The following is a 135,920-nucleotide window of genomic DNA, read 5'->3' as shown; positions in this document are numbered from 1 at the left end:
AAAAGTATCAACAAAATAAAGATCCAGCTAGTGGCAGAGAGAATAATACGTATGATTGATGAGATGAACACAGTGCGGTAAGAGAGTGAGTTTGTATGGAACTATGGGTAGGACCCTCACTGTAAATTAACAAGCTTATGTGCTCAATTGCTCCATGTCAATTGGAAGCAGCCGTGCAATAAGTTTGTCATGTCGAGAAGTACTTTACATCGCTACGTACTATTGCCCCATCCGTTGGTATCGGGTACAACGGTTCAGCCCGTCTTTAAATCCGGGTCCAATTTGACCCCTTTCTATTCTTTCAACCATCGAGGAGGACTTTGAGCCTCAACCAGTTCGCTCCTAAAACCTCACCGCCTTTTTTCCGATTTTAAAGTGAAGAAAGCTCCGACGAAACCCAACTCTTCTAACCACACAGGTACGTCCTTCTCTCTCTTCTCTCCTCCCACTCCCTAACCAATCCACAGTCGCTTTCGATTTCGGTCTCCAGCTTGTTTCGTTCAATACCTGTTCCGAAAGTTTGATCTGACCTAGTTCCGAATCTGACAATCTCTCCTCCAATTTGAAATTATGCAATCTTGTTTCGCCAGCATACAGCACTATCTGTTTATGATTTTAACTCCGGCCGTGTGTTTCAGGTGGATTCATTGTGATTGGTTTCGGTGTTAGGGTTTTATTTCAGTGTTCGCCATGGAGGTTGGTGTTTTGTTTGTTTTAGTTGCTGTAATGGTGCTTTGTTGATTATGCTGATGTTGTTTATTGTCTATGTGCACTGTGCAGAATAGAGGAAACAGTGAAGCTATTAAGCTGGACAAGACGACCGTGACATTGGAACCCGAGACGAGTAGTGGTGGGGGTTTATTTGTTCCTGGGAAGGATCGAGTTGTGTATAGACCTCCGGAGCGAAAATCACTCTTAGGTAAGACTCCATTTTTTCGATTTTTGATAGAGAAATTTGGTGAATCAACCTGAAAAGCCGCGGGCTGGTTATTGTTCATAGGTGTAGGGTGTCTTACTAACAATTCAATGTTATTGCCAAAGTGCCCTCTTGCGCCTACTTTAATAGATAGTGTACTGTTTCCGGTTTATCTAGCTCGGCTTTGCTGTTTAAGTGTTTATTGATTATATTGAATTGTACAAAACATATTCAGTTAACTTATACTTGCCTTATTTCAAAAGTTGTACCAAATCAGCTCGAGTTTGCACCATTGTACATGTGTTTCTGTAATTTTTGATAACTGTGGAAACAGTGTCTAGTCTCTTGAAATACATGTGGGAGTGTTCTTACATACATAGTGTTCTTTTGTCTGATGTTGATGTATGATGTAACAGGCTTAGATGTCCTTGCTATTGCCAAACGGGAAGAGTCTAAGGCTGAGGGTGGATTCAAAGCCCCAAAAGATAGGGGTGCTTCTGTTGTAGCGTCTTTAGAGGAGGAGGAAAATAATTCCGAGTCTGGTGTAATAGATGATTCAGGGGATGATATATCCACCGGCATACGCAGTCACTCTAAGAAGCGATATCGTGGAATATCTGCAAGTGATACACCTCGAACAGGTATCCTTTTTATCTTGGTTTTTACCTATCAATTTCATCAGATGATTATGCTTGAATTCAAGTTAAAATGATTTTATCGCCATTATGAAAATTGAGTCGGTGGATTTAACAAATGATTAATGAGTTTGTTAGCACCATGCCTAGACACATCTAATGCTTGTCTTGTTCTAGTTCTATATTTATTCATTTTCTGTTAGTATTGTGATATCAGAAAACACATGATAGTGTCAGAAACTTGGGTTTTAATTGACGAAGGCCATCATTTATTTGACTTTAAGTAGTTTTGTGAGGAGCCCTCAAGACATCTTCTTGATTTATTGTAGTAACTTTGTTTATATAGTAGACATGCCCATTTTCTTTGCCTTAATTGAATGTCTTCCTTCCATTTTACTTAAAGCCATGTTGTAATCCTCATTTTGCAGAAAGTACGGTAACAGAAGATGGACAAGACAATAGGTACAAGTCTCGTAATTCTGGTGAACGTTATCGGACAGATGTAAGTGTACTGGATCATATAGTCTTTAATTAATGTTTTTTTTTTGTCTTTTCAAATTTTGAAACAGTGTGCAAGTTATCTGGTGCATATATGTTCCAGTAATTGCTCCTTTGGAGTATGGTCTTAGCCTTGTAGTGTCTACCTACAAACACGCTTTATTTGTATACTCTGTGAGGTGGAAGCAGATATATCACAGCGCTATTTGGCATGGAGCATTATTGCATGGTCAATACTAGCATTCCAGTGCTATGAGTTAGGAAAACAAAGAATCTTGTGAGAATGATCTTAAAATAATAGTTAAATATCCTTCTTCCTTGTGTTTTGAAGCTGGCCTATAGAGCATTTAGTATCTGACTACCAGACCCTTCAGTCCTGGTAATACCACATTTCAGCTTAGGATAAATGAATCGCGGACTTTAAACCGCATAGTTGAAATGAATGGGGGATGGTATTCATTTATGATATATAAATAACATGTGCCCAAGTCTTAAACATTCATTAGCTGAGTGTGCTTGTTTCAGCCACTTTACTTTACCAGATTTATACAAGTGGAAAAAATCATGAATTGAATTAGAACTTGAGGCTTTTGATTGGTTCTTCTGATTATAAACTCTTATTTATCTGTTTTCTGGTTCTTCATTTGGCCTGGGTTCATGTTTACGTTAGTATTTGTAAAATTCCAATTTTATTCTTTTCTTGTTTTGCTTTAAAATATTCTTACATACTCTACCATGCTTCTGATTGAAAGGTTTTGGCCACGCCTAGCGGAAGTTCTCACAGTGCTAGGTCTCAGAGTTCATACAACAGGGATGATCGTGGTAGTGAGAGACGAGATTACAGGGGTAGGTCTGACAGGGATGACCATGATAGTGAAAGAAGAGATTACCAGAATAGTAGTAGGGGCGATAGTTGGAGGGAGAGAAAAAGATATGGCAGTGATAGTCAGGATTATCATGGCCGAAGAGAAGAACATGGCCGGTATGAACAAGAATATGGTGGAGAATATGAAAGAAAAAGGGGTAGATACGAAATTTCAAAGAGGACACCTGGTAATTTGTAATTATTTACTTCTTATAATATTCCTTTTTTTTATCTATCTTTTTAATTGAAGTAGTGAAAAAGTTGAATTTAGTGCGCCTCTTCGAGTAGGTTATTATCTAATGAACTTTTTGAGCTTAAACAGAAGATGACATAGGAAATGTAACAGTTAAAAGTTGGCATATATAAATGGTTCACTCCTAATTGATATAAATCATCTTAACTCATGTTAAACTGTTATGCAGATGTTACTGCCCCTAACACCATACTTTGCCAATGTTGCAGGTCGGTCTGACTGGGATGATGGCAGATGGGAATGGGAAGAGACACCGCGACGTGATGGTTACTCTAATAATAGTAGGCGTCATCAACCATCAAGATCCCCTATGCTACTTGGGGCCTCTCCTGATGCACGACTCGTATCTCCTTGGCTGGGTGGGAATACACCGCGTTCTGGTATGCTACTTAGACATAGATCTTACATATGATATCAAATAGATTGCTATGATCTCCCTTTTCTTTTTGGTTATTTTATCAGGTATAACTAACGTAGACAGTCAACAGGTTCTGCTGCTTCCCCGTGGGATCACATATCTCCATCTCCAGTTCCAATACGTGCATCTGGATACTCATCCAGATCTTCAAGTTTGAAACCTGGTGCAAGGTCCCATCAGCTCACATTTTCTTCTGAAAATTCACAATCATTGCAGGTAAGTATACGTGTTCCGGTCAATTTTTGGAGATTGCGGACAGTTTGGAATAAAATATCTTTTCTATTTTTGTTATGTTGATTATGATTGATAATTTTGTCTGCAGGGTGGAGAAGGAGATGATTCTGATTTGGTTGGAGAGCAAACTTATGAAATTAGTGAAAGCATGCATGCAGAGATGGAATACCATTCTGATCGGGCATGGTAATGATTATAGTGTGTGTGTGTGTGTATTTTAGATGACTTGTCTGTTAAATAAATTTTGTCAAGCAGTAAAACTTCTTATTGTAGTTTTCTGCAAACTGGAAAGCTACACCTATGTCAGCTTTGAGTAGAAGTTATGCCAAGGAAATTTATAATTTATGTTATGACTGCTGAATGATCCATACTATCGTGTTTCCTTGCGAAACTCGTGATTTGATTTAGTAGCTTAAGATACTTGTGACCTTTATTTGACTTGTAGTCTTGTTATATAGGTATGATAGAGAAGAAGGAAATACAATGTATGATACGAGTGATAGCTCTGTTGTGTTTTTGGCTCGTTGATGCATGTTGGAGTTAGGATTCAGTAATCAAATCCAGGTTTAGAAAGGAAATAAGTTAGCACAGCTTTTCTATATGTTTTAGGATAGTATATCTTCCAATATTCTATTAGGATTTGTGTTAGGTTTAGTAATCCTAGTCCATATTGTATCAAGCAGCCCCTATTGATATAAATAGGGCTGCAGGGAGGTTTTTAGAGACAGAGACAGAAACCCTAAAGGGAGAGCTAAGGGTGATAGAGAGATAGGAGCTAGACAGGGAGGGGTTAAGGTCTACAATAAGTACTTGTACCTAAATTCTTCAGTACTAGTAAATCTCTCAAGAGAGATCACAGTGGAGGTATGCTTCAGCTGAACCACTATAACTTTGGTGTGTTTCTGTTTACTCTTCTTTGCTTATATCGCAAATAACTATTAAGATCTAAAGACGCTTATAACAACACGTGGTATCAGAGCTGGTTTATTTTGCGATGTCGATTGGCAAAGGAATGGCTGAGGCAGGAGAGGTGAGAGCGTCCATAAAGCTATTCAATGGCAAGGACAACTTCACGCTTTGGCAGAGGAAGATGAGGAACGTTCTGATCCAGCATAAGGTTGATGTAGCTCTTGAAGAATCAAAGCCTACAGCAATGTCTGATGCAGATTGGGCAGAAAAGTGTAAGATAGCAAAGAGTTGCATTGAGTTGCATCTTGCTGATAATGCTGTGCTGCAGATCGGAGAGGAGCTGACTGCAAAGCAGGCATGGGACAAGCTGCAAAGCGTTTATATGGGTACAACCATCAGCAACAAGCTACTCTTGAAGGAACAACTCTTTGGACTCAAGATGGAGGAAGGGGATGATCTTACTGATCATATATCCAAGTTTCAGAACTGCATAATTAACTTGGAGAAGGTTGGGGATAAGATGGGAGATGAGGACTCGGCTATGATGTTACTACAGTCTTTGCCATCATCATTCAAACACTTCAAGACCACCATGATATTCAACAAAGAGACCATCACACTTACAGGAGTGTGTGAGAACCTGGAACAATATGTCAGGATGCAGAGGGAAGACGATAATTCCCAAGCACGAGGACTGAGTGTCAGAGGGAAGGAGAGAGGAAGGTCTAAGAGTAAAGGTGGTGGATTTGAAGACAAGGGCAGGTCTAAATCCAAGGGAAAAGGCAAAGAAAAGAAGAAGGATGGTTGCTTCGTATGTGGTTCACCCGACCACTGGAAAAGAAATTGCAAACAATGGAAGGAGAAGAAGGCGCAGATGCTTGGAGGAAGCTCCCAGTCAGCCAATGTCGTTATTGGGAATGATAGCGATGATGGAGAACTCCTTGCAATCTCAGCCAGCTCCGGCGCGCCTAGACATTGGACCTTGGACACAGCCTGCACATTTCACATGTGTGCACACAGAGATTGGTTTGACACATATGAAGAGAGGGACACCGGATCAGTTTTGATGGGGAATGATTCACCAAGTAGAATCATGGGAATCGGCACAGTAAAGATCTCAATGTATGATGGCATTGTCAGAACATTGGGAAAGGTCAGACACATTCCACATTTGAGCAGAAATCTGATTTCTCTAAGTCTATTGGATAGGGAAGGATTGTGGTATAAAGGTAACAATGGAGTGCTCAAAGTCGGAAAGGGTCAGTTGGTCTACATGAAAGGTGTGTTGCAGCCTGATAATATGTATAAACTCACAGGTTCTACAATAGTAGGTGGAGCATCAGTTTGTACGGAAGAAGACAAGACTGAGCTCTGGCATAGACGGCTAGGGCACATGAGTCAAAGGGGGCTGCAAGAATTACATAAGCAAGATAAGCTAGAAGGCATAACGAGTTGCAGCCTTGACTTCTGCAAGTATTGCACACTCGGCAAGCAGACCAAGGTATCATTCAAAGTGAGCAGCAGTGAGAACAAATCCAAAGGAGTATTAGACTATATTCACACAGATGTTTGGGGGCCTGCATCAACAAAATCGTTGGGTATGGCCAGATACTTTGTCTCTTTCATAGATGATTTTTCAAGGAAGGTTTGGGTTTACTTTATGAAGTCAAAAGATGAGGTCTTTCCAAAGTTCAAGGAGTGGAAGGCTGAAATCGAGAACCAAACGGGCAGGAAAATCAAAGTGTTGAGAAGTGACAATGGAGGTGAATATATAAGTAAGCAGTTCTTACAATTCTGCAAGGATGAAGGCATTACAAGACACTTTACTGTTAAGAAAACTCCCCAGCAAAACGGTGTTGCAGAGAGGATGAACAGAACTCTCTTGGAGAGAGAAAGAAGCATGAGGCTTCATGCAGGGTTGCCTGAAGAGTTTTGGGCAGAATCGCTTAATCATGCTTGTTACTTGATTAATCGATCACCTTCAAAGGCTATTAACTTCAAGTGTGCAGAGGAGGTATGGTCTGGAAAACCAGTTGATTATTCCAATTTAAGAGTGTTTGGATGCAGCGCCTTTGCGCATATTCCCAAGGATGAAAGAACCAAGCTGGAACCAAAGTCACTTGAATGTGTGTTTATTGGTTTTCAGAGAGGAGTAAAAGGTTATAAGTTGTGGGATATAATCAATGAGAAAAGAGTGCTCAGCAGGGACGTTGTTTTTGATGAGAAGACTATGCCGTTAAATATAGAAGCTAATAGTAAGGAGGAGAAGATGACTGTTGCTGAAAAAGATGAAGAAGCAATCGAGATATCATTAGCTAAACGATCAGTTGAAGATTCTCAAGCTCAGGTGGAGCAAGTAGGGAATGATCAAGTAGCCATTGAGGAACCAGAGCAGCAACAACAGTCACCAGTTAGGGCTCAGGGGGAGCAGTCCCCACGTAGGGGTCAAAATCCTCCCATCCCACAAGAACCTGAGCCAATGAGGCGAGTCATAGCACTTGACAAACCAAAGAGGAATTTAAAGAAGGTACAACGGTATGGATTTGAAACCGAAGAAGATGTGAGTCATGCTCTGACCATAAGTCAAGGTGATCCAACTACTTATCAAGAAGCTATAGAAAGCGAAGAAAGGGAAGGTTGGATTGGTGCTATGGCAGAAGAGATGGAATCTCTGCACAAGAATTCCGTGTGGGAGCTGGTTCCTAAACCCAAAGAAAGAAAACTTGTTGGCTGCAAGTGGGTGTTTAGGAAGAAAGAAGGAATACATGATGATGATGCCATAAAGTACAAAACACGTCTTGTGGCAAAAGGGTATTCGCAGAAAGAGGGAGTGGACTATGACGAGATTTTCTCTCCGGTGGTCAAACATACTTCAATACGGTTGTTGTTGTCTATAGCAGCTCAGTATGATATGGAGATTGAGCAGATGGATGTTAAAACTGCGTTTCTTCATGGGGACCTCGAAGAAGACATTTACATGTCGCAGCCGGAGGGTTTTGTCGAAACAGGGAAAGAGAATCTGGTTTGTCGACTAAAGAAGTCTCTATATGGACTCAAGCAATCGCCAAGGCAGTGGTACAAGCGTTTCGACACATACATGCTGAAGATAGGCTACACAAGGTGTCAATATGACTGCTGCGTTTACTACCATGTATTCGAAGATGAGGAGGTAATTCTACTACTACTGTATGTAGATGACATGCTGATTGCATGCAAGGATATGTTGAAAATTCAGAAACTTAAGGAAAAGTTGGGGGCTGAATTCGACATGAAAGATCTAGGAGCTGCACAGAAGATCCTTGGAATTGAAATAAGAAGGGATAGAAACACAAGTGAAATATGGCTGTCACAAGAGAAGTACATTATGAAGGTACTTGAACGGTTCAACATGGATGAAACTAAGGTTGTTTCTACCCCATTAGCTGCACACTTTCGGCTGAGTGCAGAGCATAAGCCATCAAATCAAAAGGAGATTGATGCGATGAAGAATGTTCCATATGCTAATGCAGTAGGGTGTCTCATGTATGCAATGATATGCACAAGACCAGATTTAGCTCAAGCATTGAGTGTTGTCTCTAAGTATATGTCAAATCCGGGAAAGCGTCATTGGGAAGCAGTGAAGTGGATTCTGAGGTACTTAAAGAGAACTAGGCAGTTTGGAATCAAGTTTGAAAGAAAACAAGAAGAAGCTTGTGTGGCTGGTTTTGTTGACTCTGATTTTGCAGGAGACTTAGATAGAAGAAGGTCTACAACAGGTTATGTTTTCACTTGTGGTGGAGGGCCTGTGAGCTGGAAAGCAAATCTTCAAGAGGTTACAGCTCTATCTACTACTGAGGCAGAGTATATGGCGTTGACAGAAGCTTCTAAGGAAGCTATTTGGTTGAATGGACTGGCAGGACAGTTTGGTATTCACCAGGAAGGTGTGGTAGTGAAGTGTGACAGCCAAAGTGCCATACATTTGGCGAAGAATCAAGTGTTTCATGCAAGGACAAAGCACATTGATGTTCGCTATCACCGGATCAGAGATTGGATAGAAGCTGGATATATTATTGTGGAGAAAGTTCACACAAATGACAATGCAGCAGATTGTCTAACAAAGCCAGTTTCTGTAGAGAAGTTCAAGCACTGCTTGAACTTGCTTAGTGTCACAACATGCTGAGTTGTGGTGGAGCACCTCCTCACTTGAGGTGTGATGAGGCAAGAGGAGTATTGCCAAGGTGAATGATCTTGGAGGTTTGTTCAGGGTTACTTCAAGAGATACAAGACATCCTGAAGGTTGCAACAATCATTTGGTATCAACTCACCAAGGTGGAGATTGTTGTGTTTTTGGCTCGTTGATGCATGTTGGAGTTAGGATTCAGTAATCAAATCCAGGTTTAGAAAGGAAATAAGTTAGCACAGCTTTTCTATATGTTTTAGGATAGTATATCTTCCAATATTCTATTAGGATTTGTGTTAGGTTTAGTAATCCTAGTCCATATTGTATCAAGCAGCCCCTATTGATATAAATAGGGCTGCAGGGAGGTTTTTAGAGACAGAGACAGAAACCCTAAAGGGAGAGCTAAGGGTGATAGAGAGATAGGAGCTAGACAGGGAGGGGTTAAGGTCTACAATAAGTACTTGTACCTAAATTCTTCAGTACTAGTAAATCTCTCAAGAGAGATCACAGTGGAGGTATGCTTCAGCTGAACCACTATAACTTTGGTGTGTTTCTGTTTACTCTTCTTTGCTTATATCGCAAATAACTATTAAGATCTAAAGACGCTTATAACAACAAGCTCATCATTGTTTTTCGGAGATGATGCGTCTTTTCAAAAGAAGGAAGCGGAGTTGGCAAAAAGACTGGTATGTTACATGGTTTGTCCCTTTGCTATCGAAACTAGTTTTGGTTGATGAATATGTATTGCACTATTCTGTGATATGTGTCGTATTAATCTGTAATAAGAAAGTTGACCAAATCGTTAGAGGTTTATGCTTTTACTTCTTGTGACTTGTTCCCAAGTTGGATAAAGATAGTAAGCATATCATGCTGGGGATTATCGATTCACACTTAACTGGCTGACCGATAGACTAGCAATCATTTAGGGGTTCTCATTTACAATCTTTTATATGGCAACATGATAAATATGATTCCCTATAGTGCATGCAATGTACATAAATATGTTTCATGCATCTACGTTCCTGTAATCTAGTTCAGTTTCATATCTTGTTTAGTGCCTTATATAGTTACATATGTCCTGACCATACGAGAACATTCGTCAGCTTCACTAAATTCCTGATCTTCTGTACAGGTTCGAAGAGATGGAACAAAAATGAGCCTTGCTCAGAGCAAAAAGATGTCTCAGATGACAGCTGATAACGCACAGTGGGAGGATCGCCAACTTTTGAGATCGGGTGCTGTTAGAGGTACTGAGGTGCAGACTGAATTTGATGATGAAGACGAACGCAAAGTTATTCTTCTTGTACATGGTGAGGAAATTTATAGCTAGTACTATAATTAATAAATAAAATTCATATCATTTGCTATTTCTGCAATAGTAGACTCAAATTTATGCTAAAATCGGCTTTGTATTTTCACAGATACAAAACCTCCTTTCCTCGATGGCCGAGTTGTTTATACCAAGCAAGCAGAGCCTATAATGCCAATAAAGGATCCGACATCTGATATGGCCATAATTTCACGGAAAGGGTCTACTTTGGTTAGAGAAATTCATGAGAAGCAAAGTTCTAACAAATCACGCCAGCATTTTTGGGAGCTTGCTGGTTCCAAACTTGGGGATATCCTTGGTGTTGAGAAAACAGAGGAGCAGGTATAAACTTTGGAGAGGAAGCTAAAATTTCCTTTCACACTGAGGTCTTAGGACTAACACTTCTGCTTTTGAATGCTAGGTTGATGCAGATACTGCTAAAGTAGGTGATGATGGGGAGATTGATTTCAAAGAAGATGCCAAGTTTGCGCAACATATGAAGAAGGGAGAAGCTGTCAGTGAATTTGCAATGTCAAAAACCCTCTCACAGCAACGGCAGTATTTGCCCATATATTCGGTGCGGGATGAGTTGTTGCAGGTATATAGCATTATGCATATGTAATACCTAAAGACAACCTAACTAACACATTATTGCCTTTTAAAGAAAATAAAAAACTGGAGTTTAGTTGGTGAAGCTAAGCCGTACCCAATACCCATACATATTTCGAAATATTTTTGGTTTGCCTCCCTCATTTGGTATTCTGGGTTTTTTTGGTTGTTGAGAATTCCCTCATTTGGTATCAATTGTAGGTAATTCGAGAAAATCAAGTTATTGTTGTTGTTGGAGAAACTGGTTCTGGAAAGACAACTCAACTGACACAGGTACCTTTTGTTTTTATTTATATATGTTCACACTAAATCCTGTCTCGTATTTATGAAATTCGTGAGGCTTCGTCTATGTAACTCATCTGGGTCCATCACGTGAAATTTGTTGACAGTATCTGCATGAAGATGGATACACAGTAGGTGGTATAGTAGGTTGCACCCAACCAAGGCGTGTGGCTGCCATGAGTGTTGCCAAAAGAGTTAGTGAGGAAATGGAGACTGAACTTGGTGATAAAGTTGGCTATGCTATTCGTTTTGAGGATGTTACTGGGCCAAAAACCATAATAAAGGTAATTTCTATGTTAGCTGGTCAAATTTCTATGTAACCCTTTTAGTCTTGCTGTTATACTGATCTTTCTTTTGAATTTTTTTCCTGTTATAAAGACTCTGAGTCTACCTGTGGTCAGCAATTATACTAATGCATCTTAAATCTGGTTTTTCAATTTTGTAGTATATGACTGATGGAGTTCTTTTGCGTGAAACTCTAAGGGATTCTGATCTTGACAAGTATCGGTATGAAAAGTTATACAATAATCTGTGCATTTAATTGGTAATTTGCATTTATAGAAAATTTATTTATTGATATTGTTTTTGCTGTTTCAGTATAGTTGTGATGGATGAAGCCCATGAAAGGTCTCTGAACACAGACGTGCTGTTTGGAATTTTAAAAAAAGTGGTTGCCCAACGACGTGATTTCAAGCTCATAGTGACATCTGCAACTCTAAATGCTCAGAAGTTTTCAAATTTCTTTGGAAGGTAATCTTCAAGTTCTACCAATAAAAATCTTCAAGTCATTTACAGTTTTGTTATAATCTTCTGCATCTGCTTGCTGAACATGAATATTGACTTTGTTGCAGTGTACCAATTTTTCACATTCCTGGGAGAACATTTCCTGTTAATATACTGTACAGTAAGACACCATGTGAAGATTATGTCGAAGGTGCAGTAAAACAGGCCATGACCATTCATATCACCAGCCCTCCAGGTGACATCCTCATCTTCATGACTGGTCAAGATGAGATTGAGGCTGCTTGTTATTCCCTTGCAGAGCGAATGGAACAACTTATTTCCTCCTCTAATAAAGCTGTGCCAAAACTGTTGATACTTCCTATTTACTCACAGTTGCCTGCTGACCTGCAAGCGAAGATATTCCAAAAAGCTGAGGATGGGGCCCGCAAATGTATTGTAGCGACCAATATTGCGGAGACCTCTCTTACTGTTGATGGAATCTTTTACGTCATTGACACAGGTTATGGCAAAATGAAAGTATACAACCCCAGAATGGGTATGGATGCTCTTCAAGTTTTCCCTGTTAGCCGTGCTGCCGCTGACCAGCGTGCTGGACGTGCGGGTAGAACTGGTCCAGGAACTTGTTATCGGCTGTACACAGAGAATGCATACCTGAATGAAATGCTCCCAAGTCCTGTGCCAGAAATCCAAAGGACTAACCTTGGAAATGTGGTCTTGTTGCTCAAGTCACTCAAGGTTGAAAACCTTCTAGATTTTGATTTCATGGATCCACCTCCCCAAGATAATATTCTCAATTCTATGTATCAGTTGTGGGTCTTGGGTGCTCTTAACAACGTAGGGGGATTAACAGACCTTGGCTGGAAAATGGTGGAGTTCCCATTGGACCCTCCACTTGCTAAAATGCTTTTGATGGGTGCGGAGCTGGGATGCCTGGATGAGGTTTTGACAATTGTGTCCATGCTCTCAGTGCCATCAGTATTCTTTAGGCCCAAAGATCGGGCAGAGGAGAGTGATGCTGCACGAGAGAAGTTCTCTATTCCTGAATCTGATCACCTGACGTTGTATAACGTTTACCAGCAGTGGAAACAACATCAGTATCGAGGGGACTGGTGTGGGGACCATTACTTGCATGTTAAAGGGTTGCGAAAGGCTAGAGAGGTGAGATCCCAGCTGCTAGAGATCTTGAAGACGCTGAAAATCCCACTGACGACATGTTGGCCCGACACTGATGTTGTTAGAAAAGCTATCTGCTCTGCATACTTCCACAATTCTGCTAGATTGAAGGGTGTGGGGGAGTACGTGAATTCCAGAACCGGGATGCCATGCCATCTACATCCAAGCAGTGCTCTTTATGGTATGGGATGCACCCCAGACTATGTCGTTTATCATGAACTGATCTTGACTACGAAGGAGTACATGCAGTGTGCCACCGCAGTGGAGCCACAGTGGTTGGCGGAGTTGGGACCCATGTTCTTCTCCGTGAAGGATTCAGATACATCTCTGTTGGAGCATAAGAAGAGACAGAAAGAAGAGAAGACAGCTATGGAGCAAGAAATGGAGAATCTGAGAAAGGCTCAAGCAGAGGCAGAGATAGAAAACAAGCAGAAGGAGAGAGAGAAAAGATCCAAGCAGCAGCAGCAAATATCAATGCCTGGTCTGAACAAACGCTCTTCCACATATTTGAGGCCGAAGAAACTCGGCTTGTAAATGTAAATATTACTGTACATACGATTCAATCCTAGCTTTCTGGAGGATAGCAATGCAGTTGTTAACCCACAAATTACCATAATTCAAATTTTTCAACCGAAGAGTGATCAGTGAAGTAAGAGCTGGATGATGGAGGATGGTATATAATCATGTCATTTCGCAAACGTTTTTTTTTTTGGTTGAATGACCCATTTCGTGTAAGCAAGTTCAGATATTGTGTAATTATTACTGAGTTTCACACTATAATTTATAATCTTCGGGTTGGCTGTTTCTTAATCATTGTGGTGCTATTTCTGAAACTGGGAAACTCCTATTGTTAATTTGGTTTTGAAACGCAGCTACTGTTAATAGAGATCTTTGTTTTATGATAAAATCATAAAATCTATTCAAATAGCTGTTTTGTTGAAGGCTAGCTGTGTAGCTGGGGATTTAATGGCCTGCAGATAGATGATGTATCTTTTTTGGTCGAGTTCTATGCTAAAATTAAGATCTTAAGTTTAGATACCTTACTTCTAAACTTGAAGCCCTTAATTAGTTATAAGTAACTTTGATCTAGTATGGAGTATAATGAAGTATTGGTGAAGACACCACAGTATCTGTAGTAATCTCCAATTCCATAATAAGCGAGTTGAAGAACATGGATAATAAGATGGGCAGCCAATACTGGACTAATCGAAGTATGCCCCTAAATATTAGTGTGTTCCTTCTAATGCCCCAGTATCTGCTACTGTTGCCATTTGTGGCAAATCTCTACCTACTTGCCATCTCTACTGTGGCTAAAGTGGATGGCAGTTGCTCAGATAGTAACGGAAATCCCAATATTTATACACAGTTGGGGGACCGATCACTTAGACTGCCAATGCTTTGCTTTCAAGGCTAATAAACTTCACCAGAATCTAGTTGAGCAGAAATCCTTTACCTCCTTTAAGCACCAGCTCACATCTTTCATACAGCAATTACAGCCACAGCAATTCACAAAGCACAATATGAAGCTCTGTGGAAAATAGAACCGTATATCATTTCTTTTCAAGAGATGGGAAATTGTGTACAGGTTCACAAGTCCAAAGAGTCGGCGTCAAAACTCCGATGCTCAAGCTATTCCAGGACAGAATGTGTCCTGATTCAAAAGCCTATTCAAGACACGGTAGATTGTACGCCGAGGCCTCATGTCACTGGTTTCCCGGAACTAAGTATATATGATGCTTCACTGATTGATTTACATGCAGAATGCTAATGCTGTTTAGTATAAGTTGAGCATGCTTCTTGTTACAATGTAGGTGATGAAGATGATGTTCAATTTTGTCCTGACCCCTGGGTAGAATCTGATGGTGAAGATTTCTTCAGTGTTAAAAATGGTAGTATTAACTTCAGTTTGTCTTCATATCAATTCAGTTTGTGTCATCATCACACAAGAAGCTAGCTATAAGTTTATAACCCTGGATTGTTTATGTTGTTGTTCATTACTTGCAGATCTTGCCCCATCTACGAGAGAATCTCCAATCCACAAAAATAGTGAAATTATAGAAGTGGAAACCCCCAACGTGATAAACCACAAGAACAAATCCAAGGTTCAACCAGTTAAGCAACTGATTGAATTGTTTCGTGAAAGCTTCAACGCTGACGAGTCTGGTGGTCATCGACACATGCATTATAAATCGGAGGCGGAATCTTCCCCATCTGACATGCCGCGAAGCTCAGCGAATGTAAGCCCCTATCGTTATTCGGTGACGAATCTAATTTCGGGGGCCAGGACAAGAAAAGCTACACAGTTTGCACAATGCTTCCTGCCAAAGATGGTGCAGATCATAAGCTTCAGTGAGAGGAAGAAATGTTGAGTCCTTCATAGATGTCAATGCAAAGGCTTCTAGTGTTGATCATCTGTAGTACACATATATATTACTGTTGTGTGATTGGAAATATTTTCTGTTTGTATCCTAACTGGCTGTAAAGTCAGATTACAATCTAGAGAAAGCGTTTAATTGTACTGATACCAGTGAAACTTGGTAAAAGAACATGTTGTTATGGATTTTGTACTAAACAAGATTGAATATGCGGCTTGATATGTGCAGCACCTCAGGGCTATAAACAAAACCCTGGACTATAAAGTCTTCATCACTCTCAACAAAACCAGCTCAGTACAACTCCAGGATACCAATTCCTACTTCCAAAGTGTGTATCTTTTCCGGCTGAAACAGATTTAACCCATTTTAACTCACTCAGTATGTTGTGTTCTGGACTAGTGGTAAGACATTTGTCTTTGATATCGTATCACCTTACCAAAGATAATCAAGATTCAATTCAGTCAACTTTTGTCGGCTGATAAAATTAGCTGAGGGGGATTTTGTTTATTTATTTTCTTAAAGCATCTCTAACAGTTTCTTCATAATTTCTCCAAAATAAAGAAGCAAACTTTAAAATTTCTAAAAAATTATGCTCTAACTCCAATAATTTTTTATTTTACAGATTTTTACATTTATTACAACAAGTAAATATTCTATTTTCTTATTTATTATAACTATAAAATATTTCATAATTTTATATTGTTGACTTATAATATTTATCGCAGATTTTTTATTGGTTGTAATCTAAGTTTGAATAGATGAAAAAGTGTAAATATTTAATATTTAGTTATGTAAATTATCTATTCTTCTCTTTTCATCTATTTCTCTATTTTAAAAAATGAGATGAAGAACTTGACGGAGTAAAAAATTGGCATTTTTTTTAAAAAAATTCATTTTTTTCTAAAATGTATAATTTGTTAGAGATGTTCTTAGAATGAAAATTGAGCATTGTGTGTGAAAATGCTGTGAAGAGGACACGTGGCATCGAGCTTGCACTACGGGTACCGCGAAATGGAGCGAAGTTTTCAAAAGCACTGAAAGTCCAAGAAGTACATATTGGGCCGGGCACAATCTGACCCGCCCCGCCTCTCGTCCTCTCTGAGAAGGAAGAATAGAAATCAGACACCCTCCAATTCTCTCACTCTTCTCTCTCCGTCTCAGTTGCCTCACTCTCAGTCCAAATGTCTGGAACCGAAAAACGAACCACTAGTCGCAGCCGAGTCAAATCCTCCAAGCACCTCAACGACGGCGGCGAAGACGACGGCGTCTCACTCCGCCGTCCTCGTCCGCCCAATCTCCGCGGCCGGAACGACACCTCGATCAGAATCTTCAAAGTCGATCTCAAAATCGCGCTAGGTCTCAGCGTCGTCGCCTTCTTCGTCATTTTTGTTTTGATCTATAACCTCATCAATCATGTCCCTCAAGCTCAGATACCTACGGTCGTCACGCCGTTCCCTGCTCCCAAGCTCATGGACCTTCCTCAGGTTTCGAATTTTGACTCGCTCTGATTCTGTTTTTACTTTTTACTATTACTGTGTGTAATTTAGGGATTGAAATTCTACTCGTGGTTGTTGCAGTTTCAAGGTGAGCACAAGGAGAGCTTGTATTGGGGGACGTATCGCCCTCACGCTTATCTCGGAATCCGAGCTAGGTTTGTGTTGTAATTTTCTTCAATTGTGATGCATTGTGTATTGTCAGGATATTGATCATAGTTTAGGAGCTAAATCACTAAGTTGATGCAATATTATCTCACTTTCGTGTGGTTCTGGTGTTTCGCAGATTCGTTATATGTTCATCTGCTTAATTTTAGTGTTTTTATGCTTTGCAAATGATGTGCTGGTCAACTATGTGTGTTTTACCTGGCAGGACTCCTCGGTCTTTAATTGGAGGATTAATGTGGCTAGGTGTACAGGACGGGAGATATTCCCTGCGGCATTTTTGCCAAGACTCTGATGGCCTTAGCCAATATGGTTGGACAGAACATGACGGGCGCAGTTTCGGACATCAAGTCATTGTTGACCAGGAAATGAAGTTGGCTACTAGTTTCTTGAAGTCGAAGGGGGAAGACAGTGGTTATGGGGGAGACTGGGCAGTTCGACTTGATGTACAAACCCACAAGTAAATAGCCTGACTCAATACTTTGAGACATAGGAAATGACTAAATTCTATTACTCTTGCTATAACAAATGCAGGGGGTATGGATAAAGGGATATTGTATTGAAATGGAAGATGTGTGTTCTGTACTCATTTGTTAAAGGAATAGGAAAACCTTTAGATCTTCTCTTAAATTTTCATTGTCGGGGGACAATGAAAACTTTTTGTTTCTATATTAGATGAAAATTAGTTATGCAAACTTTTATGCTTGTGTTTCAGCATAAAACTTGGTAATCCCAGGCTGTCTTATTTAGCCAATCAATCGTATATTGACTTCTTTTTTTTATCATCCCCCTTCGCTCACAGATCTAATGCGAATGATGAACTTTCAAGAAGTGCACATCTCTTTTTCTATTTGGCTGATGAAGATGGAAATGCTCTAACTGTAGGTGAAGACACATTAGGAACGTATGAGAATTCCCTCCTTGCATCTGGTTCTCATATGGACATTGGAAATTGGCAGCTGCATCTGAAGTCAGAAGTAAGGTTACTAAAATATTAGTTATGTTCTAGATAAATAAATAAATAGTTGTTTATAGTGAACAAATCATGCCAGGGAGGACACCAGGAATTATTTACCATGAACCACCAAGTTTGTTTGGTCCTCTTTTATCACCTAAGAATGAAAAAAAAAATGCTGGGGTAGGTTACCATTATCTCTGTGGCATTCACCTTAGTAAGTAGCTGACAGTAATGAATAACCTGGGTGTGCGTCACAATTCCATATGTAAATGACAAAAATTGACCCCATATCTTTATGGCCGATTCAGTGCCAGTTCCATTCTTATTGCTCATTTTTCAGTTGTTCTATATTGGCGAAGGCCTTCATCCTGATCTGTGGCTTACAGTTCTGTGTTTTGTCGAAAGGATGATTTGGAAGTTCATTATTCTGGTTTTAAGACCCCTCATATTCACAACTTATCTGATCTTGTCCAGGAAAATCTTGGACTACAAGTAAGATCTATTATATGCTTTTCTTTATGCCAATAACCAAATTTCAGCTATTGAATGTTCTGATTTTTTCCGTGACTTATTGGGATGTGCTATTCAGATAAGGAAGTTTAATCGACTGCAGCTACCTGACTCATCTGATGATTATTCAAATATTCTAGTTTTTCAGGTAAGTAGTCATCGCAGTAAGGTGTACATGGTATATGGGAAAACATCATACTAGTTTGACTATTCGCTGATTGTTGTATATACCCCCTGGTTTTAAATTCATATCTACTGTCTCTGCTTTCCCATTCTTATGCAGATTTCGGCTAAGATTCCTTTCAAGGTGGATATCACATTAATATCTGGAACCAGTTTGCAAAGTTCAAGAGTACAGAAGCGTGTCAGCAGCCTTACAGGTATCTTTTCCTCTGATTCCCTCTTAATCTTGATAAGTATTGTAGACAGAAGCACACAGGAGTTCTACCGATACACAATATATTAAGCTTAGGAGCACTGTAGCTATTCAAAGGTTCCAACTTTGTAGACATATTCGATGGAGGGTTCATTGGTACTGCATCAGGAACCAGTGTTTCACAGTTATGAACTAATGGTTGAAACCAAAGCTAACTTTGCCTTGAACCTTAGGTTATTTTCAAGATTACGGTTCTGCTTTTTTTTTTTTTTAACCCGTGTGTTTCTCTTTCCTAATTTCATGGAAGTGGATCTGCTGAAAAGTTATTTCTATTCTTAACTTTTTTTGTTTTTTGGTACTCTACGATATCAAGGTACTTCGCTAACCAGTCAATTGAAAGAGAAGCAAAGAGAATTTAATTCGAAGTTTGAGAAGACCTTTAATTTAGATGACAAGGTACTTTAGATACGTCTTTGCAGAATAATGCATTTTATTACAAAGTATTGCAATCAGTACCTGGAATGGCCTGTTGAAAGTGATACTTTTATTTAGTTACAAACATATTTCTTCTGAAAGATGCATATATTTTCTCACAAGTTATTTGAAATAACAAGTTGTGGAGTTCAATGATATTGTTGTCATTTTGCGTAGCATGGTGAAAGGTTAAGCTCAGTCATGAATGTGATTTATTGATGAGCAAGTTCATTTAGAATACTCTGTTGAATTTCCTTACTTTATTTTTGGAACAGATCTAAGTGTTGTTCCTACATGGTACAAAAAAAGAAAAAGAAGTCATTATTCCATTGGTTCCTTTACTCATTCTCTGGCTTTGTGACTCTTCCATTCAATTTCGGATTATAATCTTGAGAAGCCTATGTGTAAAGTTCAACTTGACATTGACAGTGGTGGTTGATAATCTATATTGCAAACAAATTTACATAAGTTATGCAATATTCATTTCTCTTGAAGTTTCACTTGATGTGCTTAAATGTTATTCTGAACTCATGTTTTTAAGCTTGCAGGTTGATTCTGAATCTATTATTGCTGGTAAGGCTGCTATTGGAAATTTGTTGGGTGGCATCGGCTATTTCTTTGGGCAGTCAAAAATTGCTCTCCCAAGGGATTTGAATGTAAGTTATTGATCAGTACTGGACTTCTGGTCTCCCTTCATTACCTTGTACTGTTCCTTTGTTTTTGCTAGGAAAAAAGTCTTATATAGAAATTTCATTCTTGTTACTTTATGCTCTTGTTTCTTATTTGTGGAAAATAAGTTTCATAACTTATCATACAACCAGTTACATGATTTATGTATATTCCTTCTGAATTTATACAAGATCCATAAACAAGGTTGTTCTTGACATCATTTAGATATTGGAAAGTTAAATCATTCCAAGTTTTCTGGCTGGCTCTTAATACTGTAAAATCCTAAATTGACTTCACCATGTGAAAGTGTTTTGGCTTCACTTTTGAAGCTATAAATACACTTCTCTGTACTTAATATCAACCTTCATCACTGTTCACATTGATAAACTATAAAGTTTGGGATTTCCTGTTTCAGCTGGCAAGTCAAGAAAACTCTATTTTATATTGGCCTGCGGAGCTTTATACAGCAGTTCCAAGTCGACCCTTCTTTCCAAGGGGATTTTTGTGGGATGAAGGCTTTCATCAGCTCTTGATCCGGTTAGTTGTTTAAAGTTTTTCTACATACATGCTATTAAATTGCAATTTCTTGTACAATATTAAACATTTGCTCTTAACATACTTTTTTTTAAAAACAAAATCGTGTTGGATGCCCCAGAGGATCCACCAATTTACTTATGTACTATTTGTCTCATTTGTTTTTTGTGTGACGATAAGACCAGATCAGATGACTCAAAGTATCTGCCAAGATATATACTGTACTATCTGTTTACTTTTGGCAAATGCCAAGTCTTTCATATACTTTCCATGTTGAGCAGGCGTTGGGATACACGCATTTCCTTGGACATCGTAGGACACTGGTTAGATCTAATGAATATTGATGGATGGATTCCACGTGAGCAAATCTTAGGCGCTGAAGCTCTTAGGTATGCTATTCAGATATCTAGATGAGGTCCAGTCTTAGATTTTGTGAGTGCAAGTAATTTGAAATCTGTTTTCTAATGTACCTGCAGTAAAGTTCCCATGGAGTTTGTTGCTCAACTTCCATCAAATGGAAATCCACCAACTCTATTTTTAGTGTTACGTGGTAATGATATATAAATTCATTTTGTTAATGTCTCGGTACATTGCAATTTAGTAACTTTGTGTGATTCGCAACCGTGCCCCTAATATTTCAAGTTTATTCATGAAGACAATAAGCTTATATAGTTGACTTATTATTTCTTTTGATATTCCTTTAGTTGTATGCTGACTGCTTTGAATTAATCCTTGATGTCTAAGTGGTGAATGATGGGATTGAACTTTGTTTCTCCAGAACTACTTGATGGTTTAAAGAATAATAAGTATACTGCTGCTGAAAGCGAGGACATCTCTGCATTCTTACAACGGGCCTATGTTCGCCTAGGAGCATGGTTTCAGTGGTTCAACACTACGCAACCAGGTATGGAAGTTTTTTTTCTTGATTCTCTACCATTGTCATTCTTTACTGGAGGAGCGGCTATGTGTGTTTTATGATCTGTTTTTTTTTTTACTGGTGAACATGTCCACTCAAGGACATCTCTGGAATAAATAATTACTCTGGGAGATGTAGTCAAACATCATCTGGCATGTGTATCTTTGTGCATCTATAAACATTTGAAGCTCTTGACTTATATGGAGGACAATTATGTGAAAACAGGGAAAGAAATAGGCAGCTACTACTGGCACGGCAGAGACAACACAACAACGCGGCACCTGAATGCGCTGGTCTGTTTCACAAATATTATCGTATTAAAGGCTTAACATTAAACAAAATTTGTTTTATTTTTATCTTTGCAAGAATGTAATTATCTTGCACATATCTCGCTCTAGTTTTGATCAGATTAAGATAATTACTCTGTCTAAATACACCAGTAGTAAACTGAGGTGATATTTATGGTATTTCCAGACACTGTCTTCTGGGTTTGATGATTATCCTCGGGCTTCTCACCCAAGTGAGGATGAACGTCACGTAGATCTTAGATGCTGGATGCTTCTTGCAGCTGATTGCATGCGTTCCATTTCAGAGCTTTTTGTGGAGGAAAATAGATTTGGAAAGGTAACAAGCAAAAAAGATTTGTCCTGAAAAACTAATCAAAATTTACCAATCGCTTGACTTTTAATTAATTGATGCAGGAATATGATACTACAGTTAAGTTGCTATCAGATTTTGAAATTCTGAACCGGGTTAGTTTTTCACTATTACTATGTCTAAAGCTATTGTGGTTATTAAGATCTTCTGACTGGAAACTTTCTCGCCCTTGTACTATGCTCTACTTTGGAATTGAGCACAACTGTTTACCGATTTGATTTATGTGGTGTTTTATAATGGAATGCGCACACCTTTTATCTTCTGGATGCTTGAACAGATGCACTATGACAATGCATATGGAGCTTATTTTGATTTTGGAAATCATACAGAAAAGGTACCCTTGCATTTCATATACAAGCTTTCTCTGGCTATCATTGCACATGGTACCTGGCTTTTTGACTCTCACAATAACCTGATCTGTGGATAGAAGGTGGTCACAATATTGTCCAAAATTGAAAGATGGTTGGTTGAGACTAATGCTTTCATTGGACATAGCATCAGCTCCTGCATCTAATCTCCAAACAAGAAATTATTTCCTTGTGGATAGCCTGTTTGCTTGTTTTGTAGCTGTCTTTCTATTAATTTATTTCATCAGTCTAGGTTCGTTTAAGGTGGAAAGAAACGATTGTGGGACACAATTATCCAACTCGAGAGCTTTTAAGGGAAGTACTGGAAAATCCCACGTTGAGACTGGTTCCTCATATTGGTTATGTTAGTCTTTTCCCGTTCATAGGAAGGATTATTCCAGCTGTAAGTCTCTTTGCAAAGATTCGTTACCAATTTGACACCTCTTTCTCCGGTTGGATTATAAATCAACATTTTTTAAACTGCACAGGATTCGTGGATTCTGGAGAAACAGATGGATCTTATATCAAACCGTAGTATCTTGTGGACAGATTTTGGATTGCGTTCTCTTGCTAAAACAAGGTCTGTGTATACTGTATGCATCTAAATCCACTGTATAGGTTTTCTTGAAGGAGACAGTTTCCTGTGACTTTTGAGGACGTGTTAATTCTAAGCACTAAATATTTGATCTTCTGTGCAATAGCTCGATCTATATGAAACGCAACACAGAGCATGATGCTCCTTATTGGAGGGGTCCGATATGGATGAACATGAATTACATGATTCTTTCATCACTCCATCATTACTCCAGAGGTATGTACCCTAACTCGTCTAGCAATGTAAAAGAACTAAAAATAACAAGGAATTGCATGATCATAAACTAAAGAAGAAAGAGACGCCCGAACAAACTCCATTCCTTCAGTTAATTATTGTTCTATTGTTTCCTGTTTTAGAGGATGGGCCATATAAAGATAAGGCAAGAATCATCTACCATGACTTGAGAGGCAATTTGATCAGGTATTTGACACATTCTACTCATTTGATGGTATTTATTTGATGGCACTCTTCTATTATGCTAGTCTAAATTTCTTTTTTACTGTGTGCTGTAGAAATGTGGTTCAGAATTACCACAAAACTGGGTACTTCTGGGAACAGTATGACCAGAGAAATGGCAAGGGTAAAGGTGCACGTGTATTTACTGGTTGGACATCTCTCGTCTTGCTAATCATGGCAGAAGCTTACCCATAGCTATAACACAATATAGGACAGATAAATTAATACTGGGAGGAACACAAAAACCGCCCCATTTTGGTTTCTAAATATTTCCCAACAGGTTGATAGCAGATCGTAAACTTGTAAAATCTCAGAAGATGCATATGTGGCGTAATCGGATCACTCGAGCATTATATGTAGTCGCAAATTGGATGCAAGCACTTGATCAAGGCCAATGCAAGACAATATTTTATCGTTGTGGGTGGATTATCTTTAGGAGATATAAGTAGACATGGTTGCTTAGTCGATAGAGCATAAAGGTCAAACCATTTTATCAGTCTCAAGTTAAAAAAAATCAAATAGTTAAGCCACTTCAGCTGGTGCTCTTCTGTATTAGTAACGATCTCTCATGAGATGATTTGCACACATGCCAGTTACTGCAGTTTTATCTGGCAGAGGTAGCTAAAAAACAACGCTGAAATTTCGTCAGTAAAAGGTGGTAATTTTGTTAAGACATTTGCCAACAAGCATTCTTTTGATGAAAAGAAAACTGACGATTAACAGTTAGCAGGGCAAGTATCAAAGGTCGTAGGCTGCACATTCCAAAAGTGAATATTCATACTAATTTCATTTGAAAGTCTGAATTAAAATAGAGGGGCTATAACCAGGGACTGGTACAAAATCAAACTCATGAAGTAATACAATTAAAATCCTAACTCAACTCATTCTTGTCGTTTTACCTTTCTAGCACATGTTATCTGTAGTGTCTGGCTCCTCGGCCATTATTATCTCCAAATCCCTAATATCACGCTTCAAAACATTGCCAAGTCTAGAAATAGCCTCCGTTTGCTGTTGTAAGACCTGCCCAAAATGACCATTCATATAACCAATCTACGCATCATAAACAGCCAACTAGCTTGAAGGACAAGCGCAATAACTATTACTGAAATAGCGGATTCGCGTGGTATTTAATCCCAGGGAGTAGAGTGGGATAATAAGAAAGCGGCATAAAGAAACAATAAACAAATTCAACAATATTATACTTTATATATATATATATATATATATTTCAAATCAAAGATTGAACAGGATAACTTGGAAGGCATTTCAACTCAAAGAATGAAGTTAAATTGATGTTTCCTATAAAGATAATTCTCACCTCTTGCATATCAGCAAGACTCTGTTCATGTATTTTGGTGGATCCTGGAGAAACAAAACCACCAGCACCAATAGAATTTGCCTGGACGCGGGATATATTTCGCAGGTTTTGTACCCTACTAGAAAGCTCAGCTCCAGATCCTTTCAACTGAAGTTCCGTATACTTGTTAGTGCCTTCCCCCAATCAGAGCAGAATGGATAATGATAGGTTGAAGGATCAGAAAACTACCTGTCTAGTAATTGCAGCTAACTTCTCAGCCAACTCAGCTTCCCCTTTCATTAAAGGCAATCGGAAACCCTTCCCCTCTAGTGCCTCCAGTATTCTCATGACCTTTTGGGATATGAAGAAAACAAAAATCAAGACATTCCGAAATAATCACTTGATAAACAATCCACAAACAAATAATCTAAAAAAAAAAAAACTCAAAGAGACAATATCACACATCTGATCCATACGCCTGATGGAAACCAGAGGCATCATATAGCACCATAAAAATGAAACTCATATCACAACTGTTTATCACTAGTATATGATGTCTTGGTTCCTTTGGCTACTTATGATTTACAATATTCATCTTACTAATTTTTGTGGTTCCCAAATCTCTAGCGAAATACAATAAACATAAAGTGTTACTCACCCTCAATAGGCGCCTTTCAAGAACTTGCTCTTTCTGTCTCATTCTTTCAATCCGAGGAATAGTGTCAGCTTGGAAATGTCTTTGTAGCTGCAAATGATATAAACATGATAAAGCCATCTTCAAAGTTATATGCATAACAGTAGACGAAATTTGAAGTTATGTAAAGCTACCATCTTGACATTGCTTTGGGTCATTTGCAATCTATCAGCATCTGAAAGTATGACTTCATCTTGGAGCTACATCGAATCAATTTTACAGCACAAACTTCAGTAAACGGTGACAAGGAGAATCAGACAGAACATATGCCTTGCCAGTATATCCAATAATAATATCCCTATCAGTTATAATGAAAACCACATAGGCAAAACCATTAAGGAGACCCACATTATCTAAGAGATACTTGATTGGTCAATTTAATAATTAATAACTAAGTTCACCTTACATATTTCAACAGGAACCCAATTCATTTAGAGAAACAATGAATTTGTAGAACAGTGTATAACTAATCATCTAGTAATAGAAAGCTACAGCAAAACAAACAACAAGAACAAGTAACAAAAACATCAGCAACCCAGAAACTCTATGAAACTAGACAACTGAACCTCTCCAAGTTTGATGAAGCAAAAGGGAACTATCCTTTAACTCTAAAGAGACTGAAATAAGAAATAAGCTTATATATGTGTTTCTGTAAGTCTCACAATGCAAAACCAGAACAACTGATTTTCCGTTTTCCTCATCTTCTTCAATAAGGCTCACATATCTATTGACTTATAAGGTTCTACTCAAACCATTTTAGCTCAATATTTACATCAGCAGTGCTTCAACAAAAGATATGGTGATTCAACTGCAATCATTTTATGCAAGCAATGTGGTGGTTAACAATTTTACGATAGTCATCCTAAATTTCTTTTTGAAAGGATAGTCATCCCAAATTTCAGTGGCACAAACCTTGTGAAAAGTGAAAACCCAAGTGTACTCTTAAGAATTAATTGACCATAGGTTGAGCATCGTCAATAAAAACCACACACGCAAGTATTAGACTTATCTCTATGCTTCAAACTACCAACAATTACCTTCAGGCGTTGCGAAAGATCCTTAAAACCCTGAACAAGCTCAGGCCACAGCCGTTCTCTATCAGTACTTGATAGACCTTCAAGCTTCCCCATAGCCTCTGCCCACATTATCTGGCAAATAAAACTATTCCCCAAACTTAGCCGGAGCAAAACAAAACCAAACCAAATAACAACACTAGCGAATACAAAATAAAACAAAAGAACATAATAAACTCACATCCGAGACACCAGCAGGCTTCACCCTAAACTGCGGATCAGTCACACTAAACAGCAAATGCTGCAAAAATCAAGACATTCAATTCATTTCTCACATACATATTCCCACAAGCAACATGACAAATAACAAGCATAATGTGAAATAAACAAACAGAAATGTAGGGGGGCCAAAACTAATACATTGTTTGATTAAACAAAAATGAAGAACAGAAAGTAGAAAAACGAACCTTAAAAGCATACTTAGGGTTTCCAGGCTCATCCTTATAAGCGTCAACAATTGCCTAATACAGAAAAACAAAAAATCAAATAAGCTCAAATTAAACCTAATTGATAAAGCTAGGGTTTGCGATTCTCAAAATTTACAACCAAAGAGAGGAGAAAGCCTCACCTGAATGTCACGATCGGCGAGAGAGTACGGGAGAGGAGCCACCGGAGCCATCTGAGTAGTCAATTGACTAGGAAAGGGACTCTGAAACGACGGCGTTTGCTGCTGCTGCTGCTGCTGCGGCGTACCGAACGGATTCGGCGTCCCAAATCCACCGGCGGCGGGAGCTTGCTGCTGAAACGGCGACGTTTGCTGCTGAGGCTGAGTAGAGAATGCGCTGGAGAACAAGGAGGAGCCGAAGCCGCCGGTGGAGAACGCCGACGTGGTGGGAGTTCCGAAGGCCGGGGTGGAACTAGGAGTGAAGAAGGACGGCGTCGCCGACGGAGTGCCGAAGGCAGGAGTGGATGAGGGAGTCCCGAAGGCGGAGGTTGAAGCAGGAGTGCCGAAGGTTGAAGACGGCGTGCCAAAGGCTCCGAAGAGAGAGGAGGAGGAGGTCTGGGCTCCGAACGGAGTCGGCGACGATTGAGCTCCGAACATTGTGAGTGACGGTGGTGGTGAAACCCTAACCCTAATTCTCAAGCAGAGAGCGGCATTGGAGGAGTGTGTTATAGACGAGAGTGTAGAGTTGTGCAGCTCAGAGTGTTCGGCCTTTTGGTTTTGAGGCCAAGTCTTCGCGGCTTTATGACGCCGAGCTCAATTCGCCCCCTTCGGTTCTTTTTCACCTTTTAACCTTGGTTGCATGTCAAAACTCTTACCGTATTTCGTATTTTGATTTTAAATTCTACCTTCGGTAAATTGGATGTTTTAGTTTACGATCATGCACTGGCAGTTCAATTAACTGAGAAGAGTTACATAACTTATAAGCAAGAAAAACATAAAGATGTGCTGATTATTTACAGATCACTGATTCGGAGCAATGCCAATCGATTAAGAGAGGAGCCCGATATCAAACGTACATGATCAAACAACGATGAAGTTCAGGCAATGCAAAAAGTTTAGAACAGACATTATCACAAACCAAGTCTATGCAACACAACAACCACATCAGACAGTTGGTTTATAATTCTATGCAAAACAAACAACAAGTCACTGAATTTCAGATGTTCGCCGAATGTATCAGTCTTGTATAGGGACTTTCAGGCACAACTTTCACACGTTGATTCTAACAGAGCACAAGCAAGGACCAGTCAGCTTTACTGAAGAAGTCTGCCACTCTGATCCTGGTGCTGCATTTGGATCATACATCAAAGTACGGTAACCAAGCTCCTGCTGTAGTGAGAACAGCAGAAGTTTCTCACCCAGTATCCCAAATCGAAATTCAATACTAGTGCTTCCCGTCAGTGGAATTTGCACCATCTTCCAGGAATTGTCCTCAGGGTTGAAAATTGAAAGTTTTCGCTGGTTCTTCCACTCCATGCAGAAGAGCTTCTTTTCCAGCACAGCATGTGTAGTGACCATAACACAACCATTCTTCATCTGACACCAAGTGTGCGACTTGGGATCGTAGACATCAACAGACTTTGAATTGCCAATGGTGAAGCTTGACCTTCCACCCATGACATACAGCTTACCCTCAAATCCACACGCAAAACAACCATATCTTGGGCGGTGAATACTCTCTATCAAGGTCCAAGTATCAGTTTCAGAATTATACACCTCAGCACTAGATAGGATATTGCCATCTGTACTGTAGCCTCCAACTGCATAAACCAGGCCACATAATTCTGCACAAGCAAAGTCATATCGAGCCACATTCATCTCTGCTAATTTGCTCCACCTACAATTGCAAACCATAATGTCACACAAGCGTAACTAAACAAACAGACCAATTATATAAGAGTATAAATTCAAGCTTTTTTGGAGAACCCTGTTAACATGCAACATTCAACTGATAGTCATGCACCATATCATTGGACAGGCTAATATCTGGGTACCCTAATATATGGGCAGCAGCAGTTCAAGAGGACCAATCAAATAAATCAAGTGTTTCCAGCTTTCATTACAGATCAAGAAAAAGCACTCATGTCTTCCATATAAAGATCAATTTTGGAAAAGTAACAAAACAACTACTTGCATGCCAAGAAATCACATCCAGACCGTTAAAAGGAAGAGGATTTTGGAAACTAAAAAGTTGCAAATTGAGATGATCCAAAGACCGCTAAAAGGATATAGTTTAGTGATTATACATGGCCTGTTCCAGAAGAACAACTTAAGAGCATGAAAATACAAAATTCCTAGAGATCAGAAAATTCATAATAACTAGCCCAAACTTCCAAACTTGCTGAAGTTGCTAACTCAATCTATCAAAGTAATACTGAACTACAATTTCTCAACCAAATGTATTTCCAAGTGTTGCAAAAGAATGAATAGAAAACAAACCTGTTGATACAAGAGTCATAGTTGTAAACTTCTGGTGATGCAGCACCAGTCCCATCAATGACAGAAACACCACCCACAATGACGAGCTTTCCACTGAGAACTGCCACCCCAAACCCAGATCTTGTTGGACCAGGCACTGGAGGAAGAATACGGTGCTGATGTCCAAGGCAATCCAAAACCTCCCAATGGGTTTCATTTCCTTCGGAATCTGTGGTTAATACATAAAGCCACTCCTGAAGCAAACCAGCTAACTGTCGCACAGTTGTAAATTCCTTGCTCTGCATAAAATGCCTCCATTTCTTAGACACAACACTCATGGAACGGAAGTCTGGACGAGGAACAAGCGCAAGGCAATATTTCGATATGTCATCTGGCAGTCCAGGTAGAATGGGACTGTCGAAATCATCCGTGGCTTCAGAACTCGAATTAGGAAAGCTTTTTGAGCGAATTGGTGTGTCTTTCTTGACCAAAGTGGTTAAACACATATTTGGTTCTTTAAATCTCTTTCCACTCAAAGAATCCGGCATCTTCTAGATTGAGAATCAATGAGTACATCCAAAGAGATGCATCACTCTCATCTATCAGAAGTTAGGTTTTACCCAAAAATTTGTGTACTCAGAAATAGCAGACAATCAAAGGAGTTCGTTATATCCGTCACCTATAATTTTACAAGACCAAGGCAAAAAAAGTGTTGCAGAACGCATCACATGAGCAGTATATGCTGGCAATTTTCGATATTTTGTCCAGTCGGGTTGTAATTCCATAACAAAACTTGTGCTCCAAGAGTAGTTGATTTCTGAGTTGTTTGTTCCTCCACACACAGCACGAATGTCTGCGTATCATAGTGCAAAATTAGTGCAACTTTCTCACAAGAGAAGTAATAAAAACAGCAACGAACATCTTATCAACAGTTGTAGATCCAGATAAGGTCATAAACATACCAGTCAATGCCATAAACTTGGCAGGTTTTAGCCCCCTGTGACTTCCATGATAATCACCTGACAACAAAATTCAGTTCAAGAGACTACCATAGCACAGTTACAGAAAATAAAAAGAAACGCAATCACCAAGTATCAATAAAACACACAAAAGGCACTCTCATTTCATTAAACTATCATCCTACGTTACTCCCGAACACCATTATAAAGCAAACACTTCACTTAGCATACACCTTCCTGCCTACTCTTCTTAAGGGATGAGTCCCGAAATGACCAATTCACAGAAAAAACAATAAGCAAACATAGAAAAGTCGATACAGGTCATAAACAGATCAACCACCGGTTTCTAGTTATTATTAAAGTCAGGCAGCCAAAGATCCAATCCGCAGAGCAATCCGAAACCTATCCTCTTCATATAGCTCAACTGATTCAATCATTATTTAAAAATCCTTATCCAGATACAGCAGAAATAGTAGTGAATCAGATCCCATAGGCCATAACAAACACATTATATTACGGATCAAACACATAACAACAGAAACACCACACACAATCTCAACCAAGAATCAGAAAATCAAAGCTATCAGTTTTCTTCAGCTGTGAAAAGTTCCCGAACTTCACACATATTTACCACCAAATCACATCCCACGCCAACAAACAAGACATACAGTAACTCATTTCATTTCACACAAGTTAGCTAACTCAGTATCAGTAAGCCTAGCAGGACTTGTGCAATAAAGCAATGCGTATATGTGAATGAGAAACACTGATCTGAGAAGAATAGAGAGATGGATAGAAACCTGGAGAAGGAGATCAAACAGAGCGGTGTGTATGAAGATGATCTGAGTGAAGGGATAAGGTGGGGGATTTATATAAAGGGTGATGAAGAACGGGCGAAAGACAAGGGAGAACTGGATAAAATTGAGAGAGGAAGAACACGTCAGAGTGAGATTTGCGCCAAACCAAACGGGGAGGGAAGAGAAGAAATAGCCAGAGACGACCTTAGCTTTGCTTTTTGGTTATGTTCCCGAAACAAAGGAGATAAGACCATTTTTTTTATTTATTTTTCCTAATTTTCCTCTCTCTTTTTTTCTTTATTATTTATCTGTCTGAAGTGTACATACGGGGCAAGGGTATTTCTAGTCTCTATGGACGTCAACCCTGATGTTGTTTGTCAGTAGGGTAATTTTGGATAGATTTACTCGCGTGATGAGTTGTGAGAGAGTCACGATCTTTTACCTTAATAGGATAAATTCTATATGAGTGCATTTTGATCTGATCTTCAATTCTGAGTAATTTATGGCGTTTTTAGATTCTATGTTAAAATAAGTTACTATGGATATTTTAAAAATTACGGAACTATGATTCGGGAATGAAAATATAGTTGATCTCCCTAATATATGCAGCATAACTGGTTGTATGAATTACGAGTGTCATTAGCAAACGCCACTGAATAAAAAATGTCTACTATTAGTACTATATGGTAGTACATCTTGAGGTCTTGTATCTGGATTCCATTTTATGATTTTAGTGTAGCTAAAATTGAAATATGGTTGAAACCAAAACACCAATCTCAAGAGAAAATGTAGAAGATGCCTGATTTGAAGTTTTGAACTGGTAGCTAGCTTTTGAAATGGACAAGTGATGATAGTGCTTGAGGATCTCAAGTGTTGGAAGTATCAAAGATCAAGCGCCACAAAAAGTGGTGGAGCTGTTTCTTACAGTCAATTTCGGAACATAATCCATGACCAAATCTCAAGCCACAATCTCACGAACCATTTGCAAATCCTCTGCCACCTGTTTGGTTCAAACCAGAGAATCCCAGCATTCGGGGATGTCTGAATCTCGTAGCTAATGAATTTTGACTCACCTCTTATCGTGGAGTCTAAGGGTGTGAGTTGGTACCGAAAAAATGGTATCGAAACCAACTATCTTGTATCGAATACCGACGGGTCGGGATGAATTGGTAAAAAAAATTGTCCTGTACTGAATCTAATACCGAAATTTTATAAACGGTACGGTTCGATATATGTATAATTCGTACCGAATGTATCAAATATATTAAATCTATGCATTTTTAATATTTTTTTTAGTTTTTTAGGTATACATTGTACTTTTAAAGACTTAAAATATTAATTTACATTAGCTAATAATTATAAATAAATAGAAATACATGCAAAAATGTACAATTTTACCGAACCGAACTCATCTTGAATCAATATGTACGAGTTCGGTTCAGTATTAAGTTTTAAATTTATAATTCCAAACTAAAACCGAATAAATTCGGTATCGATATCAGTATCGGCCAAATTCTGAACCGAACCGTACTTGTCTGATCCCTAATGGAGCCTGTTGCTGCATTTATCCCTGGTGTCATTTTTGTAATTTGGGTCCGAATCTGCAGCAATTCTGTTGTGGCGGGAGAGGAGGTTGCTGTCAGTTGCTGTTGTGGCCTGTGGGAATGGGGTTGGTGGAGATTGGAGGTTGAAGACGACGGCGCATGGGTCGTCGGATGGAGGTAGGGGCCCGCAGTTGAAGGGAAGTTGAAGGCGACGGACGGATGGGTTTGGGGTCCGTTAGCTTGGCCTTTCCATTATGTGCTGGGCAGCCATTTTGGCTCTAGCGTCCCATAACACTTCCTCATTTTTTTTTCTATTATTTTCTTTTATGTGGCTCTTGCATAATTTTGGGAATGATTTCTTTTGTAATTTATGCTTTGCATACCCTTATGTTTTGATGAAAATCATTGTTTAGATTATAATTGATTCATAGAATCATGCTTTTCAAATGGTGTTGGTTAGGGCCAATGAATCAAGGGTTTGGTGAATCTAACTTTGTCCATAGTTCAGCTAATTCAGCAGAATACATAGCAAAGCCAAAACAACACCCTTATAATAAAAGAAAGCACCATCAAGATTCTCACATAGTTGGGAGACATATATACCTTAGATATTTCAACTTTAAACGATGACAATATAAATTTGACGATTGAAAATTTTAAGAATTAAATGTGAAGTGTTTTTTCAAATACTATCACAAAATTAAAATGGCAAGTCTAAGAAATAAAAGATGCAGGAATACTAAACCATCAATATTGTGATTTCAAAAGTTCATAACATATCCACGTTATGATTTTAGAATGTCCTTAATGTTCTTGTTGATCCCCTAAAGAGAGGGAACTTATAAAGTTTAGAAACAAAATATGCTAAAACTAAAGTTATCCTCTCCATTTTGATCCTCAAATGTCACAATATAGCTTTGGAGTTGATAGCATAAGAATGATAAGATACATAACACACACAAAAAGTCAAAACACTAGCTATTCCTTACGATCGAGGTAGAAAAGAAAGAAATAAAGCATGGGGTCCTAGCTATTACCAAAAAGTCTATCTAATTAATCATATTACTTTCATAGCAATTAGCATTCATTTGGTGCCGCCCATGTTACAATATGCAAATAGCCAAGTTAGGCAACGGCTGGTGTTTAATGTCACAGCTGGTCGTTGGAAAAGGGGTGGCGGACACCTTGTCGGCTTATCACTAATGGAAATCTATACCTGATATTCTTTTAATTTGGGGACCTTTTTAACCTAATGAGGGATGAACCCCTTCCCTGAAGCTAAGCTTTTTGTGATTCAATTTAGTTACATTTTCAACTAATGTCAAGCTTATATCCTCCCTTGAGTTGGAAGAAGTTGAATATGTACGTGTGTGGTTATCATGGTGGGGATCTGTCGTTGGTCGGTCGCAAGTCGCAAGTCGCAACGATATCAAAGTTGGATGGACAAAGGAATAAGTTTGTTGTGATAGCGGGTGATGTGTGCATAATTATATAGTAGTTCGTGTAGGGATGAAAATATTGCCCATCGGGTAGGATATTCACGGGTATTCGACCCTCATGAGGTTGTGTAATGAGTAAAAAAAGAGAACGAGTATATGCATCCCCTATATTCAAAATATGAAATCGGGTAACGGGCGAGGATGATATTTTGATCCTCATCCCTATCCCCACCAAATAAGAATAAAATATATATTATATTTTTTAATATTAATTAATTAATATTTATGTAAATAAAAACTTTTTTATAGTTATTATTTTATTTTGAACTAGACTTGTATTGATTTAAGTTGGATTAATGTAAAAAAAAACTAATTTAATCATGATATTTAATTTTCATTTTGGATTTTTATGTTTTTTTCTATATTTCATATGAATTTTTTATATAATATAACAAAATATCATTAACGGGTATTGAGACGGGTATGGAAAACAGATCCCCAGTGGGTATGGGGACAAGGAATACCCATTACTTTCTAACGGGGATTGAGGTGGGTATGAGGACGTAATTGAAATTGGATATGTGTATGATATTTCGATCCCCTGACCCTACTCTGCCCATTGTTATCCTTAAGTTCGTGGAGCATTTCATTGAAAGTATGATATATCTTTTTTTTGTTTCCAACATTTTATTTTGAAAAATGAAAATCAAATTTCTCCATCAACAAGACTTTTGGCATTTTGAGGTTTCATTTTTCTCTATATATACCACGAAATTGCTCAGAGCTTGTCGTAGATCGTTGACAGAGTAAAGTACGTATCAATGGCGTTCCAAAGGTTAAGGCCAAACTTTGTATATCTGGCCCTTCATAGCATTAAGAGATGTACATAGGACTTATTATTCTATACTGGGCGTGCTAACAAGCTATGTGTTACCTGGTAGGAGTGGCAGATTGATCTGAATTAGTCATACAATGGCTTGGTGATGAGTTTGAAGTTTGATGACCGCCGATGTTCATGTTTATCATGAAACGTAAGTTTGTGCTGCATTGCGCTAGATAGGATAAAGAATTTGCTCAATTCTTTGATACCGTCTAAAATAAGATTAGGTTACCATATTCATGATAAAGTATGTAGATTAACCTATGTACATTGTGCTTGTACATTGGTGACTGATGTGGTTCTGATAATTATATTGTTAGTCAACAAATCATAGGTTTATCTTCTTATTCTTCCATACAAATTAAATACATATCCACTTGCTAACCGTTACCTTTGTTTGATTACAAGTTGATAGCATTCTACTACTTCAAAGTATAATCATTTTGTTTGATTAGCAACTCGTGTTTATCTACATTTTGGTACTAATAAATAATTATATGACTCGTGTGTGTATTTACTGTTAAATTTGATAATCCCAGTTGGTCGTTATCGAAGCCTTACCCAATTTTCTTTTATTCTATCAATCTCATAATAATTCAAAAAGGATCATTGTTGAATGTTGATCACTCTTGCTATAAGATTATTAACTCATAACCATTAATAGCAACCGTATCAACTCGTTTCAGTTTTCATGAAATAAACTAAATTAAATCGATCATGTGCTAAGTCACTGGAAAACATGGGGTACGAATAGCTAGACGACCCTTGCAAGTTCAATGCTCATGATATCCTACTTTGTTTTGGTATATGACACTTCTATTCATAGCAACACTCATTGATACTTTACGGTATGCATCAATCATACGCAGAACTTATAACACGCAAATTCACTAAGTTTATGTTAGCTTGTCGTAAATTCCATATTCATTTGTCATTTGTTAATGCAGACACCGAATCCGTACTATTAATCTAATTTTGTTAGAATCTCTCTCAACCTCTACGCGGAAAACGCTAGGATTTATATGTATTTTTGAGGTGTTCATTATAGCTACAACGACTATGGAAGTTTATTACAAGTCGGAATACGCAAGTTTTGAGCATCGTGTGCATTAGTAACTGGAATACGGAAAACATGTTGTTCAGTCTATTACAAGTTGGAAGAGAGAATTATTGCTAGAAGATCCTAACAATTCAAATAGAGGATCAATAGTTTAATATTGCTCGTTGATGGCTAGAAAATCAGATATTCAGAACATTATTTATGTAATTAAGAGAGCTTACTTTTACTTCTTGAGTATATGATATTTTGAACATGTTTACATTTTCTATGAGTCCATTCAAGACGGAACTCATGTACAATGAGATCAAAGCCCTCCTTATCGTTTTCTCTCAACCCTAGCCACTAGGGTTTCTGAAAAATTCGACAAAATCTTCCTCATCTATTGGCTATGGCCGATCAAAACCAATCTCCCCTTTGATGGGCTCTGCTGTTTTGGCGCGACGGTTCTTAGCCATGCAGGTCGCACGGCAGTAGCGTCACGACACGCCTACCTCGTTGGTCGACTGCTCGGCTCTAAGGCTCGGTATCCGGGCTTCAAGGGTTCTATCTCCTCCATATGGCGTCTCAGGTGAGGCTTGAGCGTCCATGATGCCGAGGCGTGTTTTTTTTTTCAGTTTGATAAGGCGGCTGCCCGTGACCGGATCTTCAAGGGTGGTACTAGCACAACAAAAGTTTATGGCAGGTTGTTGGCTTCTAAGAAGAAGAAGACTAAATCTGGGTCATCCATTCCTCCTCAACCTCTTGTGGCCGGACCAGAGGCTCCAATGGTGGCACCAATGGAAGTGGGGGACTAAGACCCAGTAGGTGTCTCCACATAAGGTAATTTAGCAGAGCATGAGCGAACTCCCTCTACTGAACAAGCATAGTTTGCATCGCGTCACAGTGATATAATGGTGTAATTGTTAAAATTTATTCGTCCTCTACATTATATGTATCATGTTAGTTTTGTACTTCATGACCATGAAAAAGTGGTGAATCATGACTTTTATTGGCTAGTTTTACCTAAAGATATTTAATTATTGGCTAGTTTTACTTAGGGATAATTAGTTTATTTGAGTCAAAATAGATAATTCTTATTGTCGGTTTTCAGGTGTGTTATCTTGGTTCTGCCTGTTAAAAAAACAAAAAAGTTGACGTTTTGATTGCAAAAGACAAAACTTATGATCCGTAGTATAACATCAATTTCATGTTACCCGTTTGATTCATGCAGAACTTATTTTTATTACTTCCAACAGCTCCATAGTTAACTTTTAGATTAATAAGCTAGAAAAACTACTTACTATTTTTTTTCCTAAGAGACCTTTAAGTACACTTCCTTTTCGTTGATCCAAATAGAACGTGGAGGACGGTAAAATCAGACCATCAGAGGATGGTGATTATAAGCATTTGCCGCTAAATAATCAGCAACAAAATTTGTTTCAGGAAGAACCGAAGAACATATGGCGAAATTTGATGAATTCAAAATTGGAAAGCCATGTGACAAATGACGTCTACTCTACGGGTTTATCCGGACCCGAAGTCGTTGGGCAAAGCCATACTTGGGCCGAGCAACAATCTCCGACTGACCCATCGACTGAGCCCAAAGCCACGTCACCGTCTCTCCCTTTCTATTCAATTTCGTAGTCCGCGGCCACCTGTATAATCTTCTACACTCATCCAGGTCTCAAATGGAGTCACACACACAGACACGCTCCCTGTCTCTTCTAACAGAAATACCCAGCTCCGAAATGAGAGTCTTCACTCCCTAACTGCCCTTAAAATCCAGAACCTTCTTCTCACGGTCACAGCTCCGTCATCTCCATGCCGATTGCCTCCATTTCAATCCTCCGCCACCACTCCCTCACCGTCACCGTCACTCCCCCAGCCTTCAACAACCTCCTCCGCCGCTTCGCCGCCGTCCGATGCGTCCCTATCGCGGCAGCAAAGCAGCACCAGAACCCTAACCTCACCAGAAAATCACAGCCGCCGGACAAGAAGCTCCTCCGGGCGAAGCAGACCTTCAAGGACTACTCCTCCCTCGCTCCGATCCTCTCTCCTCAGGACAAGCCTCCTCTCTCGGAGTCTCAGACCGTCGGCACCGTCGCCGCCGCTCAGGCGAACTTCATGCGCGTCATCGTCGAAGCTCCTGGAAGCCTCGAGAAGAGCGCGGACGGAACGGCGTCTCAGGTGGAGCTGCTGTGTGTGGTGAGGGCGCTGCTGAAGAAGATAAAGAGGAGAGTGTTGGTTGGGGACAAGGTGCTGGTGGGGTCCATTGACTGGGTGGACCGCCGGGGAATGATCGAGAATGTGTACCGGAGGAGCTCCGAGATTCTTGACCCGCCGGTGGCCAATGTGGACCATTTGCTTGTGCTTTTCTCTCTGGAGCAGCCCAAGCTCGACCCCTTCGCCCTCACTAGGTTTCTGATTGAGGCTGAGTCTACTGAAATTCCACTCACACTTGCTCTCAACAAGTGTGAGCTGGTAGACCAAGAGGTTCGAATCCTAGTCTTGTTTGCCTTTCATTTGGTGGTGATCGGTTTGGCCTCTTAGCTTGAAATTACTAGTGGTTAAGTTTGTGAAGCTTGATTCATAGTTGCCACACTTTTGGTTTAAGCTGTTATTTAATACTCATTGTGTATGGTAATGCTGTATAGTACGTGTATGTTACTTTGATTGACCAATTTTTGGATCATTGATCTGTTTCTTGATATGGTTTATGGCTTATAGCAATTTGTTTCTGTGATATGGTGCAATTGCGCCGATATGTGGTCATAGAATGAAACTTTATGCAAGTTGTTGTACTGATTATTAAATTGTATCATACTTCTCACTGCATCTATTCTCTATTGTTCCTAAAACATGCGAGTCTTGGTTGAATTATGCAGACAATGGCAACATGGAAGGCTAGGCTACATAAGTGGGGCTACAAGCCACTTTTTTGCAGTGTTGAATCTGAATCTGGACTCGACTCCCTTGCTTCTATTTTGAGAGATCAAACTAGTGTAATTGTTGGTCCAAGTGGAGTTGGAAAGTCTAGTCTGATCAATGCTTTAAGGAATAGCGACCATCATGCTTTTGATGCTGCAGACGCTGATAATCGGCTTGATCCAGTAGGTTTTTATTGCTTTCTGCTTCGTTTACTTTACCAGGTATCATTTGTTTATGCAAGGTGGAAGCACATTCCAGTTCTTATTTCCGTATGCTTATTTCAGATTGTAGGCAGCAAGTGGTTGGAGGATCAGCGTGTTGGACAGGTTTCAGTAAGAAGTGGTAAAGGGAAGCATACTACTCGCCATGTTTCCTTGCTTCCATTGTCTGGAGGAGGGTATCTTGCTGATACTCCCGGGTTCAGCCAGCCTAGTTTAATGAAAGTAACAAAGCAATCACTCGCAGAAGCGTTCCCAGAGGTTTGTGTAAAAGACAATGTAGTTGATTCTTGTGTATAAGCTAATATTGGTCAGATTCTTCACTGTTAAGTTTATCTGTTCTAATGATAGTGTCTTTATTTCTCTTCAGATACAGAAGATACTCAATGACACTGAAGGTACAAAATGTGCGTTTAGTGACTGCTTGCATTTGGGTGAAAAAGGTTGTGTTGTTGGGACCGACTGGGAAAGATACCCATACTATTTCCAACTACTTGATGAGATCAGAATCAGAGAGGAATTTCAGTTGAGGACATTTGGAACAAAAAAAGAGGGTGATGTAAGGTATGTTTTCTTGAATAATAATAAGCTGGTTACTAGTCCTTTGTCCATGTTTACTGAACCAAATAGCTCAGTTTCTTTCGTTCAAGTATACTCTATTTGAATGTAGAAATAACATTACTGTCGTTGCTGGTAAAGATTGTGACAGTATGGTACCAGTCTTCACTTTCATCATCCTTATTGTTTCAACAATTCATAAGGTTTAAGTTTTTATATCAAACATTCCAAATTTCAATGACCAGCTTGTACTGCAGTCTGTAGATATGCTATTTCATACATTTAGTTTGTTTTAGTTTTCTTTCTGAAACTCATGTCTCACGTTTATTTGCAGGATCAAAGCTGGACAAGCTGAACCAAGGTTGGAGCGTAAGAAGCATAGGAGAGTATCACGCAAGCGTATAAACCAATCACTTCTAGATGAGTTAGATGAGCTTGATGATGACAACTTGCTAGACGAGGTAAACCAATAGGACAATGCGGACTCAAAACCGGCAGGAAGTTGCGTCATATCAAAACATTGTAAATAGCAAGTTCTACATCTTGTTAGAAGAGGTTAGACTGATGTCAGCTGTACAAAGTGAAACTAATCAGATCTCTGGGTTTTTCTCTTTTGTGATATCTGATATGTAAGCAAATGCTTGTAAGTTGGCAGTGACTCATACAGATCAATAATCCTTAAACCTTGCTCTAGCTGATTGATTAGCATGTTTACTGATCAGTTGTGTATTTTCTCAGTACTGTATGAAACTGAACCAATTTAAACATAAAAGTCACTACTTTGGACATAAGCACCGCCAATATAACCAGCAGCCAGAAATGTAAGGCCAGTACCGATTCATACAATTGAACAAACGATAATTGCTACGGAAGGAAAATCTCAGTCATTGCATAAAAGGTTAGAGCTCCAGTACATTGTAACTGAGAATCCAAATACATGACAACACTGAAACCTAAATCCAAACGCTAATTGGTGACTGAAAGTAATCTACTTAGCTTTGGAGCCTTTCTTCTTGGAGCTCACAGGCTGCTGGGTCTGAGGCTTGGGGTGCTTCTCGGCTTCGACTGGGTCCAACCACTTGAGAGGGTGGCGATTGAACCAGGGCCAGTTGGGGACAGTCACCAATGTGGTCAGAACAACACCACCTGCATAGACCTGCATCATCAACTGAAACGAACCCATCACGTAGCCAATGAGAAACCCAACCACCGCGAAAAACAGCAGCATAAACTGCATCAGGTGCTCCGCTAGCTTCTGTCCTTGCCAATCCATATCTGAAATTGAACAAACAAACACAACGGTTTAACGCTGCGTAATTGGTCAAAACCCCAAAACCGTAAATACCAATGAAGACCTAGATCGAAGAGCGTGATTCGGAATAGAAAGGAATTGGGATTGTGAGGAAGAAATTTTGGGTGCGCTGGAAGTCAAAGAGAGGGAGCTACCTGAGACAGCACGGGAGGGTTTTGCCTGGATTTCTGAAGACGGAGAAAAGAGTGAGGGATCTCTGTACGTGTGTCCGGAGAAGGAGAAGACAGAATAGAAAAAAACGCAAGGGAAGGAAATAAATATTAAACGGTAGATATGACGTGGAGGTGTTGTGGTGACGAGGTCATATTGTCGCTGCAAATAAGATAGTGCCACGTAACCACAATTCCATTAAGAATTTTGTTTTCTATTTTTTATTTTGAAAAAAAGAAGGGCAACAGTGCGAGTATCTTTGGTAAATAAGGACGGTAAAAATCAATATCAGTTCAGGGCTCATGTCGATTCTTTTCAAGAGAATCTGTACGATTAAAGAAAGCCACCACATTGCGCTAAGGGTGTTACTAACACCAATGAGAGTACAGTAATAACACCAATGAGAGAGTATAGTAAGTTTAGAGCAATATTGGAATGTGGCGTTTGGACCGAGTAGAGGTATCATTTAACTTCACCTAGCCAATATCAACACGGTGATGTTTCCCACAAGGCTGCACAAAGCTAACAAAGGAGCGTCGTGTTGATAATTTAACAAGACTATTTGCCAAATCATGACCATTTGCAATGGTCCTACTCTAGGATTGGATATTAACTATTAAGGTACTCAAGCAAACCATCATAGATCCAACTAAAGATAATCTGGGATTAACAGTACACAGGGTGGTCCAAAAATTGTCTGCATAACATCTCAAACTATATAATAAGCAACAAAAATTTCTCATAATATGAATTAGCACAATAGTCAGGAACTCTTCAACTGGCAGGTCTAATTGCCACTCAAGCAGATCCACCACCACGAACAGCTTGCGACTTCCTAGATTTGCTGGTTGCCAATTGGGAGTCAGGCTGCAATGACATTGACATAGGGGACAAAAACAGTTAGAGATGGGTAAAAGAAAGTGATTAATCCATTATATTTATGAAAACTAAATAGGAATTATATAAGTACCTCTTTCTTCACAGGTTCTTCCTTCTCAGATAAAGTGAGCTCAATGTGGCATGGAGATGACATGTATGCTACAAAAGATCAAAACAAAAGTTATATTCAGGAACAAATGTTCAAGATAAACACAAGGACATGGAACCAAAATAAATAAATCCAAGAACATACGGTTGATTCTTCCATGAGCACGGTACGTTCGGCGTCTTTGCTTCTGTGCTTGGTTGACTTGGATGTGAGATACAAAGAGAGAGTCGACATCCAAACCCTTAACCTGAAAGTGGTAACCAGTAATTAGATATTGTAGTGGCTAAACCAACACTGGGAAGCGAACAGCAAGAAACTCACTTCGGCATTGCTCTCAGCATTCTTGAGTAAATCCAAGATAAACTTGGCAGATTTCACAGGCCAACGCCCTTGGCCATTGGAATGCCTGTTCTTGGCCTGAGCTGTACGCCCAACACCACGGCAGAAACGTCTGAAAGGAATGGCTTGCTTGTGGACCAAAACATCCTCCAGATATCGCTTTGCCTTAATCAAGGACATCTTCCTGATTGAGAACGCTGTCTCCCTCGTGTTCTGTCAAGGACAATAGGCAAATACAAGAAAACATAAGTCTTCAATTCATTACATTAAACATAAAACATCTCAACAAAAACTATCCCATGATTACAACATCTCTTCTAAAAGGTTGACCACCAGAAACTTATCGCTCCCACTAAAAGAAAAACAAAATTGTTCATCGAGTTTAAAAGAATTGAGATTAAAAAACATGCCTCATACCATCATGTTTTTGAAACACACGTACTTAGAAGCAAGTCATTATCTACACATGACACTTTGGCTTGTATCATAACTTCAAACAAACATTTATCATAACACAAACGCAAGCATTCCATTAAAATGTCGCATGGTTTACTGAACCTTCAGCCACAAGGAGCCACATAGACACAAAACAGAGGTTCACCCAATAACTTTGCAACTAATTTCCCTGATAGTTACGAGAGACCCATCCACATAGGCAATAGGACCCTGCTTTTATCATCAGGTTTTCACAACACAACATAATCTGACACCCTCACAAATCCAGACATCAACTACACTTCCACCTAAATTCAGCTAACCACAATAAGAAAAAAACTAAACTGATTTAAAACACAAACACATACCTTGAAATGGACTCTGAGGTCAGAACCTCTAGCCTTGCAAGCTGTAGATATAAACAACAAACTTCTATTAGATCCAAAAAGCAGTTTTTAGATGAAATCAAAAACGAGAATCATGTGAGAAAATCGAAGAGATCTTACACTTAGTGGGATTATCGGGCTCCTTGGAGTACTTCACCTGATATAAGAAAGAACGATAAATACATGAGAATAAGCAGAGATGAACAGACGGACTTAGGGTCTTGAGGAAGTACCATGGCGGCGGCTGCTGCTTCTGCTTCAGTGAAAGGGTTGTGCGATAAGGTTTATTTCGCAGAAGAGGCAATTTTATATGAGGCTTCGGCTTTTATAAGCAGAGACGGAAAAAAAAATTAAACCCTAGGGACCGACCGATCTGGGCTCGGGTGATCACCCGATTATGTTGGGCTCAAATTATAGTGTACCCCTCTCATGTCGAATTTTGATTTTGGGTCATACTTTGCATGTCGATGAGACTATTGGCGACCTTTGCATGGTGTTTAACTTCGCGATGCAATACCATTTATACTAGACACAAACAGATCCGTTGGGTGCAGTTGACATAAGGTGGTTATTTGGAGATATATGTGGAAACTGTTTATATATATATATATATTTATTTATTTTGAATTATCTATTTATATTGCAAGTTATCTATTTATATGTCTCACTATTTTATGAGTACTAATCATTTTTACTCTTTGAAGGTTAAAATGGTACATTTGTTTAGAAATGGTTAGCAAGTCCTCTTATGGTTATTAGAGTATATATATGTTTACGTCATTAATTTTACGCATCCGTATTGTATTTACACGTCGTACACTAAGACGCTGTGACAACTATAATAGGGTTCCTATTTCAAAGAAAAAGGAAAAAGAGCAGGGTTCTTTTGGTACTTGCTAAACGCTATCAGTTAGAACAACACTTATATCTTGGTTGGACTGTAAAGATGGTCAAATGCGGTTGCCGACAGGCAGTGTCAATTAGGAAAAATTATTATATGTACTCGATACATAATCTACATGGCGTTATATGTAAATTGTTTATCGTTTGTTTCTGATTAGTTACTCATATTTAAATAATTTTTTTCTCTTTCATTATGTGCATGTTTACTACACCATAAAATAATATGATTAGCTGGATACACCACATGACAGTGTCACGTGGTGTTTTAGGTACACAAAATAATTAGATTGTTCTCTTCACTCTTCTCGTGAGCCATTTGAATTTATGAGGTAACAACATTGCCGAGTCCCAAATGAACAAGAGTATCACCGAAAAAAAAAACGAGATTAATGCCTAGTTGATTCGTCTCATAGACAAACTCCGTTAGCTCATTAAAGCCTAGTTGATGTGTACAACTTAGCTATCAAAGTTTTGTAGTAACATATAGATCTCAACTGAACTGGAGGGATGATCGATTCAAATGTTTGCAAAGGTGAAGTCAGATTGGTTGAAGTTAGTCAATGAGTCAAATATGACCTTACCGTCATTCCATCAATTCATCCTGATACGTGGTTCTTCTGTTTAATTAGCAATGGAACTCGACAGTTAAACATAAACTAAGCGAGGCAATGGGTTCATAAGGGAAAGATACCCTGTGCGAAATGCAGTATTTATTGAATGTCTCAGAAATGATCTTCTAACTCTGTGTGCTGTTTGGGGAGCTGGGGCTGGGGGTGCATAAGGCTTTTTCACAACAGTTTCTATGATTATATCTGACATGCGAAAGTACTAGTGGTTTCAAACTAGAAAATATAACTCGACAAAAAGCCAGAATACGCAACTACATCTACCCACTCTGGAAAAAGCCCTTTCAGCTTCTTTGCTTCATCAACCATATATTGATCTACAACAGCAACTTCTACCCTTAGATCTTCAGAACTGTTAGCCTGCAGATATCACAAAATTTAAGCCACCGAAAGAAAATAAAACTAAACCAGGTAAAGGGGTTTCTTTACCTCTAGCCAGAATGTCCAATTCTCAGGACTAGCTCCACTGAGGCGGCATATGTATGATGGTGGACCTCCATCAGATGTTTCAGTAGCTATAACAGTTTCAATGATAAGTCAAAACTAAATATCTATTTAAGTGTATCGCTAGAAAATAAGAAACAATGGGGAGGGGAACCTGGAAGTGTATTGTCTGCAAATGACCAACTAGATAAAGGTCCTGTAATATTGAGAACTGCAACCCAAACCTCCTCCAAGGAACTGAGAGCAAGGAAGGACAACAAGCTTTAACTTTAAAGAATATGAAAAGCCTGAACACATCCTGAACATGCAAACTTTTACAACTCACCCTAAAGACAGCTGCAAATATATTCTTCGAGATTCCTCACCAAACACTGCATGTGGCTTATAAGCGGACAGATGAGGGAACTGCCTGTATTGCTTTATAATACCATCACTTCTTGCAGGGAACTTCAAGCTTCTTGAGAACAGAAAAGAAACAGGAAAAAGTCCCTGCATATCAGAGGACACCAGACTATTTCATTCACTGTCACAGTGAACTATTTACTTGGTAACTGACTACTGACTAGCATATATATTGTATCCATGGTGAACCCACAATGACATCTACCACTCAAACTAAGAAGTACGAGTATTACGAAACACAGATTCTTGTTTCAGTTTCAAAGGTTGACGAATGAGCTCCTGGTGGGGATTAACTCATTCTCCCTTTTTTTTTTCCGCTTTACAACCAGGATTAACTCTACATGTAGATGGAAAAAGGGATTTGAGGCGGCATAAACCAGGGGGTAAAGAGTAGGTTCTAGCGTCAACCTCGGAAAACTCCTAATAAAGGTTTGCCAAAACAAGAGCATATGTGGAAAGGGTATCCACCTGAACTCAGTGGCCTGTCAATATGAATATGTACAAAGGAAGGATAAACGAATAGAAAATTAATGAAATAGAAATGCCTACAGGACAGAAACACAAACAACTTTGAAAAGTTATAGAAAAACATCTCTAATTCATATAAATAACATCATTTACAAAATTGCATACCATCCAAGTCTCTCGGTGAGATGCCTTCGCAGTTTCAAAAGATAACTCTGAACTAATGTGCAATTCCTCTGCAACCTCAGGTGCATGTTTGAAAAGAAAAAGCAATGAATTTGAATCTACAACAGAAAAATCAAAGCTGGACTCCACAACACGATTTGCACCTGTCATCCACAGAAAAAAAAAATGCTGAAGTTACACAGGATAACAAGAGAAAAAGTCAAAAGAAACAGAGAAAGAAAGAATATGATACTGTAATCCAGATATAAATGAGCTCAAAACCTGAGTCTCACATTTGTTGTAATTAATGAGAATAATAATAATAATAGTAAAATAATAATTATTATTATTATAATTGTATAACTGTCATCAAGGATTCTGAAATTACTTATCACGAGACAGAAAAGAGGAATAAAGATTTTGACAGTAAGACCTTCATTTCACTTGATAACTTGGGCTAGCTTTAATACCTTCAGTAAGAAATGTATGCTGGAAAACAACTCTCTTAGGTGCATCCGTGCTATATGGAAAGAACTGAGATGACAAAGCCAAGCCTAGCACACTAAGATGCAATAAGACTTGTAAAATGGATGACCTGGCTAACCAGTGACCGCAAACGGGTATCAGAGGACCTACAGAGTAACTAGTCACAATTCCAATTACTGCAGCCATCACAATGTCAGGAACAAAATAACCTGCACAAAAATATATGACCATGCTTTTTGAGAGATCTTGAATACTGAGAATTTGTAGTACTTTACGAAATAATTCAAGGGTTAAGACTAGAAGCCATAAATAAACCATTTTGAGCCAGTCTTCAAAACCATATATACTAGTGTTCAAGCATATCCGTTTTGAGCCAGGCACAGTGCAGTTCAAATTAAAGTTGATATTTATAAGAAAATTATAGATCACATCATTCATGCAACTGTGACTTCAACAATATAGTGAGTTGAAATGACAGTTAGTAAGAGGCTGTGAGATTCCAAAAGTACTTACCATATGGAGGTGGCAAAGCACCCATCATACCCATCTTTTCAATCAAAAACTGGACAAGAAATGCACCAAAATACACCGAGTACGCGAGGCATGGAAGTATAGGTAGCATATAAATTACTGTCGACCTGAGAGAAGCAATAAAAGATTTGGTTAAAGATCTGTAGTTCCTACTTGAAAGCTGTTAGACATAGCTAAAATATCAATGAAATTGCACAAAAGGAAGCATCACATGCACACCATCTATCATTTTAAATTTATAAGCAAATCTGTTGAAACAAGTACCTGAATGATTGGCGACCATATAATTTGACTGTTAAGCAATATGAAATCCATCCAAGAAGCATAGACACAGACAGTGAAAAAGTCAGGAAACCCCCGCTCAACCCAGCATGTAGGTAAGCCTGCTTTCACTAAAATAGTTTCACAATTCATCCCCTTGAGTGCTTAAGTACATATTAAAAGGAAACAATACAGAAAAAGAAACTAATCTTGCATTCAAGTTACATACCACAGTGATTGTAGCATATAATCCAAATGCCCCCCAGAATCTTGCTTCATCAGTTAAAGCCTGCAAGAATTTAGCTTGGTTGTAACTTACTTTGGATAATGGGATTGATAAATTATATACCAATATTCTTAACTTCTAGATTTGTAGTTTCATGATGTACCAAGATTAAATTCCAAGACAATAATAGAGCTCATGCAAAAGATTACTAGGTCCGAATTGCAAAAACTTTACAATGTGACACTAAACACAAGATGGTATGTATGATTTGAAAGATACTTCAGCTATCAAATGCAAAATAATAATAATAATAATAAATGTACATGAAAACTAACCAGCTAATTAGATCTGGGAATACAATTCCGAAGATATGCATGGTAAAAAACTAAAAATATAGTGCATATCACTACCTCTTTTAAAGACTTGACAACTGATGCCTCTTCAGAGAGGGGACAGCTACTCCAAACAAATCTTGGTATTAATAGACCAACAAGGGAGCAAGGTACAAACATCAAATAAGCCAAATACGGATGAGCGAACCTGCAATTCAACCAAAATGCCAGTCAGAGCTGACAACGTGTTAATTTTTTTTAAAAATTATTACTTTAGCAACTGAGAGATACAATTAGACTTTTCGAAGAAAAAAAAAGAAAAAAAAGGAAGAGATACAACTAGTCTTCCGTGAGTCGAACTCACAACATATAAAGCTCTGCTTTTAGAATCAATTTCTTACATGATGGCCTAATAGGAGGTAGAATTGATGGGGAAAATTAATTTTTAATTGTCTATCCATTTACGTTATTAAATTCATTCATTGGTGATCTAGAACAATAATCAATCATGATACGATTTGCTGAAATATAATTTCTGATAAATGAATATGATAAAATAGATATGAGTTCGAAACGCTAAACCCATGGGAATTTCTTAGGGACAAGTAGAATGCTATGGTTAGAAATAGTAGGACAATAGTACATAAGACATTGATTGAATGATATTTAGTTTCACAAGAGCAGTTATGGAAGATATAAACCCACCAGTTCATCGCACGGCTAGTGAAAACCAATCTCAGGATGGAAAAGATAACTGGAAATACAATTGCTAGAACAACCCCAGCAGCATGGAAAAGCATTCCTATAAGATTAACAAGTTGGACAACGATCAGGAATTAGACCTATGAGAAGAATTCACAAATCCCATGAGAAGAGAACCAGAACTTACTTGGGAAAACACTATTATAGAACTACAAAATAACCAATTGGTTGCTGAATGTAATTACATTCTTGAATGTGTTTTACCTTTCACAAACTTGTTGAAAGTAGAAAACCAAGATAAGAGTCCAGAATTCTGCTTTTGTGAAAAAAATGGCACAGCCAGGAAGATGCCAATAGGTATACGGTGAAGTACCATAGCTACCTTCCGAGAATAGTATATCTAGAAGTCATCATGGAGAGAGAGAGAGAGAATGAATTGTTAAATGACCAATGTCTCGTGAAAATATTGTTAAATAAACAATGTCATGCATCAACAATTATGAGCCTGTAACATACCATGAACCATGTCAAATAATCAAAGAAAACAGCACGTCCTTCCTCATGCTGCTTGGCAATTGATACATTAGAATGGCTTTCAAGCGTATTTTGTAGCCTTGAAGAATTGGTGAAGGCTCTAAGTATGCTAAATAAATTTTCACCACGAGCTTGTATGCTTCCAGGTCTGGAGGCATTGAAATTTATCAGAGGAAGTGCTTAGGGACGAAGCAATTTGAAAATTATAAGTAAGTAAATATGTACCAAAATAGCAGATGTAATGCATACAATAGTCTCTCCACTGTATCGAAGGATGTATGATAAAAATAACCACCAAGGAGAAAGATGATATCCAAGCCAGGGATGTCACCATAGTCTTCAGAAAATATTCGAAAATCTGTATCTCCAGGAACTATAGGAAAAACATCCTGCAGATGTGTACATTCAGAGTCAGCCAGCTAATGAAAAAAAAAAAGTGACTTTACAAGCATATTGTGTCTGGGTAATGTCATCATCTAAAGATACAGAAGGGACTAGAAGATCATAACACTGACATGGTTTAGGATTAAGAGTGAGAATATTAAAGACAGTTTAATCATGTACCTGTTCAGAGGCAAAAATATATATTACACAAAGATGTAGGATAATTCATGGAGATCAATATGCTGCAGTAATCAGAATGAGAATTAATACATACTCCATGAATTGGATAAGTATTTACCTGAGCTGCGCTATGTGCCATGGGATATACTGCTGATTGAGCATAGACCTGAGAAGGCCAAGAACTAGGTCCTGACTGGCAAACTAAATCTGCAAAATCAAAGCAACAGAAATCAATAAAAAAAAACGCTGCAACATAAAAAGACTGTCACAAATTGATAAAACTAGCAGATGAAAATACCATGTGTTACATGAAAAACATTGATGGTTTCAAATATGTGAACCTTTCACCTATTTCTGGTAACATGTAATCCGTTATAAACAAATAATAATAAGCAAAAATAATTGTCCTGTACATATGGGTTATAAACATTTTAGAACACTATGTATCTCATCTTTTCGAGCCAACGGTTATACAAATGTAGCCATCCAAGCAAGTAGTTTGTGTTTCATAGGTCATAGTGCTTTTAAAATAGTCAACCAAAAGGAATAAATCACCAATTAAAAATTTCAGCAGAAGTAAAAAAGTTAAGCATACTAAAACACATGTCACAAGGTAAATAACAATTAGTTTACATCCTACCAGGACCGCCTGTCCCTGATGCTTCCACATTTATAAAAGCCCCAATAGTTTTACGCCATTTATGTGTCTTCATGAAGCCATGAGACCCCTACAATAGCAGATAAGACATCACCTCGAATGAGCCCAAACATATCGAATAGCTAATACTAGAGTAATTAACAATCTAAGCACAAGATTCCAGAATAGCAAAAGTTTGAATATATGGCTCCCAAGTCCCAACTGAACCTTAAAACCACGTACCAGCAAAAAGAGCTCCTCTGCACCATTAAAAAGGAAAATTACAGGCTGGGGGGGAACCCATTCCGAGTCCACAATAAGTCTTGCTATTTCCAGCATTGATGCTACCACGTAATAAAATAAATAAAAAATTACTTAAATATGTTGAGAAATAGTAAATGTGGTAGTTACAGTCAGACGATGAACCTTTTTTTTTACCCACCTACACACGAACCACAATCACTAGCACCTGGAGAACCAAGTGGACTATCAAAATGGCCATTCAACAACACTGAAGGATCAGATTCTTGTGAGTCTACTGATGCTATTCTGCAATTAAGTTAAGCACAAATGCTACATTATCTCACTAGATAGTCATAACTATGCTAAACCGCAAGTCCCACAGGTGCATCCAAACAGAAGAAAACAAAGCTAAACAAACTCAAAAAACATTGCAACACAATTAACCAACCAAAAGTGCATTACTAACCTCATCACAATATTCGTGTGGTTTCTGTACCCCAGCGATATGCCATAGCCTAAAAACATCATATTAAATGTGCCATTCACAACATTCTCTTCTATCTCAACTCTGCATTTAGAACCACAGTCAGTTACCAAACTCAGAAAATCACTAAACTCTTACGAGTGGGGTAAAATACCTAAGATTAGGTCCAGCTCGCTCTTTCACCATTTCCAACTGCGCCGTAATGTATCGAGCAGCTTCTCTTAATCCAGGACTCCCTTCCTACTCAACAAACATATCAACTTGTTATTACTTAGTTCCATTTGCATACTTTACTATGTTCATAATTACATGACACTTCTAGTACTATCCGAGACCGTAAATTCTGACTTGCTTAGCAACTGAGCTTTTTTACTGTTCTCTAAACACTACAACATTTACATCACAGCATCAACGTCTGATAACTAACAAGTAAGAAGAATCAAAGTTACAGCAAGAATTGATATCCAAGGGAAGAAGAAACCAGCTGACCTGGCGGCTAGGGATATCTTGGGCCAAGGCTCGGACGTGGCGGACGGCTCGAGCCTCGGAGAAGCGATCGAGCGGCGCGTCGATCTCAAGCGGAGTGATGAAGCGCATGTGGAGAATGGAGTGGACGAGGACGGCGATGAGGCCGTAAATCGCGACCAGAAAGAGGAGGAACTTGAAGCCGGACACGTCGCCGGCGGCCATTGTCACCGATTTCCGATGAGGTTGGGAAGGTCGGTTTGTTTAGTATACTACGACGAAGTTGTAGGAAATGGTGACGGAGGAAGAGAGCGACGTGTTGATGGATTCGTCAAAGTGAAAAGTAAGCTGCAACCTCTCTCTATGTGACGTTTTGATTTGACCTCCGACTAAGACAGAGTAGACTGAGCTATATTTCATTTGGATTTTTATTATTAATGGAAGAAGAAGAATAGTCCTTAATGTATGATTCAATTAATACGTAAACTCGGTCACGTATTAATAAATAAGAAATGTGAGATATTATTTGTGAATTTCAAATGACTGAATACTTGAATCATGTGTTACGAAGCTTTATTTGAGTTTTGAGTAAAGTTGTGTCTCGATTTGGTTTTCATTACTTTTACTCACACTATAATACATAAACATGTACTTCGTTAACCATCTTCTTATTCTATATCGTGGTCATTGGTGTTGCATGTATCATCTTCCAATATCATAATCACCCAAGCATGATTTTCGTACCTCTCTACCAAATCATTTTAAAAAGTGTTTTAAAGTTTCAAACTACCACTACATCAATATTGTTAACGCAATCGATTGCAACCAGTGCATAACACAACCGATCACAATCACATTAAACCCAACAAAATACAAGAAATTGGAACTCAAGATCTCAACCATGGTGTGAATACCCACATTGTCAATTCCTGCCAACACTTGCTTGATTCAGAAGAAATGAAAATGCTAAAAAGATGCATGAAGTGCTGAGGAAGGGAAAGACTATAGCTCACTATAGTGTGTACAAGAAATTAGACACTAAGCAATCCAATCCTAGAAGCAAGGCCCCAATTTGTTTTTGCCTCCTTAACCACCTCTAAATTAAATACCCCAAGTCTCTACTACTACTGGACTCAGCACTATGGAAGATACCAACTAACGTCCGATCAGATCTCTGAAAAAATGTACCGGAAAGCCGCAATTGGCTTAACCTTTACCCTCCTACTCCTCATCTCCTACTCCATCTTCATCGGCACCGTCGATTTGCGCTCCTACTTCATCCCCCTCCTGCAGTCCTCACCCTTGGCTCCGCAGTCGCTATGCGCCACCGGCCCGCCGCTCAAGGTGTTCATGTACGATCTGCCGCGGCGGTTCAACGTCGGGATGCTGGACCGGAAGAGCGTGGAGGAGGCGGCGGTGACGGCGAGGGAGTGGCCGCCGTGGCCGAGGAACTCCGGGCTGAAGAAGCAGCACAGTGTGGAGTACTGGATGATGGGGTCGGTTCTGTGGGAAGGCAACGGCGGCGAGGGGAGTGAGGTTGTTAGGGTTTCTGATCCGGAAATGGCCGATGCGTTCTTTGTGCCGTTCTTCTCTTCGTTGAGTTTTAATACTCATGGTCATAATATGAATGATCCTGAGACCGAGGTTGATCACCAGTTGCAGGTAAAATTTGAATCGAATTTCGGTCAAGTTTGATATTACTGTGTTGAGTAGTTGAATTTGTGTGGTAAAAATGTATTGAATTGGATTACTTTGATTGAATTTGTATGCTTCAGTACATTTCTCTGTTTAGAAATGAGAGTTTTGGTTTCTAGTTGTGAGCTTATCGGCAATTCGGATATGATAAGGACTTACATGAGATGTTACAGCTGAATTCAGCTTCGATTGTGTCGTTGTCGACTGTATATAAGAAAATGTAGAACAATGTTAGAAAGGAATGTGGTGATGATTCGGAGCGTTTAGGATGATGAATCAATGGTCCTGGCTGTTCTGCCTTTTGAATCTTTGCTCGGTCTTTGTTAGCTGGCTTCTAAATTTTGCTTTGTGTTTTTTGACTTCAGATAGATTTAGTGAAACTGTTGAAAGAATCCAAGTACTGGAATAGATCTGGGGGCAGAGACCATGTAATCCCTATGACGCATCCCAATGCTTTCAGGTTTCTTCGACCACAGATCAATGCATCTATTCAAATTGTTGTGGATTTTGGGCGGTACCCTCATGTCATGTCAAATCTGAGCAAAGATGTGGTCACCCCTTATGTACATGTCGTGGAGTCCTTCAAAGATGATAATAGTTCGGATCCGTATGAGTCCCGCAAGACGCTTCTTTTCTTCCAAGGGAGGACACACAGGAAAGATGTATGTTAGTATTATTAAAGCAGTTTTAAAGAGGAAAATTCCATTGTAAACTGTCTACTTTGAACATAACTGATTATCTATGGTCTTCTTATATTCAGGAAGGCATTGTTCGAGCTAAACTGGCAAAAGTTTTAGCTGGTTATGATGATGTTCACTATGAGCGGAGTGTTGCTACCGGAGAAAACATAAAATTGGTACGTACCTACATATCTTGGTACTGTTCAGTGTAATGCGAATTTTTCCCTCCTCGATTTCATTATCTATTTTTACCAAATGTCTTCAGTAATCTTGTCAAAGCATCGAGAAACTGATTGTGCACTTACCGATATAATCTTTCATAAGTTTACTGGATTATTCGGTATTGCTTGCAACCCACATTTTCTTACTTCATCCAATTTAAGAGAATAGTTATCAGAGAGGGCTTCAAGAAAATGAACATAAAATAGGCTCTCTTACTTGACAAGCAGGTTGAGGGGTGGCATGCAAAACATCATTCATTCTGAGAAGGATGATGTTTGATTTGCCTAGGAGGAATTTGTCTTTAGTATTCTTGTGTATCTCATATTTTTGTTCCCTTCTTTTGTTGAATCAGTCCACACAACGGATGAGGGCATCAAAGTTCTGTCTACACCCTGCTGGAGACACTCCTTCATCTTGTCGTCTTTTTGATGTCATTGTGAGCCACTGCATTCCTGTCATTGTGAGTGATGAAATTGAGCTTCCATTTGAAGATGAACTTGACTACAACCAGTTCTCAATATTCTTCTCATTTAAAGAGGCTCTACAACCTGGTTACATGGTCAATGAGCTCCGGAAATTGTCAAAGGAGAAATGGATGGAAATGTATAGGCGTCTGAAGAACATCTCCCATCATTTTGAGTTCCATTACCCCCCAGAAAAAGAAGATGCAGTCAATATGCTCTGGAGACAGGTGAAGCGCAAAGTTCCTGCAGTTAAATTAGCTGTACATAGAAGCCAGAGATTGAAAATCCCAGACTGGTGGCGAAGGAGAAAGTGATTTCCAGTGTTGTACATTCTGATCTTTTTGCTCATCATAGTGACAACCCTTTAAAGGGTAAAGAATACTACAGGTATCACAACACCCATATTGATTCCGGGTAACGTTTTACTAATTCAATAGTGTTTTCTGCATTCCTGCAGCTTGTCTATTCTTTGACCCTACCATTTCTAGGTGTCAATTGAGTAAATTTTTACTACATTTAGTGCCACATGTAATTCATTTTGATTGGTTAGATTGGTTCTAATTGTCTGATAACTGCTGGTTTTCCTGACCTAAAACAATGCGCGTCAGTCAAAATAATGTACTCACACAGCTTGAAGCATTGAGAGTTTACTGTTATTTATCTGTTCTGTTTGGCGAGATAAAGGTTCTTACTGCATATATGGTATCTCTCAATTAGGTTAATAATGTAATAAGACGTGGATTGATTTAGTAGTCTGAATCTTACACTTCATAGTCTGAATCTTACCTGTTCCATGGAACGATTGCAGAAATTGCACAAACTCTTTAGTAGTGATGTAAAATTTATTGAAATGTTCAGGTTTCTGGTAGGCTTTTGGTGCTTGAGAATCATAAATTAGGATCCTTCACTTCAACGCGGACCCTGTGCCAAGAGGTGTTTAGTATTCCTCTCAGGTTCCAGATGACGCCCACATTTTCGGGTTGGACATTTCCAGCTATATCAACCTGTTCCACAAAAATGTTTGCGAGATTTATAACCTTTTGATATACCAGAAAGCCATGAAACAGTGTCATTAGGAATTGTTGCTTACTGCTTTGGTGATGATTTCAGTAGTTTGAGAGACATCTGCTTCAGCCTTAAACAGCACCCATCCCCACTTGTCACAACTACTTGTATCATCAGCAACATATAGATCTTCAGTACTCTTCTGGTGTCTGATTGCTTCCACCCATGTCTCGCCTCCATCGAACGATACATCCACTCGCTCAATCCCTCGACCACCTCCAGATACTGCATATCCATGAACTACAATCTGCAGATACATTCGATGATGGCCAGTCATGATTAGATGACTACTACATCGCCTCCATTCTGCTTAATGCAAATAGCTCACATACCTTTCCAGGCTTTACTTTATTTTCTTCCTCCAGAGAACAAATCACAGACTGCAAAATAGATCAAACTAATATCCATCAGTTCATTACAGAATTTATTAAATATGAACTGTTTAGTAAGTACTTCCAAGTTAAGCTCTTGAATACCTGAACTGGAAAATCCATCTGAGGCCTTCTGGTTGACCAATCTATATTATCCCAATTCACTGTAGGTGGAAACATTTTATAGTCCCTTTGCGTGAAAAATCCCTATTACACAGTAAAATGTTTCAGAGTTTCTACCATTTATGTTAACATTGATTAACATGTTAATTACATCTAGGAAAACCAACCTGACATTCGTGTTCAATAATATTGATGGAACTAAGCCATTTTACAGATCGAGCACCAATCACACCAGGAACAATTACACGCAAAGGAAAGCCATGATCCCTGTTTAGAGGCTTTAGCATAAGAAAAATTAGAAGAGATGTGATCTGAAAAGTGGGAACCATGAGTGCAAAGTTGTTCATATAGCTACCTCTCCATTCATTTCATATGCGAGTATAACTTCAGCATCCAAATTTGAGGCTTGAATTAATGGAATTGAAGACTTGTAAGGTCCCCCATTTTCCTCCTAATCAAGACACGTTGGACTATAACGAAGATCATCCTCAACCAAAAAGAACAATGTTTGTTATATGTATAAATATTGAATCTCACCTTGCACATATCTACACTAACAAACTCAACATGCTTGCCTCCTAAGGGTGACACTGATGTAAAGTTGGAGATTCCCACAAGTTCAAGAACATCAGCGAGTTTAGCCCCACCCCAAATGGCTGAAATTGATTAAGAAGCTATAAGATAGTCATAGTTAAACATGGTGAAATTTAGCACCAAGTGTGAATCTGTGAATTATTGAAACTGAGAGGCATAGTCACCATTTCCAATTGCAGAAACATCCCACCCAACACCTTTCACCGGCTTTACTTTGCTCATTGCAGTCCTCCTGTTACCTGCACACTAATTAGATAGAAACAAATTATTGAAACAAGCTCATTACTTGCAGCAAAAGTTAACTGTTACAGTTAGAGCATCCAACACAAAATCAATATATTCGATAAACAAAGTAATCAACCAACTCACTTGCAATGTCGCTGTCACAGTGTGCTTCGGAAGCTTCCTGTTTGACGTAGAAACAAAAAATTTATGTTTAGCAATTGGTCGATCAGAATTAAGTAATAGAGAACTGCACTGTTAGTTGGTAATTGCCTGATGTCCGCCATTGACAGTTGCAGAGGCTTTTCCACCAAACCACATACAGAAACTCGATATCTAGACAAAATAACTATAATCAGTCTAGTGATATTTCTCTTCATCTTCCAAAACTTGAATAAACAAAAAATAAAATAAAATAAAGGATTCAGACTCAAGTAACAACAGCCCACAACTAGAAGATAGGAGATTAGGAGGTAACTGAAATATGAGGCTATCAATACACTTTCTCATTGCTCACCTACAACTCTACAAGTAATTGCTTAACTATATACAATAATACAAATCTACAATTTGGCAAAGCTAGCCGGATAAAAAAAAAGGATATGTAGTTAACTAATTCTTGCTAACCTTTCGATATCATCAAGCACAGGAACTGGTCCATGGTTTCGCTTGTAGAACAAATCTACTGGGGTCACATAGGAAGCTAACAGCACCGAACGTGGTGGCTCTGCATTGTAAGGTTCCTGCAGCACATATCACGAATAAACAGCAGTACGTACAGCATATTCGAAAATCAAAACCCCGTCGAAAACCAGAAGACGGTAAATCTGAACTTCTACAAAGAGACACGAATGAGAGTGAGTGAACTCACCTGGGAATTTACTGTGAGACTTGGATGGCGAGATGGTTCTTCAGAATAATTTGATGGGGCTCTTAGGCCTGACGACATTCTACTCCGAAAAGGAAAATTCTAACGAGCAAAAAAACTGCAACTGCAAGATATTGCGTGTAGGGGTGTTAATCGGTTTGAATGGTTCGGTTTATAGGTGATACCGAACACCAAACCGTTCTATTTATTCGGTTTGGTTCGGTTTGGTTTTTCACTTTTTTTTTCAAAAACCAATTGTGTTCGGTTTGGTTCGGTTTGGTTTTTCTCTGGTTTATATCGGTTTTTCTTTCGGTTATTTTGTAAAGAAAATCGGAGTTTCTTTACTTGTCTATCTACTTGATTCTTAACGAAATAAAAAGAACATGCGGACAGATTTGCAAAATTCTATTTACAAGATATAGTTGCTTCACAAATGCATACAATTGCAAAAAGCCACTAAACAAGTTATACCACATTAGTAGGCATGTTGTCGTTCCAATATCTAAAATTCAAAATATTAAATTTTGACCGTCAGATGTGATCAGCATATTTAAATAAGGATATGGTAAAAAATTCATCTAATGTTGATAATATTTGGGTCTCGATCGATGTGGTCAACATTAACTTAATTTCATCTAATTAAGTGAATTTGTTCTTACCCCCTCCTTCTTAACTAGTTTTGGTGGATTTTTTCATGCACACACTCTCACATATATGTGATGTAGCAGCTCGTGTAAAATTTTCAAAAATTTTACGTTCCAGGGATAAGGCTACCCATAGGTGATAATAAGCGTAAAAAGGGTTGACCGCCTCAATCGGGACACAAACGTTATCGAAAATATGTGATTTTTTTACCATAACCATATTTCACTATACGTAACGCATCATGCGGACAAATTTGCAAAATTCTATTTATAAGATATAGTTGCTTCACAACTGCATACATTTGCAATAAGACCACTAAACAAGTTATACCACATTAGTAGACATGTTGTGGTTCCAATATCTAAAATTGAAATTATGAAATTTCGACCGTCGGATGTGATCAGCATATATAAATACATATATGGTAAAAAATTCATCTAATGTTGATAATATTTGGGTCTCGATCGATGTGGTCAACATTAACTTAATTTCATCTAATTAAGTGAATTTGTTCTTACCCCCTCCTTCTTGACTAGTTTTGGTGGATTTTTTCAAGCACACACTCTCACATATATGTGATGTAGCAGCTCGTGTAAAATTTTTAAAAATTTTACGTTCCATGGATAAGGCTACCCATAGGTGATAATAAGCGTAAAAAGGGTTGACCGCCTCGATCGGGACACAAACGTTATCGAAAATATGTGATTTTTTTACCATAACCATATTTCACTATACGTAACGCATCATGCGGACAAATTTGCAAAATTCTATTTATAAGATATAGTTGCTTCACAACTGCATACATTTGCAAAAAGACCACTAAACAAGTTATACCACATTAGTAGACATGTTGTGGTTCCAATATCTAAAATTCAAATTATGAAATTTCGACCGTCGGATGTGATCAGCATATATAAATACAGATATGGTAAAAAATTCACCGAATTTTGATAAAGTTTGGGTCTCGATCGATAACATATTTAATTATGTATATTAAAAATATCTATAAATAATATAATTTCTTTATAATATATATATATATATTCGGTTTTTCGGTTCGGTTTCGGTTTTCAAACGTCCCAAACCAAAACCACACCAAATCTTTCGGTTTAGTGCGGTTTTTTTGCGGTTTGGTGCGGTTTTTTTTTTCTTCGGTTTTTTTCGGTTATGGTTCGGTTTTTTTCCGGTTTTCGGTTTTCAATTAACACCCCTAATTGCGTGCTAATCGGGCTTCGATCTATATATATGGGATAAGATCACAAATTCATATATACCAGAAGCTTTTGATGCTATTGCCTAATTTTTAAACATTGGAATTCAATTCTGCCACGTAGCATACTGCTGGCTGGCGCGGAACCCTCATTCTTCCTCTTTCATAACATTTTTCGATTTTCATATGATTATGCATACGAACATGGTTACCACAAAAAAATGCATATGAACATGGTGCTTGGTGAGAATGCACTAAGAAGTTTTCTAGTAGAGCTGGAGATAAGAGACTGGTAGATGGTAGCACTAACAGTACTATGGTCCAAACTCAGATAGACCACATAATAATTTCCTGTGATGTGCGTAAGTGTGTGTTCGATAATATTTAAGAGCAGTGATATAGGGCCTAAAAAATTCAAGCATCTTCCTATGTGTCATGTGTTGTCATATAGACACATATAGACACATCGTATTTTTAAATAAAATCGTGTCATATTATAATTTAGTAAAATGCAATCATATTCTTCATCAATTCAATTTAGTGATAATTTCTTACCTATTCAATCTCATAAAATAATTTAGATTTCAATTTGATTCTCTAAAATAATTATTATGGCAAATTACCTTATTTTTGTTGAGCTATATATATGGTAGTTACCATATATATGTTATGAGATTTCTTTCCAGGTTTTGACTTTCTAGTGTAATAAAATATTCTATTACTCTTATGGTCATAATGACTCGTATGAAATACCATATTACAGTACCATATATTTTCAAATTAATACTCTTATCCAATCAATTTTTTTTATGAAGAATTAAATATACCTATATATAAATTATTTTTGGACGAGTATATGTATGTGTATATATGAACTCACATTTTTTAGAAAAAAATTGGTGATTAAATTTAGCAATAAGTTTTATAAAAAAATGAATAAAATAAAATAAATATGTACGTGTTTTATATGAAAATATTTTTTTATTAAAAAAAAGAATATGATTGCCTTTTATTCAAGAATGACATAACATGTTTTTATATAAAAGTGTGACATGTCTATGTGACAAGATATGCCACATTTGGTGAGGCCTTTAAAGCCTAAATTTTTAAGGCCAACAGTCATTTTCTAATAATTAATGAGTTTGGTTTTAAGACAAGGATTAAAACTGTGTAGACTCATTAATTTGCTGTTTAGGTTTTTTTTTTGGTGATAAATTATTATTTCATTAATCAAGAGACAAACCCAATTACAACATCCGGAGTCAACGAGGTAGAAAATCATATAAGTAATATAACAAAGTATATGGGTCTCCAACTCGATCAAACTAAAAAGAGTGAGAAGAAACCAATAATAAATTAATGAGTGAACAAGATAACCAAGAACATGTATGATTAATTGGATTCGATCTTCTCTTCCTTCCTTTTTTTTTTTCTAGAGGTGACATATAGCAATGGGCAGTAGAAAAATTGAATTCTTCATGAACTGAGTAACATGGTTGTCTAGCTAGACGGTATAATGCCAATTTCAACCTCATTGAAAATAATTTAGGTACCAAAGTACAAAACTAATCAAATTATTAGACGAACCAAATTTTTCAACAACAATTGTTCATGTTCTCAATTTCAATTCACAAATTTTAATGCGATTGATATGTCAAAGTTGTCAAACGTAGCTTGTACGTACATGCACTATAGATATTAACGGTTGGTCTACAACTCCAGTATAAGGTAGCTACTAGCTACATACTGCATGCAACCACAACTTTCATACCAATCATTCCATAATCACTCACCACCTAAACACGTGATATTGCGATATCAAATTACTCCTAGCCTCCTTAAAACAAATATACAGAGAATAACAGTCAAACGAGAATGAAGTTGGAAAGCCTGTTCTCGTTTTTAAGATAGAAGCTAGAATTGTACCCATACACATCTTATGATGTGTAAATGATAGTACGTAGATCGAACTAAAAATCATCATATAGCTTCTTTGCGCTTACGACTCATCCTTTGATGATAAGTCCGTCCAGACTTGGAGCATGTTTCAGAGGAGATATAACTTCGTAGCCAGACTTGGTCTTTTACAACGAACACAGAATTCGTCGCCATTCCGATGCCATCCCCAAATGGCATGCGTGTCATTCACTATTCGAGTCGTCCGTGTCCGAAACTTGCTTCTATGTACAACGAGAGAGGAGAAGCTGAGTGTATTTTCGATTTCGATCATGTATCATGCTAATAGCTCCTCATACGTGCCTGTATCGAAAACAGACCAAGAATATTGTAGATATGATTCTATTTGGAAAATCAGTCGACCAAATTGAAGAGAGTACTCACGATGATGCCAGTCCTTCTCGGTTTCCACCGTCGGCAATAGTTACATCAATCACTTACATGCACCGGACCACAAGGGTTAGCTTCATTGTTGTATACCCTAGTCTGCATGTGTACAAGGACCAATGCATAAGTTTGTACAAGTACCTAATCAACCATTTTATACAACAAATCATGAGCGTTAATATGACATGAAGGAATCAAAATCTAACTTACAAATCGTTCATAGGCATGAACATGCCCAGAATAAACCAAATCAGCCCGTGCATTATACAGCAACTCCTCCATAGAAACCCTCATGCGGTCATGCCATCTCCTTCACACTGAAGAGCAGTGTTAGTATTATACCACGGTGCATGCATTAATGCCACAACAACTCACGGCTTTCTCTTTCGATCAATCTTTGCTTAATCGGCAATAAGCCACAAGTATTGCTTCGAGTCGGAGTCGTACTCGGTATAGAACCCAAGCATGATGATGTGAGTCCCAGCAACTTCGTAAGGGTAATACAAGTTTGAGGTGGAGCCGCTCTCTTTGTGAGGCAGGGGAGTCGACACTGGGTAGGCTTTCGATTTCGTGGTTGCCTTCTGTGACCATCCAGGCACGGCGGCCTGCCAAGGGTTCGATAATCCGGCCAAATGAGTCTCAAAGGGGTTGCACAGTATTAGCATATATATGATAGATCGCCCGGTAGAAAAAGGGCATCGTAGTCGATGGTTCCAATATGGGCTACAGTGGAGTTAGTCCGGCCAGTCGGTCTGTCCTAGGTCACCTGGGAATATCATCAAGATCATGCTCGGCACTCAAACTTTGTTCACTAATTTATAACAAATAATGTGCAAGTAGTGTTCAAATGTTCAGTATCTTAATAATTCAGATCGACATTTTAAGTAAGAACCTAACCATGCGTAATTGAACTAATTAATCATAAACTCGATCAGAAGCAACTTCGTAACTTACCGATCAATATAAATTCGAAGGGAAGTGTTTGCGGGGGTGTCCTGAAGGAGAATTCCGAGCCAGAACCTCAACATCTATAGAAGTATGTGGTTGAAGGCTCCAAAGGGCTAGGGTATGTGAACGATAATCATACCATATGTGTTCTCCTATATATAGGCTATAGCCTCTGAATACAATAGATTTGGAATGTATGGAACATTCATACAATACAACTACATTAATGCAGTAGAAATCTTGTCCAATAGAGAGTCTAGATTTGTTGCTTCTAATACTGTGTTGGTGTAGATTAATGAAGCCCATTTAACAAAGTAAATGTTTAAAACCATCTTTGAGAAATAGAGACCCTTATAAGGAAAATGAAGATGTTATTGAAATGACAACGAGAAGATTTTGATATGTGAAAACAAAGGTATTTAATTCATCAAAACCTTTGCACAAAGAGAATGTGGTATCATGTGAAATCAACGAGATGTAACTAATCACATTCAAAAGAGAGTACGTTATATGTACGATGATCCTAATCACGTATAAGGTAGTCAATATTTTTTATTATGTAGATAAAATGACATATCGTACATCAGTAGCGGATTCAGGATTGGATTATTGAGGATGCTTGAACTTAACAATAAAAAGATAGTGGAGAATCTCAATGGTGCGAGATTTTTTTACTAATTAAAATCAAAATCGATCTACATAGTCAATGAATGTAATGAGGCGTACTCTTCTAATGCATATATACAAATAACATAAGCTAACTAAATAAATATTCATGTAGCACATCGTAATTCATGATCATTTACAAGAGCTAGTATTTTAATAGCGGTTCGAAAGGTTAAGAAATGACCAATGGAAATTGAATTAAAGATTGCAGTTAATCAATAAATCTTAGGAAAGATAAGAAGTGAATATAATTTAGATCTGGACTCGTAGACTGGACATTTCATGAAACCATGAAGTAATTTTTTTTTCAAACGCTTTGATTTGGACTCAAACTTATCATTTTAGTCTAATAAACACCTATAATCATTGAAAAATAATAATCATATATGTCAGACAAAACGGTGTACATAGTCAAAATCTAACACAAATACACATTTTAATAAATAAACAATGTACTAGCTAGTAATTAACCTGGCTAGCTAGTAATTAAGAGATACTTGGCTTGGCTGATGATTGAGGAAGAAAAGTCAGGTTTAGAAGGGAAGCAAATGAGTAGCATTGATTATTTGGGGATGCTTGGTTATGGAGATTAGGATAATCCTAGAAAAAAAAAAGATTTAAAAAACTAGTTTTTTTTTCCTTATCTTGAGCTTGGAATGCTTGAGTCACCCTAAAAATAGGCTAGATCCGCCGTACATATTAAACTTTGGGATAACCAAGTTTCTTGCCATGATCGGGAGCTAGCTGCTAGATGCATAACACCAGAAGCTGCCTCGGGAAAGTCTCCCTCATCTTACAAAAATTGGACAGAATTCGTTTTGCACAAGAAAATGAAAATCTCTGTGACAAAAAAAAAATGAAAATCTTTTCCAACTGATTAGCCATGGAGGCTTTGGGCCTTGGGTTATCATTACAAACGAATTAGCTCCCTTCGAACTGGCCAACACCCTTTCGGGTCGGCCGTCGACGTAAGATTTTTTTACACCCCATCACCACGTGGCTAACAAAATGTTACGGCGTGAGTGACGTCCATGATTATACTCTCCTGTGAACAAGCCACGTGGGCGTCCTATCAAATCCAATGCTCGGACTTTGATGATTGATTCGACATAAGTCACATAACAGAACAGTCGGAGTGGTACGTAACATAAGTCATCCGGCGCGCCGTCACACCTACTCACCCACGCGCTGACTCCCACTCGTGATGCACACAGTGAAATCAACCCCTCTTTAATTTTTTTCACAACACAAAGCGACCTAGGCATATTTGGCACTCTCTTCTGATAAACGAGGCTAAGAGATGAGTGTGGTGAAGAGCTCGAGTCCTGGCAGCTGCGTACTAGCTCTCCTTCCTCTGTCACCTAGGGCTGGACTCGGTGTCAACGGTTCGGTTTATGAGTACTAACCGAAAACCGACACCGAATTTTCGGTTTTATGTTTTCCAAAACCGAAACCGAAAAATATATATAAAAACCGCAGTTTCGGTTAACCTATAATTCGGTTCGGTTTCGGTTTTATTTCGGTTATAAAACCTAATATCCTTATTGACATTTCGTACTTAACTAATGAAAATAAAAAGAATAAAAAGTAAAGGAGTAACCTATAAGTTCAATACTTTAATTAAGTACATTCACCAAATAAATAATCAAGAACTCAAATATTAACTAAACAAAATTATTGTGCTTTGTTGAAACACAACAAGTTAACCAAAATAAACATTAAACCTCATGAGCTTCATCATCAGATGTTCATACTTGTCTTAACATGAGGGCTAGTTGACAAAATCCATAAGCATTATATTAGATCTCTTCATGCATGATTGTACACATAGAAAAATTAAAATCATATATTACCTTGTACAAAATCACATATCTCTACATGTATATATTTATTACCAAATCTATGCTTTACATAAGCACCCGATCGATTACATATGTTCATCAAATACAAGTTATAACCTTACATCTCAATTATCGGTTCGGTTCGGTTTCCACCGGTTTTCTGAAAGCATGAAACCGATAACCGACACTAACTTCTCGGTTCGGTTCGGTTTCTGACACTGACACGGTGATTTCGTTCGGTTCCGGTTTCTCGATTTTTTCGGTGTCAAAAAGTCCAGCCCTACTGTCACCTCTCGTTGCGCCACCCTGCGTTCCGCAGCTAATTCTTCCTCAGGTTTTCCCTCTCTCTTCTTCTCCATTCAAATCTCAAATGTTTCTCCTTTGATATTGGTCTTCTAAGAATGAAAACTCTGATTTCTAGATCCATGCAACTGAGAATAATGTGTAGGGTTTTTTTGACACATATCCATCTCTGTGTTGGGGGTTCCACCTCGGCCGGTTCGTTCCAGGACCGTGACTAGAACGGCGGTGGTCCATGGGTCGAAGCCGTCCCAACTGTTTAGGTAAAGATGAGATGAACAAATAAATGTAGGTAAGGTGGTGTAAGCGCGTGTGATACACGCTCCGAGCAAACTGGACCATATCATATGTCTTCCACGTGGTTGGATGCTGTCTGGTGACCCAGATCGGCGCGTGTTGCTCTCTAAGTTTGACCTTGTTGGGTTCAACACGACACTGCACACAAGTTTCAAGTGTAGTAGCTCGACCACTCCATCGTGTCTTTTCTACTTCACACGTACTACTACTTCTACTATTTTTTTTTAAATTAAATTAATTTATTTAATAAAGAATGTGACAAATAATCTGACCTCCTATATCTGATAAATTTCAATAAATAGGATAAATAAAAGCTCAATCCGACATGTGTACACCCACACATACAAAACCATAGATATAAAAACCCTAGCAAATAGCAAACCCTCAGTCAAGAAACCTTTAATCAAAGGACGGAATGAAGCTGGTAGTATTGGCAGACAGTTGTGAGATACCAAGAATAGAGAAAATAGACATCTCGTGATGCTTCTTGTAAGGATGAAAAGAATGCAAAGCAGACTCTCTGAACAATTCCAAAAGATGACGTTGGGCTTCCAACATATTAAAAATCTTACATTCGAAACGCACCAGATTCCTAGTGATCCAAATAAACCAAATTAGATTACAGGAGACTAGAAACCAAAGTTGACGTTTAGGTTTTGGGAACGCTGAAACACCAACACCATTAAACACTTCATCAAGGGTATACCCCAAGGCGAGAATGAATGAAAAAATAGAAGTCAAACATATTTCCATAAAGCCACAATTTCAAAACAATGCACAAGAAAATGTGTACCCGATTCTGCATGACTTTCACAAAAGGAGCAACGAGATGGAAGTGAAAAACCTCGCCGTTGTAAAGCATCATCAGTTAGTAAACGCTCATGAAGAGCCTTCCAAACAACAAGAGTTTTACGGGGTTGAATTGTTTTACTCCAGATCACTTTACCCAAATCTTTATGCTCACCATGATTTGAGAAGAAAACAAAAGCTTCTTTTGCTGTCAGAATTCTTGAGGAGGAGTGCGGCCATAAAAGAGAGTCAGATGTGTCTGCATCAGGCAGAGCAATGCGCTCAATTTTTCTGCTGCTTGAGGGAATGAAGAAATAAAATCTGCTGGGAGAATCCAATGAGAATCAACAATAACATCATTCACCTTAGCATGAAGTGGAATAGAGCCACTTACTCCAACACTAGTAGCAAGAGGCTCACCCAACCAATTATCTTGCCAAAAAGATATCCTTTTACCATCACCAACACTCCAATGCAAAGAATTTAAAAACATTGGCCAAATTTTTTTGAGACTCAACCAGACTGAAGATCTCTTGTAAGACTTTATAGGTTGGAAATCAACTTTCAAAAAACGAGCTCTAAGCAAAATAGAGGCTGGAGAGGAAGAGGAGAGCATCTCCCAACATCTCTTTATTAGAAGAGCACGATTAGCCTCAAATAGATCACGTAACCACAAGCCTCATTCCTCTTTTGGTTTACAACAGTGACGCCAAGCAACAAGAGGCATGCCTATTTTCAAAGGGTCTCCAGTAAAAAAAAAATTCATGATCCAAGATTGAAGGTCATGAAGTAAACTAGCCGTCCACTCATAAATTGAAAACTATAAACCAAAATGCCTTGAATCACTGACTGAATAAGTTGTAGCTTACCCGCTTGCGACAACAGAGAACCTTTCCAAGAGGTCAACTTGCATCTCACTTTATCTACAATGACTTGAAAATACACCCTCTTGGGACGTCCCTGGAAAATCGGAACCCCAAGGTATGTGAATGGAAGAGACTCCTGCTTGACACCCAAAATTTTCCAGATAACAAAGCGTCTACGGTGAGCATATTTCCCAAGGAACACAAACGATTTAGATTTATTGACTCTTTGCCCTGAATTTAAGCCATATTCCTCCATAAACTTCATTAGATTATTCAAACATCTCTTGGTACCCCGCATAAAAACCATAATGTCATTTGCAAATAGAACATGTGAGGGTGGAGTAATACCAAGAGGAGCTGACAGTAAATCAATAAGTCCATCCTCAGCCAGTTTAGTGAGACCTCTACTTAAAATCTCTTCCGCAAGACAAAAGAGAATACATGACAAAGGATCTCCTTGACGAACACCACGAGAACAAGGAAAAAACCCTTTCATCTCACCATTAACTAAAATTGATAAGTGTGCAGACCCCAAAATTGCTTTAATCCAGTCACAAAAAGGATCTGAAAAACCAAAAGCCTTCAAAACCCGAAGTAAGAAACCTCAATCAAGCGTGTCAAATGCCTTTTGCACATCAAACTTAATTGTAATGTTACCGCCCTTACAATTACGATCCAGGAGGTTAATGCATTATGAAGTCAATATAATGGGGTATGTAATAGTGCGGCCTCTAAGAAAAGTACTTTGGTTGGGTGAAATAATCCAAGTAGCAATACTTTCTAAACGGTCAGCTAAAATCTTTTTGATAAGCTTGAAAATAAAATTCGCCATAGCAATAGGACGCAACTACGTTACGGTGTCTGCTCCAAGGACTTTAGGAATCAAGATTATTAAATTGGAATTTAAGTGGGGGAGAATGTATCCACCATTGAAAAAACTCTAAACAGCTTGGACTATCTCTACACCAACAACTGACCAACACTTCATAAAAAAAATTCCACCAAAACCATCTGGACGAGGAGAACTATTATGAGTTATGGAACACATGGTCTGAAATATTTCTTCAGATGTGGGAATGACTGTTAACAGAGCATTATCCTCAGTTGTCACAAGATTAAGAATTACCTGAGAAACTAGACTAGTGTCTCTTGCAAAAGAATCTGTTGTGAAAATGCCATTGAAATAATTTAGTAGAAGTACTACTACTTTATTAGAATATAAACTAGGGCCAACTTCTGGGTTGGTAGTCCTACACCTACAATGTATCTAATTTGAACGAGGAAGATCGGTGGGAGAAGCAAAACAATTGTGGTTGATTATTATGTTGCTGAAATGCTTTCATGTAGGTAGCGAAGAATGTGTCTGTTTCGCTTGTAATTTGTGGCAATCTTTGATGTTTTGGTATGTGATATATATGCATGATGATCGATACCTGAATGAGATTGTATTGTGGTTATGATGCAGATGATGTGAGTTGTGGTACGCCGACATGGATTGGCAAGGGGCTTACTTGCGTTTGCTTCAAGGCAAAGGGAAATAATGAGAGGGTCTGCTTGAACTTGCTTCAGGCAAGTGATTGAGCAACTGGTTCATAACATATGATTTGCGATGTATGATGCATCACATGTTCTCTCTATTATTTATGGTCGCTATGCATTTGTGATGATGATAGAGTATGGTATGGTGTTTTTGATGTGGTTCGAGTATTGAAAAATTGAAATAAAGAAGGTTTGCATTCTTTAGTTCTTGAAATTATGTCTTTCATTTGCTTTTCTGTACTGTTCAGGAAGAAAGGATGAGAAGGTTGTAGCGCCGGATGAAGATTTACTTTGATTCTACTAGGCCTGATCACCAGGTAATTTTTTTTATATCAATGTGTATAATCTAGATTGAAACATTTTTCGTACTACACTTATCCAGATTAGAGCATTTGGAAGTTGGAATTGTAATTGCTATCAAATGACCAATGTTCATAGACATATGACACTCGCATAGGAAATCAAATGTGAACACAACTGAATTTAAATTTTTCTTTCGGTACTTGTTTGCCTTTTGTTTCTTATATTGGTGGTGGTGGTTACGTAAATTTGATGAGGACAGGAAGCACTGAGGGCTCTATGGTATGCTACATATCCTGGTCAAGAGCTTCATGGCTTGGTATCTGATCAATGGAAAGAGATGGGATGGCAGGGAAGAGATCCATCTACTGATTTCAGGTTCCATATCTCTCAATTCCTCTGCTGTTCCACTACTAACTTCTTCCTGCTTTCGTCTTTCACTTTGTGTTGGCATTTTCTTATTTGGTACTTTGGACGATTTAACTGACAGAGGTGCTGGATTTATTTCTTTGGAGAACCTCGTGTTCTTTGCAAAGACATTTTCGGTAGAATCCCAAACTTGATCTGCAATTAGAAAGATAGAAATCTGGAGAGGTAGATTTCTCTCTTAATATATTTTTGTGTCATCACTATGCAGACATCTTTCCAGTGCCTATTGAACAAGCAAGGAGGAAAGCCAGCGGCTTGGGAATATCCGTTTGCTGTTGCCGGTGTAAATATTACATTTATGATCATGCAAATGCTTGACCTTGAAGCCAGTAAGTGTTATATAAAAGGTCTTTCTGTTCCATAAATCAAAACTATCAGCTTCACAAAAATTAAGACAAGTTAAAGCTACTACAAAGATGAACTGGATCTTGTTGAAGTTGGTTGTTCCAAACCTTTTTTCCTTCTTCTTTGAGAAGATAGCTCATACTTTGCTTATCAGACAGCGAAACCAAGGTCCTTCATCAGAGCAGTTTTTTTACAGATGTTGTTAGGTATGAGTTACATCCAACTTCCATGTTTAAAGCCAAGCAGCACTACAATCTCTGTTGATGCTGGCATGCTGCCTTGTCATTCTCAATTTCATTTCAGAAAACGAGTGGGCTTTTGACTTGCTCTATTGTGTCGCCTTCATGGTTATGGATAAACAGTGGCTTGAGAGAAATGCTACATACATGGAATTCAATGTAAGAATCCTTGATATAGATTCATTAAAAGGTTGTTACTTAAGTTGAACAATTCTATGCTTTAGGCGAATATCGATATCTCTTTAACTTGAATGCTCTTTACTCCTTAGCTAGCTTCCTGATTCTAAATCATGTTGATTTCGACTGCTCTTCTTACAGGATGTTTTGAAATCGACTCGAGCTCAGTTGGAGAGGGAATTACTAATGGATGACGTCTTGCGGATTGAAGACATGCCTTCTTACAGCCTTCTTACTTGATGTTATTGGCATTTCAACAACCTAGAAAAACCGCAGACTGGTTTGTCCCTATAACCATCACTGACTGACCTTAAATTGTACAGTCCCTCTCCTTCACACAGAGTAATGGACTCCAAACCTGCATTTCAAGTACACTGTCCAATTAATTTGTTCTACCATCCAGCCACTATAGGTGGACTGGTGTTTCCTTTTTGTCTTGGCAGTGCCACTTCGAGCTTATGAGAATTTTCGTGAAGGGTAATATAGGTTTGAGGAATGAAAAGTGATTGCGACTCAAAATTATAACCAATTCTAACGATGTTTACTTTCACGTTTGTGGCAACACCTTCTTCAACGGCCTATTTTTTGGCAATAGTGTTCTATTTGGTAGCACCATAGCACCTTGCATGAAGAACGAGTCGAATGTGCGACGAACCAGTCATCGATGAAGGTGTTTCAATAATAACAAGATGTAGGCTGTAGAAGAATTTACTTCTGCAGTATTAAAACGAAACTTCATCCAACATTGTGGTGTGGATCAATAACATGAAATTGAGTAATTCTCAACAGATCAATGACTTGTGTCAAAAATCTAAGAAGAAATGGGATCTGATGAAAAATATAGAAATCTTAATTTAAGAAACAGCTGAACCTAGTTTGCGGAATGTAAAATAGTTGAGAACTTAGGTAGCTAGCTTTCTTTTCCGTTTTCTGGCCAGATCTCCATTAGCTAGTCCCAAATTCAGTTTCAGCTTTCAGCTTTAAAACACAATCTTTTGAGAAGTAAATTTGCCGATTACCCATTTATATACCCACTCATACCCACCTTCTTAAATTCACGCCATGTGTCCTCTTGATTAACCATGATTTAACCATAGTTAATAATAAATTATAATTTCTTTTCATTTTTAATTTAATAAATTCTTAATTGTGATTTTAAGATCAAATCATATTAATTAATTGCTCTATTCTTTATCCTAATTAATTTTCAGATGTTAGTTGCGTGCTCTATCTACTTCTAGTATTGTTTGAGACTAATAATATGAACAAGAGTGAAATACACTATAAAAAAATTGAAATTATGGCAAAATTACCAAGCACATAGGTAAATCAAACTACTAGTAAATAAAAATTAAATCTAGAACATAGTTCCTTTATCAAACATATGAGGCAGCTTCTTATCAAACAAATTGATTAAAAATAGTGTTAAGCATTTCAAAAAATATATATAGTGTTAAGATTAAAATAAAATAAAAAGATTAAAATTTTATTATAATAAATTATTATCTATAGTTAAGTTAGTTAATCAAGAAGACACATAGCTTAGAATTAAGAAGGTGGGCATGAATGAGCAAACTTTAAGTGGTCGGCAAATTTACATCCCAATCTTTTCGGTCTCAAACACTCATGGTATCGCCATATCTTAAACGTGAACAAAGTACATGGCTTTGTTGTTAATGCTCGTTTCGCAAAACACATAAGCTCTTAAATCAGGTGGTCAATGATAGAGATAGGCAAGCTAATCTCATACCTAAATGAGGTAAATTAAGCTCAGATTTTCACATCGATGGGTCTTAGTATGTCAAGAATTTGCATATGTTGGCGAGCTACAATGGCCATTAACCAGAAACTAAAACATTTGAGCACTGGTTTAATTCAGTAGTGATTAGTGAACCACTTAAATGGGTAATGCTAAATTAGGCATGAAAGCCCGTTGCCTACCTTCTATCACTGAAGGCAGATTGCTTAGGAATCAAGTCTAAGGCTGGTCAGTGCGGTACAAAACGAAGTGGCCACACCTGTGAATAAGAGGCCCTAACTAAACTGAGAGATCAGAAGCTGAAGGTTCTACACGAAGTGCTGAGATCCTTGCACCCAAAGCTTAGGGATTACCTACCTTTGGCTACTCTTGTCTTTTAAGCAAAACTCACACCAAAAGGTCCACCACACACAAAACACTTCCTTTCCCGCCCCAGTCATTGGTTGCTTATGAAGGAACTTCCCACTCTCTCTCTTTCCAAACTCACTGACTTGACATTGCTTCTTGTCAAGAAACTAAACTTTTAATCAAAAAGAAACTAAACTTATCACACTTTTACTAGCCGAGCATCTCCGATATTCCGGCCACAGTGAAACCAAAAGATCAGATGGGTTCATTTCAATCACCAGTAGGGAGAAGCTCTACGCTTGCTGAAACATCATGTGGATATCTGCTTCAAGAACTACAGGTATGGTTTTCAACTATGAGATAGACTAATGGTTTTGAGTAATTTTCATTTTGGTAGTTTTGTTCTTGGTTGAAATGAAACAGTTGATCTGGAATGAAATTGGACAAGATAAGTTGGAAAGGGAGAAGATACTGGTGGATTTAGAGCAGGAATGTCTGGAGGTTTATAGGAGGAAGGTTGATGCTGCTAATACCACAAGAGCTCGCCTGCACCAGGAGTTGGCTGAAACTGAGGCTGAATTCACTCATCTTCTTTTGTCACTTGGCGAACGGTCTCTTCCAGGACGGGTAGCTTATCAAAACCCTGTCAACTCATTATATTAGAGCGCCCAGATATAAAAGCATGCAAGTTAAAATAGTCCCAAACACAAATGTGAATAGCAAGTGTTCACAATTGTAAGTAGAATAGCTAGATAATTCTCATTTTACAACTTCGTGATTTTTCTTTGCCAAAAGTATGCCAGAATGGTCCTAGCTAAGACTGATGAATGATAATGGCTTGGTCTCACACGAGGAATTAACTAGAGTGATCATGAGAGATATCTTACTTGTATTAACTGATTCTTGTATCATCTCATCAGCCAGAGAAAATGGTGGGAACACTGAAAGAGCAGCTAGATTCCATCACGCCAGCTCTGCGAGATATGAGACTGAGGAAAGAAGAGAGGGTGAATAAGTTCCGAGCCGTACAAGAGAAAATTCAGAAGATCTCTGCAGAAATAGCAGGGCAGTCAGAATATGAAAATTCATCATCAGATGTTAGGGTGAATGAGAACGATCTTTCATTGAAGAAACTAGAGGAGTATCAGACAGAGCTACAAAGACTCCACAATGATAGGGTACTCCAATTACAGTTCAGATATTGTATTCTTGACAATGAATAGAATATTCATCTGATTATAGATTCTTCTGATTTATTGTTGACATTGAAATTCAAATCTCATTTCAAGCTTTTGGTTCATCTTGCAGAATGAAAGGCTCGAGCGGGTGGAAAAGTATATAGATTCTATCCGAAAGTTGTCCTTAATATTAGGAACAGACTCCTCTATGGTCATCACCAAGGTGCATCCAAGCTTGAATGAATTATGTGGGATAGCCAAGAACATAAGCAACAGTATTTTGGCTAAACTCGACAGCACAGTGGAATCCCTAGAGGAAGAAAAGCAAAAGCGGCTTGAAAAGGTAATGGTTTACCTAATATTATACCAATCTTCATTTTAGCAATGCCAGTCTGGTACCTGATTTCTGCAAACACATATAATTTTATCTCACTAATACATGGTTTTAAAACGCACAAATCTCACTCAAAATAGACTACTTAGCCTAAATCATGGTTAATTGAAGCATGTATCCTGTGCTTTGAGTAATTACAATTCATGAGATCCTGTCCTTGGTCATTTGTTTTCCCTATTTTCCATTTGCTAGTCATTTTTCAAGATACTTCACCTCTGGAATTCTTCAAGGTGCAAAATTCACTGGTTGAACAAAGCATCAGAATGATATATTTCCATGTTCTTTTTCAGCTTCATCATCTTGGTAAAGCATTGACAAACTTATGGAATATCATGGACACCCCCTATAAAGATCGTCAATCGTTTTCCCATGTTACTGCCTTATTATCTGTCTCATCAGCAGAAGTAACAGGTCCAGGAAGCCTAACCCAAAATATAATCCAGCAGGTAAGTACAAGAGTTTTTATGACAACAATATGTATCAGAAAATAGAAATAACAATGTTCAATTTTTTTCAAGGTTGAAGCTGAAGTGAAGAGGCTGGATCAATTAAAAATAAGCAAGATGAAAGAACTATTTCTCAAGAAACAGAATCAGCTCAAGGAGATATGCACAAAATCACACATGGAGATCCCCATGCAAGTGAACACGGATAATATAATTAACCTTATGAACTCTAGTAAGATTCACTGATTTGTGCTTAGTCTAAGAATGAAGACATGTCATTTCTTAAAGACGATGTAGTTCACAAATTTAAATATGTACAATGGGGAAGTTGACCATGCAGATCTTGTTATGAGAATGGATCAACAAATATCAAGAGCAGTAGATGAAGCATGTAGCAGAAAGACAATCATGGAAAAGGTGGAAAAGTGGATGCTAGCACGTGATGAAGAACGCTGGTTGGAAGAATATGGAAGAGTAAGTATTTTACACACACTAATTTAACTTTACAAGTAAACGCTCACTCAGATACATCTCAAGTTTCCTAATCCAAGTTCCCTCTTAGGACGAAAACCGATACTCAGTAAGAAGAGGTGCACACAAGAACCTGAGACGTGCAGAGCGTGCTAGAGTATTAGTCAGCAAAATTCCAGGTAAAAATTGAGATACAGTATGCATTCATACTCGAATTGACATCACATGATATTATGTCATCCAAGTATGATAAGATCTCTTAAAAATGGCAAAAATGCAGCTTTGGTGGATTTGCTGATAGAAAACACCAAGAGTTGGGAAGAAGAAAGAAAGAAGACTTTCTTATATGATGAGGTACTTACTCCATTGCATTGCAACTTTGCAAAATAAAAAAAGTATTCACATAATTGATTCGGCATTGCTCAATTTGCATAGCATCCAAAGGATTCTTTGATAATACATGATACATGACAACATTCTAACACCTCAAGAAGTTCAAACACCAAAAAAAAAAGACTCTACAATCCTTTATCTTTTAAGCCATCCTTCTTATATGTCCAACAATATAACTTAAATGGAAATCACTTTTATACATGTTGGTTAATTAAGAGTAAGCTTACATGTTGGAAAGGAGATAACATATCCTGGCTAAAGGATCACAACAAATCATGGAACCCTGCACTCTAGTTTGTCATGAATATCTTACAGTTTAAACTTCATAGTATTTTACTTTCTGTTTACTTAATTTTAATATTTCTGCATTACTTGCCATGAGTAGTCCAAGTCAACCGTAATTACAGATGAAAACATTATGTCATACAGATACCTCTCTTAGCAATGTTGGAAGAGTATAATGTGTCAAGGCAGGAAAAGGAGGGAGAGATGCAAAGACAAAGGGTTAGTAAAGTTCTTAGTTTATTGAAAATACACAAACATGTTTGTAGTTTTCCAGTGACATATCCTAGAACCTATATAGGAGAAAAAGAAGTATATATATGAATATATTATCACCTAATTTTAAAAGTAGCCGTGTATAGAAAAGCTAATGGTATGCATCTTCTTACCAAACTTGATGAGGCAGTTTTTCCTCCTCAGGAAGTGAAGTTCCAGGGCCAAATAGGGCATTATCAGCAAGAAAAATTGTATCTGCCCAATCCAAGCAGCAGTCCAAGGCGAACTTCAAACAGAAGCGTAAATGGCGGTTTTACCACTGCTACGCCTCTAAACAGAAGGCTTTCTCTGGGCCTTCAGAAACTGGGACCAAACAGCATAGATTTAGGCACTCAAAGCATATCAAATGAAGCTAATAAGGTCCAGAGACAAAAGATGTTTGCAAGACCTGGTCTTGTTTCGCCTATTAGAGATGAAACAGCTTCAGTAGTATCAACATTTTCCAGCCCACTATCTCCCTGAAATATTGTGTTGGATCTGTCAGTCTTCAAGTAACAATTGGGAAACATAGAGCAGAAGAATGAAGCTTTGCTCTTAGTTGTTTGCCGGAACCATATTCTGCACCAACTGCTACTTTTGAGAAATGACTTTTTAAATAAAGCATGTGAAAACGTACAGTTAATTTCAGCTAAATGGACTCTACATGTCCCCTGTATCTGCCAAAGTGTCCAGAGCCTTTTCAATTCTCATAGAAACATGCGTCTAGAGCTGCAAGGCAATTGCAATTGCAAGTGCAAATAAATAAGTTCCTAGGATTGCTGTATTCTTATTACTGGCATAGAACTGTCAATCACCTATTCAAAACAACTTGAGATCATGTTTACTACAGCTTGTCCATATCATAGCAACCATTATAGTAGTGGAGAAGTAAAATTCTCATGTGTACTATCAGATTCAGAACTTCAACATGTATGATTTTTTCATATCGTAGTGGAAAGAAAAAAGTTGCACCCACACCCATAAGGAAAAGCTGAAAAGCAAGAAATGCCTAAAATTAATAACACTAGGATAGTCATACACATGATATGAACACAAAGGCAGAAACTCAACAGATTCTAACTAAACAATATACACAGGTGCATACAAGCAGGAGATAAGGTTTTCATCAACTGTCATTGAGCTTCATGCATATTAGTCTGACCCTAAGCTCCCCTAAATGGAGTGAATTGGTAATAGGATTCATCTAGCTTTCAGATTTCATTTAAGCACATAACCTGCTTTCTTACAAACAGGAACAAATCTCATTTTCCAAGAACTACAACATTGATCATTGCACATAATATTGTCCTAGTATAGCAATATAAAGTCATAACTTCTGTCTTCTTCCAACTCTTTGACACTCTTCATGGTTCCCTAGCCTTACTTCTTCAACACTGAACGAACCAACAACACAAAAAACCCACACATTTTGGACAGGATTTCCAGCTGTCCTAATCATCATAGATTGTGTGATGTAAACAAGCAGATATATTCCGAGAGAATCTATAAACAAACCGAAAGCGCAAACAAATACCAAATTGCAGACAGACTAACACAAACCAGAAACAGGCTACAATCGCTAAGGTTAATCATAAAACATCCAATTCATATGAAATATAGAAAGCCATTACACAGCTCTGAAACAAAATTCAAATCCAAGTCTACTAGAATCCATACAGATATTTTCCGACGACACGCCTTGTTTCAAGACTGACATAGATGAATATCTACTGATTCATGCCTCCTCAACCTCAGCCGCCGATTTAGCTACTGGCTTACTGAAGAAGTCATCAATCCGGCGAGTCCCAGCCGGAGCCGGCTTGTCAGCAGCAGGGCGAGCGCGGCTCCGATCAGCGGACTTCTGATCGGACGGCTGACCCGGCACCGCCGGGAGCTCATCGACGAGGAAATCCCTGGTGGCGCGGTGCCTCTTCGCCGCCGTCCTTATGTGCTCCAGCTTCACAATCTTGCGCTTCTTCTCCATCGCCGCCTCGCCGGAGCCCTCGGCGAGGAATTGGAGGAAGAGCTGGGCGGAGCAGGTGACCAGGTGCAGAGCTTCTGAGTTGATCTTGTTGATGTCAGCGTCCAGCTTCATTATCTTCTTGACCCGACCCGTTGGGAATTCGAGCCGAATCAATTCGGGTTGCTCCGGTTTCGCCTTCTCTCCTTTCGGTTGGGCCGTCACGGCGTTCTCTTCGTCGATCGGCGCTGTGTCCTCTTCTTCTACTGGATCTGATCCGACTGCGTTTTCTTCTCCGGATCCGGGTCGGGTCGTGGCCGCAGCATCTTCTTCAGCCAGCGGTGGTTCCTCTTCTTCTTCTCCGACCTGCGGTTGCGTGTTCGGTTCTTCCGATTCGGGTTGGATCGTTGTAGCGTCATCTTCGGTCGATTTGGGTCGGACTGCGGGTTGTTCTCCAGATTCGGGTCGGATTGGTGACATGGCTTCTTCTTCTTCTTCTCTGGGGGGTTGCACGATTGTTGAGTCGTGATGTTCGGCAATATGCGGTGGGGCCGTTGCGGCGGTCTCGTCTTGTTCTGCCATTGATGGTTTGGGTCTCGGCGAATGAGTGAAAGAGAGAAAGGGGGAGATGAGTTTTAGGGTTTTGAAATGGCGGGAAGTAGTCCATTTATAAGTTTTGTATGGACGATAATGTACTTGGAGAGTGGTGATTATTACGCTGTTTTTCAATGCTGAGTTCAGAGTCTGAAATTTCACAGTCGAGGGTACTTTAGGTATGAAAGAAACATTTCCCGCCATATGAAGTGTCGTTCCCGCCTAACGCCTACTTAAGAAATTTCTTTTTTCGTATTTTCAAAAAAAAAAAAAAATCTTTTTCTTTTTAGGGATTCTTTTAATTTTCATGCCTATTTTCTGATGCGTGAGATTGGTATTACTTGTTTGGTTCATATACCAATACATTACCACTATCCGCCGAGGGGCGTTTTTCGTGGTTAATTTAGGGTTGGAACCCGACCAGTTAATGGACGTTATTGTTAATGCAAACCCGTAACTCTATTCTTTATGAGAGAAGAATGTACATGGAGATATTTTGTCAACCACCGATATTTTCATTCTCAAAAAAAAATCTTGCCTATTTTCTAGTGAACATAGGCATAGATTCGTATTTCCTCTCACACTCTCTGCAGCTCCCTTGTTCAAATTGGCAAAAAATACAATCGAAAAAATAATACACTTATATGAATATCATTACCTAAAACTGGTTGATACTAAAGAATAAACATTTCTTTTAGAGGAAAAAGAAGAATGATGAAGAATTTCTTCCTCGTTGATCTGGCACAAATTAAGCACCACGATGAGTTATTATTATTATAGAATCACTTTTGTAGGTAATAAATTAACGGTCCAAAGTTTTACATAATCAAACTACCATTTACTATGTCAACATGTCTCAAACGCTAGTTAATCAGGTGATTGCATGATTGATACCTTTTCTTTTGAATCGAGCATGATTGATACTTTTTCTTGATGCATTTGAAGATAGCCGAGGACTCCACAGTACCTCTACTCCCTGCACAGTAAACATGAAATAAATATGCATATCGATAAATAAAAAAGAAACCTAAGTTAAAATTACTACTGCCAGAATATAATGTTCTTACGCATAGGAAATTTTCCGGATCAATTGATGCAAGGTCTTCCAACACTCTTCTCACCTGGTGTCAGTGATAGCGCGAGTGAACGACATATGGCCGTGAGCAGCAAGTAAAATTGTAATCTATCAGAAAGTAAAAGGAAAACAAGTTGATCAATGACCCTTTTTTCCTATCTGAAAATATGTTTGCTATGACAGCAACGAGAACTGAAGTTGGAAGTTTTTTTTTACCTCTACTTCGTCATTTTGTGATTCCTCAGAGGATCTCTGGCTGACTATGCTTTGAATTCTTACTTTGCCTACATTGACAATGGTTTCTTCGTCATATCTAGCCCTTTCTCTAACAATAAGTTTATCAAAGCATTGCAGTGCAGCTGCTCTAGTGAACGTTGGTATAATCACCGACAATTAAACATTGATACGAGAAGCTTAGCTCAGCTACTTAACAAATTGGTATGTAGACAATATAGTACGCGCATACAAATTAGTAGTTTCTGGTAGCTATAGTTTCGGTTTGAACTTGATTATATATGTACAGTACGTACGTACGTATGTCTCTAGACACGTACTGTTTATGAAAAATCAATTAAATTCTACAATTTGTGGTGATGTCACCTAAACCAATATTGATAATTAGAGGGTACAGAAGTTAATCCAGACGACCAAAACCATAAAAAAGTATGGACATATATAGCAACAGAAATGGTCTTTATTATCAAATGGTAATTATATGTAGGGTACATATGCATGGAGGTATTGTAAAATATTCCAATAATATACTTACACATGAGTAACCGGAAATGCAATAATCAGGTTGCCGAAGTAGAGCTGCTGCTGTATCTATAACAAAGAACGACATTCAAGGAAAATGAAATGACTCGAAGAAGAACATTGTTCTAACCAAAAATGAGGCCCGCCTAGCTTTTCTCAGTGGTTCTTTTCAATTTAACTCACCTCTCAGAACATATATCAAACCCTGCTGCGTAGATGGATCTGCAGTTTCAGCGATCTCATTAAGATCCATTTGCACCGCTCGCCTCGTGTTTGACAAATTAACCTACAGGAAGTGCAACGCATAAACAAACATATAAAGATCAAGTATTAGTACGTAATTGATGGCGATATTCTACTATATATATACATAGCCGCAGTACCTATCTCTCGGCGATCTCGTCTGTGATGGCTGGAACTCCATCGACGACACACGACTGCCGAAATATGTAAAAATTAAGTTTATGGGAAGATTCCAGCGATTTCGCGATTCCGGTCGCCGTGGATCGCCCGATGGAGCTCCGACCATTACAGACGGAACCTCTGAGAGGTGGAGAGTGCGGTTGTCATAGTCCGTTCCACCGTTGAGACATGCCGTCACCGGAATCGGCGAATCCACGTCACCTGAAGCTGGAGCTTGAGAACACTTGTTTTACCATTAGCCCAGATAAAAATAACCAAAATTAAATACGAGATACAAAGTGATCAATGCAGGGCCCCAAAAACTTGGGCAAATTAAGGCAAAAGCCACAAAAAACCCAACAGATTCACATATATGAAATGATTATCAACCATGCCCCCAGTTCTATGACCGGGTCAGAGAATACGTCGCTGGTTTCGATTCTAATACTGGTCGATGACTCTTCAGATGGATAGTACGAGGTCGTAGTTCTGGATGTCAGCCTTCCACCAACCCGATCCACCGGAGCAGCCAGGGCTGCTGAGTTGGGGTTGTACAAGACTAAAAGACCTATCAGCACGGCAGCTGTTGCCGGTTTCCTCAAAGCCTGGACAGACTTTTCCAATAAATTACTAATTAGGGGAGTTGTGCTATTACGGCTTGCTGCCGCTGCCCCATTATCTTTGAAAACATTGAACCACTGAGACAGAGAGGGATGATCTGATTTGGAGCAGGCGGTGAAGTAGTGGCTCTTTTTCTCGGTCGGCAGGGAATAACATAGAGGTGGCTTAGGGTTCTTGAAACAAGGACTAGAAGCAAAGCAAAGTTGATAGCTCAATGGTTTTGATGGAGGACGAGAAGTGCCTAATAGAGTGCTTTGCTTCCATTTCAATGGGGTGGCTTCTATGAGCAATAAAAGGAAAACAAGTTGATCAATGACCCTTTTTTCCTATCTGCAAAATATGTTTGTTAAGATTTTCTCACATACCTACGTACACAAATCAACTAATCATAACAGGGAGAAAATTACAATAAAAAAAAACGGGGAGAAAATTAAAACCTAAACTAATAAAAACCCTGATATGGAGGCAGGCCCAATTCAAGAAAGCCCAAATCAATTTCCGAATAAAAGCCCAAGCGCCATCGTCGTGTACACCAAGTAAAGCCCAAACGACGTTAGCGACCTTCACTTGTTAGACTCCCAACTCTTCCCAGAAATCCCAAAATCCTAAACCCTAAAAAAGCACAGGCTTACCCAAAATCGCCATCTCTCCCCAGAACGAAGAGCCATGCAGTTCTCTCAGGACGACTTCGACCGCCTCATGCTCTCCGATCACAGCCGCAAGACCTGCGAAGCTCACTATGCCAAGAACCCTCTCGATGCTGAGGTTGCTCTACTCTCTATCTCTCTTCAAATTTATCTGCTCAATAGTTTCGATTTTAATCCCTTAATTCGCCTGCAGAACTTAGTCAAGTGGGCCTCTGCTCTGTTCGAGCTCTCGCAGTTTCAGAGCGTCGCCGACGCCAGGTCGATGCTCGATGGTAATTGATTGACGTTTTCGATTGCGATTTGGAATTGGAATTGGATTGGTTTATGTGTTTTATGAACTAACCCTGGGCCGAATTGAATAATAATCATGAATAATAACAATGTGTAGATTGTATTTCGAAGCTGGAGGAGGCTCTGGTGATAGAGCCTACGAAGCATGAGGCTCTGTGGCATCTAGGTAATGCGCATACCTCTCATGGATTCATGAATCCTGACTTTGACGAGGCCAAGCCTTATTTTGACAAGGCGTCCCAGTATTTCCAGAGGGCAGCCTCCCGGGTAGATTGATTGTTTTGAGTTTGCGAAATCTTTTTGTGTTTGAGAGTTTTCGGAGGTGGAGGGAGGGATTAACTGTGGGATTTGAATTTCTTGCAGGAGCCTGGCAATGAGCTTTATCTGAAGTCGTTAGAAGTCACAATTAAGGTATTTAGATTTTTGTTTTGTGTCGATGGATGAGTTGTTATATACTAATGTGTAGTGTGGAAATTAGTTTTAGTCATTTACGGTGGAGGGTTGGAACTAGATGTAGGGGTTAAACTACCTGATTAACAGTGTTATGCACGATCAACTATAAATACTGAACAGTATGTCAGGTAGAGTTCTCCAGTAGTGTGGCACAGAGACGACTCTTAAATTATAAACTCCCCCATCAGCACAAAGTTACATTTGCGGTTTATGTCTGATTGCAAACTTCCAGTTATTTTGATTAATACACTAGCTGATGGGAATAAGGGTGGATTCATGGTTGCTAATCAAGTCCCAACAGTCGAGGCTGTTAAATACCTTTTATCGGATGTCAGATAAATCTTGTTAATTATTGTGTTTGGCAAGTGCTTCCCTAATTATAATTGTTGATCTTGTCTTTGCAGGCACCAGAGTTGCATATGGAGATTCATAAGCAAGGAATGGCTCAACAGGCACTAGGTGGGGGACCAGCCACTTCTTCAAGTGGAAAGGTATATCCATACTTTATTTCTGGGCACGTATCCCTGCATACATAATTGGATTTTCCTTGTTTGAAGGAGAGAAAGTTCTTGATTCTATATATATATATATATATATATATATATATATATATATATATATATATATATATATATATATATATATATACACGCGCACGCACACACACACACACGTTCTTGGCTGCGGAGGTCCGCACCAATGGTTTTAGTGCAGATTTTCATTTTTGCACCGCTTTTCGATCAAATTTCCTCATCTCCACCGTCTAGTATCTAGATAATATTGTGTAGATCATCTCTGCAAAATTTCAGCTAATTTGGTAATCGTTAAGGCCCTCAAAATTACTTTTTTTTTGTTAAAAATATGAACAGTTCATGTTTGACAGAATTCAGTCCGTCCATTTGTTTTTCGATTTTGAGGGCTTTAACGATCCCCAAATTGGTTGAAATTTTGTAGAGATGATCTACACAATATTATCTAGATACTAGACGGTGGAGATGAGGAAATTCGATCAAAAAGTAGTGAAAAAATGGAAATCCGCGCCAAAACCATTGTTGCGGACCTCCGCAGCCAAAAAGGTCTGTATACATAGGGACATGCAACCTCATCTACTTCACTAGTTCCATAAAAAGCTAAGCTGCACCATTCTGGATTTCATATATTATTATTATGCCTCCAGACGTGTATTACGAAAGAGTTAAACTGCAAATTAATGGTATAAATGTCCAATCATTTTTCAAAATTGTACTGAATAGAACACTTATTTGTTGGATCGAATCTTCACTCTAGGGTAAAGCTACGACTAAAAATACACCAATTTTAACTTGTTGATCACATTCATATGACCATTTTCATCAGTCCATAGAATTTACTTTTCGTATCTTTTTCATACGTATATACGGACTCAAATTATGTTTATGCACGGGATTGAACACTAGCTTCATCATTACCATTGGTATACATAAGATCAAAGATATGGGTATGCATTTAATATGATTTAACATCGTATAAGTTTGTATGATGTGTTTAAAACTTTAAACATGTCAGTGTAGTATATAGGATGCAGAAAAATTAAATAAATAGTTTCTATACAAACTTGATATTAATTTTTTTGTTATATTCCAGAGTTCCAAGGCTAAGAGGAGCAGTGATCTCATTTATGATGTGGCTGGATGGATAATCCTTGCTGTTGGCCTTTTTGTATGGGTTGGGGTGAAATCCAACGTGCCACCGCCACCACCACCCTCAAGATAAGCTCTGTATTTCTTCTGACTAAAGTAACTGTTGCAGTGCATTTGATTGAAGATTAATATCTACTTTAAAAATTCATCTGGGTCGAAAAGTGTAGTATTTTAAGAAATTATGTTGTATGCATGGTTATTTTGACCACCATGTCTTATGTAGGAATATGAATTTTATTTATATGAATAATTGTTTGTTCTTCTACAAATATGGAATATTCTTTGTGTTGGTTGGGTTAGATATGGAGATTTTGTGTTGGTTGGGTTAGATATGGAGATTTCTTTCTGTTTGTTTTTCCCTTCTCTTTGATATTTTGTGGAGGAACATGATAATGTCTCAGTGGTATTGTGAAAAGTAGCCAGCTTTCTATGATCACGGTTCTGTTCAACTTTTGAATTTAGAAAGAAAAGAACTGTACCCTTTAAATCTGATAACTCACTGTCTATTATACTGCATGGAAAAAAGGAGTAAGCCTCCATACCAGAAAAATTCTTGGCTGTCTTTTTTACATGAGTCTGTTGAGTATTTAATCGGACAGTACAATGTATTATGAGACTATTTGAGGGTGCAGCCGTTGAATGCTCACCGACTGCTATACCCCCCCCCCCCCCCCAACTTTAAAAATGGCATAGTGACTGAACAGGGAGATCCTGTTGGTCTGTGAAAATGAAATTTTTATATGGAATTTATGCACAAAAGAATCTGAATCAATAGGTGCATGGTGTCAATAGACTTTTTGATCTCCCTCTTCTTTTGTTGAGATGAAAAGGATGATTGGAGTGAGACTGAGAAGGAGTAGTGTGTCACTCTTGGCTAACCAGAGGTATTTAGTTAGACGATAATTGTAGTTTGGCTTTGTTTCTGACCTCTGAGAATGGTGGCTATTTGCCTTTAGCTAAGTTTTATTGTGGTCTTGAAAAGGAGCTGGTGAACTATCTTTCTTGTTGTTTCAGTCAGCTTGTAATATCTTGGTCAAACTATCTCTGGTAGCTATAACTCTTCTTCTCAGGTTCATGCAAACGCTGTGTAAACTTTCTCATATCAATTCTCAGAATATCAAACGTTTTATTAAATTCTGCCAACAACCTTCTCTGTGAAACATGGGTTGTTATTAGCAAGAAGCAACTTTAGACATCAAGTTTTTGCATTCTATGCTTAATAATGCTAGATCTAAGTGTAGTACAACTATTTGATTGTGTGATTAAGAAGACTGAGGAAAAAGGACTATATACATAGACACGTGAGGTTCTTACAGATCTAACTGTCTTTATTCTTGGTCAGATGATGTAAGTTCGCTGTTAATCTGAAACCCCCATGTGCTTGAAGCTGCATCAGTGAAGAGAATGTGTATCATTCATTTGAAATTGCATTAGATAGTATTTGCTCATCAAATGCTAGCAGTTTTTTCCTTTTGACAGGTTGTGATAAGTTCACATTGGTTTTGTTTTCTTGTGAATCTCGATCACTTTTGATTGATGAATTTGTTGTTTCAAGATGATCATACTGATGACATTGCCAAGATAACAATAACTCATATCCCTGGCCTAATATTTATTAAACTGTGTCTACTTATTGCAAAAAATGCTCATAAAAGTGGTGTGTTACACATATCTTAATATACCTGTGCAGGACTAGTTTAGTGCTTCTGTTGTTTTTTTTTTTTTGGATCTTGGACTGGTGGAACAAATTTGTCGGCAATGCAGTATAATTTCTTCTACAGAAATCATGTCTTTGGTATGCTTTTATAGTAACGTTTTTGTCTGCTTAATCATTGATTCTCTACATAATTTGAAATGAAAAAAGTGTGGCCACCACTTTTTATTCGAATGTCATATTGTTCTTGTTATTGTGAATATACAATGTTACCTACAATGTATGGACTTGAAAAATGTTACTTTTATACATTTGGTATGAAACAGTTGAAAACCTAACACCAACATTTAGACTTTGTTCTTTCTTTATTTTGTCGTCGCAACTGCTCCAAACGATTTTGTAACATGGCTTGGTTTCTCATAAAGCTTTGTAAGTTGTTGGAATCGTTTGTTTCTGCATGCAAGTCATATCTGCTTTGGGAGTATCATCTGCTTGGTAGTTAATGTCGACATGTTTCTATAAATAAAAAACTAAAAAAATAAAGAAAATAAATCTCTGTAGGCTGTAGCAAACCAAGAAGAACACTCTTGAATCGTCATAAACTTCCTTTAAAGGTTCATGCCAGATATGAGTGTGAAATTGTGTGTGTCCTGTTTCAGATCTTATTGGGGTCTTTTCATAAGCCTGGTAGATTGATTCGGTGAAAGTTTGAAAGAGCATGGATTTAAGTAGGTAAAATGTATGGCGTCAAAGATAGTGATAAGTAGGATCTAGAATTCATCATTTTTATTGATTAAAGAACTTCCTATATTACTAGTATTTTGTCTTATTTAGGCTTCATACTTTCTATTTTTGGTACTAAGGTAGTGGCTACACTGCTAAGGTGTCATATTTGGGTTGGGTTGGCCTCTTACCAGTAATGGAAGGTTGCACACTTGTATTGCTTGTGGGCCTGTTCTTTTTGTGGTATTAAGTGGTGCACAAGGTAAGCATATTCTCAGTGGGCATGCCATTAGTGGAAAGGGGCTATATTTGTTTATAAGAATAGGGGAAAGATATGAATGAAATCAGTATCTTTTTTGAAGATTGTACTCTCCTCTTCAGTAACTGTAGAATCGTGTGTCTGGCTATTGAGTATTGATGTACAAACCCCATAGAATTGAATGGTTCGCAAAGTGAGGAAGTAGTTTGTATTATGAACTGATTATCTATTTGTGACTGCGGTGATTGTTATCTAATGACCATACATATATGTCTGCTACTTTCTTTCACATACTTGTGCATTACATAACCTTAGTATCATACAGGTTCTCTAGTGCTTGGATCCAAGTGCTAATGTTAAAAAGTATAGATGGTTAGCTAAGCATTCCACCTTGTATGCTTTTTTCAGTTTAATTGTAATTTCTTAGAGATCTTCCTGGAAGGGTCTGCTAGAAGAAGAATTTTTGTGTGCCGCAAAGACTGATAACTTTTTGTGCTTGTTTCAAAGGAGGGTCTCCTCTTTGATAGATTTATGTTTGTCCAGAATACCTTTGGTAGTCTTTGTCCTAGATTTCTTTTATTGACAGTCATATGCCATTTATGGCTCTTTACACCAATAGAGCTATCATCTGGTTGCATTTGTGATGCAGACAATTAATGGTTCGTTTAGTGTCCTGTGCTTTACTTTGAGCAAAGTAGAATCCTTATGATTGTTTAAATAATTTCTAGTGGGTTAGAGTTTGCTGGAGCAGAGGCATCCACGCTTCTCCCGTACTGTTGTGGGATTTGTTAATCCATTGTCTTTTGCATTAATATGATATGCAGCATTCATCCCTGGACCCAATGATAGATGATGCTTTTTCTGGATGATATATAGTTTGATAATTGCACTATTGGATGTGCCGGCCGCATTGCACTTTGAAATGAGCTTCGCTTAATATGTTATGTTGATCGATTGTCTATATTAACTATTGATAATTAGGTGGATTCTTGTTTTAATGTTTGCTGCTAGATTGATAATCTGGTACAGCTATATATGGGAATGTATAATTGCCGTACTAAATACTTTGGCAAACAAGTGGGAGATATACTATTATAGTTGGTTGGCAAAAGGGAGAAATCTTTGCAAATTATTAAACCTCGTTCTGTTAGCTTATAGTAGTGTGGTAGGGTCTTGTAAATGTAAGGGTACCAAAGCTGTCACAGTTGCTATTAGTTAACAGTGGATCTTTGTACAATAGATATCTTGCTGGATAGGTCCTGCTTTCCAAAGGTGATTAAATATTGCAAGCCTTTATATCGCGCATGGATTGAGAATTAAATTAAGGGAAGGTTTCTTTTTGTTTAGGCTGTGAATATTTCCACAAAAGAACATTGCTTCATTCAGAAATGGCTTATAGTAAAAATGGTTGAATATGTATGTAAAATGTTGAATGTGTGGAACTGGAATGTCTTGATGTTCTCTTATTGTAAAATTGTGTTTTTGATTTAAACGGTCTATCATTCTAGGCCACCCTCCCTGAGAGTTTTAGCCACTGCATACAGCTTGTGTTATGCTCGCGATGAAATCTTCACTGTCAAACAACTGTAAAACGACCATGTGCGGTTGCTTTGATATTGGTTGGAGGCTTTCCGGCTACCATGATCCTCTTCTCTGTGTCACTTTGAAATTCCTGTCTCCTATTCTTCTCCTCGTTTCCTCAATGGTTGTCACGTTCCACATGTAAGGAATAATAGGCTACTACGAGAATGTGATAAAGAATATCCAGAAATTTCCTTTGCTTTATTCTACCCGGTAGGTCTAACATAAGTAATGCATTAAAGCAAATTATGGTACTTGATAGCATATAGGTAGCCGGTCAAGTGTGTTCATGCCTGGAAAAGAGGTCGGAATAAGTGCACCCTTCTTGATCTGTCCTCATATATTTGGATTGCCATAGTTTTGCTGATGCTGTTACCTTTACACGGTGACTGGTATCGAAGATGCGTCTTCTGTAAAGAAAAGCTAAAGATTTGGCTCCGGATTACACACTGTACTTGTTTCGCGACCCGGGGAGTCGCTGCAATGCGGCGACTGGCTGGGTTTCAGTAAAGGGGCCGCTACAATTCGTAAGTCTGTATTGCTGGTGGCAGGGTTGTCATCCCGGACGGTTTTTCACTACTTGAAAGGGGGACCGTTTAACGGGTGTCCATTTCCAGATGGTCCCGTTTGTACAGACAATACTAACATACAAGAAACCCGAAATTGGACGGAGCTTTCATTGACAAGGAAAACCTGTAGTGCTATTGTGCTAAGCAAAAAAAAAATATATTGAGCTGGTAGTGTCCAGGTATCGACATGCATTGCCCTATGTGAATTTCTGATGACCAAAATGACCGAAACAAGTTCTGATCCATGATTATGTTCTTGATTTTTGAGGTGCCGGTGTTGTTCCAAACTATGTGGTTCGATGAATCGATGTGAAACCCATGTGGAGTTTATGTCCTGATGGAGACATAGCTCTCGTCCCTCCCCATCTTTTCCCATACCATATTATAGTTTCAGAACACTCGGAACACTCATTTTCTAATTAATGAAATTTAGTTATGCTGCATGCCTTGTCATAACTGGATGTAGAGTCTAATTTCGGATCAGGTAAGGATATAAAAGACTCGAATCATGAAACTTATGTTTAAGATTATTCAATGAAGTATGCTTGCGTATGCTAACCCTGGTTAAACTAACCCGGATTATTTGAAAAGCTCTATATATACACAACATCAGACCTCCAAGACAAATGTCCATTTCTAGGAATTCTACTAAGCTTTTCCGAATTAATCATCACCCCTCGAAACACTTGAAGTAGTTATGAAGCTCTTCATACTAGCTAACTTCTTCATCCTACTCTTCTTGTTCGGAGCTTCTACTTTCACTCTCACTCTCCTCTCATTCTTCTTCTATGCCTTCCTCTTCGTCCTAAACCACTACCTGGTTCCCGGAGGCTCTGCATGGTCTGGTTACCGCCATGCCCTGCGACTCCGGGGACCCGTAGGGTGGCCCTTATTGGGTTCCATACCAGACCAAATGAATGCCCTTGCTCATCGTAAACTGGCTAGCATCGCAGCTTCGTTGGATGCAAAGAGACTCATGGTGTACAGTCTAGGCATGAGTACCCGTGTCATCATTAGCAGCCACCCAGAGACTGCTAAGCAAATCCTAGGAGGGTCTTCCTTTTCCGACCGACCTATTAAGCAGTCCGCTCGAGCGCTAATGTTCGAGCGCGCTATAGGGTTTGCTCCTTCCGGGGCATACTGGCGACACCTGCGTAGGTTAGCGGCAGTCCACATGTTCTCGCCGAAGAGAATTGCTGGGCTGGAAGGGCTACGGCAGCACGTGGCGAACCGAATGGTGGTGAGAGTGGAGGAGGAGATGAAGGAGAGGAGAGTTGTGGGTGTGAAAGAAATATTGCAGGAGGGTTCTCTTAATAACATAATTGAGAGTGTTTTCGGTTTAGGGTTAGAGAAGGAAGGTCGCTCTGACATAGCGTTGACTCTGCATGATATGGTAAAAGAAGGGTATGACTTAATTTCGAGGTTTAATTTGGAGGATTATTTTCCTCTGAGGTTCTTGGACTTCTATGGAGTGAAGAGGAAGTGTCACAACTTGGTGGCTAAGGTTAAGTGTGTAATGGATCAAATTGTGGAGGAAAGAAAAAGAGCAGGAGGTTTCAGTGGTCGAAGTGACTTTCTCAGTGCTATGCTAGCTTTGCCTGTGGAAGATCAACTCAGTGATTCAGACTTGGTTGCTGTTTTGTGGGTACGTAAGAGAAACTTTCGTTCAGTTTATATTTCACGCACCTTTTTGCTAGTATATATTGATCGCAAACTATATCATTCAATCTTCTTCTTTTTTTCAGTATTGCTGGTACAAATAATCTTAAATCATTGATCGGCGATTGTTTATATATAGGATAATATAGACGAGAGCATAAGAAAATTAGTAAATTACAGTAATAAAGACTAATTAACATCAACAGTACATGCACAATCTTTTCGTCTAATTATATATACTTTGTTGCTTCAGATATTTTCTATAGTGACTTAGACAGCTAAAGTGCTAAACCTGTTAACTCATGCATTCAACCTCGGCAGACAGAGAGAAAATAAACATGCCTTTTCATCAAAGTTATGGACTTATGGCCTATACTAGTTTAGCTCCCACACTATAACCATTTGATTGAGTTCAACTTTATTTAAATATCTCGCCTAGACAAGTAGACAAGCACAATCTGTGTTGGTCATGAACACTGGAAAGATGTTGTAGGCAATCTGCAGATAATTTTTTTAGAAGGGCCCGGGCCGGGGATGTGGATAAATAGTTTGAAAAGAATATATAGGGACATAGAGTATGGTCCTTAAATCATATTGACTATATATACATGGTCCTATCTGGGAATTAAGGTATATATAGATGGTATCAATAATGCATACATACAAAAACAAATAGACAATGCTTTCATAGCAATATATGTATGTATTACTTCTTTTGTGCGAATCCACGTTTCTGTATCTATAGTTATCAAACTTTCACGGGACTTTAAGATTGTAGTGGACTTGTACTTACTATTCAAACTATATTTAATTTTCACTACTAGTACTATCATATGCTAATTAAGGTTGTTTGCATAGGATTTTCAATATGCTCGGACCAACCTAGTGGTGGTATAAGCTCTTAAGCTAGCCTTTGTGCTTAAGTTAAACCCTTTTGTCTAATGTCTTTTTCTTTATTTGGTACGGTGTTTACATCATTCAGGAGATGATATTTCGAGGGACAGACACTGTTGCCATACTTCTTGAATGGGTTATGGCAAGGATTGCCTTGCACCAAGACATTCAAACCAAAGCACAAGAAGAGCTTGTTACAGTCGTCGGGAATCAGAGGCACGTGAGGGATTCCGACCTTTCAAATCTACCATACCTTCAAGCCATAGTTAAAGAAGTGCTCCGGATGCACCCGCCAGGCCCATTATTATCATGGGCCCGTCTTGCCGTGCATGACGTTTATGTTGACAAGCTGTTTGTGCCGGCTGGCACAACGGCTATGGTCAACATGTGGGCTATAGCCCATGACCCAGCCATTTGGAAGGACCCGTGGGCGTTCAAGCCTGAGCGATTCATTGAAGAGGATGTTTCGATAATGGGATCAGACCTTAGGCTAGCACCCTTTGGTTCCGGCCGCAGGGTATGCCCCGGCAAAGCACTAGGATTAGCTACGGTGCAGTTGTGGCTTGCAAGGCTTTTGCACCAATTCAAGTGGATTCCGGCAGAGCCCGTAGACCTTTCGGAGCGCCTAATGCTCTCCATGGAAATGAAGAAACCACTCATCTGCCGCGTTGTCCCGCGTGGTGGCTTCACAAGCTAATGAATCTGGCTGGTTACTTATAAGGAGATTATTATGAAGTATGAATAAGAACATGATGCATAGTATATGCAGAAAATGTACAATATCTAGTGTGACTAAGAAAGTATGAAGATCATCATGTAGTAGGTTGTTTGCGCATTAGGTATCTGCATGTATTGTTAACATAAATCTATATGAAAGCTGGTTCAGTTTCTGTAATTCTTGCATGTGCAGCTTGATTAATTGCCTACTGCTGAAACACTTGCGCAGTTGCGCACATGAGAATCAATGATTTATTTCCTTCTTATCGATCAAAGTGGAGCGTTCAGATGTAGAAAATCTTCCCAAACACCATTGGTACTAAAAAGGAAGCTTAAGTTTTGACTTGATGATCTAAATCAAGAACATATTGATCATCGATTATTTTGTTCCGAAGTAAGCCGCACGAATGGCATATGGTGATATCGTGAGCACAACAAAAAACTGAATAAGTCAATGAACCTTGTATATATAAATGATCTCATATATAGGTCACTCCAGGTTAGATACTGCCGCATGAGTACTACAACTCAAACCCTAGTTAGCTAGATTCATAACAAGCTAGACTAGAGTCGTAAGGACCTGCATGCATGACTTCGCAGAGTCAACAAGTCAAATTTCAACTCTGAGGTTCGTTGACATATATAGATCACAAAACACTATAAAAAAAATATGAGGAATGAGCACATATTAATTGTGGCTCAGCCGCTCAGGTGTGGGGGTTAATAGTGTCGATAGTATAATTAACAAGTTACATTTGTGGGGGATTTAGTGAGATTTTTAGGGTTGACCACACTTTCAACACCCACACTTGAACCACAATTAATATGTCAACACCCACACTTGAACCACAATTTAATATGTCAACACCCACACTTGAACCACAATTAATATGTCAACACCCACACTTGAACCACAATTAATATGTGCTCATTACTCTTTTTTTTTTGTAGTGAAATCTGCATGAATATGTGTATCTCACCAGAAAAGTCGTATGATTCTCCATTTCTGGTTTTTTTTTGTGTGCATGCGCGTATATAAACTATATTGGTGTACATACATCGAAATCGTTGTCCAACAAGTTATCATTCCACTATGGATATATTAAGAAAGAGACTAGCATTAGATGAACAAAGAAGCACCGATTCGATCTTCCACCCAGTCGTTGCCGAGAAACTAAAAGCAACTAGCAACTGGTAACTATAAGGATGGACCAGTTGTACGTGCTAGCTCAAATTGACCCACGACCACAAAACTCGGGCTCAAATCTAGTGATCGTATGGTGATCAAGTAATATATATTGTAAAGCAGGCACCTGGTGATAGAATATATATGATAGATCACGAAACTACTGTAATTTGCTTTGCAGAAATACGTCCGCTGCCTTTAGTCTTAATCCCGAAAGCATTCTGTTTAGTTAATTAAGAAGTTGCTGATCCAGTACGGACTGATGACGAGCTCGGCTGAAAACCCTTAACCTTATATAGCTGTTTATCTAGCTGGTCGATTAGAGCAAAATGCATATATATTATTAAGTTCTCTGTTTCTCTGTGTGTACGTATTGCATTTTTCTGACATAAAACATGAAGAGCATGCGTCCTTTTCTTTTCGATGGGAAGAGAATATGTCTTGCGGACCAACCATATTCCTTAAATTTGTCCTAATTGGTGAAGATATATTAAGCATGTCCGAAAATTTTGGCTTTCTTAGATCCAAATCTTCTAGCTTTAGTTCAAAGACAAATCAGTATTAAATACATATACTTCAAAATGTTTTATCTTAATGCTCCACATATTTAGTTGGCCGGGATCGGACCCTCCTACTTACGTGCATGTTCAATATTGCATATGATTGATGTTTCTTAATTCTCTTTCTTATTCGTGCAAGTTTATGTTAGAAGTACATAATTCTTGCGTCCCGGGTGCTTAATTAATCATCAATTGTAGAATCCGGGCCTGTGTTTTGATGCAGTGCAAGTGATTAAAAGTATGGAATTGGAGAGAAAGAGGCAAAGCAGTTAGCTCTTTATAGAAAATGATATTGTGCGTTACATATTAGTTTACTCTGAAAATTTATGACATGTTTAAAATACTGAATCGATCAATCGCTGAAATATTAATAGGGTTTAATAGGAAAACACCTTGGCTTCATAATGAGGTAACTGATCCAGCTCGATCACTCTAGTATCGTTGGTGACTTGGTGTTACTTAGAAAGGTACACATTTTGTTCCCAAGAACAATATGTTATAAAAGAAAGCAAAAGCCTTCTTATAATATATGTGGATCCACTGAACAAATCTAATGCTCAAGTTGATTTACAAAGTGTAGTTTATAACTTAGTAAGGATCCAAAACTAACCAATGCATGCGCGCATGGCATGGAGTATATCGTATACCTCTTATCTTATGCTTATGAAGCAAGTGGCTGATAGGTACTAACCTTAATCTGTGGCTTCTTAATATATATCTAATCAGCTAATCTACCCTGTGCTCAAGTTGTCTAATCTACCCTATGCTCAAGTTGCTTGTTAAGTAAAATAAAGTATTTGGTAATCTGGTTTAATCTACTCTATAGACTATATAGCAAGTCCACACACCTGAATGTTTCTTGAACCAACTACTAGCCATCGTAAGTTTATGGGATAATACTCATAATGAGAATCTAAATTCGAAGTTTCGAACATCATACGATCGCTCGACCAATCTCACTGGAGTTACTGCATGCAGTTGGTAATGGCTCATGATCTAATACGGGTCAAATTGGCCCAAATATGAAAGTGGGCATTTTGAGGGAAAGTGAGGTCTGTGACTGTGAGGCGTGAAAGAGAGAGCTGGCTGGTTCAACTTTTCGACAAAATTCCCTCCAAGGGCTTAAATGAATCTGATTGGCCCTACCTGAATTATGTTTTGTACTTTTGTTCATAACTTTTATATCTTTTTAAGTACACCTCGTCGATTTTACTTGTTTTCCTTACCAATCTCCCTTCAAGTTCTCATAGTTTAGTATTTGTTCCTTGGGATTTGCTTCTTCTTCGCTCTACTTAAAAAAATAGGGCTAACTCCACACTTTATCCAACTTACCATTTACATTATAATCCTAAATGATTATATAAAGTTAATTATAACATATATTATCATTGTTAAGTGCATAGTGCATACAATTCACTTAACATAACCTTTCGATTTCAAGTCTCATTCTTGTTGTTTGATTTCTAATGAAACGACTAGTAGTATTATCCAAACTTCAGATGAGTTCTCCAACACGACGATATTAAGAGCATGCTCTTTAATTATTATCTTGAACCCAAAGGGCTGATTAGCTGTAAACAAAATATAAAAAAATTACAGGGCCACAGTAGAATATCCAAAAAGTAAGAGGCAAGGTTCGAGAATTCAAGAAAAAGAAGCACCTCACTAAATGAAAATAAGACAAAATCTCCATCAGACAACAAAATGATTCCCTTCCCCACAATTTCAGCAAGAGCCCAAGAAAAAAGCACTCCTCCACTACTCTCTCCCATCCAACCCCTCAATCTTCACCGTCCAGATACCCAACACCCCACACGTGTCGACCATCTGACGCGAGTGCACCCTTCCAGTCGCAGCCGCGAGTGTAGAATCCGCTGCCAGAGAAAATTTGCAGAGAAAAATTAGGGCTTTTATATTTTTATGATCTGAACCATTTTAATTTCTTCAGACAAAAAATTAAAAAATTTCGGATCCCTCCTCCTTCTCTTTATTTGTTTTCCCTCTCTTTTCAACACCACAAGCCCTTGGAGGGAAAACGCTTCTCAAATCTCAAACCCCACCCCTCTTTTCCAATCAATATTAGGGTTTCGTTTCTGCTCTCATCTCCCTCCAAAAGCCCCGATCTTTCCTCATTTCTCTGTTCGCCGATTCACCGCCGCCCTTGCTCCGGGAACTGTGCCCCGCCGCTCCTCCGGCTTCGGATTTTTCCAGGTCAGGTAGGGATTCGTGGAATTCGTGCTTTGCTTTGCTTGAGTTGAAGTTATGGTAGTGGTTTTGATTCTCCGAGCTGGATTCTAGGGTTTCGGGGAGTATTGGTGTGCTGATTGTTATGGTTTTTGATGTTTTGAGTGGTTTAATTTTGGGGGAAATGTTGCTCTGTGCTTGCGAACTGAAGCCAATTTGCTTCATTTCATTTGGTCATGGATTTTAGAGTCAAAGCTTGAAGCTTTTGAGAGTGTGAGTGGGATTCCAGGGTTTTAAGCTTTGAAATTGGTCACTATGAGGTTGTTTTTCCACCAAATGGGGGAACTACTCGAGCACATTGTGTAGCAAATACAGTTTTTCCCATTTAATTGAACTACCATTTAACTGATGCTGGTTTCTGGTTTTCGTATTATCATTTCTTGCTCAGTGAAGTTATCCGTGTAATATGTATTAGTTGTTCCTAGTTTTCAGTCATGATTTGTCTTGCTTATAGTTAGTTAAACGGCCCATATAGTTTTCCTTGGACTTGTGGATTCTAGATAGGATGCTATTATGTGATTCGAACCTTGGTTGTGTAACTGGATCTAACTACGAGTTGGTATTGGCAGACTTCTCAGGATTACGTTTGTTCAAGGTGGAAATGCAAACAAGGAAGAAAAGTTCTGGAAGAGCTGCTTCTCGAGAGCATACCAGTCCCAAGGTTACACGAGCTCAGAAGAAAGCACATGAAAATGTCAAAGTATTGGATACCAAAGTTACAGATATGATTACATCTTCCTCTAGAAAGCAGAGATTCGGTAAGTTGCCAAAAATATTGGATAAGTTTCTTCTTGCTTGTGGGATGCAGTATGTACTAATGTGGCACCCATTAAATCTTTTAGGTTGTGGTGATCCGAGCCATTCTGTTTATGGTTCTCCTACTCAATCATTTTTCTCTAGCAAAGAACTTGTAATTAGTGAATATCCCCGCACATTTGTTTCAACTTTTATACATTGTAGAGTGGTTGCGTACACATTGGTGGACTCAGGAGTAACTTACTGAGGTTTTAAAAGATCAGAACTGATCATTTTTAATTTTGGAGAATGGATTAATAATTTAATAGTAAATGTGAGGAAATACATTAATATTTGTCTTTGTGATATCTATATTATGGAACTCAATTTTAATTATTATGGATGATAGAAGAAAAAAGGTTCAGTTTGTTCCTTCTTTTATTTTCCAGGTTCAAAGAGCTCCTGCTGTTTGTATCTATGAACTTTTGGGTTATGAAACACTTGCCAAGTATTTTCTAGAAGAAGAAAAAATTTGCAAAGTGGTCGTGTATTTTAAGTGGGGTTGGTTATTAGTTAGTACTAGGAGCAGAGTCTGTTTAGTTGGGGAACTATTCATCACATAAGGCCCAAATAGAAATAATATGGTGATTAAAATTGACAGGTCAAGCCACTGAGTATGATAGTTTCAATATTGGCAATTATCAGAGGTCTCATTTTGTTTATTATTTTTAGGTTCGATTGGTATAATTATCCTCTTCCGTGATGTTGGCTTACTTACTTTCTGATACTCTTGAATTTTAAGGCCACAACCGTAAAAGGTCGCCACTTTGAATTAGACATTTATTATGATATAACATGTCCTAGTGCTGATTCAAATTATCATCTTCCCATCACAACTTCCAGGTGGGGCCCATAAGAAGAATGAAGAGCCTGTTACTGCGAGCAGTTTAAGTACAAATTATGACTTTCTGCTTAATGAGACTGCTGAGAGTTTGGGGCATGATGCTTTAAGTGATGATTGCAAGGAGAATAAGGTCATCATTTAACTGTAAAAGACAATTAGAAGTTTGCTTGAGCATTTGTCTGAATCTTTCAAATATATTGTAGGGTTGTGAGGGGGATGATGCCAATTGCATGCTAGGAACTATATTTTCTCCTGCCTTCCACATATCAAAACATGCTGGTGGTGAATCTGCCAATGGAGGTAGATGCATGTTAAACATACCCTTTTTTACTAATTCTTATGCTTGTTATTAGCATTTCTTTCACTGGCTGTAATTTTGTTTCATTTTTTTTGCAGTTGATTTTGTTAAATACTTTCAAAATGGAGATCACAATTTCCATCAAGAGATGAATATAAAGTACTCACATGATGATGCACACCATGGTTATGTTGGCAAAGAGACTTCTGAGTCCGTTGTTCGAGATGGGAACAACTACTGTGAGAACACATTATCTTCTGTTAATATAACATGTCCTGGTAATATGTAATAAAGTACACATACATTGAGTGGAGTGCACAAAATTGTGACGCATGGTACAAGTAATGACTATTCTTTTTGTCATGCAGTTGTGGAGGCAACCAATATATCTTCTGAAGTCTCAGCCATATATCTTGCCATGAAAAATTCTAAGTTGGAGTGTTTAGATGAGCATGGTCAGGATCCTATGTCAACTGATTTGTACGTGGATGATGATGACAGTGAAGAATTTGATGACTTCGATCCTTACTTATTTATCAAGAACCTACCTGACTTGTTCTCAGTTGTCCCAACCTTTCGGCCGTTGCTGCTACCTAAACAGACTCGAAGTTGCCCTCCTACAAGTCTTGTTTTGGACTTGGATGGTGAGAATATTTTACTTGGTGTTTCACTTAGTTTTCTCTTACCCTTATGATCTCCCAAAATAGTTTGGATGTTTCTAGACACAGTAATACCTTGTAGGCTGTTTTCCATTGATCATCACTATGATGGTAATTTGATACACATTGAGAATTGTCAGTTATTTTCCATTCAATTTTGACCAAACAAAAGAAAATTTGGCCTTACCAACATACTCCTGTATAGAACTTAAATCTTTAGTTTTCTCCTGAGAAGGAGCATCCGCTTAGCTTTTTGTATTCTGGTGGAAAATATGATAAATCTTTAGTTCAGTTGTGCACTTCTTTCTCTTGGTAAGGAGTGCCAAATGTCTATTTTGAGTAAATTAGCATTCATTTAGCATACTACACAAGAATGGGTTCTTGATTACCACATTGAGAATATTGATTGAATTATTATTAGTCTTGTGTGCTTATACTGGCTTTTATCTGGCAGAAACTTTGGTACATTCCACACTTGAACCTTGTGATGATGCAGACTTCACATTTCCTGTAAATTTTAACCTACAAGAGCATACAGTATATGTTCGATGCCGTCCACATCTCAGAGATTTTCTGGACAGAGTTTCACTTCTTTTTGAGATCGTAATCTTTACAGCTAGTCAAAGTATCTACGCAGAGCAGCTTCTAAATGTGCTGGATCCAAAGAGGAAGATTTTCCGCCATCGTGTTTTTCGTGATTCCTGTGTTTTTGTGGAGGGGAATTATCTCAAAGATTTGTCAGTTCTTGGCCGGGATTTGGCACGTGTTATCATAGTCGACAATTCTCCACAGGTATACTGTTCCCAACTTCCCAACACCATCCAAGTCATAGTCAGACTACAAATAATGCTGACCATACTTGAACACATTAATTGGATATAGTATATTTGTAGAAATTTATGTGGGCATAGTTCTAGAGCCTGTTTGTCTTTTGGATCAATGAGCATATGGATAAGCCTCTGATATATGGTGATAATTAAAAATGAGTTGACAATGACACTGTACTGTGATGAAATGCATCAAACTTGATGATCTACAAATTATGATGCCAAAAAAAGTATTATAATTAGTATCAGTTTCTAGTGGCACTGCTGGGATCTTAATCAACGATAATGCACTTGAAATAAGTATCTGTTTTTCGTCTCACACAAAGTAAAAGAGGTATAGAACTTTAAAATATGCCTAACCTAGGAGGAACTGATGAATCACCTCGGTGATGAACTGATGATTGTGCTCAGAAGTACATTTGTTGTTGTTAGGTATAAGTATTTAACAGTTTTGTTCTTGGTTTTTGTTCAGGCATTTGGGTTCCAAGTGGACAATGGAATACCGATTGAGAGCTGGTTTGAGGATCGTTCTGATACAGAATTACTTTCGTTACTTCCTTTTTTGGAAAGCTTGGTTGGAGTAGAAGATGTCCGACCCCTAATTGCAAACAAATTCAACCTCCGGGAGAAAATAGCTACTGCTGATTATCCACTAAGCTCAAATAGAAGTGAATCTTTAGTGCCAATGTGAATGGCAGTTCAACAGTTTGATCTCTCTTGTACGTGTTGTCCTGTAATTTTAAATTATCATTACTCGGAATAGTGTTCTGTTTGTTGTGAAGTTCTGCGGCTTCGCAAACTGCTGACTGATAATCAGCTTAGAAATAAGGTTTCTTGATATTTAAAGGTTAATATATGCTGTTTTATTTTAGAAATAAGAAGGTTCTTTGTTGCAAAAGCCTGCACATATGATATCCATATTCCGGGTAATGATGTGTCATATGTCCACATCATCAATCTAATCCTAATAATATCCAACTTGTCTCTCATATTAAAGGCATCTCCTAAAGACTAGTTATTTTGACAAAATTTGGCTTTTTAACAAAGTTTATAATAATTTTTAACTCCATCAGATTAGCTATTTAAAAGTTAGATTTAACTTTAGCTAAAAATTCTAGTTAAAATATAGCTAGGGAGGAAAGAGAAAATAGCTCTAGCTAAATTATATTTATGTGTTGAAAATTGAATTAGCTTAAAAATAGTTATCACTGCTGGAGTATAACGATGATATTGTGTAGCTAAATATTACTTTTAGCTAGTTTTAGCTATGTATATAGCTAACAGTGTTAGAGATGCTCTTACTTTCTTTTGAAACAAGTCAAACAACAACCAAACAACGATTAAAATGGAGAAAAAAATTACACTTGCTATTATCCAGATTTTCCAATATGAACAATGTTGTATACTTCTCATGTTCGTCCTCAACCAAAACTCATTATCTTTGTTGTAGTTAGAGAAAACCACAAGAAAATTTCCCCAAATCTATGGTCATGAACTGGTATTGTGCTTCTTCTAATTGGTCTTTGATCTAACATGTAGCACTCATCGAATCAAAAGCTTTTTATATTTTCTATTACAAGAAATCTATTGCGGGAAAGGACAATCAAGACGTGAATTTGTTGTTGATCAATTGATAGTTTGATACAGTGAAAGTAAGTTTATATGATCAATGGAATAAGTATATAAAGTATATTAAGCATGTTAACTGGGCATTAATGATAGGCCTCATCAATCTTCAATCACCTCCCCATATTCTGTAATCTTTCCTTCTTTCCTTCTTTCCTCCTCTTCATTCTTCTTTTGTCTTGCTCCATGGTCTCATTGCTGGTAAATACCATGATAGTACTTTAATCACATCAAGTCCTTTACTTAGGTAAGGAATTCAATTTGTTACTAGTATTTATTAAGCTAATTGAAAAAAAAAACTATGAAATCATTCAATTGAGGATGATGATATGGTCAAGCCACGTAGGATGCCACATCATTTGGTATTGATTTTTGTAATTTTTTTTGGTGTATGTAGCACTAAAGTTAAATAAATTATTTGAATTATAGAATTATAGATTTACATGAAAATTTGGATGCTATTGTACAAGAGAAACATATATAATTACCTTTTGTCTATAAAATTAGCAATGCTTTGATTGCTTAGTTTATAGAGATTTGCAATATACGAAGTGTCTTCGTCTATATCATATAACTCAAACACCTACACACAATCCCTTATTCACTCCAGCTTTAAAGCACTTAATTTGGATTTTTTTAGAATCAATTTGGATTTAAAGTGTTTATACGTCCGTAAGCATTAAAGTTTACTCCCCATGTGTTGCTACTTCCTACCATTCACTATTATGTTTATTTTATTCAATTGAATACAAATTAATGTGAAGATTTTCCTTATATTCTGATATATCTTTCATCCAACTACAAAACGCAATAAAAATTATTAAAAGATACAAGAAGATAGATTTATCTTTGGTAAATTTGTAGTAAATGTTTATTATTCGTTGAAAAGTTTCATCTCCCCTCACAAACCCCTTATGGGAGCGGCCTCGTCTTCTTTCTATCTCAAAGTGAAATGTGATTTTTTGTCGTTAGATTATGATTATTGAGGTTTCATTATCTTTCGCGGTGGCAACCAAACGCTCTTCCTCGGTCTAAACCAGCACTGTAGCTACAAGATAGATGACAGTCAAGTACACAACAACAAAGACCAACTCAACTTTAGCGGCTAGACGCTCCTCCTCATCTTAAATGAGAGTCATGGCTGTGAGCTGGATTGCCGTCATCTGCACGGTGGAGCTTGGAGAGATGCTCCCACAATCACCAACAGTCCGACGCGAATGAGCTCCTCCACTCGAAGGGTCACGATGTGTAGATTTGGGGAGGAGGCGGGGTTGGTGCCAACAGGGCCACTCCATTTTCATGACATGATTGTTTCAGAAACCAACTACAATGGCAAGATAAAACCAAAAACACAAGAACTAACGTACAAAAACTCATAAAGACCTAACCATTTCGTTCCATCTCAAAACTTCTTTGTGTTCTTAGGGTTACAAATATACTTCGATCTCTTTGAAATAAATTAGCTAGCGACTAACCCATTATTTCTAAATATATAACTATGTACGTACTTTAGTTCAAAAAACCTAACTTGTCGTCAACAACTCCATCAACAACATCAAATATGGTGTCGATAGCCTGCTCAGCTTCTGTGGCGGCAGTGGCAAGTCTGTCGAGACGCTTCTCCTCAGCTCGAATTAGAGCCATAGCTGCGATATCAATCGCCTTCATCTGGAAGGTGGAGCTTGGACATACACTCTTCATAACCACCAGCGGCTCCACATGAAAAGTAACGACGTGGAGATTAGGGGAGGAAAGAGGGGATGGGTGCCATTTCGGCCACTTCGTCTTCATCAGCTAAATGACGAAAGTGGTGAATCCAGTGGCAAGCAGTGTTCGCACCAGTAACAAGACTATCAATCACAGGGTTCCCACTCATGGTGATGAACTGGGATTCGAAAGAGAGAGTTTTGTGGGTTTTCAAAGAGAAAGTGAACTGTTGTGTCTCAAGTTTTAACCCCTCTTTTATAGGATTTTTCATGTGTCAAAAAGATCGTTAGGCCCTCAAATTACACTAATTGTCGACAAAGTTCTCATATTTGACTTCGGAGGCTGGCCCTACTAAAGAACCAAAAATTAAAATCATGTTTCTAGGGTAGTCAAAGTCTTCCTAATACAAAATTTATATTGTATAATCTTATCATCAAGCTGGATAACATTTTTTGTTCGGAAGCGTGATGGTGAAAATAGTAATTTTGAAAGGAGTAGTGCTACGTACAATAAAATTTTACAAAAAACCAATACCAAATGATGTGGCATCCTACGTGGCTTGACCACATCATCCTCTTTTTTCAATTTAGCTTAATAAATCCTAGTAATAAATTAAATTCTTTACCTAAGTAAAAGATTTGATGAGATTAAAGTATCATCATTGTATTTACCAGCAAGGAGACTATAGAGCAAGACAAAAGAAAAACGAAGAGGAGGAGGAAAGAAGGAAAGATAGAGAAGATTACAGAATATGGGGAGGTGATTGAAGATTGGTGAGGCCTATCATCAATGTCTAGTTAACATGCTTTATATACTTTATATACTTATTCAGCCAACCTTTATATACTTTCACTGTTTCAATTGATCAACAACAAATTCATGTCTTGATTGTCCTTTCCCACAATAGATTTTTTGTAATAGAAAATATAAAAAGCTTTTGATTCAATGAATGCTACATGTAAGATCAAAGACCGATTAGAAGAAGCACAATACAAGTTCATGACCATAGATATGGGGAAATTCTCATGTGGTTTTCTCTAACTACAACAAAGATAAAGAGTTTTGCTTTAGGATGAACACGAGAAGTACACAACATTGTTCATATTGGAAAATCTGGATAATAGCACGTGTATATTATTTTTCATTTTAATCGTTGTTTGGTTGTTGTTTCAAAAAAAATTAATATGAGAGACAAGTTGGATATTATTAGGATTAGATAGATGATGTGGACACATGACACATCATTAGTATAGGTTTTTTGTACTGTTTTTTTATGTTTAGCATTTTCCTTTAACTTTATGATAATTAAACTCAGTGATTGAAAGTGGATGGTTAACGATATTTAGAACAATCTTTATATTTCTTCAGTTGCAATAATTCGTAGTTAAATGTTAATTTGTTTGTGATAACCCAACTTGCTTTATCTCATCTTCGTAATTGACTTTATATACACTAATTAAGAGCATCTCTAATGAAGATGTCTTTAAGTTTTGTCAAATTTATATGACATGGCAAATTTAACTTGTTCAAATTTTTATCTCCAACTTTTTACAGTATTAACCAAGCAAACACTATGTTTATTAGTTCACACTTATTATGGGATTGCTAATATAACCCGGATTTCACAATTGCAAACACAACACTTTCATACCTAAACACTTATTTTTAATCTCATTCAATGCAAAAATAAAAAATAAACTTCATATTCTATTTCAAATAACATGAACTTCAAACTTTAAATTACTCTCATTGCCTATATCTTAAAATTCAACAACTGTATTTTGGCAACACTCAATCCTCAGATGTTGCAATTCTTTCTACAACCCAATTTTGTCCTTCTTTCTTTGATTGGGATTGGGCTCCACATCATAAAATTGATTTTTATTTAATCAATGCCAACCTTTCAAATAGATCCAAAGAGTTAGTGATAGATCTAACCTTGAAATCTCAAAACCAGTCCTAAATAAACCACAAACTTGTAAAGGCTGACAAATGACGTTCTCGACAACCATCGCTTATCTTGCTGATGCCGAATGTTTTTCACCAGGGGATTCTGAGTAGAAAAAATCTGATTGTGATGTCGATGAGAAGATATAGTTGATTTATATTCATTTTATTTTATACCAAGTGACCAAAGATGGTTTTAATCCAAAATTTTATATACCTTGTGAAATAGTTATTTTTATAGCATGGTAATGCTTAAGGGGATCTTTATCTACAAATCTACCTCATATTCTTGCGACTAATATTTAAATTTTGATACTAGAGTTATCCTTACTAAATTGTTTATTGAAGTCATTAATGAATATATGAATAAAGCAAAATGAGCCATTACTACACTTTTATCTGGCTCAACAAATGCATTAAGCGTCGCTACACCTTTATAACGGTTTCTCCTTCATTTTCATTCCAACTTCAAAACCCTAAACTTGGATCAAGAGTGTTTTTACGTCCATAAGCTCGAAAGTTTACTCTTATGGTGTTGCCATATTTGCTACCACTCATGATATAATGTTGGTTTAATTTAATATGGGAAGAAAGAAATAAGTTAGTTTGAAACAAGCATTTATTCAATCTAATTCAAGCTTTTATAGGGTCCATGAAGCCTTTTTGTAAGTTTCATGAGTTGCATCACATGATTGAACTCAATGAAGTATGAGAACTTGAAGACAATAGAGGCCGTCGGAGTTGCGGTTGTCACCGAGGTGATAAAGCTATGGTTTAAGGTAGTTTTTAACTGTTCTCCTACCACGGTTTCTCTAACTACCCCACTTAAGAAGCCTTTGCATCTCAATATCAAACGATGTCATCCTACATCATCCGAGGCGAGTTTCACGAGTTGCATTAAAGGATTGAACTCAATGAAGTATGAGAACTTGAAGACAACATAGGCCGTCAGAGTTGCAGTTGTTACCAAGGTGATAAAGCTGGGGTTTAAAGCAATTTTTATTGTTCTCTCACCACAGTTTCTTTGATTACCCCACCTAAGAAGCCTTTGTAGCTCAGTATCTGACGTTGTCATCCTGCATCCTAAAAAACCACCACCCCACCATCACAAAACCAAGTTGTTGCAATGATTGCCCAAGCTTCGATAGAGGCAGAGGATGCCTGACTCCAAGCTGAGGCGGCTAAGGGAGATAACACTTGGGAGCCAATTGTGCATGCTGAAGATATGGTAGAGCCCTCCACGCCCGTTGGAGACGGTAGAGCCCGTTGCGCCCGTTGGAGACCCTGTTGTGCCCACCGAGCCAGCTGGAGCCCCCGTGCAGCCCGCCGGCGACAACAATCTTGTTTGAGGTTTTCAGCTTGCTAGCAGTAAGTAGTTATCTAGAAATAATTAATGGGTATTTCCCTCATTTAGAAGAAGAAGAAGATTTTGTAGGCCCTAAGAGCACAACAAAACTTTTGAATGAGAAGGTACGGTTATTATGTTTATGGTATGAGTTTTTAGAACGAGAGTTGTAATCGTGTACTAGTGATGGACTTGCTCTGATGAGTTTTATGAGTTGTTGGTTCTTATGTTTATGGTAATGTGTTCTTATAGACCGGCTCTAATGAGTTTTATGAGTTGTTGGAATACTTATGTTTATGGTAATGTGTTGATTTTTGGTAAGGTGTTCTTATAGACCGACTCTGATGAGTTTTATGAGTTATTGGAATTCTTATAGCAAGGTAATTCTTAAGGAGATCTTTATGTACAAGTTTACCTCAAATACTTGTCACTAAATGTTTTTAAAAAAATTGAGACTGGAGTTGTCCATTATAATTTATTGTCCTCATTAATTTAGTGACAAACTTAAGGTTTTGTTGCACATTAATCTTAAGTTGAAAGTCAACTTACCTCATTACTTTGTTCTTACATTCTTTCAAATATTTGCCACGAATCCTCAATTACTCAGTATGCACTATGCACAATCTCTCTTTGGCTTCCTCATCGCATAGTCTTAAACACTAAATTACTCTGATCATCCAGTAGCCCCACACTTAATTTTTATATATCATCAAATACCAATTGTTTTGTATATCTTTTTTGTGAAAAAGATTTTTGCAAGTGCCAGTTCATTAAAGAAAAAAATACAACGAAACCCAAATAAATGTATTGAATATTGAGAAATCATACCTTCTAAATGAAACCAACTTTTGATGCGAGTTTCTCTCCGATTGAGAGTGGGAAAAGGGTAACCCTACCAATAAGGGCAGAGAGGTTGCTTATACATTGATGCTCTTACTTAGACTACTTAATGATACATTTCTTATTCAATTTTAGCATTATTGATGCTCTCCACTATACTACAATGTTGTACACCAATTGATATGCAATGGATATTATTTCTATAGGGATTACATTGATTTTCTTGGCAAATTGATGAGTATGACATGTGCAATGATTCCATAGCAAGAGGATAATATCTTTGTATATCTCTTTCATACATTTTTTTTATGATCTCCCCATTAATAGGTAGATGTGAAATTATTAGGTTTTGGATAACAGCTTTTTTTAAAAAAAATGAATAAATGCATCTGACATTAAGCCAATCACAACCAAATATTGCTAAAGAGTTAGGCAAGACCGCAGGAGCAAGCTCCAATATAAGTATATAACAATCTCTTTATTCCCTACAACTATAAAGACTGAAAACTGAAATTTAATAAAACTAAACCAAAAGATAAATAAAACGAAAGCAAGTACCTATAACTGAAGGGTAGGACTTCAAACTTAAACCTCTGACCTCATATCCCTACAATGTACTTTTATAAAGAAGTGACGAGTGAAACCTAACATCCTAACCCTACAATTGTAGGGATCTTTCTAAAGAGCCTAAAGCATGCCCAACATTTCAAGAGAAAGAAAACTTAAAAGAAATCCCAAATGACTAATCCCCAAGCTACATGATTGCAGCCCAGAGAAGCTCAAGGCCTAATCATCTCATCACCTATCTCTCAACAGGCCTGACATGGCAAAGGAAGAGCTTCGCAGCCTTCACGAACCCTAGGAGGGTATGAGCTCCGAAAATGATGGAGAATATAATATGTTTCAAATATACACTATTTATTTAATTAATAGTAAGCTCTATAAGCTTTTTTTTTTAGAATCTTTTTCTTAAAAATAAAAGAGAGTTTCTATTCATACCTTCTAAATCGACACTTGGACCTCCGTACTAATTAGAACTCCATTTTCCTTTTATAAGTAGGTAAAATTCTATTTACACCTCCCTAATATTCCTAAAAATTTGAGAAATCAAATGTATGGTGTTGAATTATTTTTTATTTATTCTTATATTCATCTTTTTGGTAATTTCATATAAGTTGACAAAGTCAATTTTAATTTGAAAAAAAAATGTAAGTGTTGTTTTTAAGAAGTATGAATAAAAGCTCCTAAATGAAAAAATAAATTATGGAAAGCAATTCACATTTTGACGATCACCAAGACACCAACAGTAACGCCTGGCCGGTGGTTGAACGACTACGGTGTTGCAGAAGAGGTAGTGGTGTCTCGGCGTTTGCTACACTCATCTTAGGGTTAAGCTTTGTGGTTTGGGCTTGATCTCAACATTTGGGCCCAATTTTGGTTTTCTTTTCCATCGTTTATTTCATGCTTTCAATTTTGGGCTTAGGTCTAGCTTAAGTTCATAACTATATATTCAGATTTATCTGAATTCTATTTTGTTTTAGGTTTTATAATTGCCTTCATCTTTAGAGTGGATGAAATGTTTGAGAGTTGGTTAAATTATTTCTAATGTGTAGTTTATCCTATGTACCATTGTGAGAGTTTGTTCTCATATCTTCTTGTTCCGTCTGTAAGATGGCGGCAGAAGTGTATGTAATAGCTGCATCTGGACTTAGTTGTACTCGTTACTAATTAATTTAAAAATCATATTGGTATTTGATTAAAAAAAACAGTAACACCTGGCATTGTTTTGAGACTTTTGACTTGCAAGGGTTGACTCCACTCTACTCAATTGGTGCATTTACTATTTAGAGCTTCAATTTCGGAGTCCCGCCAACAACACCCCACATTTCCTCTCACTTTCATTTCAAACTTTCGCTTAACCCAAACCCACACTCTCTCTTTCTCTCTCTCTCTCCTCCGATTCTCTCATTTCTCCTCCGATAAAGCTGAAGCCATGGTCAGCCTCCGGAAGATCTCCGAGCTCTTCCTTATCCTCAGCGATCTGAGCTTAAATCAGTCCTAATCTCACTAATTACTTTATAATCATGCTTACAGGTTGTGGCTCAGAAACTGAAGGAGGCGGAGATTACCGAGCTGGACTCGCTTCTTCTGGTAATTAACAATCTCCCGCTCATAGATCTGTAGTCATGTAAATCCTAGTCGCTGTTCGTCGTTTACCGATTGCTAATTCAATTGAATTTTGGTCCAAGAAACCCTAGGTTATCATGATTAATTGCTAGGCTCTATGTTTTCTTTGACTGCGACAATGAAATTGAGCTATCATTGTGTTTTTCTGTGGATGTTAGACGAGGAACCTGCTTCGGATCGCTATATTCAACATCAGTTACATCCGAGGCCTTTTTCCGGAGAAGTACTTCAATGATAAATCTGTTCCTGCTTTGGGTAGATATGTGTTTATAAATTAGATTTAGTTGCTATTTTTTTTGCCATAGTTGAAACTCGGTTTGTGATTTTTCGGTTTCAATTTCGGCATCTTCAACAGAGATGAAGATCAAAAAGCTAATGCCAGTGGATGAAGAATCTCGCAGGCTTATTGATTGGATGGAGAAAGGTATCAGTTGGAGTTCACTGATTTTGATGAGCTCAAAGTTGTGCTGTTCTTTCACATTTTCTGAAATTGGCTGTTGTTTAACTTAATTTTTGTATATATGGGTAGGTGTGTACGACGCCTTGCAGAAGAAGTACTTAAAAACACTTCTGTTCTGTGTGTGTGAAGATGTTGAAGGGCCGATGATAGAGGAATACACATGTAAGACTTTCTGTCCTAAATGAATAATTGTAGCTAGAGGATGGCGCTTACTCATTTAGATTATCACCATATGTTACCACAAACTTCAATGTTTCCATTATCCACCACAGTTTTATGCCGGATAATTACAATTTTATCAATTTACTTGTATGCAATGCTGGTTGAATTTAGAGTGTAAATTTTCTGTGACAGTTTGACCGAATTGATTTTCTCTTGCCCTGCAGTTTCTTTCAGCTATTCAAATACTGATAGCCAGGAGGTTTCAATGAATATCAATCGATCTGGTAACAAGAAACAGGGTGGGACATTCAAGTACAACTCCACAACAGAAATTACTCCCAACCAGATGAGGTCACTTAAACTGAAACTAGATTTCATCCTCATCCTGTTCTTTTTGTCCTGGTTTCTGAGTTTGGAGACTATTCATGTGCAGGAGTTCGGCGTGTAAAATGGTCCGCACACTTGTTCAGCTGATGAGAACTTTGGATAGAATGCCAGAAGAGGTAAAACTGAATTGGTTTTAGTTTTTGAATAGCTTTCTTGAAATGTTCTAGAACCCTTTGTGTGTGTTGGTATACCAGATATAATGTAGTTGATTTGTTGTTGTTTCCGTAAGCTATCTTGAAATGTTCTAGTTCGTTTCTGTGTGTTGGTATATCAGATGTAACGTAGTTGATTTGTTGTTGTTTCAGCGCACCATACTGATGAAACTTCTATACTATGATGACGTGACGGTATACTTGCTTTCTCATATTGCAGCATCATGTCTTGTGGATATTCTCTGTTCTTAAATGTGCTTTGTGTACCAGAAGGTGACAGGTTTATTTGAACGTGCAGCCAGCAGATTATGAGCCTCCATTTTTCAGAGGCTGCACAGAAGAAGAAACTCGAAACTTATGGACCAAGAATCCATTGAAAATGGAGGTTGGGAATGTAAATAGCAAGCATCTTGTCTTAGCTCTCAAGGTAATGAATATGAATTTATTTTGGAAGGCCAGAAACTAGGATTCACGATTCATGCGCCGGATTAAGTTAGCTTCCCTATGTCTACACTCTACAGGTAAAGAGCGTGCTGGATCCCTGTGAGGATGAAAATGATGATATTCAAGATGATGTAGTAAGCTTAGGAGCTGACGACTCAATGCAAATGGATGACTCTTCTGAATCTGACAGTGAGGTAAAACTGATGTTATGAACTCAACTAGCATCTACTTTGGCTTTAGAGATTTTTGCTTACTTGATGGTGCCAATACTGAGGCATAATATGTTTTGTTACAATTTATAGGTTAACCAATCACAAGAGGACCAGTATATAGTTGCTCCTGCTGGTAAGATTTGTAGAATTATGTATGGCATACCCTTTGTACGATAGTTTCCTTTCCTGATAGCTTTGGTCTAAGTTGTTGGTGAAAGTAATTGCAGTTCTCGTGACAGCTAACCAACCACAGGAAGATAATTGCATGAATGATGAAGGTAATAGTTCAACTATGTATAACTTAGCTGGTCAATCAGCACACGAGAATGATATTGAAAAACATTTTATGGACTTGGACTCTGAGCTAACTATTGATCAATTTATGGGCTTTATTTCCTAAAAGTACACATCTCCTTTACGATTTTCCTGCACAGCTGCATTAATAATGATCTGTGTTATAACTATACAGCTTCAGATGATACTCAGGATCCAGAGGAAGATGAACAACAATTTTCCCGGATAAAGGACTGGATCAGTAGTTGCCATCTTGACACTGTTAAAGTTACTGATGTTCTGTCGAGTTTCCCAGACATTTCGGTGGTAAGGATTCCAACCATTGATTTATCTGCTGGAAGTCATTGCCAAATACTGACTATTGGTACAGTTGGCTAAGTCTGAGATGTGATTCTTAAAATGTATACCTAATGATTGCATTTCTGTATTTTTGTATGCAGGTTCTAATTGAAGGTAAACTGAAGAATGAACATAGACCTGCTGCTTCATTGTACATTTGAGCTTATTTTATATTTTTACAACAACATTAGTTTGCTTTCAATTCTGTTTGGCTTCACTACAGAAATTATGGACAAGCTTCTTGTGGATGGCACTCTTGCAAAAACTGGAGGGGACACATACACTATTAACAGGCTGAAGGTTTTTGTTTTCCCTTGTTTTTCTTCAATTTCAAGTCCATATTATCTCTTTGGTGTCAAACTTGTTGTTTCTTCCTGGAAATCTAACAATGCAGAAGTCTGATTATGAATTCACTGTGGTAAAACAAGAAATTAATGGGCAAGCAATCCTAGTTGGCAACAAAACTCCCAAGTCTAATGATCACTTGTACATGAAGGTAATTGTGATGCCTGCCTTGTCATAATTTTAGTATCTGAAAATATCAAACTCGTTACATGTGCCTTATAACTAAGCTTAAAACCTTCTGCTAATCCATCTATTAATTTTTAAGGCGAAAAAATTACCATAGTCTGATGTACAAGATTGATCTCTGTTGTGATGAAAACCATATGTAAATTTTATATTATTTGTGAGAAACAAGCATTTTATACATTATGATTGAGGGTTTTGTTTACTCCTCCAGGCACTGTGTCATGCACTTCCCATGCGGTATGTGTCAGTTCCGAAACTTCAGAACAAGCTTGGAAGAGAAGCAAATCAGAACACAGTGCGCAAGATGATTGACAAAATGGCACAAGAAGGTTTTGTGGAAGCCAAAGGCAATGGAAGGCTAGGTGAGTGACTTGTGCAGTTTCAAGATGAAAATGTTTGTTCTCATCTTACTTAGGCTGGATCAGAGTTTGTCTAACTTGCTGATATATCTACATTTAAAACCAGGAAAGCGTGTGATCCATTCTGATGTTACCGAGAAAAAACTTATAGAAGTCCAGAAAGCTTTGAATTATGATGCAATGGTAATTCTGTTAAAAACATGTCATGAGATCTTTTCCATTATCCCAATTATCTTTCTCATATCTTTCACCTTGGACAGGATGTCGACAATGTTGAACCACCAAGCAAGTCAAATCTTCAAGAAGTTCATTCACTGGGTGAGGGAGCCAAACTTTTTTATGCATTTGAACCGAGTTTAAGCCTCTAGTGGTTGTTGGTTTACATTACCAGTTTAGTGCTGATATCCACAAATGCTTTTGTCAACAGGAAGTAAGCAGAGAGACACATCCACATGTGGTGTGCTCCACTCGATTGGATCAGATCTCACACGCATGAGTATAAGGCCTAATTCACAGGAGTATAGTCCAGACAGGAGTGAGAATACTACTTCAAAGACAAAGGGGCAGGGAAACACTCCCACAAGCAGGGCTCTAGTAAGACTCTTAATCAAATATCTACCCTCTAACCGTTTGATTTCATGCTTAGTTTCTCATGCAACTGAACCGTGGTAAACATAATTTGCTCTACAACTGTGCAGCCAGTAGTTTCGAGAGAGAGCTGTGCGCTCGGAATTGATCAGACTAGAGCAAATGGCAACACAAACCATTGTGATGATGGGGACAGAGTGATATCTAGTATGTCCACCCAAGGCAAGCGTTCCAGGAAAACAAGCACGGTACGAATATGACCTCTCCTCCATTTGTTTCCATATTTGCGATTCACCAGCACAACGCCTAGTGACGAACTCACAATACTTCGTTTTTCTTTTCTATAGGTGAAGGAGCCTATTCTCCAGTACACAAAGCGCCAGAGATCGCAAGCCGTCTGAAGATCTCAGCAGCTGCACTTATAGCTGTCCCATTTCAAGTAGGAAAGTTCTATCATAACCATAGTTAAGCAAATATGTTATGAGCTTTTAAACCAGAGATATGTAATAGGGCACTGGTAGCCTTTTGTCTTTGTCAACAATAGGGAAGAAGGTCGTGAACACTGAACAATCGTCAATGGTACATAAAGGAGTTGAGTTTTAGGTGCTTGTTTTAGTAACGAAATGGTTGACCCACCATGTGAATCTAGTGACATCAGTAGGACTATAATAGTAGAATAACAACATCCTGGATTTGATTATGATAATCTAAGCTTTAAAAAGCTTCGTAATATTTTAGAGTATATACTTGGTCACGATTACTTAGCCTGCTACTTGCCCATATCTGACATTTAACTACTACGAGATTACTTAGGTCGGTAGACAACCTTAGGCTTTGGGACTCATTTGAAAGCAATATTCGCCTCCTTATTTATTGTCGTATATTTGAGCTCCCCGCACCCAGGAATCTCAAAATGACAATTGGCGTTCGCGAAACTTCGACTCGCTCCTAGGAACCACTAAACTCACCGTACTGGGCCAACCGTTACCCGCCACGCTCGTGATTCCAAAGCTGACGTCATGCTGAGCCCAAACAAAAATGCACCACCGTCTGATGAATCTAGATCACACGGGCGAGATTTCTCTAGAACTCCATACCGCTACTATAAAACTCCCCCACTGCAACCCCAAAACCCCATTTGCTCCATATTTTCAGTTGCGACTTTCCTACAGCGTGAAAATCTGAGAGAGAGAGAGAGAGAGATACAAATGGCCGCCACCGTCGACAAGGTAAGCGATTTCTCCATCCTCTAAATTGGTCTCAATATGATTTTGTGCAGTTTGTGTTTGGGATTCTTTGCTTGGATCTGAAGCAACCGTTTTGGTTCTGTGTTTGTTTTGGTTTGGTGCAGAAGGATATGGAGTACAAGGTTGGGAAGGAGGAGGAGCTGAAGCACTTAGGGTTTGTGAGGATCGCTGCGATTCAGACGCTGGTGTGCGTTTCGAATCTGTATGTGTATGCGAAGCAGAACTCGGGACCGCTGAGATCGATGGTTGGGACTGTGGAGGGTGCCGTCACCACCGTCGTCGGTCCGGTGTATCACAAGCTTAAGGGCGTGCCTGACGATGTTCTTGCTTTTCTTGACACCAAGGTATGTATCGTTTTGTGAATTTATTGTCTTGATCCGGAAATTGCTGTTGTGGCTGTTTGTTAGAATTGTACTGATGTGGTGGTATCTGAATCGATGATGTAAAGGGAGATTCTGATTGGAGTGTGAATTTGGTGATGCCTAAATTTGTAGATGAGGTCTAATATTCTTCACTTGCTGTGCCCTTGCTGCTTCATTTGCTTGTGCCTTGCATCTTTGGATGAAAATTGGATTGTGGGAAATTGCAAAGTAGAATGCCTGCTTGGCTTGGGTTGTCAAAGTAGTGTGAAGTGCTGAATTTTGTATAGTTGATGTTGTTCTGATGCTTACCTAAGTTTACTTTGGGTTGTGTCGGGTTTTACTCGAATGTGATGGTAGCTGTTACGTTGGATGCTTGTTTTTCTTTTTCTTGTGATCGTGGTAGTGTAAAGCTTTAAAGGGCCTTTAATTTATGCGCTAAGAGGTACTCTGTATGTTCAGTTAAATTTAAGAAGTCGGCATAGTTTAACATTTAGGCATCTAGCCTTGTGCTAGAGAGCGGAGCTAGATTGCCAGGGTAGTGGATAACCAACCACTCAAGGATACTAGATTAACAAGTCGTGGTTTATATGATCTTGAAATTTTGTTGCAAGTCTTGTCTCTGTGCTCTTGTGCTACTTATCAGGAGGTAGTCTGTTATTGGTGAACTTTTGTTTCCAAGTCTTGTTGTATGCGTAGATGTTGGTTAGGCTTAAAAACACTGCTGGGTTGTGAAATCTTTATTCATTTGATAATTTTGGTTGTATGTATCCTTGAGCTCGAGTTGAGAGGTTTTTGAGTTATTCGTGATGCAGGTTTAAAAATTTATAGTTTACATGCTATTCAATTACGGAAGTAATAAATCACTAAATGCCAGTTGAGTTTCAATATTGATAAATCTTGGTGGGTACGGTATTGACAGTTGTACACTCACTTCAACAGGTAGATGAAGCGACGGACAAGATTAGCAAGCATGCTCCTCCTTTGGCTAAGCAGGTAGTAAGCAAAGGTCACTGTTTGATCCAGACAGCTATGGAAAAGGGTCAAAGACTTGTGAAGGAGGCCCAAATTGGCGGTCCTCGGTCAGCCATTCATTATGTAGCTACAGAATCTAAGCAGCTTGTATTTAACCAATCTGTGAAGTTGTGGGTTTTACTTGACCAGTATCATCCGATTCACAAAGTGGCAGAGAAGGCTGCACCAACAGCTGCTCACTTGTCCAAGAAGTACAACCACACCGTTAAGGACTTGACTGTGAAGGGATATCCCATCTTTGGTTATTTGCCCTTGGTTCCGGTTGATGATATATCCAAAGCAGTGAATCAGGGAAAGGCTGGGAAGAAAGGAGATGCTCATGTTGAGCATAGTTCTGACTCTGATTCCGATTGAGAGAGCAAAGTGGTGCTTGTTTAAGTTTCTTTTTATGCTTTTAGTTGAATGGTCTTGTGGAACGGTGAATTTGAAGGAATGCAGATTAGCTAGCTGCTATGTAAATGACTTCTAGACCCTGTTAATCTATTTTCAGTTTGTGAACGGGTGACAATGGTTTAGCCAATCTGTGTTGCAATTTTGGTCATTTGCTTGCTTGTAGTTTCAGGTTTGCATGATGAAATCGTGAAAGGATGAGTGCCATTGGCTTTGTCATTTTAAACCAAAAGCAAGTGCCTTCGCATGAATTCTCGCTGTCTTCTTTGTGTTTGGCTCCCTATAATCAGTCGATCAGAGTTGTAACCTGAAACACTGAAGAATATGTAGTTCAAAACCTTGAATGTTTGTGGGGATGAATCTGAGACTTCGTTACCAAAGTGTGGTGTCAAGCTGCAATCCAAATTCAGGACTGGTTTCCATGGTTGCTTGAGTTGCTGTAAATTCGTTACAATAAATTCTGTCTCTTTGGTAATAGTTAACAAGCGAGGTTGGTCATATATCACCCGTCTCAGAATTTCGATGAAAGATAGGAAGATAGGAATTTACGGATTACAGAAATGAATACGCAAAGGATGTGAAGAGAAGTTCTGCTTGTTAACAGAATCCCTGAAACGCATTTAGCATGCTCATTTTTCTATTATTAATCGCTATTTGCCTCATTGAAATTTCGGTTAAACCAACGCCACCACTCTCAGAGTCTCAGGGACTCCGAATTTCTCTCGGCTCAGATTCTCTGTCTCCAAATGTTGAAAGTTGAAACAATAGTGTGCTTCGAAGAAGTGTGAAAATTCTCATGAATTAGTGTTCCTAATCTATTCTTTTCCTGCATTTCATTTATTCTATGTTTGTTCATTATTGGCAAATTTTTCCGCATCAACATTTAGTATTTCATGCTTGCATGACTCGGTGATTTTCTGGTGGTAGCCATCTTTTTGAATATGACAAGCTGCGTTCCTTACAGTACTGATGTCCATTTGATCAAAGTCCTGACATCGCATGAGTAAGAATTTGTAGTTGCTTGTCCCAGAAATACAACCAAGTGGGAAGACACTTGACCATGAAGGGTTATACTACCTTCGGTTCCAATCAATGGGATATTAACAACACTTACCAGAGTGAGGGAGAGAAAAGAAGAGGCAGCTATGCAATTGAGCATAACACCAGTGCATTCTTTGTGGCCTGAATAAAACTTTCGTTAAAGCCAAAAGGCAAAGCTACAAACTGAAGCAGCAGCAAACAAGACTAACGAGAACGCAGGGGAAACTAACAGAAAGCAAGAAGACTAGAAAAAGAGAGCAAAGCAAAGAGCTGAAAGCAGCGAGATAAGGGGCAGATGCGCCAAACCTTCAGAGCACAATTTCACTTTGGCACAACACCATTGTATCTGATTGAGATGTTCCACTAATTCAGTTTGCTGCTCTAGTGAATCTAGTATAAAAGATTTGTTAGTATCGTAACTTCGGCTCTTCTTTCAGGATGAACCGTCACTAAAGGCTAGCCTTAAGCAGATGACTTGTTCATGGTAAAAAAAAAGGCAGTATGCAAGACTGACTATTATCATTTTGCAGTATGTTGACATAAACCTTCTACCAATTTGTTAAAAAAAAACTGGCTGAAGGCTTCAAGTAGGACCCGTGTCACTCGCTGGTTAATTTGGTATCCGGATGGAAGAGTTAGAAACAAGTTTAATTCTAAGATAATCACAGCCTTCATTCAGAGTATTGTACAAGAGCAAATACTAAAATCAATGATATGTCTAGAAATTATGCGAGCATAAAGCTTGTAGACTTGTAGTCGTATCACAGATCAAAGGGAAAAGTTCTTCCACAACACAGACGGTGACATGGACTCTTATTCACAAGCAGATACCAGCCCTGATAAAAGCATCTAACAACAAATAATGAAATTGCAGCACAATTCCAACTTCAACAAAAACCTCCAACCAGTTCGGGGAGAGCTCCTCTGCAACAACGGAAACAAGACTATGAGTTGCAGTGGAGAGGACTGGGAGTTCATCCAAAAAGAAAGGAAAAGTCAAGTGATTTTTCATCCAATATAAAGGAAGCACTAGAACTTCAACTGATAGTTTCTCTAAGGACCCAAAAATTTACAAAGCAGTTTAGCTACCCTAGCATCAATGTAAACCATGCATTTGCACAAACAAACGCAACTGGTGGTGGTATGAAAATATCCAATGCAGAGTATTTTCCCTACCTAGGCAAAGAATCAGGAACCTTTCAGTAGGATACAGACTATAAACCATGACTTGAATTTAAAGGGCCAATGATTTTAGTCCACAAAACCTATGATGATGAAACTAGTTACTCATAACAATTAAACAATCACAGTTACAAGAAGTTTTTATCATAAATTGCAATGCCAAATAACAGTCTCCTAAGAAGGCTCATAAGAAGCATTTTAAAGAGACACGTATATGGCCTTTATACAGCAGTGCACATAGATCACGAAACACAGCATTTAGTACATGCTTGAGCATCTATTGCGCCTTTGATAAAAAAACTTCAAAGACAATAGATACTCTGGAAGGAAATGGTTATTTTCTTCATTAGTTGGATTCAGCGCAAGATTCAAAAGAAAGCTTAAATTTTAACCTGACCCATGGCAATATATGCATTCCCCTTGCTAAGGAATACTCTACGGCTAGTGACAAGTTCTGGAACTTCTTCAAATGGTACCTTAATGAAGGGTGGGGAATACGACATAGATGAGATATGTTCTTAATTTCAAAATTATAAGAGCAGGGACGTAATCTTAAACATTCCAAACACATTAAGACAAATCTAATTATCATTATATCAAACATCTACTCTCATGGATACCTCATAAAGGCTTTGAAGCTGATAGCCAGAAGAGTATGAAGCAATTCTCGACATCAGAAAAGTTTCCGCTTCCCAACCATACAATATAAAGAAACAATGACCAGAAACTGTAAAAAAACATACCTCACAGCACTCATTTTGATCGGCCGATATCAGTATCACGGCAGTGCTGAAGAAGGTCATCATAGGGGTCCCTCCTGCCTGCAACCTGACTTATCTGGGCATCCCATTTCATCTGCGAATTGTGGCGGTCAAAGGTCCAGAACCCGTAAGGGCGGAGAGGTAAGGCCCACATCTCCTTTGTCTTCTCACATCTGTCCTTCACCGCATACACATGCTCCCTGAACTTCCTATCTCGCTCCTTAGGGTCCTCCATCAGCCTTAGCACCAGATTCTCAGCAAACTCCATGATAAAACTCATCTTGCACCTCTCTTTCTTTGCCTGTAAAACACGAACCCAAAACCTAAGATCAGCACATGTGTTTCACAAGCCCTAGTTTACACAGTTCAAACTTATCATACAAAACCACTCCAAATCAGATGAAACCATACATTTTAACGATGAAAACTTCAGATTTTGTTGTCCTGTATTTAACATTTTCCACATCCCTAAACTACACTGCTCAGTCTATTCATACAGAAGGCCTTCGGCTATTCGATTCTATTAGGGTTCCATATCCAAATTAAATTAGAAGAAATTCAGAGTTCTTATCTCCCTCCCCAACATTTTGGCAGCTATAATATATACAATATAAACAAATCAGCAGCTTCTAGATTCCATAAGCAGCTAACAGATTTCGAATAAGGGCTTGATATTTACATTTATTCTAACATTTCAGGGCAAATTAAAGCTCTCCAATAGTCGGGAAACCACCGAGCAATCCAATAGAAGGATTGAATTTCGATCTAAGCTGAGATTAAAAAGAAAGGTAATCGAATTTCAACAAGTAAAAGATTACCTGTTCCTCAGTTTACAACGTTCCTGCGCTGCTCAGTGTGTCGCGTCGAGTTTGACCCCCCAAAGCAGCAGATATCATATGAACATCTGCGTCTATTATACTTCGTCGTCTTTTGTGGGCCTACTGGACTAATTGAGATATGGGCTTGTGGCATTTTCATTATCCATGTGTGATTGTGTTTTTTCTCTCTACAACACATAAAAAGAAAAACGGGAAACTAAAACATAAAACCGCGAGGAACAGACTCCCGATGTTGATGTGGTGAATTGAAGTAACCTTCCAAGTTCCAACATCTTCAACAACTTGGTGATATGATGACACATTTTGGCTCTTATTTGAAGAAAATGAATCGAACTTTAGTTAGAACAAGATTAACTAATGTTGTAAACTCTGGAGGTGTGTATAGGGTGTTCATAAGAGAAGAAAATTTCAATTATGTGTTGATTAAAAAAATGAATAAGAAAAGTTTCCAAAACACGCATGTGTATGAGTGTATCCCATTTTTAATTTGTAGTATGTGTACCAAATGATCCCCCGTCTGTACTAGTTTTGCTCTCTTATCAAACTCATCACTATAGTCCACAATGTAAATTTGCAAGGCTCCATTTCTCCATTTGAATCACCTAAGCTTGTAGGAGTAACACGTTAACGTATCCACCTTCATGAATAATAAGTCCACAATTTGGTGATTACCTCTATCATATCAAATCCGATTTTCAAAGTTTTAAAGCTTCAGTGGCACCAAACGTAACCTATAGTTTACAAGAAAAAACCAAGAGCTAGTTAGCTAGTTGTTGTTGTTGTTTGCTTTCTGAAACACAGCTGTCCTTTCCCATTTCTAATTAAGCACTTCTAGACTTCGAGGTTGAGCGTCCCAATTATAATACACCAAGAACTTACTTTTGGGAACTATCTTCTTAATACACATTTCAAAACTTAAGTGCTAGTCTTAGCGTAGGAGCCTCCAAATTAGTCTAATGATACGTTTAATAACATTGAATAGAATTGAAAATAGAGGAATTGATTATGGGATAAGAGAATTTTATCGTTTACTAATACATAGGAGAATTGTAATGAATGTGGGTCTCATCAGGAATCAATTCCTGCTAAAACCCCTAATGTGATACCCAAGGGGAGGAGTTGGGTATCAGATTCAATTCTTCAATTAGTTCGGGTATCAATTTTTACTACCCAAACTATCCTAATTTAATTGAGAATATTTCTAAATTATCCAACTCAAATTGAGAATATATATATATATATATATATATATATACAGTCCATATCCAGAGTGAAGCTTAACTCTGAAATTATAAAGTGAAATTCCAATTTTGGCACACTTTTCGATAAAAAAAATTCACCATAAGTGATTCAATATTTAGGTATGCTATTCAAAATCATCTCTACAAAGTTTCATTGGATTCGGACATCGTTAAAGTATTGAAATTAGATTAAATCAATAAATTAATTAAAACTGTTTAACGTGAACCGTTCGTGTAAATCTCAATTTTGAAAGCTCAAACCATTGTCAAATTGGATGAAACTTTGTAGAGATGATCTTGTATAGCATACCGAAATATTGAATCGCTTATGGTGAAAAAAAATTGACCGAAAAGTGTGCTAAAATTGGAACTTCACTATGTAATTTCAGAGTGAAGCTTCACTCTGTAATTTCAGAGTGAAACTGTGGATAGAGACTATATATATATATATAATATTTTTAAAACCCACAAATAAACAATCACATATATTCTACGAGAGTACTTAAGGTTAGTTCGTCTTTTTTTCTAATAATATTCTCTAATTTTTTTTTGTTTACATAATTTATGATCGACAAATGAAATCATTGGAATTAGATTTGTCTTATTGGGTGTTAAAGGAAAAAAAAATTGGTGTAGTGACATTTGTATGTCGTTCTGATGGTAAAAATTAGTGTAGCATAGTAGCACTATTGATTGGTAGAAGAAATAAACGACTTCATATATATATAAAGGTATTTTAGTAATCAAAATAATTTTAATTCTGATTCCAATGGTAAGTAAGTAACATCTCGTAATTAGTATTGTTTATGTTCTAATTCCATGTTAGTAAACAATTCAATAGAATTGAAATCTCCACATCCAAATCAATTACGTCTCTCATTCCTAATGAATTTCATTCCTGATGAGTTTCATTACAAGTTAGTAAATGTGTCATAATTCACTGTCTTGGTTGGGAAACAATTACTCTGATTGAATGTCTTAGTTGGGAAACCCTCCAACACGGCCTCAACCTTGAAGTTGTCAAAGTGGCCGAACACTTTACAAACATGAACACATCGTCATGTACAACAAATTTGTGCGTTAAACAACTAATTGAGTGTCCTGGTTGGAGTACTCTCCTACCGTGCTCAACCATAAAGTTGTCAAAGTGGTCGAACAATATGCAACACATGAACACATTTACAATTAACTTGATACCTCATGAATTTGTGCCTTGCACAACTAACTCGATACCTCATGAATTTCAATACTCGGGAGCTTTGGCCTATCAAACGCTCTATTTACCAATGTTTTAAAAAGTGAAAGCGTATTCCAAAACGTTTTTTTGAGAGTTTTGAACCTTAAAACTTGAGACATGCCTTATGTTATGAAAAATTAGTAGTAAAATATGTAAATATGTAATTATACACATACAAAAAGAACAAATATACATGAGAACTTATCAATGTCTTACATTTAGATATAATGAGATTCATAATCCAAAATTTTTAGATAGTTTTCATCAATTTAAACACATTATATATATATATATATATATCTAAAAATATTATAATCTAAAGCGTACTAAAATAGGTAAAAGGCGTAAAAATGTAACTATAGATGTGAAAGACATAACATTTTTAATCTTCATTGCCTACACCGAAAAATAAAGACGTTCTAAAAGTAGCCTTAACCTTTTTAAATTAAGACGAGCTTGAGATAAGTTTTTTAAAACATTTATATTTTCAACTAATCCATACAGGCATGCGCATATCTAGGTGCAAGGTTGGGGGGCTCAAGCTCACCCAAGAATTTCAAGAAACATTGCTAAGGATGGATGATATCACCACATACTGTAGTCTTGCACCAAGCTCACCCAAGTTCAATTCTCCTCAAATGTAAATATATGATTTAATTTCTATTTACTTCATATCTCTCTCTATTACATGTAGATGTTTTTATTTTACTCCATTGGTGTTTTTAGTCCTTACAAGAATAAATTTCTTATTTTAGTGTTCATTTTGATTAAGTTATATGCTCAATTCCAAAAAACTTATGTTCATAATCGATGATTGAATAGACATGTCGGATGTATTTTTATTTTCAAACCGATAAAGTATATATTTAGTATACTATAGTTAAATTTTTAACAAGCACTACATTTTTTGTACCACTATCAGTCATGAAAAAAAATAAGTCCCCCCGATTTCTGGATCCGCCATTTCATACCGTCATTAAATGGGCACCCATCCTATTGAAGAAACTGTTAGGTTCTTGAACTAAAACACAGATATCATCCTACTGCTAAAGGCACAGTGACGTTTATGTATCATCCATTTGAGACAAAGGGGTCAGTGACCAAAGCTTCGGTTTTCTTTGTTTTCGTTTCAGAATATTGAATCACTTCGGTTTCGGGGTCTGAGACAGACTCCTGGGGCAGTGATGCATCACCATTTTCGTACTTGGGACTCAGATCAAAATCACAGACTAGATAAAGCAAGCTCTGAGCTTGCTTCAAATTTCAAAGCCAGAATTGAAACGGGGTAAAGGGTCTATACCCTTTGGATTTTCACCTGCAATTCTTAAGTAACCAGCAACCATTTTCAGCTCACTATATAATGACTTTGCCATGTGAGTGATGTGACTACTGACATACAATTAAAGGGTGTTGGTTAGCTTAGCTTTCTATGTATTTAGAGCTTTTTAGGCTTCACTTCACTTGGTTTCTAAACTACAATAACTACTTGTGTTCTATAATGTTATGGAGCTTTGAGGTTAGAACCAGGACACTAACCAGGAGCCATGCTTGCTGATAAACATTCAAAGCAAATCAATCCCAACTAACATCATGGGGACTTGGACCACCGCCTCAATACCAAATAGTGCAAAATGCAGTTGAATAATATGAACAATGCTTATGATTTTGGCCAAAAGAAAAAGGAGTAAAGAGGATCAACAACAAGTGCGCTCCCAATAGAGATATAGAAAGAGAGGGATGCTGTTTGTGTTTTTATTTCACACCCACTTGAACTCGAGCTTGTGAACACAATTTAAAGGCTCCTCTATGATTTACACCCACCACATTGCAATTTGCAGATCTTCTTCCCTTTTCCCAAATTCCACTACTACACAATTTTCCATTCTTCCCTTTATATTTCTTTTGGGTTTCCTAAGGCATTTGGTCAAAAATACTTGTTGTGCACTGACCCTTTTTGACCAACTAAAAGCCAGAGACAAAAGCTCACACCAGAGCAAGATGGCAGCAGCCACTTATAATTTCATCTGGTGAAATATTCAGTGGCCAATTCTTTCTTGCACTGTGTTTTCTGCATCAAAAGTTGTTACTACATGAGCTGTAAATTCGAATTTTCGAATCTAATTTCTTTCTTTGGCATCCAAGATAAGCAACAATAATAACTTCCTTTACCTAAAAGTGAAGCCAAATTTCTCTGCCATAAATTAAATTATACGGTAGCAACATCACATCAAAATTCCAAATCGGATACCCATAATAAGTAATTTCAGATTAACGGAGCTTTGGTGATTTTGGGAAGATTAATAAAGAGACATTAATAATTTCTAGCATTTTAGAGCAGAGAAAGAAAATTTGAATTTCTTTAAACCGTAATTAAGGCTAAACTTGCTCCATAGTACAAAAAAGGGACAATGAGAAAAATAAGAAATGAAAAAAAGCCCATTGCAAACCCCAAAAGGGTAAACAAAAACCACCCACCCATCCAACGGCCATATTAAATTTTCATATCGGTTTCCACCAAAACGGCCTCGTTTTTCCTTTCTTGTCCTCTTTTCCTTTTTCCGTTTTCTTTTCCTTCTGGTCTCATCATTACTCTCAACATTTTTGAGCCGTTACCGTAACCGCACCGTTACGGTGCCTCCTGCCTCTTCCTAACTCTCCTCCATGACGTCATCGCCCTCGTTAACGGCTCCGTCACCCTCCGCGCCTTCCCCCTCCTCATCCACCCACCTCTCCACGGCGGCGCACTCGGCCTTGTGGCGGAGTTTCCAGTCAAGCGCCTGACAGGCGCGTGAGCAGTAGTTCACTTCCCCACAAACCGAACACCGACGGAACTCGTGTTTCCTGGTCTCGGGCCTCCCACACCCCACGTGCGAGCAGAGCCTCAAACCCGGCCCGGTTAGACCGTCGGCCCGGCCCTCGTACCAGTCTACCAAGAACCGGTTCGCCGGGTGGACCTCAGGGGCGGGCACGTTGCACCCGAAGTCGCTGAGCAGCGGGCAACCCGACCCGGTTAGGTGACGCAACTGAGGATGAGGGTGGGGATGTGGATGCGGGAGCGGCGTCCACGTCAGCAGCTGCCGCATGGGGATTCCAGAAGCAGCAGCAGATGCGAGAACCGACGCGAGTTCACGCGCGTTGGCCTGAACAAGGAACCTTCTTCCCTCCGTGATGTTCTGCCGGACGCCGTAGCCGTCTTGGAGGCAGTGCCCCAGCTCCCGGAGCCCGTCGATGTGGCCAAGAAAGGCCGCACGCGCGCAGAGAGCAACTCCGGCGCGGAGGTCCTTGTCGTTCTTGGAGCCCCCGCTGCCATTGAACTGGATCACAGCCAAAGAGTAGAGAGCCGGCGCGTTACCTCCAATCGCGGCCTTTGCCATGAGGGACGCGCCGCTGCCTCGGCTTTGTAAGCAGTAGAAGCGAATCTGCCGTAGAGAATGAACCATCAGAAATAATGTACCAAAAAAAAGTTCAAAGCTTTATTTGTTCAACAAAACCTAAATTGGGGATTTGAATAAGAGAGTGAACTGACCATGCCGAGAGTATAGCAAGCCTCAACGTTGCCGGCGTCGGCCAACATCTTGAGAAACCGGTGAGCCGACTCCGACCAGTTCTGGGCCTTCACCGGAAAAGTCTTCGGACATGCTTTGGCCAGTACTTGCGACTGCAGACCCAATCCATTCAATCTCTTGCATCTGTTGGATTAACAATACCACGGTTCGTGTCAGATTTGAAACCACCCCACCAAAACCACGTTTCTCTAACCAACCAACCCCCAAACTAAAATAGACCTAAATAAAATAAAATAAAATAAATAGATTAGAGAGAATCGTGAACGTACGTTATCAGAACGTTGATGAAATCGGAAGGGCAGTTGGCGGTGGAGCTGAGCTTGGAGAGAATACAGAGCACAAGGTCGTCCGGCAAATCGTCAAACATATCGGGCCCGACCGGAACCATCTTAGTCCTTTTCCGGCATACCATTCCTTTTCCGGTTGCCAGACACACCTTCCTTTTCTTGGTCACTCTCTTTATCTTCTCATCTTCTACAACTCTGGGATAGCAAAACCCTCCTCTGGTTCTCATATCTCCCTCTTTTATGAGACAATCCAGTGAATCCACAGAGATAGATCAATAGATAAAGAAAGGGACAAAGAGGAGTGAAGCCCCTTATATAATAACAGAGACAAAAGCTAAGCTAAGAGGCTAGGAGAGAAGAAGGAACTAGAGGCTTGAAAGAAACCACAAACAGCAACGACACAGCCGAATGGCTTCTCCTCAACAAATAAATATATATATCTCGTTTCTGGGAAAATAAAATAAAAACCTAAATCCTCTAGGACATTACGATTATATCCCTATAGCTTTTGAATTTACGGTCAAACGGAGTTGACCCAGATCCGTTCGTCTGTCCTTTTGTCTTTTTCTCGTTCGCTCTCTCCCGTACTGGGAAATCCCTCTAACCCCTGTCTTCACGCTTTAGAACAGAACCCTAACCCTAAACGTACACTCTCTCTCTCCTATCTCTCTCTATCTCTTCACTCTGTAACTCTCTGGTCAGAGATGAGAGGTAGAGACGAGAGAGGTAGAGAAAGGGACGTGGTGGAACCCAAGTTAACCCTTTTCCTACCCATCTGGGTTTTTTATTGTTCTTTGTTGGTGAAAGTTTGAGATGTTTGTCTTTTTTTACACTGCTTTATGTGGTAGTTTCAAAGGCAGTTAAATTTGTTACTGGTAAATATCCTAATATTGGTAATCTTCCTGTTTTGCAAATATTGTCCACTCGCGCGTCTGGGTTAATCAGAACAAAAATTGTTCGGGTTTCAAGGCGCGTGTAAGGGCGCATGCGGTGTGCGAAGCAGGGAAGCGTTTCAGTTCAACAAACTCAGTAGCAAAATCTACGCACTCGTCGACAACCGGGCCAATTGAAGGTCAAAGTTGTGAATCAGCACTAACACTAGTTCAGTTACTCTGGTTTGTTTCTACTCGCTATAAAAATATTTATGTTTTCGTTTTCTTTGCGTTATCATCCTTACGGTTCTAACTTGCTGACATGGGGATTGATTTTACCAGCTAGTATTAATAAATATTCTGTTGTGGATTTTGGTATTAACGTTTTGCATAACTGATATTTGGGAAAAGAAAATGTATGAATTGTGCTTCACATGTGACGAGTGATTGCTTGTTACCAAGAAATTGATATTTGAACACATAATTTTACACGCGTCCCATTTGATATCTACATTTAAATTTTCAAGTCAATTGTTGTTGTAATATTTGAATTCCGTTTATATATACGAATATGAAATGCTGAAATTTTTCATAACACACACGTGAGTATACTTATCAAAGTTAAGATGCGATAGTCTGACAGGAAAAAGAAAGGAGTGCAAGTGAAATCGATCTTGCATAAAGTTTGTTTTACAATAGAACGTTAGAGCTTATCTCATACACATGCATTTATAAATGAAGACAAATTTATTTGTATATACTGATCGTAATGCCTGCAACTTTCAAAATGTGCTTTTATTAAGCATATATCTTGTTGCCCAAAACATGTTTTCTACTTCAAATTATGGTAATGTTTAGAATACCGCATGCATAGTTTCATTTATTCTAAGTCCAAAATTATGTTGTTCTTTTATGCTTTTCACTTGTAACAAAAAATCTAAATATAAATCATCTTGCATGAACAAGCACCGAGAGTATGGTTTACCAACTTATCATCCAGATAGTGATTACATGACATAAACGTTACGAGATATTGACAGAATTAAATTCAAAAGCTTTTTTTTTTCAACCGAGAAGCCAATTTATAGAGTAAACAAATGTAGGTGATAACCTAAACACAAGTTCTTTCACAGCCTATGAACACGTTGAATAATGCGGATTACCTTAACATAAACATAAGCGGTGCATCTTGATCAAATAATTATTATGTTACCGTGGTTCCTCGCAAAGGGGAGACATCATGTTCAAAGTGTCTAACACTTTAACATACAAACTAAGGCATCGATACACAAAATTTCAATTGCAAACCAAAAGAGAGGGAGTCTATTTGGTGCTCCGTCAGTGTGCACCCACCGGTGTAATATTAATTTTGTGCTTGACACGTGGATTGTGAGTTTATGATAAATTAATATTTTGTGTCAGTTTTACATTTTTATCCTTTTTTATATCATTTTTTCTCTCTTTCATGGGTAGTTGATGTGCTTTCGCCGAAAGTGTTTCTTGATTATGACGAGAGATTGTCGAGGGTGTTACAAGGGTCGTGGTGGAGGCAGCTCAACTAAGGGTATATACGGACCTGGGGTGGCGTCGGGTCTGCGTTTTCTTTTGTTTGTTGTGGCCGGCAGTGGTGCAGCTCTGTTATCTAAGAGATTGAAGGCATGGTGGTGGTGATCGGAGGGAGAAGAGGGAGGTGGTGCAGCAGAGGAGGCAGTAGTATTGGTGTGGTTGTTGGATGAGAAGGACATGGGGAGCAAGGGTAAAAATGGAAATATATGAAATAATTTGATAATGGAAAACACGTGTTATATTCATAATGGACGGTGTCCAAAAACCGGAAATATTAAAGGTGCATAGAATCAGTTTTTGGATAAAGGTCAAATGTGCAACTCTGTGGTGACTTTGAAAAAAAAAACCAAAAGAGAGAAACCTGATTGTATCAAATCTATTTGTTTAAAACATATTTTTCAATAGTTTTAGAATGATAGAAAATCATATTGCCCTCAAAAAGTTGAATTTCCAGCATAGTTCAACCGTGAATTGAACCATATTTCTTTTTTAAAAATAACTTCAATAGAAATTGAAACACTTCAAATCGTAACAGGCGGCCAAAACAATGTCACTTTTTTTTTTTCGTCCAGCATCTCAAGAAAATCATGTACCAGCACAAGTATTCACTAGTGTGACTGTGTGTACCGTATTCAGTTTCGCCTAACATTAGGCTCTCATAATTAATTGCATTTGTTGAGGTAATTAGTAACTACCAAGACTCCAAGAGGAAGCTCTTTCCATTTTCTGTTTTGGACCAAAATCAAATAGATCTTCCCCAATTCGTACGATGTAATCTACTCAAATCTGTTGCTTCCACAAAGGTCAACCTCTCAAAAATTATTGCTATCCAATCCAGTCCCACTCTAGCCCTCCTGGTACACAGAAGCCTTTACTCACAAGCACCACCCCTACAAACGGCGTCAAATCCCCGCCCTCTCATTGACCAAAAAACAATCCCCGCCCTCTTAATTACGGCAAAAATCCTAGACACAATCCCGCATTGTCCGTTGACTTCTGACCTTTTACAGTTTTACCACTCTGCGGACACCAGATTATCGCCGTTAAAAATCAGACTGTACTTTTACCCATGGTCAAAGACGTACTTCTCAGAAAATCAAAGCACGTGGAGTCAAAAACTCTTGGCTATTCTCTTCTGGACATTTTTATGTTGACCAAATCATTAGAGGGCATCTTAAAAACTATTTAAAAAATACAAAAGAAGAACTGAAGAAGAAACCAGAAGAATTGAATTACAACTCTTTGGAAAAACACCAGGCAAAGAATCTGAGAGGGAAAACGGGGTTTTAGGTACAGACGTCCGGATAAGAAACCATGATCGTAAAAACGTCGTTGGCTGCGGCTACCTCGCATTTATTAATGGATTCCGCATTGACGTGAAGCAGCCGAGTGTGATTATTTTAATCCACAAGTAATGTTTACACTGGGGTGTTAAGTTTTACAATAATATTAAGGAGACTAATTAGCCCGTGGTTAATTCATCTTCATAGAATTATTGAAACAATGGCGACGTTAATCATGCAACGTAGCTACTCAGTGATTCTAGAACCTGGACCGACTAGCTTTTCAAATTTCTTCTGTACTTCAGCGGTGTGCAGACACCAGCAACACGTGCTGAGCACGTGACTTTTTAGAAAACCACCGTCAAATCTCCGTCACCGAAATTCTTTGCTCTTGAACCGTCCACAACATTTCACAAACAAAACTCCGTAGGACCCAAACCCAAATCTATATCAAATTTGATACCCGATCCACGACCCTCCAACCCTTACCTCATTTTTGTCCAAAGAAATTTAAAAAAATGAAAATCATGAGATCTTTCTTCTCTTGTTCTTTTATCCTTCGTTTCCAGAAAAGTCTACACCTGCAATTCCATTGCAAGCATGATTACTGCCTCCATCTCATGATTACAGCCTCCATCAAGACATTCGCACAATTTCAAATATCAAACCTTTTCCTATCCGAATCTCCATCATCAAATTACTCTATCAAGGTTCTCCATCAATCTGTTTCAACAACTCAACACAACACCCCCACCCATCAACATCATGATCATCTGAGCAATACCAACGGGAAAGGGTAATACTACAACCCCAATCAACTCTAATTCACCGATTCACTGAGGACCCAAGTCACCCGACCACCCCTCGTCTCCTCACAAACCTCTGCCATGTCCACGACATCTCCCTCTCCCTCAGTAAACCCAATCAGACCTAGACCCAAAAAGGCTCCCCCTTTTCGAATTTCCCCCATTTCTACAACCTTAATTTTTATGGGTTCATTAATCTCCATCGATTTCTAATTTCTAGGTTCGTCGAACACCAAAAAAGAGAGAGAGACACTTCGGGTTCATAAGAAAAAGGTATTTCACTTACAGAGAAGGTGAAAACGTATAGATGAGTTTTTTGCTTTATACAAAAAAAAACCGTCAACAAACGTTAGAATGTTAAAACAACTGCTGATGGAAAACTTTGATCTAATGGTTGGTGATTCATAGTACTTATTTATATAAATAAAAGGCTAAGATCGTCTTGATAATGATAAAATATTGAACGGTGCCTGTACTCCGTGGTGCATATTATCTGTTCCCTTTCTTTTCAAATTCGATTTAAATTTAATCTCTAAATATGGCATGGTAGTAACTGTTCGTTTTCTTTGTACTCAGGCAATGTCATATTCAATTATATTGAATAGCAAGCAGTGCAGTTCAAAGTTAATCACAAACTAGTATTTTAGATGTTATTCATATGTAAGAGATGAGAAGTTTATAGATATATGGTCTTGACAACCAATTTTTACAATGTATAGTTGTAAACACTCAAGAGCAATCCAACGTTATGTTGTGAGAGTTTGATTTTAGTATTATCTATAACATGATTATAACATGGACTTTATTATATCATGTGATAAACTAATAATCATTCTGAATTATTCGAAAATGTAATTAAATCATGGTTATAAATTGATGATAATATTTACCTTGTTTATATCTATTGTCTTTTGAGAAAATTAGAGATAAACCAAATATTGGAGTCCCATTTTGAAATTAAACCCACACCCAAATATTTTTTCAATTTACACTCAAATTCTTTTTATACACGTCTATTTTGCCATTTTGATCATTTTAGTTTACTTAATCTTAGCATCTATTTATAAATTTTCATTTTATATGTCTGATTCAAACACTCCAATATTTGTTCATTACATTAAAATTGCTGAAATTTTTGATTTTAAATTTTCCCTAAGAAAAACTATTTTATATAGCTAATATCAAAGTTTCAGAACACATATATTAGTCCAACTTTTATAGATCCTATGAGAGAATTCCAAGTTAGTTTGTTGTGTATTTGTATCATTTGTTCGTTTCATTTTTTTTATCTACTAATAAGGTACGTATGTCGTTATTCATGCAATATGTATGTATATATGTTTTCTCAAATATTTTATTTTTGTATCATTGCACATGAACTTTGTATGACAATAAACATTTGTTATAGGTTTAAACTTTTCATTTTTTTTCACTCTCTACTGATACCTAATAGATAGAAGCATGCATATCAGTATAAAATTGCAAATTCAACCTATAAAAAGAGATATTTGGAATGATAGATACCTAACAAACATGTTCATATAAAAATTCCTAGAATATATGTAAACATCCATATAGATACATACCTAATCATTAGGTTGTAATTACAAATAAAAAACCTACTAGATAGGGGAAAAAACTTATATATATACCTCAAACGTAGGTTGCATTGTTGTTCATATGAAATCTACCTATGAAATGGAATGTTTAAATTATTCAAAAAAATGAAAAGTTTGTGTCACCATTAAGTGATTTCAATATTGAATTGATTTAAATTTGAAAAGCTTTTGAAATCTAGATATGTAATTAATGAATGTTCCATTACTAATTTTATGATGAGTAAAAGAAAAATTGCAATTATTAAGGGACTATGAAAATCTATAATTAAGGTAGTAAATGAGAGTATAAAATGTTGATTGATTAATCAACTTTTAATAGTGACATCTTGTAATTTAGATTTAAGAAAATAACAATAATTCAGTATAATAAAAAAAATTATTTGAATTTCTTTTAAAATAGATTAAAAAATTTAGGTGTACAATGAAATACCTCGTCTTTTCTTACTAGTGAATTATGACGGAAGATTGCAAAGTTGGCGAATTTTTGTTACCAAAAACAAATTCAGCTTTCTTTAATACATTGGATAGAAAAATAAACGTAACAGAATTAGTGCCAAGTTATAACAGTAAATCAATTAAAGTAGAGAAGCAATATGAAATTAAAACTAAGCAGGAGGCAATAGTAGTTAGGGTCGTCAATTTCGACATGACCCGATAACACGACTCGAAATCCGCACGAAATAAAGCGGGTTGAACCTGCACGATTAAAAAGCAGGTCAGCGGCGGGTCAACTCGCCATAACCCATTTAATAAATGGGTCAACGACGGGTTAACCCGCTAACACGAAATGAACCCGCATGACACGTTTAATAAAAGAGTCGAATTAAATTCTATATAAAATACGCGTACACAATCTATTTCAAAATAGTAATATTATATGTATATAAAAGTTTAATAAGTTTTTCTCATTTTGAACTAAAATTTTGGGTAATACAATGAATTTTTTATTTGATTATTGTTTTAATTAGTTATCTTATCTAAAACGACAAATATATTTATTAAACGGGTTAAAAATAGGTAACCCGTTTGATAAATAAATTGAGTTTGAGTTTAAATTTTTGACACGAGTATTAAATAGATTGAGTTTGAGTTTACATTTTATAACACGGAAGATACTTGATCCGACACGAACCCAAAGACACGACTCATCGATAGCCATAATATTAGTCCCTCAAGTAAAAGGAGCTGGAAAACGACGTGGATCTCAAGGAGCAATGTAGAACACTCCTGTCACACCACTAGGGCCCATGTGTCCCCCTATAGGCTCATTTTCCGTTGCTTACGTCGGAAAGAGCCCAGCCGTTTTTGGTGGTGTACGGCGGGACGTGTTCTTGTTGGCAACGTCCTGCGGTCCTGGCCTGAGCGACCGTCATGTCAATCGTGTCAAATCCATGGATCTCCGTAGCCGATTTGGTGCTCCATATCTGCAAGCTAACTTGGATTACTGGTCAAAACTCAAGACTAGCTTAGCTGCTGCTGCTGCTACTAGTTCAGTGTGAATGTGAATCTTCTGCGTCTGCATTTGCATCTAATACTTGCGCCAATTAGGATCATAAGTTATCTATTCTTTTTGTTCTGTTTTTTTTCTCTTTTAAGCTCCTCCTTAATTCTCCTACTTAATCATACTTATCACTTTATCAGAACTAAAACAAGCTACGTAGTACGTACCCTAGTTAATATCCCAACTAGTGCATGCTAATTTTCAAAAGATACCAAAATGGTGCTAATTGACATTTGCATTTGGATGTAAACAATGTTTGACAATAGTATCCGAGTCCGTTTACTAGAACCGAACGCCATATTATATATCCATTAATTGGTCACGGACTAATCCCATACAAGAAACCTTTTATGCCTCTATCATATTGACACATGCATTACGTGGAGAAAATCTGCAAAAAGTTGTTACGAATTATTGTCATGAGATTCAAAGTTTCAAACTACTTAAGCCCGTGACAAGTAGGAGTGTGGTTTGATCGGGTATTATTGCTTTTATCATATGATTAAGCTAAACCTACCGGACTAACAACAATCTAATTGACTAATTCGCTTATAATACACAAGAAGATAACACACAATTTTGCGGGATGGCTGAGATTAGGTTGAGATTCTTGCAAACAAACCAGTGACGACTTCTAACCAACAAAACAACCCAAAAAAGACAATTAGTAATTAACTAGTTATACTCCTTCAACTTTACCAGTATGGTTCTCTTATTTCCGATATAGCCGAATAAACAACATGCTAACACCCGGATAACGATCGCTATATACGTAGTTGGCCGGCTTCGCAATCGATTAATTAGGAAAATGATTTGACATTGATTATTGTAGTTTAGTTAGTAACATTGTGTTTGTGGGTAAAGATTAATTTAGTTTAAGTGGTTGACCAAAGCTCCAA

General features: G+C 38.0%; 22 protein-coding genes, 1 non-coding gene and 1 pseudogene across 28 annotated transcripts; 12 read left to right on the top strand and 12 right to left on the bottom strand.

Annotated features, from left to right (window-relative positions):
* The first annotated feature begins 308 nt into the window (after positions 1–308).
* LOC126792725 (pre-mRNA-splicing factor ATP-dependent RNA helicase DEAH7) lies at positions 309–13,869 on the top strand. 2 transcript variants are annotated; one of them, XM_050519188.1, is made up of 19 exons: positions 309–418; positions 639–696; positions 781–919; positions 1,333–1,557; positions 1,980–2,053; positions 2,802–3,102; positions 3,377–3,547; positions 3,656–3,801; positions 3,908–4,005; positions 4,278–4,325; positions 9,510–9,573; positions 10,020–10,197; positions 10,309–10,538; positions 10,618–10,794; positions 11,007–11,078; positions 11,195–11,371; positions 11,533–11,594; positions 11,685–11,837; positions 11,939–13,868. In XM_050519188.1, the coding sequence occupies exons 2-19, from the start codon at positions 691–693 to the stop codon at positions 13,536–13,538; spliced, it is 3,921 nt and encodes a 1,306-aa protein (XP_050375145.1). In that variant the 5' UTR covers positions 309–418; positions 639–690; the 3' UTR covers positions 13,539–13,868. The 2 variants fall into 2 exon arrangements, with proteins under 2 accessions (XP_050375145.1, XP_050375146.1); XM_050519189.1 differs by lacking the exons at positions 309–418; positions 639–696; positions 781–919 and having other exon boundaries at positions 1,416–1,557; positions 3,649–3,801; positions 11,939–13,869.
* Positions 13,870–14,501: 632 nt separating this feature from the next.
* LOC126792747 (uncharacterized) lies at positions 14,502–15,394 on the top strand. 2 transcript variants are annotated; one of them, XM_050519215.1, is made up of 3 exons: positions 14,502–14,682; positions 14,816–14,893; positions 15,009–15,394. In XM_050519215.1, exons 1-3 carry the CDS (start codon positions 14,625–14,627, stop codon positions 15,371–15,373), a joined length of 501 nt encoding a protein of 166 aa, XP_050375172.1. In that variant the 5' UTR covers positions 14,502–14,624; the 3' UTR covers positions 15,374–15,394. The 2 variants fall into 2 exon arrangements, with proteins under 2 accessions (XP_050375172.1, XP_050375171.1); XM_050519214.1 differs by having other exon boundaries at positions 14,502–14,728.
* Positions 15,395–16,541: 1,147 nt separating this feature from the next.
* On the top strand, positions 16,542–24,114 carry LOC126792730 (mannosyl-oligosaccharide glucosidase GCS1-like). The gene is made up of 22 exons (XM_050519197.1): positions 16,542–16,863; positions 16,957–17,030; positions 17,246–17,497; positions 17,840–18,014; positions 18,401–18,487; positions 18,585–18,653; positions 18,789–18,885; positions 19,255–19,337; positions 19,904–20,011; positions 20,440–20,561; positions 20,840–20,947; positions 21,035–21,108; positions 21,337–21,462; positions 21,700–21,767; positions 21,949–22,098; positions 22,176–22,226; positions 22,409–22,465; positions 22,732–22,881; positions 22,967–23,058; positions 23,180–23,289; positions 23,430–23,493; positions 23,586–24,114. The coding sequence occupies exons 1-22, from the start codon at positions 16,561–16,563 to the stop codon at positions 23,722–23,724; spliced, it is 2,559 nt and encodes an 852-aa protein (XP_050375154.1). The 5' UTR covers positions 16,542–16,560; the 3' UTR covers positions 23,725–24,114.
* A 151-nt stretch (positions 24,115–24,265) lies between these two features.
* On the bottom strand, positions 24,266–27,752 carry LOC126792744 (nuclear pore complex protein NUP54). Its single transcript, XM_050519211.1, has 9 exons — positions 27,162–27,752; positions 27,001–27,054; positions 26,775–26,834; positions 26,558–26,668; positions 25,655–25,720; positions 25,485–25,571; positions 25,076–25,177; positions 24,848–24,994; positions 24,266–24,549 (listed from the first exon to the last, which is right to left on the bottom strand). Exons 1-9 carry the CDS (start codon positions 27,633–27,635, stop codon positions 24,433–24,435), a joined length of 1,218 nt encoding a protein of 405 aa, XP_050375168.1. The 5' UTR covers positions 27,636–27,752; the 3' UTR covers positions 24,266–24,432.
* Positions 27,753–28,005: 253 nt separating this feature from the next.
* Positions 28,006–31,408, bottom strand: LOC126792745 (F-box/kelch-repeat protein At1g67480). The gene is made up of 4 exons (XM_050519212.1): positions 31,216–31,408; positions 30,419–30,475; positions 29,478–30,309; positions 28,006–28,875 (listed from the first exon to the last, which is right to left on the bottom strand). Exons 3-4 carry the CDS (start codon positions 30,002–30,004, stop codon positions 28,248–28,250), a joined length of 1,155 nt encoding a protein of 384 aa, XP_050375169.1. The 5' UTR covers positions 30,005–30,309; positions 30,419–30,475; positions 31,216–31,408; the 3' UTR covers positions 28,006–28,247.
* Positions 31,409–37,803: 6,395 nt separating this feature from the next.
* Positions 37,804–40,511, top strand: LOC126792740 (small ribosomal subunit biogenesis GTPase RsgA 1, mitochondrial). The gene is made up of 5 exons (XM_050519208.1): positions 37,804–38,607; positions 39,000–39,224; positions 39,327–39,521; positions 39,631–39,824; positions 40,153–40,511. Exons 1-5 carry the CDS (start codon positions 37,936–37,938, stop codon positions 40,289–40,291), a joined length of 1,425 nt encoding a protein of 474 aa, XP_050375165.1. The 5' UTR covers positions 37,804–37,935; the 3' UTR covers positions 40,292–40,511.
* A 110-nt stretch (positions 40,512–40,621) lies between these two features.
* Positions 40,622–41,365, bottom strand: LOC126792751 (signal peptidase complex subunit 1). The gene is made up of 2 exons (XM_050519218.1): positions 41,265–41,365; positions 40,622–41,093 (listed from the first exon to the last, which is right to left on the bottom strand). Exon 2 carries the CDS (start codon positions 41,089–41,091, stop codon positions 40,807–40,809), a length of 285 nt encoding a protein of 94 aa, XP_050375175.1. The 5' UTR covers positions 41,092–41,093; positions 41,265–41,365; the 3' UTR covers positions 40,622–40,806.
* A 537-nt stretch (positions 41,366–41,902) lies between these two features.
* LOC126792748 (60S ribosomal protein L17-2) lies at positions 41,903–43,743 on the bottom strand. The gene is made up of 7 exons (XM_050519216.1): positions 43,662–43,743; positions 43,549–43,585; positions 43,411–43,451; positions 42,590–42,820; positions 42,413–42,515; positions 42,251–42,318; positions 41,903–42,147 (listed from the first exon to the last, which is right to left on the bottom strand). Exons 1-7 carry the CDS (start codon positions 43,662–43,664, stop codon positions 42,079–42,081), a joined length of 552 nt encoding a protein of 183 aa, XP_050375173.1. The 5' UTR covers positions 43,665–43,743; the 3' UTR covers positions 41,903–42,078.
* On the bottom strand, positions 43,143–43,283 carry LOC126792987 (small nucleolar RNA snoR74). The gene has a single exon (XR_007671979.1). It is a non-coding gene; the product is annotated as a small nucleolar RNA snoR74 (small nucleolar RNA).
* A 1,270-nt stretch (positions 43,744–45,013) lies between the features above and the next one.
* On the bottom strand, positions 45,014–52,278 carry LOC126792728 (uncharacterized). Its single transcript, XM_050519193.1, has 21 exons — positions 51,923–52,278; positions 51,588–51,673; positions 51,416–51,517; positions 51,149–51,255; positions 50,950–51,050; positions 50,710–50,797; positions 50,188–50,276; positions 49,755–49,894; positions 49,488–49,653; positions 49,236–49,371; positions 48,975–49,071; positions 48,348–48,477; positions 47,941–48,000; positions 47,715–47,833; positions 47,433–47,557; positions 46,904–47,128; positions 46,437–46,597; positions 45,727–45,890; positions 45,556–45,638; positions 45,387–45,472; positions 45,014–45,317 (listed from the first exon to the last, which is right to left on the bottom strand). The coding sequence occupies exons 1-21, from the start codon at positions 52,121–52,123 to the stop codon at positions 45,174–45,176; spliced, it is 2,610 nt and encodes an 869-aa protein (XP_050375150.1). The 5' UTR covers positions 52,124–52,278; the 3' UTR covers positions 45,014–45,173.
* Positions 52,279–53,022: 744 nt separating this feature from the next.
* On the top strand, positions 53,023–55,330 carry LOC126791160 (probable arabinosyltransferase ARAD1). Its single transcript, XM_050517570.1, has 4 exons — positions 53,023–53,560; positions 53,959–54,255; positions 54,354–54,449; positions 54,848–55,330. Exons 1-4 carry the CDS (start codon positions 53,081–53,083, stop codon positions 55,271–55,273), a joined length of 1,299 nt encoding a protein of 432 aa, XP_050373527.1. The 5' UTR covers positions 53,023–53,080; the 3' UTR covers positions 55,274–55,330.
* Positions 55,331–55,700: 370 nt separating this feature from the next.
* LOC126792361 (sulfite oxidase-like) lies at positions 55,701–58,283 on the bottom strand. The gene is made up of 12 exons (XM_050518803.1): positions 58,206–58,283; positions 57,962–58,077; positions 57,608–57,670; positions 57,482–57,518; positions 57,277–57,358; positions 57,056–57,174; positions 56,874–56,969; positions 56,686–56,796; positions 56,501–56,602; positions 56,357–56,404; positions 56,050–56,271; positions 55,701–55,963 (listed from the first exon to the last, which is right to left on the bottom strand). The coding sequence occupies exons 1-12, from the start codon at positions 58,281–58,283 to the stop codon at positions 55,847–55,849; spliced, it is 1,191 nt and encodes a 396-aa protein (XP_050374760.1). The 3' UTR covers positions 55,701–55,846.
* Positions 58,284–62,104: 3,821 nt separating this feature from the next.
* LOC126792360 (purple acid phosphatase 22-like) lies at positions 62,105–63,680 on the bottom strand (annotated as a pseudogene).
* Positions 63,681–69,544: 5,864 nt separating this feature from the next.
* Positions 69,545–71,729, top strand: LOC126792358 (uncharacterized). The gene is given in 8 exon segments (XM_050518802.1): positions 69,545–69,674; positions 69,887–69,963; positions 70,209–70,324; positions 70,437–70,491; positions 70,584–70,704; positions 70,879–70,926; positions 71,024–71,118; positions 71,278–71,729. Coding segments are annotated over 8 exon segments (741 nt in total). The 3' UTR covers positions 71,377–71,729.
* Positions 71,730–73,220: 1,491 nt separating this feature from the next.
* On the top strand, positions 73,221–77,208 carry LOC126791385 (65-kDa microtubule-associated protein 8). Its single transcript, XM_050517833.1, has 11 exons — positions 73,221–73,583; positions 73,667–73,870; positions 74,164–74,421; positions 74,552–74,764; positions 75,106–75,261; positions 75,334–75,492; positions 75,583–75,735; positions 75,824–75,911; positions 76,013–76,086; positions 76,555–76,629; positions 76,828–77,208. The coding sequence occupies exons 1-11, from the start codon at positions 73,503–73,505 to the stop codon at positions 77,143–77,145; spliced, it is 1,779 nt and encodes a 592-aa protein (XP_050373790.1). The 5' UTR covers positions 73,221–73,502; the 3' UTR covers positions 77,146–77,208.
* Positions 77,209–78,206: 998 nt separating this feature from the next.
* On the bottom strand, positions 78,207–79,224 carry LOC126791658 (transcription regulator complex subunit bur6). Its single transcript, XM_050518133.1, has one exon. The coding sequence runs from the start codon at positions 79,202–79,204 to the stop codon at positions 78,398–78,400; it is 807 nt and encodes a 268-aa protein (XP_050374090.1). The 5' UTR covers positions 79,205–79,224; the 3' UTR covers positions 78,207–78,397.
* A 961-nt stretch (positions 79,225–80,185) lies between these two features.
* Positions 80,186–82,715, bottom strand: LOC126792357 (uncharacterized). Its single transcript, XM_050518801.1, has 8 exons — positions 82,703–82,715; positions 81,898–82,350; positions 81,584–81,677; positions 81,418–81,484; positions 81,231–81,333; positions 81,061–81,116; positions 80,338–80,399; positions 80,186–80,192 (listed from the first exon to the last, which is right to left on the bottom strand). Exons 1-8 carry the CDS (start codon positions 82,713–82,715, stop codon positions 80,186–80,188), a joined length of 855 nt encoding a protein of 284 aa, XP_050374758.1.
* On the top strand, positions 82,655–85,439 carry LOC126791364 (mitochondrial import receptor subunit TOM20-like). Its single transcript, XM_050517808.1, has 6 exons — positions 82,655–82,835; positions 82,911–82,989; positions 83,106–83,275; positions 83,372–83,419; positions 83,866–83,952; positions 85,085–85,439. The coding sequence occupies exons 1-6, from the start codon at positions 82,737–82,739 to the stop codon at positions 85,211–85,213; spliced, it is 612 nt and encodes a 203-aa protein (XP_050373765.1). The 5' UTR covers positions 82,655–82,736; the 3' UTR covers positions 85,214–85,439.
* Positions 85,440–90,582: 5,143 nt separating this feature from the next.
* On the top strand, positions 90,583–93,368 carry LOC126791066 (cytochrome P450 78A5-like). The gene is made up of 2 exons (XM_050517464.1): positions 90,583–91,571; positions 92,568–93,368. The coding sequence occupies exons 1-2, from the start codon at positions 90,624–90,626 to the stop codon at positions 93,174–93,176; spliced, it is 1,557 nt and encodes a 518-aa protein (XP_050373421.1). The 5' UTR covers positions 90,583–90,623; the 3' UTR covers positions 93,177–93,368.
* Positions 93,369–96,901: 3,533 nt separating this feature from the next.
* Positions 96,902–101,487, top strand: LOC126790575 (uncharacterized). Of its 3 annotated transcripts, none has more exons than XM_050516873.1 (8): positions 96,902–97,153; positions 97,756–97,944; positions 98,825–98,955; positions 99,029–99,125; positions 99,222–99,401; positions 99,492–99,767; positions 100,237–100,574; positions 101,082–101,487. In XM_050516873.1, exons 2-8 carry the CDS (start codon positions 97,788–97,790, stop codon positions 101,298–101,300), a joined length of 1,398 nt encoding a protein of 465 aa, XP_050372830.1. In that variant the 5' UTR covers positions 96,902–97,153; positions 97,756–97,787; the 3' UTR covers positions 101,301–101,487. The 3 variants fall into 3 exon arrangements, with proteins under 3 accessions (XP_050372830.1, XP_050372831.1, XP_050372829.1); XM_050516874.1 differs by having other exon boundaries at positions 96,902–97,158; positions 99,222–99,362; XM_050516872.1 differs by having other exon boundaries at positions 96,902–97,158.
* An 8,496-nt stretch (positions 101,488–109,983) lies between these two features.
* Positions 109,984–114,745, top strand: LOC126790574 (meiosis-specific protein ASY1). Its single transcript, XM_050516871.1, has 22 exons — positions 109,984–110,070; positions 110,169–110,225; positions 110,420–110,516; positions 110,617–110,685; positions 110,791–110,883; positions 111,108–111,234; positions 111,317–111,386; positions 111,576–111,617; positions 111,721–111,849; positions 111,944–112,060; positions 112,169–112,211; positions 112,297–112,356; positions 112,548–112,678; positions 112,813–112,825; positions 112,935–113,011; positions 113,106–113,207; positions 113,454–113,604; positions 113,708–113,784; positions 113,862–113,919; positions 114,029–114,195; positions 114,300–114,437; positions 114,537–114,745. Exons 1-22 carry the CDS (start codon positions 110,068–110,070, stop codon positions 114,588–114,590), a joined length of 1,875 nt encoding a protein of 624 aa, XP_050372828.1. The 5' UTR covers positions 109,984–110,067; the 3' UTR covers positions 114,591–114,745.
* Positions 114,746–115,341: 596 nt separating this feature from the next.
* LOC126790576 (REF/SRPP-like protein At1g67360) lies at positions 115,342–117,328 on the top strand. The gene is made up of 3 exons (XM_050516875.1): positions 115,342–115,418; positions 115,541–115,780; positions 116,738–117,328. Exons 1-3 carry the CDS (start codon positions 115,398–115,400, stop codon positions 117,182–117,184), a joined length of 708 nt encoding a protein of 235 aa, XP_050372832.1. The 5' UTR covers positions 115,342–115,397; the 3' UTR covers positions 117,185–117,328.
* A 1,568-nt stretch (positions 117,329–118,896) lies between these two features.
* On the bottom strand, positions 118,897–121,093 carry LOC126791530 (uncharacterized). 2 transcript variants are annotated; one of them, XM_050517989.1, is made up of 3 exons: positions 121,023–121,093; positions 120,187–120,505; positions 118,897–119,227 (listed from the first exon to the last, which is right to left on the bottom strand). In XM_050517989.1, exon 2 carries the CDS (start codon positions 120,482–120,484, stop codon positions 120,197–120,199), a length of 288 nt encoding a protein of 95 aa, XP_050373946.1. In that variant the 5' UTR covers positions 120,485–120,505; positions 121,023–121,093; the 3' UTR covers positions 118,897–119,227; positions 120,187–120,196. The 2 variants fall into 2 exon arrangements, with proteins under 2 accessions (XP_050373946.1, XP_050373945.1); XM_050517988.1 differs by having other exon boundaries at positions 118,897–119,185.
* Positions 121,094–125,832: 4,739 nt separating this feature from the next.
* On the bottom strand, positions 125,833–127,744 carry LOC126790859 (F-box protein At1g67340). The gene is made up of 3 exons (XM_050517216.1): positions 127,357–127,744; positions 127,048–127,210; positions 125,833–126,940 (listed from the first exon to the last, which is right to left on the bottom strand). The coding sequence occupies exons 1-3, from the start codon at positions 127,599–127,601 to the stop codon at positions 126,170–126,172; spliced, it is 1,179 nt and encodes a 392-aa protein (XP_050373173.1). The 5' UTR covers positions 127,602–127,744; the 3' UTR covers positions 125,833–126,169.
* Positions 127,745–135,920: the final 8,176 nt, after the last annotated feature.

Source organism: Argentina anserina, chromosome 4 (genome assembly GCF_933775445.1).
Source record: "Argentina anserina chromosome 4, drPotAnse1.1, whole genome shotgun sequence".
NCBI lineage: Eukaryota > Viridiplantae > Streptophyta > Magnoliopsida > Rosales > Rosaceae > Argentina > Argentina anserina.
This window is presented reverse-complemented; position numbering and strand designations above follow the sequence as displayed.

What these genes read in the sequence shown, in the direction of transcription:
- LOC126792725 (XM_050519188.1), top strand. An exon ending in TACCATTCTGATCGGGCATG is followed by an intron (nt 4,006 to 4,277) that starts GTAATGATTATA and finishes CTTGTTATATAG; the next exon opens with GTATGATAGAGAAGAAGGAA. An exon ending in TGCGGGATGAGTTGTTGCAG is followed by an intron (nt 10,795 to 11,006) that starts GTATATAGCATT and finishes TATCAATTGTAG; the next exon opens with GTAATTCGAGAAAATCAAGT.
- LOC126792747 (XM_050519214.1), top strand. Translation starts at nt 14,572, where the DNA reads ATGGGAAATTGTGTACAGGTTCACAAGTCCAAAGAGTCGGCGTCAAAA. An exon ending in CACTGGTTTCCCGGAACTAA is followed by an intron (nt 14,729 to 14,815) that starts GTATATATGATG and finishes GTTACAATGTAG; the next exon opens with GTGATGAAGATGATGTTCAA. An exon ending in TTTCTTCAGTGTTAAAAATG is followed by an intron (nt 14,894 to 15,008) that starts GTAGTATTAACT and finishes CATTACTTGCAG; the next exon opens with ATCTTGCCCCATCTACGAGA.
- LOC126792730 (XM_050519197.1), top strand. Translation starts at nt 16,561, where the DNA reads ATGTCTGGAACCGAAAAACGAACCACTAGTCGCAGCCGAGTCAAATCC. An exon ending in AGGAAAATCTTGGACTACAA is followed by an intron (nt 18,488 to 18,584) that starts GTAAGATCTATT and finishes TGTGCTATTCAG; the next exon opens with ATAAGGAAGTTTAATCGACT. An exon ending in CTCTCCCAAGGGATTTGAAT is followed by an intron (nt 20,012 to 20,439) that starts GTAAGTTATTGA and finishes TTCCTGTTTCAG; the next exon opens with CTGGCAAGTCAAGAAAACTC.
- LOC126792744 (XM_050519211.1), bottom strand. Translation starts at nt 27,635, where the DNA reads ATGTTCGGAGCTCAATCGTCGCCGACTCCGTTCGGAGCCCAGACCTCC. An exon ending in CCCAAAGCAATGTCAAGATG is followed by an intron (nt 25,572 to 25,654) that starts GTAGCTTTACAT and finishes TATCATTTGCAG; the next exon opens with CTACAAAGACATTTCCAAGC. An exon ending in TAGCTGCAATTACTAGACAG is followed by an intron (nt 24,995 to 25,075) that starts GTAGTTTTCTGA and finishes ACGGAACTTCAG; the next exon opens with TTGAAAGGATCTGGAGCTGA.
- LOC126792745 (XM_050519212.1), bottom strand. Translation starts at nt 30,004, where the DNA reads ATGCCGGATTCTTTGAGTGGAAAGAGATTTAAAGAACCAAATATGTGT. An exon ending in TATGACTCTTGTATCAACAG is followed by an intron (nt 28,876 to 29,477) that starts GTTTGTTTTCTA and finishes TTGCAATTGTAG; the next exon opens with GTGGAGCAAATTAGCAGAGA.
- LOC126792740 (XM_050519208.1), top strand. Translation starts at nt 37,936, where the DNA reads ATGCCGATTGCCTCCATTTCAATCCTCCGCCACCACTCCCTCACCGTC. An exon ending in GTGAGCTGGTAGACCAAGAG is followed by an intron (nt 38,608 to 38,999) that starts GTTCGAATCCTA and finishes TGAATTATGCAG; the next exon opens with ACAATGGCAACATGGAAGGC. An exon ending in CTGATAATCGGCTTGATCCA is followed by an intron (nt 39,225 to 39,326) that starts GTAGGTTTTTAT and finishes TGCTTATTTCAG; the next exon opens with ATTGTAGGCAGCAAGTGGTT.
- LOC126792751 (XM_050519218.1), bottom strand. Translation starts at nt 41,091, where the DNA reads ATGGATTGGCAAGGACAGAAGCTAGCGGAGCACCTGATGCAGTTTATG.
- LOC126792748 (XM_050519216.1), bottom strand. An exon ending in GCCCGATAATCCCACTAAGT is followed by an intron (nt 43,452 to 43,548) that starts GTAAGATCTCTT and finishes TTATATCTACAG; the next exon opens with CTTGCAAGGCTAGAGGTTCT. An exon ending in ATGCTGAGAGCAATGCCGAA is followed by an intron (nt 42,516 to 42,589) that starts GTGAGTTTCTTG and finishes TACCACTTTCAG; the next exon opens with GTTAAGGGTTTGGATGTCGA.
- LOC126792728 (XM_050519193.1), bottom strand. Translation starts at nt 52,123, where the DNA reads ATGGCCGCCGGCGACGTGTCCGGCTTCAAGTTCCTCCTCTTTCTGGTC. An exon ending in AAGATATCCCTAGCCGCCAG is followed by an intron (nt 51,674 to 51,922) that starts GTCAGCTGGTTT and finishes TTTGTTGAGTAG; the next exon opens with GAAGGGAGTCCTGGATTAAG. An exon ending in TATTTGCAGCTGTCTTTAGG is followed by an intron (nt 45,639 to 45,726) that starts GTGAGTTGTAAA and finishes CCTTGCTCTCAG; the next exon opens with TTCCTTGGAGGAGGTTTGGG.
- LOC126791160 (XM_050517570.1), top strand. Translation starts at nt 53,081, where the DNA reads ATGTACCGGAAAGCCGCAATTGGCTTAACCTTTACCCTCCTACTCCTC. An exon ending in AGGTTGATCACCAGTTGCAG is followed by an intron (nt 53,561 to 53,958) that starts GTAAAATTTGAA and finishes TTTTGACTTCAG; the next exon opens with ATAGATTTAGTGAAACTGTT. An exon ending in CCGGAGAAAACATAAAATTG is followed by an intron (nt 54,450 to 54,847) that starts GTACGTACCTAC and finishes TTGTTGAATCAG; the next exon opens with TCCACACAACGGATGAGGGC.
- LOC126792361 (XM_050518803.1), bottom strand. Translation starts at nt 58,283, where the DNA reads ATGTCGTCAGGCCTAAGAGCCCCATCAAATTATTCTGAAGAACCATCT. An exon ending in GTCTCACAGTAAATTCCCAG is followed by an intron (nt 58,078 to 58,205) that starts GTGAGTTCACTC and finishes TATGTGCTGCAG; the next exon opens with GAACCTTACAATGCAGAGCC. An exon ending in TGTTTCTGCAATTGGAAATG is followed by an intron (nt 57,175 to 57,276) that starts GTGACTATGCCT and finishes AATCAATTTCAG; the next exon opens with CCATTTGGGGTGGGGCTAAA.
- LOC126791385 (XM_050517833.1), top strand. Translation starts at nt 73,503, where the DNA reads ATGGGTTCATTTCAATCACCAGTAGGGAGAAGCTCTACGCTTGCTGAA. An exon ending in CCCAAAATATAATCCAGCAG is followed by an intron (nt 75,262 to 75,333) that starts GTAAGTACAAGA and finishes ATTTTTTTCAAG; the next exon opens with GTTGAAGCTGAAGTGAAGAG. An exon ending in ATTAGTCAGCAAAATTCCAG is followed by an intron (nt 75,912 to 76,012) that starts GTAAAAATTGAG and finishes GCAAAAATGCAG; the next exon opens with CTTTGGTGGATTTGCTGATA.
- LOC126791658 (XM_050518133.1), bottom strand. Translation starts at nt 79,204, where the DNA reads ATGGCAGAACAAGACGAGACCGCCGCAACGGCCCCACCGCATATTGCC.
- LOC126792357 (XM_050518801.1), bottom strand. An exon ending in GAGATAGGTACTGCGGCTAT is followed by an intron (nt 81,334 to 81,417) that starts GTATATATATAG and finishes CACTTCCTGTAG; the next exon opens with GTTAATTTGTCAAACACGAG. An exon ending in TTTGATATATGTTCTGAGAG is followed by an intron (nt 81,117 to 81,230) that starts GTGAGTTAAATT and finishes TCTTTGTTATAG; the next exon opens with ATACAGCAGCAGCTCTACTT.
- LOC126791364 (XM_050517808.1), top strand. Translation starts at nt 82,737, where the DNA reads ATGCAGTTCTCTCAGGACGACTTCGACCGCCTCATGCTCTCCGATCAC. An exon ending in TCCAGAGGGCAGCCTCCCGG is followed by an intron (nt 83,276 to 83,371) that starts GTAGATTGATTG and finishes AATTTCTTGCAG; the next exon opens with GAGCCTGGCAATGAGCTTTA. An exon ending in CCACTTCTTCAAGTGGAAAG is followed by an intron (nt 83,953 to 85,084) that starts GTATATCCATAC and finishes GTTATATTCCAG; the next exon opens with AGTTCCAAGGCTAAGAGGAG.
- LOC126791066 (XM_050517464.1), top strand. Translation starts at nt 90,624, where the DNA reads ATGAAGCTCTTCATACTAGCTAACTTCTTCATCCTACTCTTCTTGTTC. An exon ending in ACTTGGTTGCTGTTTTGTGG is followed by an intron (nt 91,572 to 92,567) that starts GTACGTAAGAGA and finishes TACATCATTCAG; the next exon opens with GAGATGATATTTCGAGGGAC.
- LOC126790575 (XM_050516873.1), top strand. Translation starts at nt 97,788, where the DNA reads ATGCAAACAAGGAAGAAAAGTTCTGGAAGAGCTGCTTCTCGAGAGCAT. An exon ending in TGTTAATATAACATGTCCTG is followed by an intron (nt 99,402 to 99,491) that starts GTAATATGTAAT and finishes TTTGTCATGCAG; the next exon opens with TTGTGGAGGCAACCAATATA. An exon ending in TCTTGTTTTGGACTTGGATG is followed by an intron (nt 99,768 to 100,236) that starts GTGAGAATATTT and finishes TTTATCTGGCAG; the next exon opens with AAACTTTGGTACATTCCACA.
- LOC126790574 (XM_050516871.1), top strand. An exon ending in GTATATAGTTGCTCCTGCTG is followed by an intron (nt 112,212 to 112,296) that starts GTAAGATTTGTA and finishes TGTTGGTGAAAG; the next exon opens with TAATTGCAGTTCTCGTGACA. An exon ending in ACACTATTAACAGGCTGAAG is followed by an intron (nt 113,012 to 113,105) that starts GTTTTTGTTTTC and finishes CTAACAATGCAG; the next exon opens with AAGTCTGATTATGAATTCAC.
- LOC126790576 (XM_050516875.1), top strand. Translation starts at nt 115,398, where the DNA reads ATGGCCGCCACCGTCGACAAG. An exon ending in TGGCCGCCACCGTCGACAAG is followed by an intron (nt 115,419 to 115,540) that starts GTAAGCGATTTC and finishes GGTTTGGTGCAG; the next exon opens with AAGGATATGGAGTACAAGGT. An exon ending in TTGCTTTTCTTGACACCAAG is followed by an intron (nt 115,781 to 116,737) that starts GTATGTATCGTT and finishes TCACTTCAACAG; the next exon opens with GTAGATGAAGCGACGGACAA.
- LOC126791530 (XM_050517989.1), bottom strand. Translation starts at nt 120,484, where the DNA reads ATGAGTTTTATCATGGAGTTTGCTGAGAATCTGGTGCTAAGGCTGATG.
- LOC126790859 (XM_050517216.1), bottom strand. Translation starts at nt 127,601, where the DNA reads ATGAGAACCAGAGGAGGGTTTTGCTATCCCAGAGTTGTAGAAGATGAG. An exon ending in TTCATCAACGTTCTGATAAC is followed by an intron (nt 127,211 to 127,356) that starts GTACGTTCACGA and finishes TTAATCCAACAG; the next exon opens with ATGCAAGAGATTGAATGGAT. An exon ending in CTTGCTATACTCTCGGCATG is followed by an intron (nt 126,941 to 127,047) that starts GTCAGTTCACTC and finishes TCTCTACGGCAG; the next exon opens with ATTCGCTTCTACTGCTTACA.